The sequence below is a fragment of the Juglans microcarpa x Juglans regia genome, chromosome 4D (genome assembly GCF_004785595.1).
Source record: "Juglans microcarpa x Juglans regia isolate MS1-56 chromosome 4D, Jm3101_v1.0, whole genome shotgun sequence".
Classification (NCBI taxonomy): domain Eukaryota; kingdom Viridiplantae; phylum Streptophyta; class Magnoliopsida; order Fagales; family Juglandaceae; genus Juglans; species Juglans microcarpa x Juglans regia.
Genome location: NC_054600.1, coordinates 2,482,372 through 2,606,456, shown reverse-complemented (window position 1 = coordinate 2,606,456; position 124,085 = coordinate 2,482,372). Strand labels below are relative to the sequence as shown.

The following is a 124,085-nucleotide window of genomic DNA, read 5'->3' as shown; positions in this document are numbered from 1 at the left end:
GTCACGTGCCTTTTGAAAGAGATGTGAGACGCAATGTCACGTGATGAGTCTGTTTTAACATGGAAAGTCGAGAATGCCTCTTTCTTTATCCAAATCACAAGAAAATCAAATGGTCTCAAAGTTGCAATGAAATTACAAAAAGGGACCTGGGCCTAGACTCTACTCGAGTTTTAAAAGCTAGCCGCCATATTAGCGATACGTCGAATCAGTCGTCGCGATAAACAGATCAAACGTCGTGACGTCTTATTGAAGTTTTAGCCGATGCTTTTAAAAGAATTGTCATTTTCATAATTAATAACATAATTATGTTTTCCTTTTTATTAGTTGGGAAAACAATGGAATTTCCTTCCTTTAGGTCCTATATATTTTCTTCGTATATAAAGTATTATAAACTTAAATTGAAGTGTAATTTTACTAAAAATTGACAAAATATACTTAAAAGGAAACAAGATTATTTTTGTCGCAGATTCATATATTGTTAAAGGAAACAATTCGTTACAAATATTTTAAAAAAATAAAAAATATATATAAATGCACTAAAAGTCATTTTCTTAACTATTAAATAAAAAAAATTAAATACATGAACGGTCTAAATGACGAGGCAAACTCATAAGACACACGATCATTTTCCTTTATGTTTTAATAGTCTTCGCAATGAAATATAACACAATCTCCTACTATTCATGTAACTTCCACACACTACACTTTTTTTTAATTTTTATTATTTTTTCTTTTATCAAATATTTAATATATGAATAATGAATAAAAAAATTAAATTAGTTTAAAAAGAATAAACTCAAAATAAATTTAAAAAATATTAAAACTTTTAAAAATTTAAAAAAATATAATGTGCAGAAGTTAGAAAAGTTGTGTAGTATTACTCTTCAATAAATGTCAAGTTTAAACAAAAGTTCAAATAAAGCAACGCACAATATCCTAAACTCATTTATTTCATCCATGCTACTCTTCAACTTATTTATATATTCAACCATATTGAAATAAAGTACCGACAACTTAAGTTATGTTTAAATGTTGAAATGAATTGAAATATATGAAATAGATTGAGATGAGTCTAAGTTTTTATGAAAAGTTAAAACAATAGTAGGTTTTATCAATTATGGATTTGAGATGAATTGAATTGAGTTGAATTCAACAACCAAACACAACCTAAAATCCATGTTCATTTCATCAATCCATCGTGATCCTTTTCAACTAATTACATTCTCCCAAACCACAATATTTGACCATGACTTTATCTCCTTAATACCCAAATTAAATTTCTCACTTGAAATCATATATGAGTCGATACTGATAAAAGGTACCGATAATTTAGACAGATTACTGCAATTTGTTTTTTTTTCTTTTTTCACATATTTTTTAAACATCTTTAAATATTTTTAAAAAATACATAAATTCACTAATAATCATTCCATTAACCATTAAGAAAAAAATAATAATTGGCTCAATTAATCGGTAGAACCATCGGTTCATTTAGCAGTTCTCATCATATATAATCCCTATATCATAAAACTTTCCAAAAAAGAACCATTTATATAACTCATATACTAACCCTTAAACGAAATTAAAAAAATAAAAAACAAACAGAGAGAGAAAAGACAATACATAAGTTGCTATACCATCCTTGGTCTAGATCTATCTCCCAAATAAAGAAATAGATAGAACAAACTTAGAGGCAAAAACTTGGGAAGTTGAAAACAATGACTTTCTTAAAAGAAACGATTGACCACGGCTAACACACCTCTCACTCTCTCCCTTTTTCTCTCTAGAGTAACCCTCTTAAAAAACCCAGATCAGAGGAGAGGGGTTGGAGCTTTGGCTCATCCCTCCTTCATCTTCTCTCTAATTTTTTTTTCTTTTATTTTTTCTGGTTTTATATGTTTTTTTTTCAAAGTATGGCAAAATGACAATCTGCTGTTCTTCGAAGCCTAGCGACCACTACGCACCCCACCGCAAGATTCCCAAGGCGCTGATCCTTCAGACGGGCGAAGAATCTCGTCAAACGGAGCAACGTGTGAGCCACATACGGGGTCCAAACTGTGCGAGTGATATCCACGCGCCACCGTAAAAGGAGTACTACCACCGCCACGCACGGCAATTCTGGGACCAAGGTCATCGATTTTTTCAGACTCGACTGTTCGCTATACTTTCAGGGACACACGCCACCACATTCTCTATGTTTACTTTTTTTTATTTCTTCTAAGGTTAAAAATGTGGATCTACAACTTTCCAAATTGTATTTCGCTATTTTCTCATATATCATTTACGTTTTCTGTTATTTTCTTTATTTTAGATTAATAATAAAAAAAGAAATAGTCTCTTAGACATTTTGTCTATAGAGTGAAAGTTATTTCCTCCTCTGGAGGGTGGGGTTTGAAATCTCTGCATTAGGCAGATTGTGGTCTCTTAGACAGTTTGTCTATAGAGAGTTTTAGAAATTAAGATCATATTAGTCATAAAGGAATTTGTATACTGGTGGAGCTCCAACCGTCAGTAGTTGGCCTATAATCTGGGTTTTTTCCTGTATGTATCAGTTATAGCTATAACTTCATTTCCATAAATGAATGCAGTTTATTTCTTAAAAAAAAAATAATAATAAAAAAAAAACAAAAAACAAAAAAAAACAAAACGATTGCATTTAATCATTTTCAAAACAGAACATAGACTGATATTCACCATTTTGATACAATCATCAGACTCTGTTTGGTGATACCGAAATGTTGCAATGTCTTGTAAGCATTGCTCGTCTAAACGGTGCTCTTGGTTTTTTAAATGGTGTTAAAATATTTTTCTTTACAAATTTGCAACAAATTTAAACGGTGTTTTATAATTTGTATTATGTTTTAAACCATTTTAAACATAATACAACGCCACAATCCTATACAACGCGTATAGGACACTAGTCCAATTCCTTGGATAAAATAATTTTCAAGTGCTTAAATTTGTAGGAAACTTCATTCAACCCATCTATAAAAATAATATGTATTTTTTAATGAAATGTCATGGGGCACTTTCTAACTTAAGTCTGAATATCGAGTTGAGTTGAGTTGAGATGAGAGTTGAAAGTTGAACAAAATATTATTAGAATATAATTTTTTAATATTATTTTTGGTTTTGAAATTTAAAAATGTTTGAATTATTTATTATATTTTATTTGAAAGTTTGAAAAAATTATCATTATTAGATGAGAAAAGATGAGAAGAGTTGAGATCAACTCATTTTCCAAACAGTAGACATTTTAAAAAAGCATGTGCTTGACACTTTCTTGAGAGACATATGTCACTCTTTGAACTCATTTCAATGTTTCAAATTTTGTTCTGGTGATTATTTTGGTTTAAGTATTGTAACGAAATATTTTAGTATCAATATGTTCCGATTGCTTGTTTCGAAATTAACTATATATATGTATATGTATATATAAACTGATAACTAATATAATAAATACGTTAGTAGACATAATGTATTTGTGAAGTGTATACATATATATATATATATATATGTATGGAAGAATTGCCGATATATAAAATGAGTATACATTGAAAACATTAAAAAAAAAGTAGAGATATTAGTTTCAAAAGATAATATTAAAAAAAGAGTAATGCTGGAGAGAAGCTATTGTAGCAGTGCACACTTTGTACTCACTGTATGGCTGTTTCTAGTTGATTGTTCTCAACACTCATTTGGGGAGATGTGTGGTCTAGATGATGCCACATCATGTGTGCAAAATGGATACTCCTAATAATGACTTCTATCTATATTTATTCTTAAAAAAATCATAAATTTGAGTTGAGAAAAAACAAGAGAGTAGGGAAATTATTAAAAATAGTGATATTAAAGAAAAGAGAGAATGAGAAGACAAATTTAAAGTTACAAACAAATTAAAATTATATAAATACCTTTTAGATTTTAGAGTTAATTAAATATCATCTAGATTTTAAATTTCAAAAATGTCATCCAAATTTAAGAAAATTACAAAACTGTCATTAAAAAATGCTCGGACTAAAACGCCAATTTTTGCTAGAATGGCCGAAACAGGCTGAAATTTAAAAGAAACGAAATGATGAAGTATAATATATAGGATACTACACCGCAACGGAAAAATTCTGACTGAAATGGAATTGAAAACTATGTTATCGATCCAATTTGAGGGAAGACTATCATTTTCAGGCTAATTGGATCTTATCCACCTCACTCCAAAGAACCACCATCTCTGCCTAATTGGAGTGTGAAGCAAAGCACGATGTGTAGAGTGGGGTTTGAAATTTTTGATTTGAAATCACGAACTATCTTCCTTAAATTTAATGTTATAACACATCATTGTAGCTACTTTATCATTGTGGTCTCTTTCCTTAAGCTTAGGGTAAAGATTCCCTCTTTAATACATGAATGGAACCAAATCTTCTACTAACGAAAGGAAGGATTTCACCTCTATTAAATTTGGATTTGAATATTCCAATTTTTTTATCCGAACTCTAAGCCCTACCAAGGAAAAGATATAAACACAGTAAATAAGACGTATAATATTTATTAAACATTTAATGGGACCCAATAAATTCACTATGACTGCCAAAAATCCTAAAGGACCTAAATCTCTTAAATCATTTAAAAAATGTTATATTAACATAAATGCCACAAAAGCTCCATAATAAATATAAGTGCTTGTTTGGGACTGTAGTAGGAAATAGAAATTTTCATAGTAGAGCTTTTAATTATAAAACTTTACTAAAAATCTCTAATATTAAAAAAGTATTTACTGTTTGATAAACACACACTTAAAAAGCACTTTAAAGTTAGTTACGGTGGCTTATAAAAAAACGTAGCATTATTGCAAGGAGAGATGCTATGAAATATGTGTGTTTGAAGAGAATCTTGCAAATAGAACAAGAAAAATTCTATTCATCATCTTTACACCACACACCAACTTGTGATTTATCATTTTTATCTTTCTATTTAAATACATACATATTGATGTATAAATATGTGTTTAAATAATATAATAAATCACATATTAGTATGTAATATAAAAATGATGAGTAACATTTCTGCGTATAAATTTACCAAACATTCAATTTTTTTGCTTTAAAAATCTTCTAGGGCGTTACAAGCTTTCAAACTGAAAGCTCAAACCCAAAGCAGAAAGTGCTTATAAAGCACGTAAAAGCTCGATACAAGTTTCGGCCCAACTATATGCAAATACTGTGTAATTTCCTTTGAATGAAAGCAGTCCTAGCACCACAACAATGACAATCATGACACCTCCGCTGCTGGCCAGATACAAACCATTTTTTATTTTTTTGACATCAAGAACAAAGTCTCGATTAATTCCAAAAGAGCACGGTCCCCATCCTCTATAAGGAGTTTTCCATATATGCACCTCGGATAATTCGAAGCAATTTTCCCCGTCTAATGGCCACTATAAATTATTTACACTTAGAATTCAAACTCTAAACCTGGAGGGATCACATGACCATAACGGATAAGAAAGTTTATGTAACGGGGCACACATGATATCCCATGGTCAATGTAACACGTTAATGCTAGCTTGGTCTACAAAGTAACATTCATCAAGAAGTTAACAAAGACAAATGATACAGTTCAGTCAGTATCAATCCCAATTTCCAGGAAACCAAGTTACTCATGATCACATAGGGCAGCTTGAAATATACTAACCCCACCATCCACTTCCTTTGATCTCCCCCAAGGAATACTCATAGAACAAAAAACTGCTAGAAACTAAAGAATACATTTCAGTTTATAATGCAAAAGAAAATTTAAAGCAACTTGACACCAGCTTCCCTCAAAGAATCAATGACAGCTTTGACCTTACCATGATATCTTTGTTCTCTCTTCAAGTGAACAGCAACAGCTGGGATGTCTTTGAGCAGTAGGCGCTCCCCCAATATTTTTCCGATCTTTCCAGCAGCAGCTACATCCCGAGTAGATTCCATGCTTGGTCTCAAGGCCTTCTCCTGTGAACTTGCAGAAGAGGCAATAGTGGCAGTCGGTGCGTGTATCACCTGGGTACTCACATACTTGTTTGTAAAGTGCATCTTCAGGACGTAAGGCTTGAGATAGTTTGTAATTCTTGGAGGCCTAATAGGCGGAGGAATAACCATTCTGTTTTGCATATAGTATAAGTTGAATCATAATATAGAACCGGGTAGTATTTGTAATTATCTGAAATAGCATAACACTGAAACGACGTAATGCAAGTAAACTACCATGACCTGCTTTGTTTTGTTTTTTTATAGGTAAAACGACAACCTGCTTTGTTATTGATTGATTTCTTAATTATTTATCCAACACATTAAAATTTTGAAATCTCACCTTTTTTCATGTGCCTGTTAAGTTCAATCCCTCCCTCCCTCCCTACCCCCCTTCCACAGCTTTTTATAATAATAATTAAAAAAAAAAAAAAAAAACAGGCTGTTGTTCCCTCACAAATGTTCTTCAACCTATGCATTGATAGAGGTCATACACAATTACCCAATAAATCCCAATTCAGAGATATAGAAAAAGAAAAAGAAGTACTGATCTAGTACTCCAAAACCTTTCAAACCTATAGTCATTAAAACACCAAGGGAGACCATTGTATGCAGACTATAATGGCTCAAACCCGTCAATTTATACAGTTCGGACAAATCCATTTAAACCAAAGCCAGTAAGGAATAAAATGATTAAATAGTCTTCTATTCAACTTGAATTCATCTGCTCCTTTTATGGTGATATCAACTTGATCAATATATTTAAAATATAGGAAATATGGCGCACATTATACTAATAATTCGTCGTTCCTCTTGTGCTTCTCTGTCGACTCTTCCGTATGATATATACCATTTCACACAGAACTTCATTTTTTGATGAGTAAAAATACCAGATTTTATTAGAAGCGCTAGGAGCACAGCCAAATACATTGGAAGTAAACGATGAGACAATACCTAGTTAAGGAAGGGAAGGGGAACAAGAACTCTTGGGGGCACCATCCACTCAGAACTTCAATCAAACGTTGAGTTTGCAAGACATAAATTTTGAAAACCTGACTAAACATGCAAATCTAGTAGATTTGAGGCCATGGGTTCTTCGTAATTCGATAACTGGGAAAGCGAAAGCCTATATTTTACTTTAAACTGAGCCCACTGTTTGGTCCCCAAGAAAACCAAAACAAAAGAAACCGAAACTAAATTCACATTTGGAGTCTACCAATAAAAAATTCCACATTTGGGTTCCAACTTTGATCAGATTACTCTGTTTTCAGAAACCAAATCAGGGTAGAATACGAGGCTCGATATCACATACTTTCTTTTACCTTTTATCAAGAAACTTCGAAAGCAAGGGAGGTAAATGCAGAGATACCTGCCTAATGGGTTTTGCTGGAGCACTGCTAAGTGCTAAGAATGGCGCAGGCCGCAGAGTATAGGACACAGGCGGCAGAACTCACCGAAAACGCCCAAAAGTTCTGTCTCGACCGGCAAAACAGTGAGAGGGGCAGAGAGGCATGGGTATTCTGATGTCGGGGTGGGTCGGAGTTGGGCCAGCTTTTATTGAACCCTTGTGTTTTTAGAAGTGTTTAGTCCATTTACGCAAATCCTGGCAGTAGCAGCTTTCTTAGCGAGAAATTGGGCTTCCTAATAGCATTAATATTTGGTCTATGTATATACATATGTAAAATCATCTCTTTTATATATCTATTTTATCATTCAAACAAAATTTTCACATTGACTTATACATATTTGAGATAAAATAATAATAAAATATTATTATTTATTATTATTAATTTTTTACTAAAATCAATTTTTTTTTTATATATTTTGTAATTAGCATCCACTACATACATTTGACATTAATAATACAAATGTAATAATAAAAATATAATTTTTTTATATCTTATATTAAAAATATAATAAAATGAAAAATATATATATAATATATTATAATAATAAAATGAATGTTTGTTGTGTTATTGAATGAGGAAGAAAATGAAAGGATTGTGAGAGAGAGAGTGGGAGGAGAGAGAAATAATGATTAAAATACGATTTGTAGAGTGAATAGTAGTTATCCAAATTTGGATAAGTACTGTTCATAGGTAGTTAAATATTTAGATATGTATAAGCCAATGTGGAGGATTTTAGGGTCATATTATACAAATATGACTTTACATAAGCATATACATAGACCAATGCTAATGCTCTAAATACTGACCAAGGCATGTTTGTAGTTCCTCAAGGCCTAGTTTGTTTTTACAGATGAAATAAGATAAAATGATATGAGTTAAAATTAAAATTAAAAGTTAAATAAAATATTATTATAATATTATTTTTAATATTATTTTTGTTTTAGAATTTAAAAAATATGAATTATTTATTTTATTTTTTGTGGAAATTTAAAAAAGTTATAATAATTAGATAAGTTTAGAGTAGTTGTGAAAAAAAATGAGGCTTTAAGAGTTTTAAAAAAATGAATTCTATTCATCAGTCACTATTTATTCTTACACTCCACATCTACAACTTTTTCATAGGGTGTAGTGATTTTTTCATAGGGTGTAAAGATATTTTTTATAGGATATGAGAATATTTTTTATAGGGTGTGGGATGTAGAGTAGTGAATAGTGGCTGATGAGAATGATTTTTCTTTAAAAAATATTTAAATAGTCTTAAAAAATTTTAATGGAAAAATTAAGTTATTTGAGTGTTATATATTAAAATAATTTTTAATATCAAATAAGCTAAAAATTACATTTGAGGAAAAATATTATTTTTAGGCTTTTCCTCAAACTTTTTTTTGGGATAATCCGAAATGTAATTCAAATTTAAGATTTTCAATGGATGAAAATACTCATATAACTTTAAGATTATTATAACTTTTAAACTTTTAAGAATATAATCATAATCTTTAAAAAATCAAATGATCGTCATTTTTATTTTAGAAAGTCTTTTTTTAATTTGTTTGAAAATAAATACATATAGTTACCAAACAATAAATAACTTTTTAATAGTAAAACTTATTACTTAAGGTATAAATTATAAGTCCTAAAACTATAAGTTATATTTCTACCGCAATCTCAAACATGCACTAAATATATATACACATATATATTGAGGAAATCAGAATTTCCTTGTATAAAACAGAATATAGAAGGGCGGAAAAAGGTTCCAGTAACACAAACAAAAGGAAAACCACAAGAAAAGTCGTCAAAAGAGTTGGGCATAAATCCCAAAACATGTGAATCTTTGGTCGGACACATGAAACATATGAGCGATTTGGATAGTGAGTTAAGTTGAGATGAGATGAGATGAAAGTTTAAAATTAAATAAAATATTGTTAGAATACAGTTTTTTAATATTATTTTTATTTTAAGATTTGAAAATATTGAATTGTTTATTATATTTTATTTAAAAGTTTAAAAAAATTATAATAATTAGATGAAATTAAACGAGAGGAGTAGAAATCAATTCTCAATCTAAACAACCCCTCCTTGTCACGTGAATGAGAAGATTCTCCAAACTTACCTATTTTTCTGGGTATCCTGTATCCTCATTTTGCACACAAGTTTCTAAAAAGTTGGATCCTCGTACTAATTACAGTTCAGTTTCAGGGTATTCTTATCAAATTTATGAGAAAGGGGGATGACAAAGACATCAATGCATGAAGAAATGCATTGGTACTCAAATTCTATTGTACAGATGCACGAGCAAAACGATTGAGGTAGCTAGCTAGCTAGATTTTCAGGGAAAAACAGAACTCAGCAACTAAAGCCATACCAGTACTGCATGCTCAGACGAAATGTCCACCCTAAACTGGGGGTACCAGTGAAGGTTAAACAAAGAGTACAGGAAGGCCAAATGATGTACCAGTAATTATTTACAATTTATAAACAATTTATTATTATTTATAAATTATTTATTAATTTTTTCTTATTTATTATTATTTACAGATTATATATGACTCTAATATATATGAAAATAAAAATTTTATTTACAGTTACTTTTATATATTTTTTATTCAATTTATTAATGTGATTAACTGTATTTTAATGTAAAGTAATTGTTTTAGTTAACTACGTACATAAAAATAATTGTACGTAAGATAACTGACTTAGGTGCGGTTTGGATTCGGAGGAGACTTCAGCTCATTTCTTATGGAAAGTAATATTGAAGATGACTTCAATATTTTTTTGAACTCGTTTGACGGAAAAGTCTTTGATGTGTTCTCATATAAGACAAAATCCTTCTGACCGTTACTTTACTTTTCGACTGTTTCCATTACACAGGTGTAATGAAGGCGAACGAAGCTCACCCACCCCTTCACCTAAGCCCGAAACGCACCCTCATCTCGACGCAGAGGTCTTGAAATCCCTCACCCACCCCTTTCACGCACCACTCATCTTCATCACCACGCAAAGCTCCTCACTCGATGCCAGACCCATCTCCTGTCGTCATCGACGCCAAAGCTCACCAGTTCAGCCCACTTCACGGAATAGCTGAGGGGGCCATCTCATCTGCAATCTCTACGAAACGCACGAATTGGAAGGCAGCCCAACTAATCGCACGAATTGGAAGCATCTCGAGACCCACGGCGAAGGCAACCCAGGTTCGTTGATCGCGTGAGAGACACCATCCCCACCAATCGAGCTGGGTTTGAGGTACTGCCTGGTAACCGTACCACATCACGTCCCCCTTCCTTTTACAGAGATTCCCCTGCCCCCTGATCCAAAGCCTGCGAACACACTTCTAGGGTTTTCATCGTGAGATTCGCGTTTAATACTGTAGAATTATTTTATTTCCGTTACCTCTTGCATGATAAATTCACAAATCGCCTACACAAATGAAACCCACCCTTCATAAAATTTGCAAACAGCGCACCTCAAGATTCAAATCCTACCATAAACACCCACAGGGTATTTCTATCACCACCACGACTCCAAGAACACAGTCCCTTCCAAGTATGTGAATCTAACTCATCTCAAATCATTTTTAGTTGTTATGTATGCAATGCACAAATTTCAGTTGGCGTGACTATAGTTGGGAGATGAATTTGCTGGGAAAATTTGTTGTGTAGTGGTTACTGACTGAGAAAGATTATTATCCATATTATGCAAGCTGTGCTCATGAGCATGACAGTGCTAAGTTTCATGTTATTCTTATTTTCATTTGTAAATTTAGGTGTTTAGAAAATATTTATGTTGTTTACCCATTTCATTTGTTTAGATGTTATGGTTTGAAATTGCACAATGATGATGCATAATGAGATTATTTAACAATGCATAATGCTATGATGTTTATGGTTTGCCGTGCATGTGGTTTTTTTTTTTTGGGTTTGCATACTTGAATGTGATAGTTTGGTTGGGGCCTAATTTCTTTCCTGTTATTTGTTTCAAACTGCCGTGCATGTGGTTATGGTTTTTTTTCCTGTTATTTGTTCTGCTACTGCTGTGCATGTGGTTTTATTTTTGGGTATGCATACTTGAATGTGGATCTTTGGTTGGGGCCTCATTTGAAGTCACTTAAAAAAAAATTATTGTGGTGTATTTTGTTTATGTTTTTGGTATGCATACTTGAATGTGGTAGTGGGGGTTTTTTTTTTCCTGTTATTTGTTCTGCTACTGCCGTGCATGTGGTTCTTTTTTTAGGTATGCATACTTGAATTTGGATCTTTGGTTGGGGCCTCATTTGAAGTCACTTAAAAAATAATTATTATGGTGTGTTTTGTTTATGTTTTTGGTATGCATACTTGCATGTGGTAGTGGGGTGTTTTTTTTTCCTGTATTTTGGTCTGCTACTGTCGTGCATGTGGTGCGGTTTGGATTTGGGTTTGCATACTTGAATGTGGTAGTTTGCTTGGGGGCTCATTTCAGCTCACTTAAAAAAATAATTATTGTCGTCTGTTTTGCTTTTTGTTTTTGGTATGCATACCTAAATGTGATAGTGGTATGCATACTTGATTTTTGTTATTTGTTTTGCTATTGTAGTGTATTTTTATATAACAAAGTTTACTTTTGGCCGTAAACTTCCGTCATGACTCATCTTCTAGCGATACTCCTTACGCTCATCTGCTAGACATCGCCCATATCAACAGGTATGGGTCATATTTTAATTCCGGGTCATTACTCATATTAAGGCATATTGCTTTTAATGTTGCATAGTTGACGACCAATGTCTTTTTCTGTGTTATATTACCAATTTCTTAGCTATTCGAAATGGATGATCCGGAAAACACGATCCGGGATTGTGAGATTTGGGGCGATGGCATGGAGGATATATTCATTGACATACTCTACCAGAATGCCCTTCAGGGTAGATTAAAGGGTGGAAAGATCACGTTTAGAGAGCATTCAATTTATGCTCAGCGACTAACCGCTGTTGGTGTAAAAGTGTTAGACGCGAACCAGGTTCGAGGCAAACTTACGAGGCTTAAGGGTTTACAACATTTGTTCACCAATTTATTGAGCCAAGCCGGGATGGGTTGGGATCCCGACACGAAGACAGTAGTCGCGAGCGATGACTGCTGGGAAAATGCTATCAGGGTAAAACTTAACTTTCCCACCATCTTTCTTTAACCAAAAAGCAAGTTTGCTCCATACTCATCTGATTATTAACATGTATGTATAATATGTAATTGTTAGGTTAAATCCAAATTGGGAGGTTTCATACTTTTGGCTGCCCAAAGTACGAGGAGCTATGCACTATATTTGGCGCTTCTGTTGCATACGAGACTATGCAACATGCGTCAACACAGTTGCCCGCAGATAGCGACGACGAGCGCCGGCTTGATCAGGAGATGCGAGCTCGGCGGCCTCCCGCATTTGGCAATCGCAGGGATTGCCCATTGATAATGATGACTTTATTGACTTGATGGGGATCGGGTCACCTTCAATCGATGCACCAACACAATCATCACGTAGAACGAAGAAGAAAAAGAGCGAGTTTGAGGTACAACTTTCTGAGGCCGTTGAGGAGGTGAAAAGCACGCAGATTGCGCGTCGTAGGAAGTATGAGGATCAGGAAGCTGTGGATTCAGCAAAGCGCAGCAAAGAATCACAGCCTAGTGATCGCACCAATGGCGGTTATGATCCGATTAGTCATTGTACGACATTGCTCAGCAAGCTTTCCCCAAGGCTGGAACCTCAACAGTTTGTTCATGCAGTTAAGGAATTACTAAACCCAGATATGCGGCAGTTCTTCTTATCAATGGATGCTGCAGGGAGGGACGATTGGGCCCCGTAATTGTTAAATTAGCATTTATAATGAGTTGTATTTTATTCTTTAGGCCATTGTGACTCTATTTATATTCTCATACATTTCATGAGATGATTTATTGGTTTGATGAGTTTATGAACTGCTAATTTTTCGACCATTGTTGTCTGGACCATTCATTTAGATGAAGTAGATGAGGGCCTGATTTTAAGGGTTAAGGCAGTGTTTGGATTATGCATGATTGTTCACCTTAATGCATAATAATTATCTGATTATAATAATACATGATTATTTTGTAAACTTGGAAGATTACTTAAAACTGTTGTTAAAATAAAAGTGCGAATTAACCCACTGTGCACCATGCGAATTGGTCAGCAGGAAGCTACTCGATGAACATGAACCTTGATGCAGATGACATTGTTACTGATGTGGGTTCGATTGATAGTAGTGGAGATGAACTTGCAATTGATGATCTTGAGACACTCGCATTTCTTGAAAGGGCCGGTAGGCAAGCACAACAATATCTTAGACAGCCACAACATAATATCGATCTGCGGGGACATCAATATATTTTGAAAGTTTTGAATGGGAATCCAACAAATTCTTGCGAGTTATTTCGAATGGAGGTTGATGCCTTTCGCGCATTATGCAGCTTGTTACGTTCAAATAGATTTTTTAAGGACACTAGAAAAGGGGTGACCGTCGAGGAACAATTAGGCATGTTCACATCGATAGTGGCGGCTGGAGAAGAACAACGGGGAGTGGGGCAGCGATTTTAACATTCAATGGAAACTGTTAACTCTCACGTAAAGAAAGTTATGCAGTCCCTGTGTAGGCTTGGGACACATCTTATTTACCCAACTCACACATCCGGGATGCACCCAACAATCGCATCCAATCCGGGGTGTTATCCTTGGTTTGAGGTAAGTTGTTTATGGTAGATAATTAATTATAATTTTGATTATATTGGGTCATTATTTAATAAATTATTTGAACTGTATGCAATCATATCTAGATGGGTTCTTCGTTTGTAGGGATGCATTGGTGCAATTGATGGGACGAGGATTGACGTTGTTGTATCTGCAGAGGTGCGCAAGGCATATCACAACCGACATGGGCGAGTTGCCCAAAACGTGTTGTGTATATGTGACTTGGACATGAAGTTCACATTCCTGTTTACTGGTTGGGAGGGAAGTTTACATGATGCACGCGTATTCATCGATGCATTGAGTCAGGGCCGTAACCAATTTCCAATGCCTCTCGATGGTAAAAATATTTATATTATTATAATAATTTTTGTTTACAAATTCTTTCTCTTTATATGTATTTTGTTACATATGTGGGAATGGTTGGTAAGGGTCTGATTTTTTCTCCGTTAATATAACAGGTCATTATTATCTAGTCGATTCGGCGTACCTATGTACTCGAGGATTTATGCCCCTCTATCTCAGAGAGAGATATCATAGAAGTGACCGTCAAGGTCAGAGGGGATTTAGGGGGTATAAGGATTATTTTAATTATCGTCATTCATGCATTCGTAACGTAATAGAACGTACATTTGGGGTCTTGAAATCACGATTTAGAATTTTAAGACTCATGCCTACGTATAAAGTCGGGCGGCAAGGGGATCTGATCATTGCATGTTGTACGTTACACAATTTTATTAGAATGACGATGCTGAATGACTGGTTGTTCGAGGATTGGAGAAATAGGGAGCTGAGTCCAAGCGGTAGTGCATATAGTGACGACGCAGCTTTAGTACGTTATCCTGACATGACCGTCGAATCAGCCTGAGCTATGGCTGGAATTAGGGATGACATTGTCATTCGTATGTAGGAAGCTAGGGGTGATCATTGATATGTATGTAATAAATATTGAGATTATAAGGGTGTAGTTAGAGATTCAAATGTATTACAAATTTGAATTTGGTGTGGCATATATTACTTATTTTCATACATGGGGAAGTTTGTAGCAAATTTGTTTAGAAAATATGGTTGCTAATTTTATGAGCTATATACGTAAATTTAGTTTAATGCAATGATTGGTCGATATGTAAATTTTATACTGCTAAAATTATAAAAAAAAAAAGTGATTTTATAATTTAATGATGTTATTTTTTCTAATTTATTATCATTTACCATTATATATATATAATTATTTTATATATTAGTATTATTTAATGATTTTGGAAACAATTAAAAATCATTTTTAAAACATTTTTTATTAATCAATTTTTATTTGATATTTTACAAAAAAATTCTGTTACAAAAAAATCGTAATCCGGAATATATTATTATTCACTATATTAAAAAAAATAAAAATTAGGTAGTTAGTTAATTAATAATTTATTATTACTTATTATAATATATTTATAAATAACAATTATCTCATTTCAAAAAAAGTTAAAACTATATCAACTAACAACTCATCTCACTATTATTTATAATTTATTTTAACTTATCTCATTACTATTTACAATTTATCTCAACTCATCTCATCTTACTATTATTCACAATTTTTCTTAACTCATTTTCAAATTCAAACGACAATTTAAAGAGAATAATATCCACCTCGACCCTTCCTCCCCTCCACAAAACCAACAAGGCAACACAGACTCCCCCACTCCCCCATCTCTCTCTATCCCTCTGATAATAATCGAAAACTTCCGTCGAACACGCAACCCTGACTTGCGTACACTGCTGCGGTGCCCCAAGTGCATGCATGTGTCCCTCCAGCCTGCACCAGTACTACTGTCCAATCTTCCACAAGTGGCCCGCCCCTTCACCACACCCGATCCAGTCTAATTCAATGCCACCACTCCTTGTGTCAAAACAGTCATAAACGCAATTGATGGTCAAATTGATTATAAGGTAGCTGGCTTGGCTTGGCTTGGCTTGGCTTAGCTAGCAGGGAATTTAATGTTATGTTTGGGACATTTCATGAGAAAATATATAATTGCCCGCCTTAATTAGTCCTAAGTTTTTTCATATATAAGGTACCGATATTAATTCTAGCTACTCGTACTTAATTATATGATGCATGGTTAATTTGTTTATTAGGTTCCTAATTAAAGTACTCTTATCATAACTAAGGTCCTTTAGATAAGACACTACAAGAGATTTGATCTTTAAAAACAAAATTTTTTAGAGACGAATTAAACTTCGTCTCTAAAAGTACTTATTTGGGACAAAATTTAAATTTTGTCTCAAAAAATAGATGTGATTTTTTATGCATTCGAACAGATAAGTATATATTCAAACTAAATCTTTTGTGACGAAATATATCGTCTCAAAAAAAGAAAACTATTCGAACGTAAAAAATAATTGTTCGAACAAAATTTTAAATAGTATTCAAATGGTTACATAATTAAAGCCTGATCTCTAAACGAGAGAACCAAGTTCGAATCTCCCCTATATGTGTGTGTATATAATACTCTTATCATGAGTGCTTGGCAAAATAACTTAAACCCAATTACTCTTAAAATGGGTTTGCTTTGATCACGTTTCATTTTATATTCAACTGTATGCGCACGAGATCACATGTTAGTTAAGCAGATTGGAAAGCGAAACACTCTTATCTACTTATCTATACTATCTTGATTGATATTGTCGTGCATGTTACAACAGATATTGGGCGTTAATTAAGGCGCTGAAATAGCATGCTCTCTCATGAATAAAATGCTGATTAACCAGTACTTGTTCAACCATGGTTCATGCCGATCAAGTAAACATAAAAGAGTTGATAATTGTACTGATAGCATATAATAATTATATATCATTCATTTTCTCCATTAATGCATAACAATATAGACCATAAATAACATGAGGACTATGAAGGGAAATTGAGGAAGATTGTAGTCGATCGTTCGTTTCTATCATGCATGCTATATTTCTATATAAAAAGAAGAAGAAAATCTATTAGGAATGAAGAATTTTAATAAAAGAAGTTGGAAGCTGGATTTGGTGGCAGAAAGAATCCAACAAAACTGACCCATGCATACGTAATACATTGGCCATCACTAATCAAACTGTTGATCAAACCGGTAAAGAATAAGATTCACTGGGGCAGTGTCAAATTCACAGTCAAATCTATAATTAGGGCATGCTATCACTTCTCAGAAGTAATACTGCAAAACCCACATGATCTCAGAGCTCGTATTTACCACTCTTCAGCATGAATTGATGTTATAGGCCAGTGCCCTTCACGCAATCTTAAAGGAGATCAGACCAGTTATATATGGTGAATGACTCAAAAGTTTCAAAGTGTTCTCAAAGGGTTCAATTAATATTTCACTTGAAATTATGAAAATCCATCAAGAATGGGGGCCTGGCTACCTTTTATTTCTTCACAGCAACACCTGGAGATTCTTTGACTGCTTCTCATCTCAGATGGGTCTTTAAAGATTGCCCACTCCAAGACTCAATCTCTTTTTATTCTCTCTCTCTCTCTCTCTCTCTCTCTCTCTCTCTCGAACTTCTATATAAATGCAATGGGCTTGTGTCTCGGTACTAGCTACTTTCATGCATTCCCAGCACAATTGTGGTGAAGAAGATAGGCATCATGGTTACAGTACTGGGTGGGAAGCTCTTGCTGGAGAAGCAGGGCACGTGCAAGTGCCAGTGCAAAGCTTTGGCTCAACTTCAAACGTATAGCCATATAGGTAGGTGAACTTTGCACGTGCTCCCCTCCTCCAACATGGGTTTCTCACCTTTCTCCTAGCTGCATGTCTCCTTGCAGAAGCAAGCAGTATACACATACATATATATGACATATGGGATTTTGTAAGAAGGTACGTACGTAATAGCCAACTATATATAAACCTTAAATTTTCTTTTCTATACATGTCTGTGATCACCGCCTTATTTCACTTTTCTCTTTTATTTTTGTACTCCGGCCATGACCTTTTCTTCCATGTTGGAATGCACACCCCTCAATTTACTGTGATAATCAGGACCCTCATTTTCAGAATAGCAGTACCTTAATTATGAAGGGCTAGGGGCCAGACTCAGAGCATTTAACATCGACCTTCTGCATTCCAACAACTAACAACTAATAACAGAAAAATGATATTTATAGTTATGAATGTACAAATGTCGTGTAATCATTTTAAAAAAAATAAATAGATATGAGATTTATATAAAAAAAAAATTAATTTTTTAATTATAGATCTTACTCTTTTTTAAAGCGACTGTATGACATTCACGCACTCCATAGCTATATATAATATTACTCTTAATAATAATATTGTATAGGATGTCGCTATTGTACTTCAATTGTGTTTTCTTTTGTTTTTTTTGGTTTGGAAATTCTAGAAATTAATGACTGTAAGGCGGAACAGTATGATAGCTCATATTACCAAAAGGGGATTCCCATTGCAGGTACTTTGATCTTCTCCAACTAATTCTTTTTACTTCTTTCGACCTCGATTAATTCTGAAATGTGGAATACAAGCTAGCTAATATAAATATTAATGGGTGCACGTTCCAGTTAAAGGAACTAGAGATCAGCTAGATAGTTGGAGTTTACGAGTGCAGATGATCTCAATGCAAGAGCTCTTTTTGCAGATGATCTCAATGTCAGAGCTCAAAAAGAGCATATAGATGTAGTTATCATTGTCTGCAGAACCATTTCAAAATCATTTTCCGTTCAAAAGATAGAATATTATGGCGTAATACCAATAACCATTTCATTCAAATAAGGATATATAATCATATCAACAACAACCAAAAATAAAAAATAAAAATCATATCAACAATAATTTTTCAATAAATTTATATAAAAACTATACAAACTTAAACATGAATATTGCAGTTAAGCTTGGGTAAGATGTCACGGATGAGCCAATACGCCATATATTGATATGCTTTCTCAGTCAAATGAATTCCATCCCAGCTTATGTGTTGTTCGGGATTTGGACAAACTGGCACATTTGGAGCTCCGCACATTTTTGTCATTCCAAAATTGTAATAGCCTCCAGCACCACAACAAGACTTTTGTACAGATGCTACATCAAATCCTGTCCATTGACAAACAAACAACGTTAAATTAGCAGATTTCTTTCGTATAAAACTCTTATCATTATCTGATCTGTGCTCTATATTAGATCCAGAAAGACTTACCAAGAAGAGGCGCATGTTGGTAAACCCATTGGAATGCATTGTAGTAATCTCCATACGCTATAATCACATTAGGATTTTCTTTTCTTAAATCTTCAATGGCTTGTTTCAGTTGATCATTGTGATATGTTGAGAAACTATTCAACCACTTCAAGCAGTGAAACTCATCATAAGCAGCCGCATTGTTGGTTTGGAATGTTGTAAGATAGATTGGGAAACAGCCTATTGGAAAGTTTCCGGGGACGACAACTCGAACAGCACCATAACCAATGACTCTCTGCTTCCAATACAATAGAATTATGAATCTATGACCATAGCAAGCAATTTTGCCAGCAAAAGTAGGGAGGAAATTAAACTTACTTTAACGGCATCCTTTATCGTTTGGACAACTTCTGGAACCATGGCCTTGACCTCCTCAACGGGTTTGCCTTGAAAGAATGCATAGTTATAATCATTACCTCCAATTTCTCCCACCATGAATAAGGCTTTCATGTTATGCTTCTTGACACAATCTGTCAATCATTAAAGACAAAAATAAAGTGAACAATGGGAAGACATCAAATCCAATTGTACATAAATTGCGAGCCTTACTCTAAGGAGACTTACCTTGGTCGTTGAAACAAGCTACATTGAAATGGGAAGACATCCAATCCAATTGTACATCGAGAGAGCTATTAGTAACCGGGGATAAGATATTCTTTTTTGCAAGAGCAGTTGTAGACAAGGCAGTAGAACCAGCCACAGCAAAGTTCTCTCCTAGGCGAGGTAGAAAGAGCACATCCTTATTCAAATAAGGATGAAGAAAGGGAACTCCAGCCGCCAAAGCTGTGTAGTTACATAATGCAATAAAATTTAGTATAATTTGATTCTAACCCTAAAACTCACTATTAATGTAGTAAATATGTGAATTTGAGTTGATAAATCAAGTCATTAATATCGTCAAGAATCTCATTCTCTACAAATAATAATAATTATAACCCCATATCAATCAGCAAGAGGAAGAACCTCACTTTAGTCCCCTATACAGTCATATTTAATTTATATGCTTATTACAAGAAAGTATATTAAATACTATATGGGAAAGGAAAATAAAAGCTGAAAAAAAATGAAAGAATGAAATAAACAAAAAACAGAGGAACTCTTTTTTCTATCAAATATATGTAAATTAAATTGGACGCAAATCGTTCATATCCACATACGTACGAATAAATTTAATATCCATGATTTCATTATTTTCGATAATTTTATTAACTTAAAACAAATATAAAAAAATTATCTATTTTTGAAGAACAAAAATTCTCTAAACGAGATAGCCTAGTTTGGTTACAGATGAAATGAGATGAAATAAAAGTTGAATAATATATTGTTAGAATATAATTTTTTAATATGATTTTCGTTTTGAAATTTGAAAAAGTTAAATTGTTTATTATATTTTTTAGATCTAATCTCATCACATCTACCAAACCAAACTAGGCCAACAACATTCGATCCAACTCTAAATATACCCTAGAAAAGATTCTAAAGAGAGAAAAAAAAAATAAGTAGATTGAAAGGCATGCAATATTATGAAATATAACGAACTGTTTTGTCAATGCTCACTGTTGTTTTCTTATTTTTTCTAAAACAAGAGCCTGTTTTGAATAAAACAACTACACGCAAACAGAGCGTAGAAAGTAAAGGCAACTAAAACTAAAACAAAGAATACATTAAATACAATTTTTACCTATATAATCGATCATAAGCAAACCATTGGAGCACCGTCCTGTTGCGTTCTTGAAGAAGGTCTCGCCGTATGGAAGTCGAGCAAAGGGTAAAGCCGAGTTCTCGCAAACCAAATTGCCAGTGTCGGACATGGAGTCACCGACGTTGTATATCGCATCAAACTTACAAGCCATAAGAGGGTGTGCATCAGTCATGCACTGAGGAAGAAGGAACAGGAGAAGAAGAGCATTGAGGGTGAGAAGAAGAGAGGAAACTGTTTGTGTGGAAGCCATTGCACAATGCTCAAACGTAAAAAGAACCAGTAGTACCCTGGGCTTGAAGATGAAACTTGGGAATAAGATGAGCAACATCCATGAAGATACGTGCAAATATATATATTGTGAATATTTTTTTTTAAATGGTTAAGGATTTAAAAAAATGAAAAAGATCAAATAGTTTTGTTGGGAGTCATTCTCGGACTACACTCTTGGCAAGTATAGCACGGCTTGTGTAAATATACAAGACGATAGGGGATATTTCAAACTTTCATGCATCCGATTCCTACTAGGACTACAAATCCTAACTTCAAAAGGATTTATTTATAATCTGTGTCGAAATTCAATTATATAATTAATCACTTATATAAACACGTAATCTGGTTTTTATTATAATGATCAAAATGGGGCTAATTTAGAAATTGATACAGATATGGGCTCCCAACCATACCCTTTATCTAATTAACAATTTCTACGATGCCCTTCAACCGTTCATCGTTTATTTTCTGCAGCTCAAATTTAAGTGTTTGATGCCACACTGTAACTAGGAAATTCTCATGTAACAGAAGTTAAATCTGATCTATTTTCTTTTAGGTTTTTTAAGGGTATTGATCGAGTTTGAATTTTTTGAATTTATTAATTATATTAGCTTTGACATTTTTATGTGTTTTCATTTATATTTTAATTTACGGATCGTATAAAAAAAATTTCTTGGAATTTGAAAATTGAATTGTGAATCTATTGTTAAAATATATATATTTCATAAATTTCAAGCTCTTCTTTTAAATTTCTTTCTTTTTCTCTATTTACATTTGTATTCGTATTCACCTCATCTTATCTCATCATTATAACTTTTTTAAATTTTCATACAAAATATAATAAACAATTTAACTTTTTCAAATCCTAAAATATTAATAACATTAAAAAATAATATTCTAACCATATTTTATTCAATTTTTAATTAAAATCATCTCATTTTATTTCACTATCTAAACTTCACCTAAATGTGTTTACATATTGAATAATGTTAGATACAATTTTATAAGTTTTCACGACCTCCCTTTGAAAAAAAAAAATTAACTCACCGCTCAAAAATTATATCCAGCGCCTTTTCAATCTTTTTTTTGAAATTGAATAGTACTTCTCATTAGGGACGGACCTGCATTGATGCTACCCAAAAAAAAAAAAAAAAAAAAAACTTGTTTTAGTAAATGATTTTTTAAAGATGACCTGATATAAAGATAATTTACCTCCCAAAAATATTTTCAAAAATCTTGCTTAGTACTTAATTGTCTAGGTTTCTTTCAGTTTTTTGACAATTTGTCATACTCACGCCTATTTTTTGTCATTAATAAAATCTCACATTCTCATTTTTTTTCACATCTCATAAGAGTTTAAAAAATTTCTTGATCTTTTTTTATAAGCTATTTGGTAAATTTACAACCTCATATTTCCTATTTATTTACACTTTTATTTTCAGGTCTTCCACTAACTAACTAATTTATTAATTTGGATTAGTTTTGTTAGTAAGTACGTATGTACTACTATCGAATTAACAATTAAGAGTGAAGGCAAAGATAAAACCACATAACTAATTTTTATCGTTTGTTTACTTAATTTTTATTATTTGTTTCAACAAGTTTTACATAACTATTTCTATTTTAATTTTTATCATTCACTTAAGTCCAATAGAGCTCAAGTGAGAGGTTTAGATTGACGGTTTGAATAATTTAGTTGTTCCTAGATAACTACCTTGTATAGTTAATTGTTAAATGTTAATGACACTTTACTCGCAAGTACTAAATCTTAGTTCCACCCCTGCTTCTCATTGATAAAAACTCGGTTACATTGATCATGCAACACTGCCCATAATACATGAATGGGACATTCCTCCATCCAAACAAATTCTCCTCAGGGAAAGTGCATGCCTAGCCAACAAAAATCATATCTACGTCTTTTCAATCTAGTAATACTATTTTTAAAACACCTTGGAGGGGTCAGCTTCGTCTGACCCAACATAGAACCTTCCACTTATGTTTTTTAGCATCATTAAAGGGTCAACCCCCAATTTCCAAACCCCTGGGAACCTGTTTATGGTCTATTAATATTGTTGATGATTATGCTCATGCATGCACAATCTAGCAAAAAGGCAAATCTATCCAGCTTGATCCCCAATGGCATTTGTGAAATTGTAGAATGATAGGAAAAGCTAACCCCCAACATAAGCAGTGCTCTTGGTTAAATCACTGCTTAGGTACTCATAGAGACGGATTTTTTTTTTTTTTTTTGTTAAATCCTAATCATTGCTTCAAAATGATGATGTTTTACTACCATTCTACAATCTCAAAAAATCCATCCGGGGATCAAGCTGAATAAGCTTTCCTTATGCTCGATTGCGCCTGCTTGAGCAAAATCATAAGCAACATTAACAAATGGCAACATACATATTCAGTCAGAATATGAGCAAAATGCATAAGTGAAGATGAGCTTTCTCAGAGACATCTGAGGAAAGAACAGTAGTGGGGTCCAATCTACAATGATATTCATCACACAATAGAAAGCAAAATGTATATCAGAGCCATTCAAAATGGCCGTACCCCTCCCCAAAGTAAAACTTGCATGCCACTTACAAGGAAAAGAGATGGGAGGGAGGGGCTCATTGCTCGGCCACGACGCCCCGAAACCCAACTAACGATTCAAGATAACAAATAAATCAGTGGATGGAAAAGCACCATTTAGCAATTTGCAGAAGACGATTTATTTTTTATTCTTCCACCAAGGTCTGTATATAAATTGTCCCAATGTCACCACCATAAAAAGCACATATTAATATAACACCACCCAAAAACTGAAACTCTTCCGACAAAGTATAACTTTATCCTCCAATGGTACCAATAGAAGAAGGAAATAAAAATAGTAACACAACTTGAAACCTAAACTACAGAAAACATCGCCATCTCAAGCTTGTTTTGATCGACCAATGTTTTAACACTTAACTTCCTTCAATCCATAAGCAAAGTAGATAAAGGTCGGATCAGTAGCACCTTCCTTGTAGTATGCAAAAACCAAACTGCCATCATCATGCATGCTTTCCCCCACAAAACTGCCACAAAGATGAGCCAACTAATTAATACAGTTTTCCCATCAGATACAGAAACAGAAAAGATTAGAGAAGAGAAGATTAGGGAGAACATACAACTGGAGATCACTGAGCTTCGAAAGGAGGAACTTGGTCGCTCCCTCAATGTGCTTCTTAAACAACTCTTGCTTCTCTGTCTCCAATTTGGCTGTTAGATTCTTGATGTACCTCTTCATGAATGTGATAAACTGCTTCTTGTCAAAAGAAGGTTGTTCCTGCAAAAAAACATAAAGCCACATGTTTTAGATCCAGAGCAGAAAATCAATAAGATAATAGACACTAAAAGCAGTGAGCTTTCTCACCTGAAGCCTAAAGGTATCCACAATGTCAACAACCTTGACATGTTGGTCATCGACACCTTCATCTTCATCTCCACCTTCTGCGGAAGGGTTAGCTCCAATGTCCACATCAACAGCTCCTTGCACAACCCACTGCATAAAAATGTATTTTAGAACCATCGCCACAAAAGACAAAATAACAGTAGCAGAAGTTCAAGCTCTCCATCCTTCAGCAGCACAAATATTGATATGACAAAAACAATTATGGAGAACAAAAAAAAAAACAAATCAACAAGTTTCAACCTTTCCTTCCACTTCCCACAGCATCCCATTCTCAATTTCCTTATACGGGAATGAGTCCGAGAGAAGCTCGTCACCTGAAATTCATCACTACAAGTCAATCCAAAAGTCCGGTTGTGGTTCAGAAATATAACTAGAGACGGGTTTTCTCACAAAGGTATCATAAGAAGCCACGACCATAAAGAAATTAACATAGGAACTTTAGCAGCCAGAAGAAATTACAACCATATATTCCCAACCCACAACGTATGAGGTATAATTTACATTGTTTGCGTATGTGTGTCTGTGTTTCAGAAAATAGATGAGAAAAAAGCAGCTTTAACCGCCACAATTTGACAACGGAAAAAATCAAATTGAGGAAAAAAACGATTCTATCAGATCTGATGCGTTGAATTCCCCTATCCTAAAATTAGAAACAAAAATGAAAACAGTCAAATCCATTAGTACTTTCCTTGAATTAACCCACACGACAAAAAAATTACCTTCTTACTCTTAGAAAGAGGCATTAATGCTATTACCATTAGCTACTCGGAAAGATCGAGAACAGCGCCGGAAGAGATTATAAAGAGTATGAAAATTAATTCCAAAAATTAAATTTTGCAAATAGAACCATATAGTAACCGTCCGAAACAAAGAAGACGATAGTTGCAGAAACTAGTTTTTGTAAATAAAAAAAAAAAAAAAAACAAAATAGAGAGATACAAAGTTGTACCCGTGAGAAGATCCTGGTAAACTAGCATGGCTGAAGATTTTTTCTCTTTAAAAAATCAGAGAATGGAGCTTTGAGAACAATGAAAAAGCAGAGAATCAAAGTGGAAAAGCGTGAGAGCGTGAGGAAGTTTCGCAAGTTCAGAGGCCGTGAATCTTTTATACGGTGGAGGGCAACGCTGAACTTGAAAGAGGAGTTCCGAAATTACCGTAATAGGTCCGTATTTGTTTTCAAAGGAAGTGGTATTTGACTGGGAGAGTCTTTTTTGTTTTTTCCTTTTTTTCAAAGGAAATTACTTTGAGTAGAGTAAAAAAAAAAAAGAATAAAGCTGTTTTGCCGCAGAGGATTGCCGCCATTCTTGACCGCCTGAGAAAAAAATTTTATTTTTTATTTTTTATTTTTATTTAATAATTAAAAAAGTAATTTTAAATATATTAATATATTTTTCTTATTTTTTAAAAATATTTAATATAATAAAAAAATATAAAAAATAAAATTACAAATCATCTATCGATAACAATGAACGGTATTACTCAAGCGACAAAGCAGCACCGCTCAAAAAAAAATAATTCGCTTTGGATGGCGTACCCTTGAGCATGTTCCAAATTTGGTGAAATCGCAGTTGGTATTTAGCATTTGGTTTTGATTGCTAGCAAAATTAATAGAGTAATATTTGATACAGTTTTATAGTACGTAAGCTTCATATATTTTTTTTTAAAAAATGTGAAGTCTATTATTAAAAAATAATTTATTTTCATATGTATTCTATATTTGTCTATTTTTTTAAAAATAATGCATAAAACTTATACATCTTAGAATTACAAATATTATTTCTCAAACCAGACTCAAAAGTAAATAACAATTAACTTGGATTTTGAACATTTTCTCTTTTGTAACAGTCTTTAACCTTTGATATTTCTTTCAATAGTAATAAGGAATAATGAGGAGTTTTGAGTTTTAGCCTTTTGTCATTCTCTCGTGCTTAAGATTCATTTTAATTATTTGATCGAATTAAACAGTCTATTAAAAAGATATTGACAAAAAAAAAAAAAAGATATATTTATAGTCGTAGAGTATGTAAGTGTTGTTTAATTTTTTTAAAATAATAAATAAATATGAGATATAAATTTAAAAAAAAATTAATGTTTTAATAGTCGCATTCCTTGCGGTAGGCTTCGCTGGGGTAAGAATAAGAATGGTGGTTTTACATCAATTTGATGATTGATCCCTTTTTTCCTTCTTTTACACCGATACGACTTAAAAAACAAATTAATTTTATATTTGGTATTTAAGAAAACTATTGTTTATTGAATAATATTAAATATACTTAAAAGGTGTGCAAACTCAGTATAATATTCCCTCTAAAAAAAATAGAGTTTATTATTAAAAAATATTTTTTTTTTATTTATACCTCAAATTTATTTACTTTTTTTAAAAATGAATGCAGCTTACGAAAACTTATATAGTTTAAAACTATAAATATTTGAAATTCTCGTAAATAGTTAGTCAGAATCATTTGACCGAATTTTGGGATTATATTCATAGGAAAATGGACACAAAATCTGAACCTTACAATAGTTAATTAATTAGCATTTAGTTTTAATCTGAATCCATATGGAAAATAAAAAATATATATTTGTAACATCGGGTAAGTTTGGATAGTGAGATGAGAATTTTTATTTTAGATTAAAGTTTAAAATATTATTTTTGAATATTATTATTATTTTAGAATTTTAAAATGTTGAATTGGGAGTTAAAAAAAATTGAATTGTTTATTATATTTTGTGTGAAAATTTAAAAAAATTATAATGATGAGATAAAATAAAAATTTTGTATATCATCCCACTTGTCAAGCATACTTGTGTTACTACTTTTAAAATTTTCTTCTTAAGCATAAGATACAAAAGACCCAATTCTTAGGGATAAAATGTGTTAGGACCAACCCCCTAGGTGACCCTCATCAAAAGGACAAGAGAAAAAAAAGAAAGACGAGCCGAAGCACACAGAGTTAGGCCAGACACATAAAGGTGAAAGTGATATAAAGTTAGTAGGAGATCAACCACTTCCAATGTCTCAATAAAATGGGACCTCCCTAAGACATTAGGGAACTTCTCTCGGACTGTTTCTTTTATCTTAATCCAAGAGACTCCGAGACATTATTTTCTCTAGGCAATAGGGTCATTGTCCTCTATTGTACAGTAAGATACGAGAGACCGTAAGAGATTGTACAAATCACCTATTATAGTGGATTTATTCTTCAAACACCCCATAAACATAGAGTTTATGTCGAACCACATAAATATTTTATTTACTATTATGGATGAATGCAAGAATGCCGCATCGATGCCACTATCGTGGGCCAAGAATGGCTCCTTCCTTTTTGGCTTGGGCAAAATTTGGCATCAACACTCATAAAAACACGCAAAAATGACTTAAATACTCAATAAACAACACATAATTCAGTAAACATAATATAAACATAAAAGTTCTTGGTACTCATAGCTACATAAGTAAATAACATAAACATGAACTAATATGTGCATGAAATGCCTTCTTGTCTTTCACTTGTCATAGGTTGATACCCATTGTCAACTTGCGTGAGTTAGAGTTAGCAAATTTTAAAATATTATGATTTTGCCAGTGGCCACAGGTTTGAGAATCCATACATAAGAAATATACGTGCATACATCCTAGCAATGCAATATGCCTCTTAAACTTGTGGCACCATCTTCATATCATAATATAGGTCATTACATATATTAACATTTATACGTCATCATAATCATACTTTCTTGTCACATCTTACCTTAGCATATCATAGATTTCAAATAAAATCGTTCCTTATCATACCATAAATTTAAAAGGAAATCGTAATCTTTCATAAAATATCGTGATATATGTTTTCTCACATAAAATAGTGACATTTCATAAATATTTTAATGCATAGCTCTTCACATAAAATTATAATTTTTCATAAATATTTTGATGCTAACTCTTCACATTAAATCATAGATTTTCATAAATATTTTGATGCATATCTTTTCACATAAAATCATTGTTTTATAAAATAACTAAATGCATGTGTCATGCAACTAACATGAAAAGTATGCATAAAATTATGGCATTTATAATCTATCATGGCAGTCAAAAATCATTTCCTTCATGACTTGGGTACATAAAAATGGACTTTAATATAATATATACATGTATAATACTTTTATAAAATATATGTTATTTACTATACATACATGTAAGGATATGATCATGTTATTTATCCCGTAGCATTAATCAAATATTTTCAAGGTAAAACCGATTACTTATAAAATAGACACGTAACTTACATCAATTTTTAATTAAGCACATTTTATAATTAAAATCTTAAATTCTAAAATAACTTATATTTCCATAAACCTTTAAGTCCTGGTAAAAGTAAAATCACTCTGACTCCATAAATATTGATATAAAATCCTAAATTTAGTATTTACGTATCCAACTTCGATTTTCCAAGTACATTTATCGATTACTCTAAAATGGTGCCGAACTCTCATAAATCGATAGACCTTAATAAACCCATAACACATAAGTCCAAACTCATCATGGTCTGTTTATAACAAATCCATATCACCTATAGAGTCCACCCACGTACTTAACCTCAACCCGAGAGAGAGAGAGAGAGTGGTCATAGGCAGTGCAACTGTGGTGAGAGGAGGAGCACAACCGAGCGGTGGGGGGTCTGCAGTGGACGGTCTCCTGTGACCTGGAGCTGCTGCCGATGGTTGGCTTCCAAAATTACTCTCCCGCGTTGATGCTCAACTAGATGGCAGCGGTGCTTGGCATGAGCTCTTCATGACAGTGGTACTACTCGAGCTTGTGTGAGTGAGAGCTTGCAGAGGGAGGATCACGGTGGCAGGCCTAGACAGTGGAGGTTCACCACAGTGTTCCTAGCATGCGGTAGCGGGGTTCTCAATGCTCTGGTTTTGTTGTATAAAAACAGGGGTTGCGTCGGTCGTTTCCTACCCCGTTTATGGCTGGGCACGAGCTGGGTCTCTTGGGTTCGACGGTGGAAATTTGGGAGGAGTTCCACCATACGAACTGGGTTGAGTTTACTGGATAGGGACATGGGCATGGGGATGGTTGTATGACGGGTCTTACAGTGCAGAGCCTCCATGTGTTATGGTGCTTGAAGGCTGCACTCGATCTTAAGACTCTCAGGGCAAGGAGGTTTCGATGTTGTGGACGGTGGGGCTACAGTGCTGCGACATTAGTTCGAGGGCTTGGAGGAACTGTCGTGCAGCCTACACACACATGTTACGTATATATACGAAGTTTTTCAATTGAGCAGCCCACACCACACACATGTTAAAGAAAAAAAAAATAAAAAATAAAAATAAGTGTGTAATGTAGGACTGATGAGTATATATAACCAAAAAAGGAAAAAAAAGTAATTATTAATAAATCTGGTTACAATCCAATTACAACCTGCACATCCGCATTTATAACCAAAAAAGGAAAAAAAAATTCTTGATATTGAAATCTGGATTGAATCCGGTTATCCGTCCGGATTATTTTTAAATTAATCCGGGCGAATAACTGTCCAGTTTTTAGAATCCAGATTTGATTGTACATCCCTACTGACCAACCCATTTTAAGAGTCCAACTAACGTCCATTTGGATAGTGAGATTAAATGAAATGATCTTAGATCAAAGTTAAAAATTAAATAAAATATTATCAAAATATTACTTTTTAATATTATTATTGTTTTGATACTTGAAAAGATGAATTGTTTATTATATTTTGTATGAAGATTTTGAAAAATTATAATAATGAGATGAGATAAAATAAAATGAGATGAAACCGTTTATGTATACAAACAAGACCTTGTGAACCCAATTTGTTTAATAAATACTTTTGAATTTATAATAAATTCTTGACTTTAATACCAATTAAATAGGAGCTTACTTGGTCTATAAATATTAAATGGACTTTAACCTAATTATTAAGTCTAATAAAATCATATAATCCACCATAAAAAAAATTACATGCCTATGACTAATTTCAAATTGGATAATGATAGGCTTACTATCTCCTATCATCTTTTACTACTTCATAGTGTATTTGTAACTTTATTTTTTTATTATTTTCTTTGAAGTATTTTTTTAACATCCTTAATAATTAAAAAAAATTAAAAAAATAAATATAACTTCACTAATAATCACTTCTTTAACTATTAAGTAAAAAAATTAAAAAATAAAAACATAAAGAGAGTAATAAATGAGTGGTAGGAACTACTAAGCTTATTATTATCCTTTCAAATTACCCAATAAATTTCAATTCATCTTTTATAAATATTAGCCTATTAATATCATTCAAAACCATCTAATTAAAATCTTATCGGATCTTAAAATATACTTTTGGGCCATGAACTTAATTAAAATCTTCATACAACCTCATTAGGCTTATTCAAAATAGTCCAGAATTTAGAACCAATAAAATTATCTTTATTTATCAAAAGATAAAATTATCTTTATTAAATTCCGGATAATATTAGATCGGAAAGTTACAGTTTTATAACCTACACACTAGTCTATTCCTATCCAAAATCACTCAAAATTCTAATGAAAAGTTCTGAAAAATCTCAATTCCAGCATTTCAAGTTCAGGACACGTGTGCAAAAAGCTATCAAAATAACAAGTGTGGTTGATTTAAGACTGATTCTGTGATTAAATGTTAAACTGAGTTGAGTTAAGTTGAGATAAAAGTTGAATAAAATATTATTAGAATATTATTTTTTAATATTATTATTATTTTGAGATTTGAAAAAATTGAATTATTTATTATATTTTGTGTTGGAATTTGAGAAAGTTGTAATATTTAGATAAGATGAGTTTAGATAGATTTAGATCCAAACTTGGCCGTTACACGAAATCAAACTATCTCATTTTATCTAATCATTACAACTTTCTCAGACTCCTATAGAAAGTATAATAAACAATTTAACTTTTTCAAATTTCAAAACAAAAATAATATTAGAAAATTATATTATAACAATATTTTATTTAACTTTAACAAAACATCTCATCTCATCTCATTTATCTGAACTGCGTAACTAAATGAGGCCTGATGTTAAGATATAGTAAACATGTTTAAAAAAAAAATCAACCCAATAAAATCTAAAATTCACACAATAAAAAAATTTTAGAAAACATTTCTTGAAAAATAAGAGAAAAGAATCTATTTGCAAAACTTTTTTTTTTATACCCAATACAACATTAAAGTGTATCCAAAAGTATAGGTGTTTTAATTTTTTTTTTAAATAATTGTAACGAATTTCACACCAAATAGTGGGTTTATGCACTAAATTTACTTTATAAATAGTAAAATTCAAGAACAAATTCAAAAGTCTCCACTTCCAAACTACAACTCGGGCGATGAGAAAGACAAGGAACCACCATCCCACTTCAATTTTATTATTCTTCTATTGAATCTTGAAGTGTTTTGTTTTCTTTTTAATTTGAACCTTCTTTAACTATTCTTTGAGATTTATTTATTTTTAGATATTGGTTTTTTTTCGTGTTCTAACTTCTTTCCATTTTGATTTTTTTAATTTTGTTTCTTTTCTGAATCAATTTTTGCCTTTCTAAACTACTTTCCATATATATATATATATATATATATATATTTTTTTTTGCGTTTTGATTTTTTGCCATTTTTCATATCTTGAAAGATAAAGACTAATTTGTCTAAGCAAGAGTAAAGATTTTATAGAATTGCTACATCAAATCTAAGCTTTAAAGTTAAAAAGATTTTAGAGTAATATTATATACAGTCGTAGAGTGCGCAAGTTTCACACAATCGTTTTGAAAAAGAGTTGAATCTATTATTAAAAAATTAATTTTTTTTATGTAAATCTCATATTTATTTATTTTTCTAAAAAAAGATTACATAATAATTTCACACTTCATAATTACAAATATTCATTTCTGGTATAAAAATAGGATTATAGTCTAACGGTCAAATATATACAAACCGAGCAAGAACTGTTTATAAAACAAATTCTCCCCATTTTACGGTGTTGGGCGGAGATACGATGATGTCAAAGCCTCAAATTACCGAAGTAATCCTAACAATATTGCAAAGACATAAAAAATTAAATTAAAAACTCAGGTCAACTTCAATCCAACCGTCTCCATCGAGTCACTTTTGTCAATTTTTATTGCATTTTTAGTCACGAGTTCTAGATTTTTTATTCAAAATAAATTCAGGAAACCTCAATCCTCAAATACAATCCAACGCTCCCAAATCAATCTGAGCCGTGCATTTTCTTCTATAAGGCAGCGGTTATTCCAATCTTTCTAGCAACAACCCGACCCCCAGATCTGACGGTGTACATTCAGAGAGAGAAATGGAAAAATAAAGAGCAATTAAGAAAAAAATTTTCATTCATTCAATCTACAGATTTTCTGTCGAGATTTTCTCGTCTTCGCATCCCATATTTTCGTCTCTCCCCGCGATAAAGCATTCATCCAAGCCCAAGATTCGAGCGTGAGCAGAACGGTACTGTTTTGGTGGTAAGGGTTTTGGTTAGGGTTGTATACATGGGGCTCGGGAACGACGACGTTGCTGTGGTCGATGATGGCTCCGATGACGGTGGAGGAAAATGTCTCGGGTCGGTGTCTTGCTCGATTTGCCTCGAGATTGTGGCCGATAACAGGGACAGATCTTGGGCCAAGCTTCAATGCGGGCACCAATTCCACCTCGGTGAGTCAGATTTTGTATTTATCGAGTACTTATGGTCCTAGGGCTGGGATTTTCGTATTCGTTTCGCAATTCTATTTAGAGTTGTAATTGTTGAGATCTGGGTGTATTTTGGACATTCAGGCTGAGGCTCGGTTGAATTTCGGGTTCGTGTTGATGGGCTTGTTTTGTTATTGAGAAAAAAAAAAAAACCTAAGAAAAATGGAAGAACGTTACGTTTAACTATGTTTCAACCGAGCTTAATAGTTATCTGTGGCTAATTGGAGCTTTTGATTTGTTGGGTTTGACATTATGAGAAACTGGAGGTTACATAATTTCAGATTTAACTTACATATTGTATATTTTCTGAACAATTGATTATCAACAGAATGTGATCTATGCTAGTTGTCTGAATAACGGACTTGACATTTTGGAGTTCTACATTTTTTTAAGATTTTTTTGTTGGTGAATTGTGTTTTGATTAAAATGATTGTAGTTGGATTGGGCTTTTTGAGATCAGGAGAAGATGATAGATGAGGGGAAAAAAATTTGATCCTGAGGGCTGTTTCAAATTAACTGGGTATGGTTAGATTTACTTTAATTCGTCATGTTGACATTTTACAATTGACAAGTTGCAATGTGTTGGAGGGTATTGCCGAGGGCTTGGTGTGGGCAGTTAGAAGATTAAGATCTTTTTATAGGCAAAATAAAACTTATTTGATAGAAAGATAGGCGTAGCCCAACTACATGGAGTATACCATGAGTTAAGAGATTTTTAAGGAAATGTATTGTTATATCAAAGTGCAAAGTCACTAACTAAAATCCCAAAATATAATTTCAATCTATCAATAACCTCCTCACTGTTGCCTTCATTTATTTTAATTATTAAAAAAAATAACCTGCCCACTGTTTGAGAGTTAATGAACATCTTGAAAATAGTGATTACTTGAATTGTTAGAACAAGTATATAGAGCTAACAGAACAGATTTTAGCAGGAATTCAACAACTCTAAAACTTAGCTACCATCTAGACCAGTGTTTGCTATCCTTTTGTTTTCGCCCACAAAGACTAGTCCTAATTTATTTTTACAAGGGGTATACAATCTTCCAGTGTAAATCTGAAAAGTTGTGTTATATTAGGACATCGATACTTCATGGATAGATTCCCTATCATAGTCATTTAATTAGAAACTACATCTATTTACCATTATGTGCACAATAATTGAAATACGTTACAGGCTCAGTGAGTCATATTGTGTTTGTGATGTTCACTTAGGCCCTGTTTGGATACAAGAAGCGTTTCATCTCATCTCATCATTACAACTTTTTCAAATTCGCACAAAAAATATAATAAACAATTCAATTTTTTCAAATCTCAAAACAATAATAATATTAAAAAATAATATTCTAATAATATTTTATTTAACTTTCATTTCAACTCATCTCATCTCAACTCACTATTCAAACGACACCTTATTGTGCTATGCCCTTTTTATGAGTAGCTTGGCTTAAATACGGTTCTACATAAATTAAGTAGATGTGTCGGTTTTTTTCTTTTTTTTTTCTTTTGATAAGTAAACAATTGTATTAATAAGAATAGGTATAGCTTAAGTACACAAGATGGTATACAAGAGGTAACACTTATCTAGGAAGAAGCAATGGAAACAAGAAAGTCATGAACACCGAGGCCATTAAAATCTAGCTCATAGAAATAAAGTTCTAATAAAAAAGAGATCTAAGTTCCTCTATTGTGTGCTCTTTGTCTTCGAATGTCTGGTAATTTCGGCCCTGCGACAAGTACCACAAGATATAGATAGGAACCATCTTCCACACGGCTTTATTTGTGGAATACCTCCCAGAATTTTCCAGCTGGCCAACAATGCCCCAAGCTAGCTCTAATCTGCAAAACACTTAATCCCATAATGCTCTAGCAAGCTCACAATCTTACCCAGAAAAGTTGTCCAAGCAAAAAATGCCGCTTTGGGAGGCGTCTTATTTCGCCAAATCCTTCTCCATGGAAATTGACTGTTCTGTGACTGTGTGAGAGACTTGTAGAAAGAGAGAACTGAGAATGTACCTTTACCTATGGGTACCCACCACAACGTGTCAGCTCCTTGAATGGTCAGTTTCATAGATGTCTCGTTTTCTTTCTCACTAGTCTTCTCTATCTAGCACTTGCTTTGAGTTTTCAGTTGTCACCCAAATATTATCAATTAGTTTTTTTATAAGACAGTTGGTTGATTTGCTTATAAAAAAGAAAAAGTTTTTTATAAGACAGTTTATAGCACAAAGGGCACAACTCAAGTACACAAGATGTATACAAGAGAAAGCACTAAACAATAGGGAAAATTAATTGATAAGCACTTTTGTTAAGGAAATCAGTATTTTTATCTTCTTCTACTCGTACTTATAAAAAAAAATCTTTTTCTACTCAGAAAAGTTTTCTTCTTCTTTTTCATCAATACCTTGTTGCTTTGGGCAGCAGCTATAGATTTTAACAGGCTGATTTTTCATGATTTCCTTGTATACTTTCCTTTTTCCTAATTGGGTATTTATCTATGTCCTGTCACCTGTGTAATTGGGCTACGCATTTTTCATTTTTTTTAGTAAAATTTCCTATTACTTAGTTTAAAAAAAAAAGGATTTTATGTGTTACATATTGGTGCCTTCAACAAATGTTGTGCTTGTTGACGAACGTCATTTTAGTTTAGTGAATATTGTTGGTAAGTTAGCGTTGCTTGTATGTCGTCTTTTTCTTATGCTTGCAATTATAATTGTTTTTCAGATTGCATTGGTTCAGCATTCAATATAAAGGGTGCGATGCAGTGCCCTAATTGTAGGAAGATTGAGAAAGGCCAATGGCTTTATGGTAATAGCTGCCGATCTTTTACAGAGTTTAGTATTGATGACTGGATCCATGATGAAGATCTTTACGATCTAAGCTACTCGGAAATGGTAAAGGGAGAGAATTTTATTGAATTGTTACGTTTATGCAGCATATCATTGTGATTCTTTTTTGTACTTCATTCTCACTGTTTCTTATCTACCTTAACATTTTTGTGTTGAAGGTCACTTAGTAAGTCACAATATACCCATTGTTTAACTCATTTACTTTTCAATTTCCTCCATATTTCATCATATATATGTATCATAGTTCTTTGTTCATTCATATTGAGGCTGCAAATTACAAGATGAACATGGTATTTGCTTCATCATTTACATGCTCATACGTTAAGCTGTTGATGTTACTTCTAGATAACTTTGGAGGGATGTATATGTACGATTCTCTCGTGTACTCATTGACTCTATTTCATTTTTATAGGCAATGTATGACGCAGCAAGTGTGGTGCTTGCGTGCAATAGATAAAGAAATATATGTACGCTAAAATATTTTTTACCATGTTATGGTCAATTTTATTCATTTTCCAAATGCTTTTTGCAGTCATTTGGTGTTCACTGGTGTCCATTTGGTAGCTTAACGCAGCCTCCTTCATCATTTGAGTAAGAATGATCTCACAAGTTAGAGCTTTAATCTAAGTTCTTTGTGCTTCAATATCTATGCTGAAATTCTTTGTTTTGAAGTCCTCCCCCTCCCTCTCCCCCCCAACTTCAATGTTTCCCCACATGCTTCTCATTTTCTGATAATTTTCGGTAGTTTTAGTAAGGTAAGTTTTTGTGTCACTTTTTTCACTCTTGAGAAAGAGAACGGTGCAAAGCAGAGGAGATAATAATCTCACAGGTGGAAGGATGAAGGTCTAGGAAGAGGTGCAATCACTGTCAGTGCCAGATGATGGTAAAAAGAGCATGTTAATGCTTTTTAAAAAAAATAAGGAGCCTGCGTATAAACAAATATTCCATGCACTGTCCCTCTTGCCATTTCAATGTGAATGTAAAGGGGACCGTGTTTATTGGCAAACACTTCTCAGCTTGACAAGAACTACCATCTTGCCAATAAACGCTGTTCAGGTAATATCCTGGAGAGATCCCACATTTCTTGAGAGAGAGAAAGAGAGAGGGAATTTCTTGTGCTTTGTAATGAATCCAAGGGGTTCAAATTGCAATATTGACTAGTCCTTTTGGTGTATAGATCTAGATGTGCCAAAGATATGCCGTATTAGTTCCCCAATAGGAATATATTAAAGCGAGGGCAGTTTCAAGTTAGATTGTTCTATCCAGTATTGTCTTCTTATCTTTTCAGAGTAGAACTCTTTCCTTTTGCCATTTTAATGAGTGTGGCTTTCTTTGTTTGGATGACTGCTCTTGGGAAGATTCTTATGATAATCTTAGAAAGAGGCTTGTTGTAGTTGTAGGGTGATGGTATATGTGTGAAAGAAGTGGGGAAACAATTGATCATCTTATTTTTTCATTGTGAGATAGCTGGTGCTCTATGGAACACAGTTTTTGGCTTGTTTGGACTCAGTTGGGTGTAGTGGTGCATCTTTGTCATGTTGGAAACGGAAGTTTTCTAGTCCTGACAAGGTTTACTTTGTGGAAGCTGATTCCGTCTTGCATAATGCGGTGCTTACGGAGAGTAAAGAATGAATGGAACATTGAGAATTGTGAGAGCTGGTGCAGAAGTTGAAGATCTTTTCTTTATAACCCTATACCAATGGATGACTAGTTAATTTTGTTTTTCGATTTTTATTTTTCCAGATTTCTATTATTGTTCTTTCGTTCTCTTAAGTTGTTTATCTTGTATATCCCAGTGTACACGTATAATCCTTTCATATACATTAATCAAATCTTTGATATAAAAAAAAAAAAAAAAAAAAACTCGTGAATTCTACTTTTATTAGGATTCAAAAAATTGCAAATTATTTTATCCCCTAGTGTTGTGTGCATTTTAATCAAATAAAGATTAAGGCTTTTGTTGTGGTTGCAAGATTTTGTAATGTCAAGTTTTTTGTTGAAGAATTGTTATTTTTCTGAAGAGTCTAGAAAACCGAAAAGCTTCATTTTCCAAGCAGATGATATCTTAAATCTTATGTCGAGTTATTCTCTTTTTCTTTCCTTTCCTTCTCTTCTTCATTTTTGGGGATTTTTTTTTTGTGTTCTAGTGGAATATTTTCTTCTGCAAAGTGTTAATTTGTTTTTACCAATTTGTCTCAGGGAAGGGGATTTTCCGTCAAGTGCATGTAAGATTTTTTTTTTTTTTTTTTGGATACTGTTCTGTTGAAAGTTTTTTTCTAGGAGTGCCTTTTTGACTGAATGATGATATCATAATGTAGATCATGATCAACTGGGACAACATGCAATCTTTGCTGAACATACTGCTGTATCATCTGCTACTCATCCATGCCCATATGTTGCTTACTTTGGGCCAATCCATCCATCATCCTCAAATTCCAATGGAACTGTTTCAGAGGCTTCTAATTTGAACAATCACTGGGGCCCATCAGTACCTAGTGAGATACCAGCTTCGTATGCTTTTCCTGGCATGGATCTTCATTATCACGGTTGGGAGCACCGTTCCTCTCCCTTCCCTACTACCGGCAGTCGTATTGCTGCAGCTGATCAGCCTTCCATCCTGCCTGCTACTCAAAGGTCGGCAAGGACTAGCTCAGATATTCCAAGATCAGGATCTTTTATGCATCCATTTGTCATTGGTCACAGGTATGCCGTCATAATATGGAGGTTCTGTTGGTAGCATCATTTTTCTCTAATTACTTTTTCTTGCATGTAGCCTGGAGTCTCTTTTGGTAAGCATTATAGCCTTCAGCCTAATAACATATTTGGTTGAAAACGCAGTTTAGTTAAGGAATGAGCACTGCAAAATTTTCCTTTATATTGGTACAAGTACTAATATCATTGACAGTGGATGCTCATAATTTCTGCAGTTCCGGTGGTAGACAAGGGAGCTCAGTGGCGTCTTCAATGATTCCCCCTTACCCAGGTAGTAATGCCCGAGCCCATGATAGAGTTCAAGCTCTCCAAGCGTATTATCAGCAACAACCTAACAATCCAACCACCATGCGTACACCTATCATTCCTGGCACCCGAAGATCCAGCAGCCATAGAGGCATGGCTCAGGTAGGGCCAGTGGCTTCGTCATCTGATCAAACTGGGCCCTTTTATATCATCGCGCCAGGTTTGTCGGGTCGGAACTTTCAAGAAGCAGAAAGCCCCCTGTCAAATAGGTTTCATTCGTGGGAAAGAGATCATTTGGCTTCATTCTCCTCGAGCCAGGTCGACAGAGACTCAGGTTGGGGGACATATCACCAGGCTGCTGGTGGGTCAGATACAGGCATCAGGTCCAGCAGTTTCCGCCAAAGGCATGGATCCGAGAGAACATCTGCTCAAAATCGGTGATAAACTTTACTGCTTATCCTTTTTCGGCTGCAGCAAACTATCACTGCTATGGTGAAACTAAAAAAAAAAATATGTATGCTTGAAGTCTGAATGGTCTTGGCAGACGCGAAATACGTGGCCCCAAAAACTCTTTTTTGGCCGGTCACATGGTGGCGTGATGAAATCCTCTTAAGTTTCTTTGCCTTTGCGGATATGAAATAAGATAACATGTTGGGTGGGTGGCAAAATTAGGGTTTGGGCATTTTATCTTGCCATTTTCATATCAGTTTGAACGATCCAGTATCTGATTATTTGGAAAGCCCCGATTACGAACCTGGGTCGCCTATATATGTCCAAAAACATTGCCTTGTCGCCGTTGCGATCACTTGTGGACTTTATGAGTCATGAGCAAACTTGTATAAAAAGGATTGGTTTGTGTTCGACAATATATGGGATATGCGTTATTTTGTCTAACTTCCTATTGGTTTTGATCTTAAAGAGGGTTGCAAGTTTTTGAGGGGTTTACCTGGCTTTGCGATCCGATGAACGTTAAAAGCTGTGACTGGAGAGCCCCATGTCATGCCAAACAATTGAAACTGGAATAGATGTTTTTGAAAAAACTAATAATAGTAATAGAATAATGAAATAAATAAATTTCATATAAATGCTTTGCAAAAAAGTGAATTTGACTAATAATGAATAATTGTTTTTTTTTATATTTTGTTTAGGTTAACTTTTTTATAAAAGCTCATATCGGACTGGTACAAATCATTTCTTAAAATAATAATAATATGTAATTTCATAATTGTGCCCGTGAGAAACCGGTCAAGTTTATAATGAACAGTAATACATAATCAGCGAAAATTTGGTATATTGTATAGGACGCACTAACAGCACAAAAAGAAATTCAATTCGTTTGGTTATGGTATGTTTTGTCTTGGCTTTAAGCCAATAGATTAGCCCCTGAATTGATTGGGAGTGAAGTCGAGTATATTTAGAGAAAAGTATATAGTTATTTAGTAATAATTATATACTGCCAATAACAATGATTCGCATATTAATACCGCGGTTGACCCAAGTGCACCATTGACATAAATAATTGCAAAGCCAGTACGAATATATTTTGATAAAATGTTGAGATTATTTGTATCGTTCAATTCAGAAAGATGCAACTATTAAAGACCGTTCAGTGAAATATCGAAATTTGAACACATACTTAGCTACCACAAAGAACATCTCACGAAGTAGCACTAAAAAAATTATGCTCAATAGCGATCCTAGGAGTCTACAGATTTGCTCCGTTCAGATCTTGCCTGTGTGAACCATAACCAGGAAATCAATAAAATTAGGATGGAAAGAGAATCCATAATATAAAACAATTACTAGTTAAGTGAAGGAGAAAAATCATACAGCTGGTGAGCGAGACTGTGATAAGCTTCTATCACTCCAGCTGCGACTCCGACTCCTACTGCGGCGTTTATGGTTAGCCTGCATCATACCAAATCAATAAGAAATATCATCAGCAGCAAACATGGTGCAGGTCACGAGCATGATCTTGAACCCTGCACTACAGCTTTAACTACTTTATTCTCCAACTGGTCGTCCCGCTTCTCTCTAAAAAGAAAGAGTACTGCATCCTCTCTGTCTTCCTGTTCCACCGGAGAGGTTGAAGCCTTGGCTCCCCTCCCTCCTCTCTGTTCCATTTCCAGCATCACCCTATTTATAGGCTTTTCTCCTAATTTTTTAAAATTGTCTATCCACTGGTAAGGTCTAGGCCCAATCTACTGCTTTATGGCAACCAATTGTCTACACGCACTCCATCATGCAAAACCCTAAACCCCTTAGCCACCGATCTACTGGTACAGTATGGATAAGTGTAAGTTGACCGGTTCGAACCAAAAAACCGACCAGACAGAACAGTTATGGTCAGTCGGGACTAGACCAATAACACTAATGGTCCAGTCTCGGTCCATTAGTTTGCAAAGTTCGATTTTCGATCCGGTCCCAGGTTATGGTTTTTTGTAGACCATACCGACTGAAATACATATATAATTATTTTTTATATAGTAGTACAACTTAATTATACAATTTTTATCTAAACTATAATCATCGACCATATATGCTAATAATATTAACTAATACGCTATCGACAATTAACTAATATATTATATCAATTTTTGTCGAGCAACACAAGACAAAGAAATGAGCAATTTTGAAGAATTTTTCAGCCTCTTATACTCCATTAAACTGAGCAACCAGCAGGAAAATAAGTTGTGGTGGACACAAGCAGGTAAAGGCTCTTTCTCGGTTTGTTCTTATTACAAGACTCTTATACTCCATTAAACTGAGCAACCAGCAAGAAAATAAGTTGTGGTGGACACAAGCATGTAAAGGCTCTTTCTCGGTTCGTTCTTACTACAAGACCCTCACATAAGAACCCAATATCTAGTTTCCATGGAGAAGGCTATGGAGACATAAGGCACCGCCCAAAGCAACCTTCTTCATGTGGACAGCTGCATTGGGTAAGATCCTCACAACCAATAATTTGAGGAAATGAAGGGTGATCATCGCATATTGGTGTTGTATGTGTAGGAAAGGGAGTGAATCGGTGGACCACCTCCTTTTACATTGTGAGACAGCTAGGGTGTTATGGAATGAAGTGGTAGAATAGGCTTGGGCGATGTCCGAGACAGTGGTGTCAGTTCTGACCTGCTGGACATATCTAAGAGGCATTCAACAGATTAAAGTTGTGTGGAAAATGGTCCCCATATGCGTCATGTGGTGTTTGTGGCAGGAGTGCAATGAACGAACTTTTGAGGACAAGGAGAGATCGCCAAAGGAACTAAAAGTTTTCTTTATTAGAACTCTTTATGTATTTAGGTCATTGATGTTGATTTTGATGGCATGGATCTACATGATTTTCTTCTCTATTGCGCCTACTTAGATAGTGCACATTTTTTGTATTTGTACTGGGCTATGCCTATTTGATGATTAATAATATTTATTTACTTATAAAAAAAACATATTTTATTATAAATCAGAACATTATATGCAATGATACATACTCTAGTTACCTAGTATCTACATCTAACTAAAATAGTTACGTATATTTTTTGCAAGTTATGAATATGAAATATCCATGGACCAGTTATTCATTAACCATATATAAAATATTAAAATTTTAATATACACTGTAATGTATTAACTATTATAATTCATACACATACTATTGAATATTGAGTACTAAGCTAGCAACATCATTAATATAATTATAATTCATAATTTTATTAATGAATTAATTACATAATCCACATTAGAGAGTTCACTTAATTTTAATTTTATTATTTTATATCATTTAATTTATTTGCTAAGAAAAGAAAATGGAAGAAAAATGTTGGATTTCTTTGTAAGTTGGGCCGAAATAAACATTAGAAGTAGGGGTGTAATTGGTCCAGTCCAAGGGGGTCATGGACCGAAAATTTCGATCCACTCTTTTTCTGGATTGGATCAAACCGATTACCCCTAGGGACTGCACTAGACCAGACCGTACCGTTAACAATCGATTCAATCAGTCCAATTCGGTCTATATGAGTTAGGAACATTTTTTCCTCTTTCTTTTTTTTGGTAGATAAATCGATACAAAAAATTACTTAAATTAGTAAATTTAAAACTAAATGAGTTATTTAATGTGGATTCTGTAACTAATTCATTCAAAAAATAATTAATTATAATTATATTAACAGTACCGTTAATTAATTATAACTAACTCATTAATTTATGATAGTTACCAGACAGCACCATTAAGTATGATTCAATCGGTCCAATTCGGTCTATATGAGTTAGGAACATTTTTTCCTCTTTTTTTTTTTTTTTTGGCAGATAAATTAATACAAAAAATTAATTAAATTAGTAAATTTAAAACTGAGCAAGCTATTTTATGTGGATTATGTAACTAACTCATTTAAAAAATAATTAATTATAATTATATTTATGATATTAATAATTATCCACTTAGTGCTTTAGTATTCATAATGGCCTATATTAAAATTCTAACATTTTATATATGGTTAATGAATATTATATAACTTCATTGTCCATAGATTATTCTTGATTACTAGCAACTTAGGCCTCATTTGTTTTCACAACCATTCTCATCTCATCTAATCATTATAGTTTTCTCAAATTCCCATACAAAATAAAATAAACAATTCAATTTTTTCAAATCCTAAAACAAAAATAATATTAAGAAAATATATTCTAACAATATTTTATTCAACATTCAACTTTTATCTCAACTCATCTTATCTTATCTTCGAAAACAAGCGAGACCTTAAGTATCTCAAAATACATTATCTAATTACTTTAATTAGGTGTAAATAGTAGAGTATGTATCTATATATAATAACATATATTATCATATGATTTATCATATAATATATTAGATAATTGATAGCATATATTATTTTACATTTTATATCGTCAATGGTGAAATAATAGATGAAAATTACATAATTAACTTATACAACTACTATATAAAATAATATATTATATATTTAAAAATTTTATATGCAAGTGATTCGGTTGATTTCGGTCCGATCCAATAAAACCACACCACGGGACTAGACTGATTACCGATTTTTGCAAGGGGTAAGGAACGAATCTGACCAAACCCCTTATAGGTCCAGTTCGGCCTGGTCGATTTTTCCGGTCCGAACCAAATCACACCCCTACTTAGAAGGTAATTGGGGTTTTTTGTATGTTGGCCCATTTTGCACTAGCCCAAATAGATAGATGACGGTCTGGTTCGGTCTATAGGTGTAATCGATTCAATCTTGGGGTGGAAAATGGGTGGCGGTCCAGTCTACCAGTCCAGTCCAAGAATCCTCCCATGGACCGACCTGATTGGACCAAACCAATTACACTCTTCATTGCGGAACCGCAATGAAAATCTCTGGGTGACTCTCACACACAACTTAGCCCATGTCAAAACGCCTCCAACGTCTAGACACATCATCTAGTGGTTTCGTCAACCAAAGATGTATTAGATATGACCCATTTCATCTCACTATCATAGGAGTGTGGCGTCCACGTGCCATCATAGGCAAGTGCGAAGGAATTTGGCCACCAGTGGTTCAGGTCAGTCGATGCCTTCTATACCACTATGTTTTCGTTTTGAGAAAACATGTTGACCGGTTGGGTTGCTAAGTCCCTAAAAACAGCCCACCAATTAGAAGCGGACACGTACACATTTCTCATGGGACCGCATCTCACCCGATTCTTTGTTTTCTACTCATCTTTGTTCTCTCTTTCATCTAGAACTTTCACGAATCCGAACCCCCCCCCCTCGCAACGCGAATACCACCCCCCTCGCAACCGTGGCAAGGAGACAGATAGCGCCAACCCCCGCCCCCGCAACTGTGGCTTTGGAGACGGACAACCCCAGCCCCCTCTCGCGACAAATCTAGAAACCCTAGAATGGTTCAATTTTTCTCTCCCTCAAGATTCTTCTTCTTCAATTCTCTCTTCACATCATTCACTACTTTTGTCTAGAACATTCTCCAGATGAAAATCGCTACAACCCCAGTCGGCAATGTACGATTTCACACCAAAAAGACCCAAACAAGCTTTCAGGTGCCATTAGGTACCAATAATTCACAATTAATTAGGGCTTCCCGTCAGTAATGAAAATTGATAAATCGAACTCCTTGAAACGAGATTAAGAAGAGAAATCCTATAGGAAAGAATACTTAAAAAAAAAAAAAACCTAAACTGAGAAATTTCTAAGATGGAGAGAGAGATTACTGAGAGAGAAAGATGAGAAATACACCGCACGGGTCAAGTACCATCACTGTCTGGGTCTATCACCGTATGAAAGTGCGAGACACACGGCAGGGACGAAGACGAAGAAATTACAATTGTGGCAGGGCTAATCATGTGTGGCTGCAACTATCTTGCTTTTGGTGTAAATTGTGACATGGCTGCTTTTGATTGGAGGGCTGTTTATTAGACATAAACAGCCGAACCACTTAGAAGCGGTTCTGTTTTGTTTTCCCTAACCGAAGCTTTTGTGGATAAGAACGTGGTATCTTCTACGAATATCTCAAGTTAAATTGCAATTGGCCACCACCTCTCGTGGTGGCACCACAGTTCATGTAGAGAACTATAAAAAATCGTCATTTAAGATAGCGCCCTCTTTGCGGAGTACGGATGGAGACCAATTTTTTGGTCCCAAAACCAAATTTATTTTTTGAGATTTACTACTCATCATCCCCACACACCACTTATTTTTATTTTTTGTTTTATTTTTCCTAAACTAATTGAATTCTTCTACTCATCATTCATACACCATACATTTGGTAAGAGCAAAAAAACAAATTGTGTGGTGTGTGGTGTGTGGTGTGAGGATGATGAATAAAAGTTTTTTTTTTTTTTCTTTTGCAATGAGTTTGTTGTAATTCGGTATTTGTTGGGGAACCCCACCCCCTCCTCATGTATCTAAGATTATGTTAATGAAAGGCTTGCTTTAAGGAAAAAGAAAGACTTCTTTATTCTCCTTTCAAATAATAATAGGAATAAGCCAGATAAATTTACTTACAGAAGTAACTAGAGATCTGGATTTTGGCGGGGATCTGCAAAAAATCCACGAACGTATTAACCACAATCCTTCAAAACTTGGATACAAAAAAATCTATGCCAGCTCCAATTAGAGTTCCTATAATCAAATAATAGGAGAAATAGAATACCCCAAATCTTTAGCAGCAGCCAACATTAAAAACACTAACCCAATTTTCTCATCATCACAAGCTCCCATTAAATCTACTTTTCCAGCAGCATATGAGAACTTAAATGGACCGATATGACATCCAGCCCAGAATCCTGATCTCGAGTCATAATAATGTTGAAGAAATTATGAATTGTCTACACTGATGTATGGTCATGAGTTGAACCAATGGCATTTTCACAGGTAATCCAGCTTTTAAATTGCAACTTGTCTGTCTACAATGATCCAGTCTTGCACCCACTGGCAGACCATGCGTATAGTACATAAGAAATGTTATTTTAGCATTAAGGTTTCCAGAGGTACTCATCAACGAAACATCATTACCTCAACAACCAAAAGAGTTTCAGGCGTTAGAGTACCACATGCCATCATGTTCCTAACATGCAGTCCCCAGGTCGCCGCAATGGTCCATATCTAGCAAACACAAGGTAACCCTCATAAACAATACATGATGACTGACCAATCTTCTAAGCCCTTTCCTAAATCCACTTCCATCTTTGAAGACAACAAAGAATGGTGTAGAAAGTTCGTAGAATCTTTGAAGGTCATATTGCCTCGGGAAGAAAGAAGAATAATTTTACAAAAACTGTTGAAAGGAACTCGAAAAACAAAAAATTAGCAAGATATCTAGGGCTGAAGTGAATTTAAGACAAAAGAAAAAGAATAATACTCGAAAGATAGCTCTGGCTATTATTTCATGATGCCGACAAAAAAAAAGGAGAGATAAGTCTTAGGATGTTCATATTCTTGTTTAATTCTCATTGAAAATGAAAAATAAAAAGGAAAAGGGGGAGGATACCGGTTGCATAAAGAGTGAGTGCAGGGAAAAATGGAAAAGAGAGCCTACTACCAAATCGCACCTATCAAGAATATAAATTCCCCAAAGATTGAGCAAGTCACTGTCGATTATTATCCATTGCCATGTAAGCTTTTACTTAAAGATCAGCAAAAGGGAATATCTAAAGGTAAGTAAAAGTTATGATTAGTGAATTCATCCAATTGGGCTCCCAAGACACTCAGCAGGTAGAAAGTTTACAGATGAACTCACTCCAAAATTTTAAGGATGTACGTCTAAGAAATACATCCACCAACCACGTTTGGTTGGACTAAAGCCCAGTCGATTCGAGCTAAATGTAATGCCAGATGAAGATCAGAAAATCGTGTAGGTAATGGATTTTCGAGAAATATATTAAATTACCGTGTGCCTTGACCTGCATCCAAATAGCTACTTGAATTTCTAATTTTAGCAATCAGCTCCATGTGTCTTCCATGATTTTCAACTATATTTCTTTGTTTATATTCCATCCCTTTTTTAACACAAATTTTGTGCAATATAACCTAACACATCATAGGGCACCAACAGGTTCTATGGAAGGCGTGCACATGACACCTTAAGATTCCCTAAACAACCCCCCCCCCCTCCCTCCCTCTTTTCCCCCCAGCCCCCACCCAAAAAAAAAAGCCTCGGCAGCATGATGGCACTGTAGAGCTGGTAGGACTGTGGTTGAGGCACGCTAAGATGTAACAGCACTGAGGCTGGTGGCCCATTTTACCATTTTGTTTCTCCTTTGGATTATCATCCAGCAAGCCTCTTTTTCCCTTAAAGCTGGCTTCCACTATCAAATAGATTGAATTGGGACAGAAAGATTTGATTAAAATCAGGGGAAATGCAGAGCATTGATTGCTAAATCAAAAATCTAAGGAAACTATTTGAAAATAGGCCTAACATGAAGTAGTTTGATATATTCCCTTAGTTCGAAATCAATAAATGATGTATTGCATTTCTATAAAACTTTTTTTTTATAAGTAAAAAATTTATTACACCACTTAATTAGGCATAGCCCAAGTACACATGGAGTATACCAGAGAAAACACCTAATTACAAGCTAGGAGCTGGAAAGAGCAGCATAGAAATCAGGAAAACTAATCACATCCAATACAATAGCAGATGCCCAAAGTAACAAATGTGTGGTAAAAAATCTCTAATCCCTCCCAATGAACGTTCTCTATTTTTGTGCATATTTTTACGCATGCAAATCAAGAAACGTGCAATTGAAAATAATAGAAATTGGAGTGCAACCCACAAGAAAGACCCTTGGGAGGGGGGGAGGGGGGGGGGGGGGGGGGGGGGGGAGAGAGTGAGAGCAAAACAGACCTTGAACGAGATTCTGACTGAGATTGGTGAGAATATTCTCTCTCTGGAGATATGCTGCAAATACCACATTTTCAATTTGTATTGTTACTAAGAATTAAAACAAAAGTCAAATAAAATATTTATTTTGCTAACCTCCTGCTCCTGCCACCATAGCTTCGGCTGCGACTAGGGCTTCTTGATATATAAGAACTACGAGAATAGCTCCGCCTTGAATCACAGCTGCGACTCCGAGAGTAGCTCCGCCTTGAGTCATACTCCCTCACCTAGACAAACAAATAGATAAGTAAAAGCGAATGAAGAAAACAAACCATAATTAAGCACATCAAGCACACATACCCGTATATATGACCGAGAAAAAGCATTCCGAAATTTGGAGTCATCCAGTTCTTTTATCTACAAAGCAAGAAATAAAAGAACTTACAAAGAGAATAAGACACCTGTTTTTAAAGAAGACTGTAAAGAAAAACCCAATTTCTGTCACACAATGAAAAGTGCAACACCACACAAAAATGTGCATGTATAATTAGAAAGAGTAATGCTAGATACAGTCATGATGCAAGCACCGCGCACTTCTTTTGAAAATGAGTGGGGTCCACTATTAAAAAATTAATTTTTTTCATGTAGGTCTCATATTTATTCACTTTTTTTTTTTAAATGAATGCATGGTGCTTGCACACTTTATGACTACAAATATCATTTATGACTTAGAAAGAGTTTTTTTTTTTTTTTTTTATAGAATAATTATTGACTAGAAATAGAAACTTACTGCATACTTCATGTCATCATAATGTGCATAATCCACAATTCCTTTCATGCCTACAAAATATCAGAAAAAAGTAATTGAAAACAACAGATACAATATTTCCAATTCAATATTGTGGATTATTTCCATTCGTAATTGTTTAAACGAATGGACCTAGCATGGGTTATGCCAGAAACCGTGGTGAAAATATTGGCATGCGGGACCTCTATTCGAGGCATGCAATAGATCAAAGAGGTTTGGAAGATGATCCCTATCTGTATTATGTGGTGTTTGTGGCAAGAGCGCAATGAACGGACGTTTGAGGACAAATAGAGATCTATGGCGGAGCTAAAAGTTTTCTCTTTTAGAACTCTTTGTACTTGGGCCATTGCTGTGGACTTTAATGGCATGGACCTTCATGATTTCTTAGTTTCTAATGCGCCTACGTAGATAGGGCATAATGACTTTTGTAATTGGCAGTTTTCGCCCATTCTTGGATTAATAATACTTGTTTACTTATAAAAAAATATATATATTTCCAATTCAATGGAAGAAATCCACATCCAAACTGAAGGCATCAACCTGCCATGGTACTCGGCATTAAGTCCTACAGACCCAGCTCATTACACAAACCCCCATTACACAAACCCCCATGTTCTGATAGATGTCCATGACTCTAAAAGAAAATTGGACTATTACACTTTAGTTCTAGGAAAAATGATGAATTTATGACCATTCATTCACAGAGAAAAACCAGCAATGACTGCAAAGTAATGGATGATAAGTCATGATTGTAACTATCCAACAGGAAATTTTCCATGTTATCGCATGCTCTCAAGTCTGGTCACCACTGAAAATTAATCACAATGAGTATGCTCCAGAAAATTATCTAGACTCTTTCTTCAGGTGGAACTTTCAAACATTCACGTTTTTCAAATAAATTACCACAAATTGCTAAATCATTAAATCAAACTTACGGCAGCCACGTTGTGGTATTGTCATTCATACACTCACGTAAAGTGTAAGAGAAAAAAAAGCATAACAGTTCATCCAACTTTTTTTTTAAGTGATAACAGTTCATCCAACTTACCACCACGATCACGGTATACTTGAGAGAAAAGGACATCACCAGCTTGACGCATGTGATCCTAAACATTAGATATACAAAATTATCACACGTTTAGTAAACCAACTACTAGAATAAATTTAGAAACTTAAGAGTGGCAAGGATCTTGGATGCATATAAAGCAAACATGACTAAAAATGCTCAAGCTTACCTTCAGGTCTTGCCATGAAGCAGAAGGAGGTAATCCAGTGACCAAAACTGCATAATCTTGCTATATTAGATAAAGGCACGGCAAACACCATGTATAAATAGAGTCATATAGAAGGCAACACATACCACGATAGTCAGAATGCCTAGGAAGACCACGGCTGCTGCTACTGCCACCATAACTACCATAGCGATCCACTGATGATGAATATGATCGCCCACTATGTGCAAGCTCAACCTTTAAAGGCAGATAAAACCCACAACATGAGAGAAACCTTAACATAGCAACAAACTTAAATAACAATAAAAGCAAATAAACAGGTATTGATACAAGGAAATAGGAAAAGTGTCACTAACTCGCAACCGACAGCCATCAAAGTCATATCCATCCCGGTAATAAATTGCATCTTCTGCGTCATGGGGGTCTTCATACTGAAATATGTGGTAGTTTAAAAGAAATGTATGAGCGAAAGGAAGACATGCAGGCAACAAAAGACAAATTCATACTGATAATAGAACAGCTGTGTGAATTTGTAAATACAGGAGATTTCTATAATCAGAACTCACTTCAATAAAAGCATAGCCTGGGGGTCTTGGAGGGAGCTTCAGATCAATGTCAACAATACGCCCATACTGCATTGAGACAGCAAATCCATAAGTGGGAGTCAGTAGCAAATATCTTTACACAGCTAGGAGATTAACTTTAATGAAATAAATCCCTCCTACACTTATCCTTACAGATCAAATGCCTATTCTAAACTTCAGATCCTTACAGAAGTCGCTTGTTCATGACCAAGAAATGCAGGGTTTTTTTGGAACATCCAGTTATGTACTTTAACAAGCGTCACATATCCATTGGTTTATCAAGAGAAATATTAGTATCTGACACAAAGAACAGATTGTTCTAGATATCCGTCCTACCAATCTGATAACCTGTTAAGTTGCCCGTCAATACTAAAAACCAATCACTCCTATAGCAACCGCGTATCAATTCAAAACCCCACTACCAAGCTCCTTCCTCCTTTACTCCAATAAAAGCTTTTCATGGGAGGGGGGAGTCATAAGCTGTCAGCTTTTATCCAAATCAACTGATTGCCATTTTGATTTTCCACTAATGAATTAATGGATATCTATAAATTGCTACCTTTCCTTCCTTTTCCCCCAAAACAAGCACGGCCTCAATGGAACCAACTGAATCAACCAATAAAAGGTACACCCACAACCAATACGTATTGGCCCTAGCAATATGCTGAAAGCAACTCATTCACAGCGCCAAATTCCAAGACTAATATATCTGATTTTTTTATATGTAAAATATTTTGCTGAGAAAATAAAAGATTACGAACAAAAAATAATTTTTTTACTGAAAAGAATGTAATCTTCTGAAGACTAAAAACTTTTCACATCGCCGAAAATTTGTGGGGATAGACATGTGTCCTAGAAGCATACAATCTGAGTGCAGAAGTGAGTTGCAAAGAAATTACAATACCTTATAAAACAGATCTTCTACTTCTCTCATTCGAGTGTCACCAGGGAGATTTCCAACATAGATGGTACGGCTTGAGCGACTGCTCATTTTTTCTTTTTTCACCTAAGAAGCATAATTTTTAAATAAATCAAAAAACAATTTAAACCATTCATAGTTCTTCAAAAAATAACATTGAAATCATTATAGATAATTTCCATCAGATACGTACTAATTGAACTTCATTCAACCGCAAGAATTACGCATATACAAAAGAAAGCCGCGACATTTGATTTTGTTTTTCACAACAAGAATTACGCATAAAAAGATAGCTTCATCGATATAATCTAAAAAAAATTAAATTTAAAAAGAAAACGAAAGAAGAAAAGAAAACACATGCATTTATCACAGAATTCAAGTAAATGTAAAAAATTATAAATATATGCAAATAAATCAAAGCATGTAAACTTCTGCCTCGATGATTGATATCCAGTGCATGAACCCGAAAAATTTAACAGAAAAATAAATTAAATAGTTGAATTATTTTTTAAATTTACCTTTCGCAAAGACGGGGGGAGAAATAGGAGTTGAGAAAGTGGAGTCTTGCCTGGAAAGATTTGGGAGCTTCTGGAAGAGAGTTCAGGACTACTTACAAAGGAAGGACCTTCGGGGAGGGAGCAGTTTGACCAAATTACCCTTACGTCACCGAAACGCCATCGTCTCTCTTCCCACACGGCTTTCTATCAAGTTTTTCAAAGAAGGAAAAATTAATATCTATTACCAATACAAATTTTCTAGCCACTTATATCCTCAATTTTATAAAAATAAATTTATAAATTAACGTAATTTAATTAATATATTAATTTATAAAATTATTTTTATTATAAAATATATTTAACATATTATATGAAATTATATTTTATTTTTATAAAATATCTTAATAATTATAATAGAACTAATACTATTCATAAAATAGGTAATTATGTAAGGGTCGGGATTAAACATAATTTTCTAACAAAACTGAGAATAAGGCTTTGTTTGGATCCATAATTCCTCTCAATTCATCTTAACTTATCATTATAATTTTTTTAAATTTCAACATAAAATATAATAAATAACTTAATTTTTTTAAATCTTAAAATAATAATAATAATAATAAATAATATTCTAATAATATTTTATCAATTCAACTCATTTCAACATCCAAACACACTTTAAAAAGAGCTGACTGAACGGATAATGTCGATATGACTGCACGAAAAGCAGCTGAATTCCTACATTTCTGGTTTTTGTACACATGAAGATATCATTAACAAGCCAATTTGGCACATGCAAAGGAAGAAAGGAGTGCACATACTTCCGTCGAGGAGAACCACGTTACTAAAGCTAAGGTTTACCATATTAAGGATTCTTTAGATTCAAAGATCATTTCATCTTATTTTATCTTATTATTATAATTTTTTTAAATTTTTATATAAAACATAATAAATAATTTAACTTTTTAAAATTTTAAAATAATAATAATATTAAAAAATAATATTCTAACAATATTTTATTCAATTCATCTAAAATAATCTCATCTCACTATCTAAACAAGTATTAACCCTTGTTTGGATTGGAAACTCACTTCAACTCATCTCATCATTACAACTTTTTCAAATTTTCACACAAAATATAATAAATAATTCAACTTTTTCAAATCTCAAAACAATAATAATATTAAAAATAATATTTTGACAATATTTTATTTTATCATTCACAAACCATCTCAACTCATCTCTAAATCCAAACGAGAGACATTCATAAATGTCTTATTATTACGAAGTTGTATCGAGAAAAACACTAATAAATGGTCACAAATCTGAATTTGTTGCAAGTGTATGCGCATCAATGATCACAAAGTGTGACCCTTAATGCATAGACAAAGAGGAGTTTCAAAAACGAAGATGAGATAAGAGATGCTAATTAGAAGGCGATGTTCGATAATGGTTAGATGTTGAAAAATAAACATATAAATTTAAAAGGTAAAGAAAATATCAAAAAATAAGCAAGGAACAGTGGAAAAGAATAAGAAAGGAGAGAGGGGAACAAAATAGGAAAATGTAGACGAGATTGCCGGCTAAACCAAATGCTCATATGCATAAACAAGCTTATTAGGCATAAAAACAGCAGACCCGCGAAGCTAAAGATAAAAAGAACTCTAGGTCATCTCTTACTTTTCATAGGTATTTTTAACAGTCTAAAAGCTATTTTATAGAAAAAAAAAATAATATTTTTAATAAATTATAAAAAGTAAAACGCTAAAAATATAACTTTTTTTTAAGAAACATGTGAAGCTTTTGTTAGAGAAAAGCTCTATATGCAAATCTCCTATGTGCAGTCGCCGTGCAACATATCTACATGGCCCACCATGTAACATTGCATGTGTTTTGTCGTTGAGAAAAAGTAGTAATAATAATAAAATAGTTGTTGATTGTTTTGCATACCATAAAGTAAAAGACGAAATAAAACAAGGGTTTGTTGACAAACCCATTTATATTTAGCGAAAATGAATAACTAAAATCAGGATTAGTTACTCACCAAAAATTCACGAGAAACTAGATCCATGTATGATAAGAGTGGCTAGTCTGGGTTGTCTTGTGATAGTTTGTGATGGTGCTTGGTGGCTGAAGGCAGAGAAATTCACAGGAAATAGGAAAAGGACAAATCAAAAGGGAGAAAAACCGAGATGCTCAGTGGGATGGACGAGGTGCCTTGCGGTGGTCTGAGCTCGATGTGAGAAGGGCTGGAGTAATGTGACCTAGGGTTACTATTGCTCGATGGAGTGGTTGAAGGCGGCAAGATTCACAAAGAAGATAGAGAGAGTTTGGTTGAGACAGAGAGAGAAAGGGTGCAAAAGAAAAGAACACTAATGTTAGGTTTGGATAGTGAGTTGAGATAAAATAAAAGTTGAAAGTTGAATAAAATATTTTTAGAATATTATTTTTTAGTATTATTATTATTTTGAAATTTGAAAAAATTGAATTGTTTATTGTATTTTATGTGAAAATTTTTATAAATTATAATGATCAGATGAGATGAGATGAGTTAAGAGTGTTTCTCAATTCAAACTGAGCCTAAGAGAGAGTGGGACCTAACCACGTCAGACGATTGCACTCCACAAATGCAATTGTATTGAGCGGTATTGTTTGTTAAAAGATACTGCAACTAACGTAAAACCTATCGTAACTAACGTCAAAATCGATTTGGGTGTATATTTATCAATAGAGTCGCTTCACATCGATCGGGCTGGTTTTCCCACAAAAACAACCCAACATTCATCTCAAGCCATGTAGGATAAAATACCCTAAGAGAAATACACTTCATCACAGACAATCACCTCATACGTACTAGCCTTATATTCCTCAACACCGTCTTCTGCCTTCTCTTCCTCACTGGTCTCTTTGCCCTCAGTCCAACACCAACGCCAACACCAACACAAGCAACTCAGTCCGACGTCGACTCAACCATCTCAATCCGATGTCGACAAAAACGTAGTTAAAAAATACACCATCAAATCACACCCTTCTCTTCCTCGCTGCCCATCTCCTCTTCATTTGCACCGCCCCAATCTCAGTCCAACACCAACACCGACACAACCAATTGCCCATAAGGATTTTTCACATGAAAAGAGTATGAAGACATAATGCTCATACAAAAACAACCAAGAAGAATACACCAGAAATTGAAAATGCCGAGAACCAAAAAAAAGAACTGCCGTGAACCAAAAAAACAAAAAACGTCGAAAACCAAAACAACTCATAGAAACTGCCAAGAAGCTACAAATCCATCACAGAAAGTTTCGAAAACCTCAACCCCTTCACAGAACCTACCGAAAGCCAAGAAAAAACATAGCCCAGCAAAATCGAAGGCCACAAATCCACCACAAAAAGTTCTGAAAACCTCGAACCCTTCACAGAATCTGCCGAAAGCCAAGAAATAGCACAACCCAGCAAAATCGACGACATTGTTCGGGTGCGATTCATGGGGCAAAAATTAGTTTGGAGAAATCAGGAAGAAGAGATTTCAGGGGTGTGAGGGTTCTGCTTTTTGAAGCCTAAAATGGCGAAGAGAAAGCTCGTTTCTGATGTAGTGCTGGTCCAACATAAATGCGGTAGAAGTCTTAGGTGTTGGTATGTGATTGGTAGGCTGTTATTTGACTATAACCAGCCCGACCTGTCCTAAAGAATTCTCATTTATCAAACTATAAACAACTTTTCAATAGCAAAACTTTTTAACAAAGCCTTGCAATTAAAAGCTTTATAGCAAAAACCTCTATTACCTAAAACAAATCCAAACAATGCACGTAGAGTTTCAAATCTTAAGGATGATCATTTAACATTAAGTTGAAGATTAGTTATTAAAAGAGAAAATCACACTGTAACGCCCCAACCCTAGATGGGTCGAAGAGTTACTTTTTGTCCCTTTAAATCATATCTCACCATATAGATATAAATCTCAAATTCTCAATTACACGTAAATCTCAATGTTTTAAACCAACTATTTCAAAATAATTAACTAATAACACCACAAAGTTTTAATATAAATGTCAACCTCTCAATATACCGCGTCAGCAAAATTACTTAATAAAATTCACTAATACTCATAAAAATCTTATATGCTTAATCCACTGTGCTTAAATTATCTCATTTATGCTCCTTAATCTTGATTCTCAGCTGAAATATTCAAATTATCTGAAAAATATTGTAGAGATAAAGTGTGAGTCATTAACAACTCAATAAGCAGATAATATATACTAGTATGTAAACATGAGCATTTACGGAATTCAGAATGCAGAACAAAATATTTCAGTTTCAGTTTATAGATCTCAAAACACGTGTTACCAGAATATCATAGTGACAGTTCAAATGTTCATATTCAAAAATCTTTTGACATAGCATAATTAAACATCATCATTTTATCGTATCATATTATATCATAACAAATAGTATGTTTAACTCTTGTGGTAGGGTTGTGCATTCTGCAAAAAGTCAAGTAAAATATAAATCACCATGACACCAAAGCGATTGCACTCAGAATAGAGACCATTATTATATCTCTTGGCGGGACCAGAGACCACTATTATGTCTCGTGACAGGGCCAAAGGTCCATAACATTTACAAATTTTCAGATTTCATATTCACCCTTTTTGCATAGTTAGAAACAGAATGTCAGAAATTTGCTCATATCTATACCAATCATGACAAAAAAATATTTTCCTCTTTTATACATATTTCATGAGTAATGTAGAACAATTAATTGAAATTGTTTCAAATTTCTTTTAACAAAACATGCATATTTTTTCAAAATCAACCTCAGTTCATTTCTTTTATGCAAAATCTTGCATATTAATCCCGCTTACCTGGACTTTTTAACTTCTTTAAATTTTCTCACAACAGTACTAAAGGGATATCAATCTTCACCTATAAAATAGTCAAATATTTGCTTAAATTTCCAATTGAACACGTATTTCGTAATTAAAACCTGAGATATATAAAAATAATAATCTATATTTCCCTAATGTCCAAAATCCTTGAAACTCCAAAACACCGTCACACCCCAAAATACTTTGATTTCCACATAATTTTCTCCGACTATTAAATAAACTCTAAATTATTTCTGTAAAATAAAAGTGCATAGCTAACATGTTTACTCAATTAAAACTAAGCCCGTGTAAAATACATCTCTAGCTTAATATTCACTTAACATAATTATAACAAAATCTGTTAAAATAAACGTCAATTCCTTTTAATAAAATAGATTCGATCAAATTTACAGCTTTCAAAATAAAAGTTAACCACTTACTATTTACTACTGAAATTCAATTGTAAAATATTTTCTATCAATTGTTATAATTTAAATCTTTAATTATAATCTTTTAAAAAAAACTTTTTTAATATAAAAATGAGACTAAGCCCACTTAAAACAACATAATAGTTTTATCCAGTCAAACTCAGGCCATCGTTAAATTCAGCCCAACAAAAAAATACAAGTTCAAAACACATTATGCTTCTTTGGCTTATAACTCAAAAGGCATAAATGTAATATCTTCTCAAAGATTTTAATCTACTTCCTGTGTAAGAGGCTTTACGAGAGTCAAAGAAATCATTTCCTATTTTGAAATCAAAGTGGAAACTCATTATAGACAGCAGAGGTGTTGTGTAACAGAGGCTTACCGAGAGAGCAGGGAGCTAGACGGAGGAGGGTGGTCAGCACGACAACAAAGCACTGAGAGAGAGAGAGAGAGAGAGAGAGAGAGAGAGTGAGAGCGTGAGAGAAAATGACAAAGGCTTACAGCGTAACAGGTGACCAGTCAGGACAGTGGGTGGCAGCTTTCGTCTTGATGCATGGAGGAGACTGGGGCAGTTGGCGTGGAGGTGTATGTAGTGATTCGATCTCATTGGGAAACTACAGTTCCGCGCAACAGGGCTGAAGGGAGTACAACGGTCGGGAATGTGCTTTGGTGGTGATGGCAGCAAATCGTGGAGCTTGGCCGAAGGTTGTGTTGGCTATTGAGCATTGGAGAGAGGACCAAGACGGTTGTTTGGTGGTTTACGATTTTTGAGTGGTGGTGGTGCAGCGATAGCAACTAACAGTGGTTTGCAAGTGTCTCCACAACGGTGCAACGTGTGTGCATTCGCTCTATGTCTTGACTTGCTGAATCAAGGCCTCAGTGATAGTGGTTTGTGGTGGCTCCACTTGTGGGTTCAATGGGCTACGGTGGTGGCAAAAGCAAGGTTTTAAATTTTGTACTGTACCAATTGGTACAGCCGGTATTTACCATATCAGGATGGTGACCGATATAAAAAATATATGTATTTCTTACCGGATCAAATATCGGCCGTACCGGTACGTTTTGGTTAATACCAGTTGATTTTCGATGTATCGGCCAAATTTTTATTTATTTATTGTAATTAATGTAAAAACTCTGACTTTTTCATAATTTTAATTCCAATTTTCATATTTGAATACTATTTTCTTAATTTTTTTTAATCGCCTTTTCACGAAAATTGAAAATCAAATCCATACTTCTCTTTTCGTGATGAAGATGCGTAATTATTTTTTTTTAAATAGTTAGATTGAAAACTTAAAAGTATTATTGAGTTTTATAAATATGTGTTTTAACTTTTTAAGACTTGCATTGATGTTATTTTGAAATATGATTTATATATATAATTAATTTATTATATATAAACTATCTCAAAACGGTACCGATATTAAATTATTTCATTTCAATACCTTAACCTAAACGGCCACACAAATGGTATTCAAAATATTGGGCAAAAGGAGTAGTTGTGGAGGAGCTTGGCAGTGTATAGACAATGAGGAACCTGGGATGGCTTCTGGTGCTACGGCTTGGGGTATTTTCCCGTTCGAGGCTGCTGTTTCCTCGAGATGAAAGTTGAATGTGGTTTGAGAGGGACTGACCCGCGGCCGGGAGCCTGGCGAAACTCAAAGAAATGGAGAGAGAGACGTCCGCGTGTTGGGTGCAACGAAGAGAAAAACAAAAATAGAAAAACGTGAGAGAGTGAAGTAACTACTGAGAAGAGAGATTTTTGGGAGTGGATAAATCGAAGTGGCGTGAGAAAGAGATGAGAAGGTGAGCAGAAAATTAAAAAAAAATTAAAAATTAAAAACATGGGAGAGATGCGACGGGGAGGAGATATTTACGGAGAGAAGAAAAACAGACAGAATAGGGAGAAGAAACCGTCGGGCAGGTGTGGGGAAGACAAGGGAAAAAAATAAAAATAAAATAAAATGAAACGGCATCGTTCTTAAAAGCGGGTTGGGCTTAAATGATCTTGGGAATGAAGTTGGGCTGGGTGTTACACACACTGCAGTGTGATGAGTGTCGGACAATAACTTTTATGACCATATACGAAAATGGGAGGCGAAGGTACAACACAAACTGATACTCAACTTGACCCGCTCTTCATTAAAGGCAGAACAAGGCAAAATCAACAACAAATCAATATCAGATACCAGCATATGTAATTAATATAATCTATATGAAGAAATCACAATGAAAAACTTAATACTGTGGTACCAAAAACCCCAATACAACCGCAAGAAATGTGATGCGTAAGGGGCAAAACATATATGGGGGCCTTGTTACAAGTAATTTTATTATCCTCCATTGGTAATATTCCCGGAAAAGTTTACTTGACACAGTTAAATGGGAGGTTCACTTAATCCTTATGCGAAAAAGCATCAACTGGAAGGAACTTTGCGTATCGGTCGGCCTTTGCTCCAGTCTTGTGGTCATACCACTCAACCACTGCAGCACCAGCTAACGCGGCGAGCGTAAGAGCCTGTGCATGCAACCTGAAATTGAATCGACGAATTTTGAAAACAGAGGCAAAAGGACAGATATCAAGATTCAAGAGGGAAATAAAACAAGGCAAAATATCAAGCTTTAGCAAAGCTAGGCTGCAAGGCATGGGAGAAGATAGATTTTGAAAATCCTTCTAAGCACACATTTGAAAACAGGTTCTACCATAATATAAGGGTTCAATGCCAAGGAGATCACTGCAAGAGATTCTTTGGCAAAACAAACATATTGGAAAAACTCTTGGGTTTCATATGAAATGTACAATATTCTTTCTGCCCAACCATCACTAATTTGATTTGATCAACTTATAAAAATGAAAAAAGCCCACTAATTTCATTCAACCCCTTCTGTCAAATACATAATAGAATAGAATGCATAACTTATACTTGCAAGCTATAGCAACCTTGAAGAAGCAAAGACATCATTAGACGCTACAACAGAAAAAAATTATCTACGAATGAATTAGATATGGCAACAAAGAAGGCACAACCCCAAGCAACTCTCAGAAATGGCCCCAATGGAATTGAATGCTATAAAAGATTTGCATCATGAAGACAAGATTAAAGTACTCTTCTCAATCGAACAAAAAACAGTAAACACGTTTAAAACTAAAATTCGAAGCATTCCATTTTTCCTAGCATCATCACAACATGGCAAACATCCAGAAGCGAACACAAAGTTTGTCCATAAAATGCCAAACAGGTACCGTAAATCCTTAATTTACTAGTTTCACACTGTTATTGCTGAGAATCCAGGCAAAGTGAAAGAGAATATTTTTTCAGTTGTTTTTATTAAAATAAAACGAGACGATCCCCAATCAAGTATTATACACGCATTTGCCTAAGTTCGTTTATTCTTTCCCTAAAAAGTACACAACAGAAAACGTAGGGTGAAGGTTCAATTTCTATACCTCATCAACCAACCAAAAGGATTTAGTCTCTGTTACTATCTAGTTAAATAATAAACCTATACCAGCCACACCTAGAGCAACAGATTTCACAAGCATACAAAAAGCAAACATATCTTAAATCGCAATTAGATATTAAAACTGCAAAACTAATCTTCATCAAAACAGCCAAAACTTACCTAGCGTGAATAATCTTGACACTGGTTTTCATATTTGGTTGAGACCAATTGTACGCAATCGAACCCGCTAGTCCGCTAAGCCATAGAGACCCTTTCTCCAAAAAAATGACAAATGAAAATAAGAAACCCAGAAAAAAAAAAAAAAACAGCAATCTATTTTTATAGATTCATTAAATGTATCAATCAAATCCAAAGATACCCTTCTGCAATATGAAAACAAATCCAAATAACAAAAACAAAAACAAAAACAAAAAACCACCAAAAAAAATCAAACGTTTCCTGTTTCAGAATCAGAATCAAATATATGCAAATCTTTACCGGAAACCCCCACATAAGAAAATACCCTAAAACTGAAAAAACAGATAAAAGAAAACAAGACTGAATCGTGGAAAATGAATAAAAAAAATACCAACTGTTCGAAGCTTATGCTCGACTACCCATTCCCTTATAGATTCAGCTTTGCTCTTAGATTCCGCCATATCCAAGAGAGAGAGTAAAATCTTTCGGAGAGAGACAAGGAAAGGGTCTGCGACTCTGCGATGCCGTGGAAATTGAGCGACGAAGAGGAAAATGCGAAATTCAAAACGGTGGACACGTTAATAAACTGTGTACTGGTATCGGAACCTGTTTTACTTCTGCCAATTGTGTCAATACACATGGCATAAGGAAGTCTGGCAGCTTTGGAAGATGGGTATAAAGTTATGTGGCAGTTATTCTATTAGGCACAAAAATTTTCACTCTATTATTGTATATTTTTTAAATTTTTATATAAAATATAATAATTTTTTTTAAATTTTAATTTAATTTTTTTAAATTTTAAAATAATAATAATATTAAAATATAATATTTTAAACTTTTAAACAAAATACAAAATTCTCATCTCACTCTAAGTCTGTCAAAGTTGAAAGTCAGTTCGTTCTTTCTCATTATTTTTTTAAAAGATAATAATATACTTATAATTTTTAATAATTATTTATAATTAAATTAATTTATTAGATATAACTTTAATAACACATTTTTGGACAAAACATAAATTTGGGTGATTGATAATTTGAAGGTGAAGGTGCTGTATAATGAGAGAGTGACCTTTTAAAGGGTTTGAAAGATATTTTGATTCATCATTTAATTTTTTATTCATATAATTCAGAACAGATAAAACATCATTTTTTTTCTTTAGGGAATGGAGTTATGTTTTTTAATTTCCATTCGTTAGGGAGAATAATGTAATTCCATTTAATTTATTTGTATGCTTTGAAGTGCTAGATTGCAATAACTTATTGTGATCATGCAATAACTTATTCGTTAGGGAGAATAATGTAATTTCGTTTAATTTATCTATAAATTCTATTCAACAGCCCTACACAATACATCTGTTAAAGAAAAAAATATAAAAAGATAAAATATAAAAACTCACTTCAGCAGATATGTGATATAAAGTTACTAAGTAGAATATCTCATACTTTATATTGAGGATAGATTTAACAATCTTCGAGGTAGGAAAGGAGTCTCTTAAGTTGAAGCAGTCATAATTCAACTTAGGTGTAGTTTGGATAGTAAGATGAAATGATTTTAGATGAAAGTTGATAATTGAATAAAATATTAATATAATATTATTTTTTAATATTATTATTGTTTTGAGATTTGAAAAAGTTAAATTGTTCATTATATTTTATATGAAAATTTAAAAAAATTATAATGATTAGATAAGATGAGTTAAAATATTTTTACTATTCAAACAGTGCCTTAAAGAATATATTAAAGGACTTCGTTAACCATATGATTTACGAGTAAGGGATGCAAATGAGAAAGTTGGTTTTTTTGAATATTTTCTTTCATGCATTCTTCATCTTCATTTTACAAATAACTTAATGATGTTTTTTCATAAGGGTGCTGCTAGGGGATCAAAAATTGTGCCCCAAATGTATCGATAGGTGCATTTTTTTTTTTCCCAAAGCATTTGTGTGTGTTGTTTTTAGTATTTAAAAAAAACACAAATGCTAAAAAAAACATTGCCCTTATCAGTACATTGGGGGCAAGATTTTCAGTCCCCCTAGTATTATTCTTTTCACAATTGCCCTTGACAGAAACAGTAAAAAGTACACGATAACACAAAAGAAATTATAGTTGTAATCGTGAGTAAATTATATAGGTTCCGTATTTATTCACTTTTTCAAAATGATTGTGCGACATTTATGCATTTCATAACTATTTGTAGCATTACTCATAATATAATAATAGTTGTTGAGAATTATTTTGATTGGCGTGGCGGTGGAAACAATATAATTTCTACAATTTATTCTTAGCATGATGCTAAATAATGTTATCCTTTCTACATCTACATCCTTCTTTTATCTTTTATGGCACAATACGTGGATCATAAATTAAAAGTTTTAAATTGAATGGATTTTGAACATATTGGAGTAATTGCGTTTGCCAAAGAAAAATAGCTTGTAAAGGGGGAGACTTGTTTTTTTTTTTTTTAAGTAAAATATGTATAATTTCATTTCATCTAAACTCAGCCAATACAAAGTTTATCTTGTAATACAAGTGTAAAAATTTCTGATGAACCATCCTCAATCCACACAGACTCCTCATTATAAGCTATAACTACTCTTGCCAATTCATGAGCCACTTTATTGCATTTCCTATACTTGTGTTATATTTTCCAATCAGGTTTGCTACTAAAAACTTTCCTCATGTCTTCTATCAGCTGGTCATACCACATCCAGACCTCCTCCTTGCTACTTAAAACCTTTATCACCACCGAAGCATCTCATTCAAAAATCATAAGATGCATAAGATGGATAATTCCTGCACCCATTTTCTTGTTTCTTGAATCATAAGATGCATCTCAGTTGACTTTCACCTCATTTTCTCTTAGCCTTTTCCATCTAGCTCCACTTCAAGAAAGCCCTTCAACATTATGGTGCCCCACCAGATTCTTCCGTGCCACCTGAAACTCTTCCAAATTCTCCAAAGCTATTCTTACAACCCTTTTCAAGCTTGTGAATTTATCCTAAAAAATAATCAAATTTCTTCTTAGCCATATGTTCCTCATAATAACTGCTACATTCTCTAATTCCTCTTGTTTTAGTTTCTACACCAACAACTTTCAGATTGTGAATAATTCATTTTCATTATTTGACCATTTCTGAACATGACTAGTAGGTTCTGCCCACACATCTGTAGAGGCAGCATAGCTCCAAAGTGAATGACAGACTGACTCCTCTTCTATATTGCAAATAGGACACATAGGATTTTCAACTATCTTACTAGGTTTCTCCTAGTAGGTAGGCAGTCGTTTACAGCTTTCCAAATGAAGTTTTTAACCACTTCATGGACATTCATTTTCCAAATCTCTTTTCAAACTATACTATCACTGTTTGTGCTGGATGATTCACTTTTAACCTTCTTATTTAGGCTCATGTCCAGATGATAAGCACTATTTTGTGAGAAATTTCCTGAGTTTGTGAAGCCCCATATTTGTTTGTCTTTTAGGCTTAGCCTACTGAGAGGTATACTGCCTACTCTGTCTGCATCTTCCTTGCCCAACACCTCCTTGATGAATTCTTCCTCCCACACATCCTTTTCTGCATCTATAAATTCTTCCACAACTTTTATTAAGTATATTGATTGGAGTCTGTATGCATCGACAAGATGAGGAGGTTATAACCCACCCATCTCCCCATATATTAATATCCATGACATTCCCTACTCTCCAAATTAAACCCTTATTTACAAGTTTTAAAAACCCCACAAACTTCTCCACATCATAGAAGGATTGTAGCCTAACTTGCATGCAACAAGTCCTATTTTTTATATTATTTTTTCTTTAATATATTTGCTGATAATGAGCTCGAGTTAGTCAATATCCTCCAACACTTTCTAAGCTCCCATCTTTCCCTCAACTCTTCCATTGGACTTTTTTCTCATTATGCTTCTGCCCTACCAAAATATGGTCATCAAAACAGAGATCTCATTACATAGTTTTTTTGGCAACTTGAAGACACTCATATGGTAAGTGGGGATTGCTTGGATGACAGTCTTTAGTAGAACTCACTTTATAGATTGAGATATAAATTGATTCTTCCAATTGTTTAATCTTTGTCATATCTTCTTTTTAATGCCTTTATGTGTTATACTTGGATCTCCCAACCATAGAGGGTAGACCCTAATATTTTTCACAGCTTCCACTCATTCTTGCTCCAATTGCCTCCAAAATCTGCTTCTTCACCTACACCTTTGAATTGCCACCGAAATAGATTGAAGTTTTTTGTTTGTTAAGACATTGGCCAGAGGCTCTTTCATACTTATCAATAATATTTTTTTTACACATTTCCAATCACCTAATGTAGTTGTACATAAAAGAATGTAGTCATTTGCAAACAAGAAGTAGTTTACCCTAGTCCCTCCTTAAGCAATTGTTGCTCCTCTGATATCTCCCTTACTTTCAGCCATTTATAAAGGTTGCTCAGACCTTTAAGACATAAGAGAAATAAGTATGGAGACAGAGGGTCATCCTGCCTTAATCTTCTAGAGGGGAAGATTTTCTCACTTGGCCTACCACTCACCAATACTGAGTATGATATAGTAGAGACAGTTCAAAATCAAATTGACCCATTTTTCACCAAAGCCCATCTTCCTCACTACAGCCTGCAAATAATTCTATTCCACTCGATCATATACCTTTGACATGTCAAGTTTTAGAGCCATACTTCATACATTTCCTCTTTGTCTATTTTTTATTGGGTGTAGCATCTCATAAGCCACCAGGATGTTATCAGAGATCAATATTTCAGGAATCAATGCACTTTATTGTTATGACATGATAGCTGAAAAAACACCCTTAAGTCTGCTTGCTAAAGTCTTTACTATTATTTTGTAAATGACATAACACAGACTGATTGGTTTATACTCATTCACTAGTTTAGGGGATTTGATTTTAGGAATTAAAGCAATAAAATTATAGTTGGTTGATTGAACCATACTCTCTCCCTGTAAAAAATTGAGAACATCATTACATACCTCATCACCTACCATGCTCCAGTATGTTTGGAAAAAAAAAAAGCCCCAAACCCATCAGGCCTAGGTGACTTGAAGGAGCCCATATGCTATACAACTACCCCAATTTCTCTTCTTGTGAGCTCCTCTCGTAAGTTCTCATTCATCTCCCTTGTCACCCGAGAGTCAAAAGACTTTAAACATGCATCAATTACTTACCCTGAAGGTGCACTGGAGGTAAAAACTTCTTCAAAATGTAGTCTAAAAGCTCTTGCTATATATTTATGTTCCTTCATAACTCTGGATTGTGAATCAGTAACTTGTCTGATCCTATTCTTTCTCCTCCTCTGAGTAGCACAAACATGACAATACTTAGTGTTATGATCCCCATGCTGAAACTAGTTTCTTTTAGCCATTTGCCTCCATTTTTTTATCTTCTTGCTCTAGGAGTAGACCCAATTCACCTTGTAATTTTTTTATTTCCTTACTATAATGGGCATCTTTTACTTTCTGTAACATTCTTAATTTTTATGTTTTCCTTCTTATCTCACCCTTACTATCTCTAGTCTTCTATCCGTGCCAACTAGTTGGAGCTACATTGCAGACCCTTAATGATCTTTGTATTCTCTCCGGGGGATTATTACAATCAACCATATCTAGCCATTCCTTCAACAGAACCTTGTCACATTCCTTATCTTTAATCCAATTAGTTTCAAACCTAAATAGCTTCTGTACACCTTTTTATTTCTTGTCTAAATTGAATTCGTTGTAAACAATAATGGCTTGTGATCTAAACATCTAGCAGGTAACACTTCCATTCAAACTTCTTTAAAAAAAAAGCTCTCTAGCAGTTATTTGCTACAACTCATCCAATCTTTCTTTTGTAAAAGTTTTAACACATTGTTTATTGCTCCATGTGAACTTGTTCTCCCTGTACCCTAAATCAAATAAACCATTATCTTCCAAAGCTTCTCTAAAGTAACTCATTTGAGCTTTCGAGGGAGAGACTTAAGGTTGCGTTTGGATGTTGAGTGAGTTGAGTTTTTTATGAATAGTAGTGAGTTGGGATGATAAAGTGAGTTTCGTAGGACCTGCCTAAGATGAGTTTAGATATATTTGAATGTTAAGATGAATTTATATGTATTTAGAAAAAATTAAAAAAAGTTATGGATTTTACGTGTAAATAGGTGTTGAGTTGAAAAATCTTGTGGATCTTATTTATAAAGAGATTTTGAGTTGAGTAATGTTTAGTGATTTGAGACTTGTGTATTTAGATATTGTTTAGATTTAAATTTAAACTCAATTCAGATAAGCTCAACTGCTTCATGTTCGAAACGAAGCCTTAGGATAGAAATAGTTGGGTTTGTTGAGAATGGTTTGTCGGTAAATTTGTAAGTTCATCATCACTATCATAGATTTATTACATCGCGAAGCTAATTATTGAAGCTAATCGGCCTAGACTAAAACTTAGATTTGATAACTTAAGAGAATTAAAAATTAAGTATTGACACGTTACTTTTCACAATACTCTGTACAATAATATTTTAGAAAGATAGATATTTTTGTAAAATATATTATAAAAGTAACTTAATTTTACAACTAGCCGCCCGTAGTTACTGCTAGGTGTGCCCCTAGGCTAAATCTCTTTTTTTTTTTTTTTTCTTTTCACATTTTTAAAAAATAAAAAAATACTAATATACTAATAATTATTTCTTTAACCAATAAACAAAAAATAAAAAAATAAAAAAATATCAATATAAGAATTGTCAAAATGAGAGAGTAAAATAAACGACATACTATTATTTTCTAATATGAAATATATTATAAAATATGTTTTGCGGGTGTATTGCTTTTTATTTTTTATTAAAGTTACATTTACATATTTACCATTCATTTGACATTTGTGCACAGAAAAAGAAGAGAAGAAAATTAAGAAACATCCGATAGTTTAGACTTTGGAGCCTCATTTTCATTTCAATTAGGGTTTTTCTCTAGCAGTCGCCGCGTGCTCCCTCGAGCTGTCCCCTCTGAACGCTGGTAATCTCTCTCTTCTCTCGCATTTCCCAGGCGCCTTTTTTTTTTCCTAATTTCTCTGGTTTTTCTGTTGTTTCTGTTTTTGCTTGTTTCAAATTGACTCTCCGTTATTTTTTCTTGTTTTAGATCGCCCTTTTTATACTGTTTCAAATCGACCAAATTTCTGTTTTTGCCTATATCTCTTATCGGCCATCGGTGCTGTTCCGTCGGCGCGACACCTAGAAATTTTACGTTCGGTAGAATGTTTGAGCCTCATACCGAACAGGGGTCGGCTGTTCACCCCTTGGGTTTCTCTATTTCTCTCCTTCTGTTTGGTTGCTGAGAAACGGAATGAATTAAGCAGAATTATGTTTGTAATCACATGGTTTATTTGTGGAAATTGAAGAAAAGCAATAGATAACCTATGACCGTATGCTTGTGTACTTTTTTGTATATTAGTGCACATTGAGAGAGACCAGACGGTTGTATTAGTTGATGTGTAGTTTAAGATCTTGATCTTCTCAGGATGGAACAGACGTAAATACGAAAAGTCAGGATATGCGTTTCCTTCTTTTCCTGGATTTTATCAGCAATCAACAGGGACCATATGTGATATGTCGTCTCACTCAATTGTTGTGTGTAGGTGGTCTTTTCAGGGTATTTTTTTGCTTTTTACAGGACTCCATTTTGTTTCTTGCATATGAATGTACTATGTTTGTATATACCATTTGTATGTATGTGAAGTGACTAATATGGAACAATTTAACAAGCTGAACGTATTTCCCCTTGTCTGTGTCTATATGTATATGCATCAGTGACATGTAATTGGTGGATAGATGTAACTGTGCAGTGTCAATAAGCTGACTTATTGACCCACCAAATACATCATTGATGTGGAAGCATGTCACATTCCACATAATCTAGCGTAAAATGTGTGTTCTTAATTTCATTATGATTGTCTTAGTCCCACAATGGGAACTGTGACAACCGGCTAATAAGTAGCAGAATTCTAATTTAAGTTGAGAGAAATAATATTTGCAGTCCTAAGGTGTGTAAGCCCTACACTCTCCTTTTAAAAAAAGTGGATGAATCTGGGACCAATATGAAAAAATCATTTTTTAAATGGTGGGCCCTACTATTTTTCAAAAGTAGTGCATTGGGCTTGCATATCGTAGGACTGAATCTAACATTACTCGTAAGTTAATGACCATTCTATACTCTTTTGCTGGGTTTGAGGGGTAAGCCAAGAATCAATGGTGTGCAGGTTGTCTTGTTTTCCAGTGAATCATTCCCAGAAGTTTGGTAAGCATTTTTTGTTCTTGTGTAGACTGCAGAGTATAATCAAAGATGAGTCGAGTGAATGCGCCAGGTCCCAAGGGGAAGAAGAAGGGAGCGACATTTACCATTGACTGTGCAAAGCCAGTGGAGGACAAGATCATGGACATTGCGTCGCTGGAGAAGTTCCTCCAAGAGAGGATCAAGGTTGGAGGCAAAGCTGGTGCCCTTGGTGACACTGTGACTGTCAGTCGTGAGAAGAGCAAGATAACAGTTACTTCTGACAGTAACTTCTCGAAGAGGTAATTGTTCCAGCTGTATATTTAATTTATACGTTAACATATATTTTCACTTATGATTTTCTTGATTGATGTTGATGTGGCTAATTTTCGCTATTATATCTGCATATGTGGTTCAGGTATCTGAAGTATCTTACTAAGAAGTACCTGAAGAAACACAACGTGCGGGATTGGCTCCGTGTGATAGCATCCAACAAAGATAGAAGTGTGTATGAACTTAGGTACTTCAACATTGCGGAAAACGAGGGGGAGGAGGAAGATTAAGAGTCTAGATTGGCCTGGTCATTAAGAACTTCCTTACTTTGTTTCCATTTGTAGCTTTTCATTTTTCGGTTTACCATGCTTTTTGTTTAAACGTATGGTTTTGACAATCTTGTTGCTTAAATTAGAGGTTTTGAAACATTCCAACATTTGGATCGGTGGTATAGGAACCCAGCTCTGTTTGGTGCTCTGCCCCATGGAACTTTTAGGAGACTACAGATTCTGCCTTTTTTTTTTTTTTTTTGTGCATTATTGAGCTGTTGTCGGAATCTTTATATCTAAGTCCCGGTTTGGATTGAAAACTTACTTCAACTCATTGTTAACTGTGGAAATTTCTTTCTTCCCTTTTTATTTGTGCTGTGGAAATTTCTTTCTTCCCTTTTTATTTGTGCTCTTATCGCTTTTCTGAAATTGGGCATTTCGTTGATAAATTGACTGATAGGGAACTTAAGAAATTGCCTTCCAATTTTCTGATCATTTGGGCCAGTTTTGAAGCGAAGCATTGCATCAGCAGAAAGAGTCAACTGATGACCATACTTCACCTCCTTTTCTACTAACCACTCACTTCGAAGAGCCACTTCACCTCCCTCTTTGGCACGCTCATGGCCACACTTCTTGTCGTCTCTTCTCCGCATCTACTTGGCTTTTGCCTCTCTTTGTTCATCTGCGTCAGGTTATTGCTAATCTTGTTCGGCTAAAGAGCATTATCATCTAGCATGAACGACGAAATCTGAACAATTGGAAACTCGAAATATAACTTAATAAATATTTTGAGTCTGTCTTTAAAATGGTTAGCGTTTGTAGTTTCGAATTTAGCGTCGAAGTGATCAAGAATCGTGCTTTAGATTTTTCAAAACGAAGGGGTATGGTCTTCCAGAACGCGTGTGTGTGTTTATAAGTATTTAATCTCTAACGTCCTCACGTGGAACAATATCAAAACTGGAATCATCTCATCCCTAGAAAGGCACGAAATGTGGTCTTCAAACCTGCAGTCTTTGGAGATGATCTTCAGAGACAAATCACGATATGTCAACGAAAGGCAAGAGTTTGAAGAAACTCAGGTCGAGGTCTTATAAAAAGACAAAATGTCATAGCCAATTACATTACATATTACAAAGAACGATTTTACCCCCTGAAGCAGTTCTGAGCTGCTAGCTCTGCTTTCTTCTTGGCCAAGCTTGAACAATATAATATTCCAGAGCACAGAATTTTGAAGACGTAAACTCGTGAAATTGAAACAAATCCTCCTAGTTTCCAGTCTAAGCATAGTAATTCAAGCTTGATTTCTTCTTTGCCTGAACCTGAATGATACCTTCATTAAAATCTTCATGGTTCACCTGAAATCAACCACATTCAACACCCTGATCAGTACTTGTCATCAAGGCATCTCAAATTGAAATTGATAAAACGATGCATGATGGCCTCTAGTACAAGACAATAGACAGAAAGCTACATCATTATTCAAAAGGACTGGCCCCTCATGATGATTGATAGATGCCTACAGGACAGAGAATTCGTGTACCCACTCCCTTTTTTTATGATTTGGGAACCACAGAGCCCCTTGGACTCACCCATGAAACCTAAACTCTTGAGGAGACTAGCACAGTAACCCACCGCCATGACCTCCCACTTAAATTGCAGTTTGATCCCAGGGAAAATCGAACCTGTGACATGGGGCTTATGCACACAGGTTCGCTCTTAACACTTGGGCTACCCACGGGTGGGTTCGTGTACCCCCCACTCCCACCCCTCAAAAGAAGGCCAAATTATCAGCAACCTTTCCCTTAATTGCTGAAGCAAATATAAAATTTTCAAATGTGTGACAGGGCAAAAATCCACACCTCAGTTGCATCACGCCGAAGGGCTAGCATGCCTGCCTCCACACAAACGGCTTTTAGTTGTGCCCCATTGAAATCATCGGTTGACCGAGCCAGTTCTTCAAAATTCACATCTGGATGAACATTCATCTTCCTTGAGTGGATCTAGTATATCAAGGACAATGATTCAATGAGAAACCTGTACAGAGCAATGATTTACACGAAATAGTCAAAATAAAGCACTCTTGAAACATTCACCTGCAAGATACGGGCTCTGGCTTCTTCAGTGGGATGTGGAAACTCAATTTTACGATCCAATCGACCAGAACGCATAAGTGCAGGATCCAAGATGTCAGCACGATTTGTAGCAGCTATGACCTAAGAATTGTATTTGAAATTGGTCAACTGATGGTACATAGTAGGCCAAGTACAATTATTATAGTGTACAACTTCATTGAGTCCCACAAGGTGAAGTTTTTAACTAACAATCTTCTTTCAAAAAAATTCAGAAACCGGAACAATATGCTCCAACTGATTCCAACACTTTCAGGTGCTCGGAGGGCAGCCATGCTATGAAACTTACGTAAATAATAATTCAAAAAGGCATAGAGAAACCTTAATCCGGTCATCACTACTAAAGCCATCGAGCTGATTAAGCAACTCTAACATCGTCCGCTGAACTTCCCTATCTCCACTCACTTCACTGCAGTCAAATACAAATATATTTTAATCACAAAAGCTGTTGATAATCAAGCTATTCTAACCCCAACCAAGAACACTGCCTTATGTAGACAAGGTACAGCATACCTATCAAAACGTTTTGTGCCAATGGCATCAATTTCATCTATAAAAATGATGCAGGGAGACTTCTCTTTTGCAAGCTGAAAGGCATCACGAACAAGTTTTGCTCCATCCCCAATGAACATCTTTATAAAAACCAAGTTCAGTTACTACATGTAAAGACCAGTTAAGAAGATAATGATGGACAAAACTTCTCCACATTCATTGCCGCATAACAATGCCATGACACGAAATAGTTTAATATATCATCCATAATAATCAGAGTTCAAGTACTTTCTGAGAGAGGCCAGTACCCAAATGCACTACAAAGATGATACAGATATCATCTCTATAATACAAGTATCAGGAGTTGGAATATATGCATCATAGGAAAATAATTAGTCAAATACAGCCAGAAATTGAAATCTGATAGGAGCAAATCAAGGGTTTTCCACAATTCATAATCACGAATCGGCCATAAGAATGAAGAAAGAAATAAGATGATAAAGTGTCTCCTACCTGGACTAGTTGTGGGCCTGCCAACTTCAGAAAAGTGGCATTTGTTTGAGCCGCACAAGCACGGGCCATTAGAGTCTTCCCAGTTCCGGGGGTCCATACAAGAGCACTCCCTTAGGAGGACGAACTCCTAATTTCTGAAATCGTTCCTTGTGTGTCATGGGCAAAACAATGGCCTCAACCAACTCTTGGATCTGTTGCAACAATAACAAAATTGAATTGCAAGTAATATACAGATGGGACAAAAAAATAAAGAAGAAGGATTTCTCATATGGATCATGCTGAGAGTCAGAAACTTGCCTGTTTCTCTAGCCCTCCAATGTCATTGTAATCTTCAGTTGGTTTTTCATCAACCTCCATAGCCTTTACTCGAGAATCATACTCAGATGGCAGTGTATCCAAGATCAAGTAACTATCTTTGTTCACTCCTACCAGATCACCAGGCTTTAACTTATCAGGGTCAACAAGCCCAACAACGGGAAGAAAGATAGTCTGCAGTCAAGTGGAATACAGATTATCGTTCTGTTGAAATGTGCAACAAAAATGCCATGCCCTTGCACTCTCCCTCCCCCAATAAAAAAAAAAGGCTTAAACATGAAATAAAATCATCTAATTGACATATGAGTCCAACTTCACATTCAACATCTGGGATCCAGCAAACTTGAAACAAAAAAAAAAAAAAAAAAAAAAAAAGTCTTAAACTTGTACAGTACAAAGCAACACAAAGCACAAATAATAACTAAGAAAAAAAAAAATAAGTTGCAGCAATTTTACTTTTAGAGGGAATCAGTTTCAGGAGTTTTTTTTTTTCCCCCTTCTGTCCTTTTCTTTTTAATAATGTAAACCCCCCAATGCAGCTTATGGAACACGACCCAACATAAAATACCCTAAGTTTGAAGAATATAAACTTGCATCCACCAACTAATTTTAAAACAACCACCCAAATCTTCGATAGACACTACATATTGCTTGCTCCCAAACATATCATCAATTTTTTTTAAACCTTATTGACAACTGTAAAATCATAATCAATGTAGAGATATTGGCAATAATTTTGGAACTTTTTTTATAAGTGGCAATAATTTTGGAAATAAAAGTCAGCTAGATGAAAACCCAAAATAAAACTTTGTGAACAAACACAGCACTAGTACAAAACGTACCATTACCGTGGCTGCCCAAGACTCAAAATAGTAAACAAGAGCCCTAACACTTGGCAGCTCAGGATTCGATATAGTTTTTTTGAAGATTTGTTTATAGGATTCAAAATAATAAACAAGAGTCCTAACACTAGTCAAGACCGCCGTTTGGTAGAAGTACTCGGTCAGCCTCATGGACTGGCCATATAAACTACAAAAAAATTAAATGCCATTGGAATTAAGTTTTTCAATCACATCCATGATAAATTACACCCAATCCAAAAAGAGAACAATAACTATTTACATGGACTTCTTGTAATCCATGATTCTTTGCCAAAAGAACTCATATTAGAAAAGACTGCTGGCAATTTAGCACAGACCAAAAGAAACAAAAAGTTGGAATCAAAGAAAACAACGTGCAAGTTGGAATAAAATAAAACAGTGTGCAAAACTCCTATTGAATCTACGGGTAAAATGGGATATAGCAATATGATAGCTCACCTGGCGAGTAGATGTTTTCAGCACAACACATTTTCCCTTTCTTTGTGAGTCAAGATCAATATTCGCACCATCTTCCTCAGCTTCATCTTCTGGGTTCATTTCCAAAATCTAAAATAAGTAGAAAACTGCAATTAGAGTCCAGCACAACAAGCAAAATAGCCATAATAGCTTAAGTCCAAACCCCCAAGTCCCCCATAAAGAGCCTAGTTCTGCAGCGCCCTCACAGATTAGGCATGAGATAACCAAATAAACTCAGATGCCATGTGCAAAGAATAATTGCGTTTAGATGTTGAAGTGAGTTGAGTTGAGTTGAGATGATAAAATATTGTTAGAATATTATTTTTTTAATATTATTATTATTTTGGGATTTGTAAAAGTTGAATTGTTTATTATATTTTGTGTTGGAATTTGAAAAAATTGTAATGATGAGTTGAGATGTGTTTAGTAACCAAACGTGCGATCAAAACACAGAGAAACAAACTGAGACCGCAATAAAGAACACAGAGACAAGAAAAAGACACTCAGCATAGGAATTAATCATGATAGAGTCCAACTATTTACCTCAACAATGTTGCCAACCAAGTAGGGCAATTGCTTATTGAGCTTAATCTTCTCCTGATTCTCCTTTATCTTCTCCTTGTACGAATCCAACTCCAAGTTTGATTTTGGCAACTCCTCCTTCAATCACAAAAGAAATCCACACCCCTCTATTTAATTGTTATTTCATAGAAATCCATATATACCAATTAAAAACTATAGCTTTCGAATCAATAATACGAAATGAAAAATAAAAAAGAATTAGCACCTGAGAATCAACAAATTCATAGAATAGCAAAATGGATCGCGTCCTTATGTAGAAAAGTACATAGAAAACAACTTATTTTACACAAAGCGTTAGATGAAAACACCAATAATGGAAAAAATTCGCTCCCAAAACAAATTTACAAGGCACAATAAAAGAAATAAAGATTCATGCAAAATCAAGAACCGATTAAAAAAAGCCATTACAAAAAAAAAAAAAAATGGAAATTCTTTATTTTCAATAATCGGTAATAGAAATCATAAAGATTCTTATGCACAAGCAGAAAAATTTCACACAATAACTTACAGCTACAGATAGAAACCCTAGCTCGTTCAAATATAATACATATTTATATATGGGGGGGGGGGGACCTTGAGGATGCGGATCTTGTTGTCGAGGAGACGAGACGCTCGGACGACGTCGTCCGTAGTCATGGAAGCGAGTTGATCGTCCTCGAAGCTCGTATCTTCTACCATAGCAGTTGCCATTGGAAGTCGATGATTTCAGAGAGGAAGAGAAATTCGAAGGGAGAGGGAGGGAGGAAAAGAGCAAATAATAAGAAGCGCAGTGTCTACACTTGCTTGCTGCTCTTCCTTTGCTACTTATTCCCCAAGAAAATGCATAAGGCCTCCCTCTTCATCTTCTCCTATTTTTATTTCTGCCTTTTTCTTTTCCATTAGAACTGGCCCACTCTGACATTCCTCGTGGATTATATATATCTTTTAAAAATATTATTTACAGTCGTAAAATATTTTAACTTAATATATTCTTTTTAAAAAAATTATATAAAAAATTATATTTTTAATAATAAATCTCTCTTTTTTTTCAAAGAGAGTGCACGAACACTACAGAACTGTATCTACTCATTCACACCTAACAAAATACTTACATGATATATTTAGATTTAGATTTAAATTTAAAAGATAAATTATAAATTTAAATCTTATCAATCAAATCTTACTATTTAAGTGATGTGAATAATATGTTCAACATACCAACTTGAAAATATAATAAATGTGAAAGAATTCAGATACTAGTTTTGTATGATATATTATTTTTTCTTATTCCTCAACTTTTGATCGAGTTTGCTCGTTAGAAAACTCCTTTTTTCAAGGAAAAATCCTAAAATTATATGTAGTATTATTATTTTTATTTACATCATGAGATAATATATAAAAGATGAGGTAATTATTACAATACTTATTCGTCCCAGTAAAGATAAATTCATGGCTTCGTCACTGGTAAAGGGCAATGACAATGTGAGTGGAAAACAAGGCAAGAACAAGCAGCCTAAGTTCAATATAGTTGGAATTAGCTACCAACATTACAGTATTTAGAGTTTCCAATAAATGCCTAGTCGATGCAAAATGCCTGCAACAATACCCCAAAACATTATCTCTGCAAAGAGCACGTAGAGTAGAATGCCAACTCTCTTGGAATTCCATACTTTAATGAAAATGTGTTTCTGAATCCAATATACCTGTCATAGGTTAAAACCCAGGAAAGATTAAGAAAAAAAAAGGATATAAGACAAGGAAAACAATTGTTAAAGAAAAAACCTTGTGATGTGCCCCATGTCCCTTTACTGTTTTTTATTAAAAAAATTCATTTTTTTTTTCTAATTTTATAATATTTTCAAATATTTTGGCATGTATTTACTAGTTTTGTTTCTTTCAAATTTTCTGAGATTTTTATATTTTATCCAGGGTATTTCTGTCAAATTTTTATGGAGGGAGTAGATTACAATTTGATAGTTTGGGAGTTGATTGTCAAAATTGATAGTTTGGCGTGCTTAAAGAGTGGGTGTAGTTTGAAAGAATTTGTGTATTTCAAAAAAAGAAAAATTATAATATCATTTTTAGAGGCAATTATGTGACAGGAAAAAGTGGGGCTGTTGGTGGACAGAGTTGAGGTAAAATGCAAAAACAAGAGAAGATGATTATACCAGTGTATTATGGGGATCATCATAATACCACCCATTAATGAATCCAGCAAAGATGCCTTCGGCTGCCATAACATAGACGAACATAGCATTCATGCCAATCCATTCCAGTGGCAAAAATAGGTATCTTAACCCCCAGATATCAACCTGGTATCAGAGCATAGGATTAGATCAAACCTGATAAAATTCATTGAACCTCACATACCCAAAAATTAGATATTCTTCAACTGATGAGAAGTTCAACCAAGCCTTAATTCCAACAAAAAGGGTCCATACTCAAAGTATAAAATCGGTGATACGGAGCAGAGATAAGATGTTTGTAACAAAAAAACGTACAATAATGTAGAAAGCCGAGAAGACCAAAGCTGCTGCTCCTGATGTTACACAAACATAGCTGAATGTATACAACTGTTTATTCAGAGGAATTGCTGCACAGGGGAGGAAACATTAGAAAGCAACAAATTAATAGATAGTAAGCAAATTTGCTCATACTTGAACATTCAGTTCAGACCATCGGTGAAATGAAGGGTAATTCCTAAAATAAGGAGAGCAAAACCCATCAGACTCCAGTGCTTCAGCCTATCTGGATGACCCTGACATAATTGGGAAAAAAGGGGGAAAAATCAGTTACATGAGCCGGTTCAGTGTAAGTTGGGCATAAATCGAGTGAAATCATAAACCTAACCTCAAAATGTACAAGCACGTGTCCAAAATGCAATCCAATGATTGTGGACAGAATAGAAGATATTGAGCTGCAATTAGACAAAATATCCAAACATGGAAAAGCTACAGAGATAAATTTTCAAGGTTCACAAATCCACCACATCAGTACTTGGAGCACATTCATCATAGACTTCCCATCATTGCCAATTGGAGCATTCATGAGATTCATGCTTAAGAACATGACTCTCTGGGTGTAAGAAGTGAGTAAATTGCTGCAATCAAGTGGTTAAAAGGTTAAGCTTGCCTCTTAGAGTAAGGGAAGCCTTCTCAAGTATATTTTTAACTTTTTAAGGAATACAAATAAGTTCTCATCTTCTCCAATTCCTCTCTCTTTTTTTTTTTTTCTTTTTAAATTTGTGTAGATATAATGTGTTATTATATTAAACTTTTCTTTCATTCTTAGCACTGTCATTCACAAACTAGTTTGGCATAGGATAGCTGAAAATCAGTTAGACAACCAAAATTCACAGTAATTCTCACTACAAAGGATAGCTGAAAATCAATTAGACAACCAAAATTCACAGTAATTCTCACTATGTCACTAATCTAATGTCCTATGTCATTAGATTATTTGGAAAAAAAAGATAGAACTGTTTACCCACCAATTAGAATCTAGACTCGAGGCATGAGTTCCAATGTTCATCAAAATGAAATGAATTACTAATGATTTTAACAGACCTTAAAACTCCTTCCGGTTCAAAAGGAGCATAGCACCATGAAGGAGCATCACTTCTGAAAGGCCCTTCATATGGGGAGTTATCAGTGCAAGCCTGCAGAGCTTTAACTTGGAGAAGATTAATTGAAAATGCCACCGCCCAAACAAGTGGTCTAAAATTGATAATTTAATGTGTAGAAGTGAGAACAGCTGCACACCTTAGATCTCTTCCAAGCTGGATGTTGATACATGTGATTGAGTCCTAGCACCAGTCTGTCGATATATCCTACTGCATTACAAGGAGGATCCAGTTTCCCACTCATGCCACAGGCTACCTAAAATAAATAGAATATACCCGTTTATCAAGATCTGATCATTTGTTTCCTAAAAAATTTTCAACCATGGTACTTGGTTCCATTGCAGAAAGTGGGAACCATTAAAGGGCCAAATGTAGTCATTTAAAGTGATAAATGCTAGGGGTGGGCAGCAAGGCCCCACACCCCGCTGCCCCGCCCCCGCCCCCGCCCCCGTCAGCCCCGCCCCGCATCTAGGGCCCCTAGCGGGGGCGGGTGGCGGGGCGGGGTTAACCCCGCCCCGCTCCCGCTTACATTTATATATATTATATATATGTAAACATAAATATATATTTATATATTACAATTTGTTAGACTTGTTCACAAAATATGCACTAACAAATTTAAAAACTACATAATTTAAAAACTAATACACTACAATTTACACAAAATATGCACTAGAAAATTTAAAAATTACATAGTTTTTAAATTATAGTTATATTTACAAAATTTAAATTTATAATTTGGGTCCAAAAATGTATTTTTAATTACTTTTGGACTTAGAAATAATTTTTAAACCAAGTAAAATGTAGTGTTTTTTTTTTAAGTAGACGGAAGCGGGGCGGATATGGGGCAGGGGTGGGGTTTTCACCCCTGTCCCCCGCCCCCGAAAGTAGATGGAAGCAGGGTAGATTGGGGCAGGGTGTAGGGAAGGGGTGGCCCAGCCCCGTAGGGAGCGGGTCGCACCCCTAATAAATGCTCCTCTCATCCCAAAACTGGTTCTAATTATGACAAGAGGTTAAGCCTTCTTCAAGATTAGTCATATTGTGCTATTCAAATCAGAACACAAGTATTTCACATTATCAACCCTTCCATGTCCAAATGCTCCCAAGTAAATAATTTGATACCAAAGACTATAGACAGTCTGTTACTAGTATTGGTCTGTCATTGACATCTCCAACTATACACAAAAACAATAGCAATGTCATTTAACAAGAAGTGGATGATTTAAAAGAATGAGATCAAAGGAAGCCAAGGCTTACTGTCATCTCAACAGTACTATTTCTGTTCAGGACAGTGAATTTCCAATCAGGAACGTATGTCCCATAAATTACAGCCAAGTACACAATAAGAACGCTTGCTGCCACCAGCCTGAAAATTAGAACAGAGAAAATTTTTATATTTGCCTTTATTATGAAATTTTTCTCATGAATTTAAGACAAAAAACACTTCCACAATATTACCAGTGCCAATAGTACAACTTGAATACAGAGAACCAGCTGGACGCTGGATCCTTGCGTTGGGCATCTGTTGAAAAGATTTCCACCAGTGCCACTACCAAATATGCAAGAGCAATTCTCTAGAAAGGGTGGTAATAATTACTGCCAACATTCATCATTGATAGACCTAATATTGTTTTGATAAGTAATAGACCTACTATTGATGACTGATATCTTTATTACCTACCTGGAGAATTCCACACCACCTTATTTTTTTCATGTCGACACCATATGTTAGCTTGTCGGGAGCATGTGAAAAACCTCCTTCATAAATGAAACCAAGTTAACATTAGAGTGATTTCTGGAGCCTTAATTTTGTTCCTTTTTAATTTATTTTCCTTCTTATTCCAAGAGTGCACTACAGAAAACGTATCACGTTATTCTGCATAAAAAAGAGAACTTCGATAAAAGTCTTGCCTGTTCTATCTCAGTACTTCCTTTTGTTTTTCCGCCTATATGAATAACATATTGTTGTTTTGCTTAATGAATGGCAGTTGAGGACACATGCACAGTTAGTAAGCTGCATAATGTCTCAATCTTACCCCATTGTCATTGCACGTTTTATTCAAAATAATATACATAAAGCGGTTGCAGGACTTGATAATACCACGACAGGAAAAAATCAACACCAAGAACTGACCTTGCAATAGGAGACCCCAAAAGAGAAGCTTCAAAGTCCTAAAAATCACCTTTCTTATGGCCATTGGCCGACTTGGTATTCTCTGGACGATAAATCAACAATACTTGAATGCATACGAATAATCATATACTCCCAATAAATCTTCTTCTCAAGTTGAACAGAAACTGTACATAAACCAACCTTGAGAGCAAGTGCAATGGCCATCCCCACAATGAACAAAAAGAACGGCATCACAAAGTCAGCAAGATTGCAACCATTCCATGGTGCGTGCCCAATCATAGGCCACTCTCCTCCGGCATCATCCACCAGAATCATCAACTACAATATACATGATAAACATAAAAGCCAAATAGAAATCACGAGTCTTTAATACATATCAACCAAATTTTAAGTAGACTTTATGAACCGACATCCGAAGTGAACAAAAATGCCACCAATAAAATATTGAAATATCATCCAAATTAGATCAGTAACACCTGTGGTGGTCTTTTTGTTTTTTTTTCCCCCCCTTTCAAAGGGAAGCTAACGAACCTTAACTTAAAAGAGAGAAGGGAAACTTTCAAAAATTAATAATAAAAAAAATCTTATACTACCACTCCATTATCAAACATCTTTGGAGTCACCAAAAAACAACTTTTTACTACATGTCCAGGATCATGTTGGGACCATTAACTTTTACATAATATATTAGTTTATAATGAAGATGACATAATAATTCTCCATTCAAATTAAGAAAAATAGTCCTAAAAAAATTGTAGGAAAAAATAGAGAAGGAAATAGTGACCATTCGTGTCACATGCATGACTCACGATCATGGTGGCCCACAAAAGTTACTGAAAAAAAAAAGAACTTTTTCAGTGGATGATAATCTTGCTTGTGACAGTAATATCGTCAAAACTGGTAATAAAATACTGAGAATAATCGAAATAAGAACTTGTAATCGGATATGGTGGTGTTTGTGCTCCTGCACTCACTCACTCACTCAATTCACAAAAATATCAGGGAAACTAATTAAAAAAATATGAAAAACAAAATATAAACTATTACGGCAACGGTGAGGCCTCGGAAGATGTCCAGGGAAGCAACGCGCTTTGGTTTCGGTAATTTTTGGTCCGGAATATCGGGATCCGGCACAGTGAGCTGGTGCTGGTGAGTGTTATCGGCTTTGATTTCGGCCATTCGTTTTTTGAGCTTTTCTGCTCGGTTCAACAGTGAAGATGCTCTCAGACTCCAACACCAACAGTGAACGTACAATCCATTGACTGATGCGTCTGGTCGCCGTCGGGATAAATCTCCGAGAATTTTGTTGTCTTCTTCTAAGTGTAACAACAGATGCTAATAATTTTTTGAGTAATTCTATATATAATGTAAAGTGCGCAAATATTACGTTTTAAAAAAGAAATTTATTATTAAGAAATTATTATTATTTTATGTAGATTTTATATTTTATTTATTTTTTAAAAAAATTATCTGACAATTATATAATTGACGATTATAAATATTCTTTTTTAATTGTTTTTAGATGATAATGTATGCTAGTAATAGACTCTCTATTATTGACAGCTGACACATTATTTTCTTTATTCTTGGAGAAATATTTTAGTTGAATTATTACACGTTTTCTAAAACAAAAACAATTAATATTATGATACTTGTCTAAAAAGAGACAAGTATAGCCAAAGGCATGTGTGGCGATTGGCATAATTTCTAATTTTTAAAATGGACGTATGAAATTTTAAGAGTGTGTTTGGATGTTGAAGTAAGTTGAGTTGAATTGAGTTAAGATGATAAAATATTATTAGAATATTATTTTTTAATATTATTATTATTTTAAGATTTGAAAAAGTTGAATTATTTATCATATTTTATATTAGAATTTGAAAAAGTTATAATAATAAATTGAGATGAATTGAGAGTAATTCAAGATCCAAATAAAGCCTAAATCTTCCGCTCTCAAATAAAAACAAAATACAAGTATGGTGCATGAGAATTTTTTGATTAGTTAATTTTGTGATATTTCAAAATAAAATAAATCTATTTCAAGATCATTATTTTTTTATTACTATTTACAGATTTCAATGCCCAAACGTAGGCTAATACTATGTTTTTTTATTGTGAAAAAACCAACCTATCAAAAAGCTTATAAAAAGAAAAAAACTATCATGCGTACCAATTCTTACCACTCTACTGGATTGCTCGGGAAAAAATAAAATTATTTTTTAATTTTAGTTAATGATTAAAGAAGTGATTTTAAATGTATTAGTATATATTTTTTTATTTTTTAAAAATATTTAAAAAATATGAATAGAAAAATAAAAATAAAAAATTACAAAAGCAAGTAACGGTAACAATGAGCGGTGCTACTCTGCCGCGTACTACTCAAGCGGCAGAGTAGCACCGCAATTATAAAAATGTTGTATTGCTTCAAAAGCCTACAGCAGGAGGTGGAGACAATATGACTATGGTCTTGGCCATCTGAAGTTTGAAGAAGTTGATAATTGAAGGGTCATTGATACTAAAAACATATAACATTAATATTAGCATTTTTAAAAATCACCGTGCTGATTTTTTCCAAGCTTTCTAGCCGAAGGTAAGGGGCAACTGGTAAAGCATGCATGCATGCATAGTCGTGTTGTTGGAATTGCTACTGCTGCTAGTATCAGTCTTCAGTGCAGGTAAAACTCGTGTGATGATAGTTGGTTCCTCCAAGATGCAACAAACCTTGTATAGTAAGCAATTCTAATGGAAATTAGAACATCAAAACAAACTCTAATAAACAAATAGAAATTAGAGGTATCATTGAAGTCTTGAGAATGGAATTGAGTACATAGCTTCTGGATATTTGGGCCAGCTATATTATGCAGGTCAAACTGTACAATAATTTGAAGCTATCACAGAAGTGAATCGATTTAGAAAGTTGAAACTAATTTTAATGTTTTTTTCAATAATGCTAAGTTCCTATAATGTAAATAAATAAATAAATAAATAAATAAATAAAACACTGTATACAGGGCAAAACAGAGACGAGACCTCATTAATAACACAAGCAAATTAAAAACTCATTTACTTGTTCATTTATCCCACATCATATTTCCTATTTCACAGCACAGCCAAATTCCAGAGCTACGAAAATGCCACAATAGGTTCCTCCAAGATGCAACCTTCTCCACTAATTAAGTATACTACTTGTTGATACAACATAGAAACTTCAATACAGTTTTATCTTTTCATCTCCAACATAGAAACTAACTTAAGCTTCGGAAGTGCAACGGACCCCGAGGTCCCTCTTATTCACTGTGCAGGTCATTACCCGTGTACTGCTAGTGCTGAGTTGCCCAGGTCCGCGAAATACAACATCAATACTACTGTAGACTAAAAGGAATGCCAAAAGGCTAGAAGATGGCTAGAGGTAAATCTGAAATCTGAGCCTAACTGCATGATAGATGGTTACCAGCAAGATACTATATAACATGTTGCAACTAACAAAAAGCAAATAATTAAAGTAGCATCCAAAGATTCACTGTCTTCTATATGAAAAGCTAGAGCAAGATTATGATTGGCACAAGGCTCAATTTATACTTGCACTCTTTTCTCCACCAAGTAACCCATAATACAGAAGGGATTCAGGAGGAGGAAGGCTGTCTTTGATGCATAGCCTTGTATTATTGATTAATAAAAAAACAGAAAACAAAAAATGAAATGAAAAATGTTTGAAAAAATGAAAAGGGAAGAACTCTGGTCAGGACCAACCAATCCCTATTTTGACGTCACAGCAATATGCTTCGACAGAAGGCATCTTGTCCAATGCTTGATCAAGAGTACGTACGAGACCCAGTGTGCCTCTACAATACCAAGTACAAGCTTTGAAGACAATGCCTTATGGAGCACATCAATATCTGATTTGGCTAAGCAACATCATCCCAGAGACAACAAGGAGCAATTAACAGGTTAAAATATTGCCCATAAAAAAAGGAAGTATCAAAATATTAAAAGAAGCAGACAAATAACATGCAGAAGGGGAAAAAAGTTCTGTTTAGATTTTCTCAGGTTTAGATTTTCTCCGGTTACAAATGAATTTATGAGAGAGAGAGAGAGAGAGAGAGAGAGAATACCTCATATCTGGACTCTCAGACAATTGTATTCCAACGAATGACATTCTGGCATCACCAAAACCTATCTCCATCGAACATCATCTTAACCATCCTTAAGTGCAATAATGAATAATAAAGATTGCAAATTTTAATTACAGAAAAAAAAATTAAAAAAAAAAGAAAACAGAAGAAGCTAGATAATTTTTTTCAGAAGATAATCACCTTTGAGGTACATATGACTTCTACACGATGGATATTCGTCCTTGAATTGCAATCCACCAAATGCCCATTGTAAGTCTCCCCATTGTTCAGCTGCACAAGCTACCAACCATAAAAGTAAGAGTTAGAAAAATATCATCTTCAATGTGAATTTGGATGAAACTTGACCTAACTGGCTTCTTATGACAATAAAGGTATGCCAAGATGCCAAGTTAGCATCGAAAGATTCTCCATCTTCTGTGTGAAAAACTGTATCAAGATTATGCTTGGCAAAGGCCCAATTTATTCTTGCACTCTTTTCTCCACTGAATCACCCATAGTACAGAAGGGATTTGGGAGGAAGAAGGCTGCCTTCGATGTATATCCTTGCATTATTGATCAATAAAACAAAAACAGAAAACAGAAAAAGAAAGCAAAAAACGAAACAAAAAATGAAAAGGGACAAAATCTGGTCAGAACAACCAATCCCTATTTTGAGGTCACATTAATGTGCTTCTACAAAAGGCATATTGTCTAATACTTGGTCAGGAGTATAAAAGAGATCCAGTGTGCCTACTGCCTCTACAATAACAAGTACAAGCTTTGAAGGCAATGCCTTATGGACCATATCAATATCTGATTTTGCTAAGCTACATCATTCCAGAGAGAACAAGGAAAAGTCAAAATGTTAATATATCTAAAGAAGCAGACAAGTAATTTTGAAGACAACACCTTATGGGGCATATCAATATCTGATTCGGGCAAGCTACATCATTCCAGAGAGAACAAGGAACAGTAAAAGATGTTAAAAGATTGCCCACAATAATAGCATGTCAAAAGATTCAAAGAAGCAGACAAATAAGAAACAGAAGGGGAAAAAGTTATAGACTATGAATCGGGTTTAGATTTCTTCAGGTTAAAAATGAATTTATATGAGAGAGAGAGAGAGAGTACCTCATCTCTGGAGTCGTTTCTGGACTCGACACTTAATTGTATTCCCATGTACGAGACACTCTGGCGTGCTCCAAAACCTATCTCCATCATACATCATGTTAACCATCCTTAAGTGCAATGATGAATCCTAAAGATCGTAAATTTTAATTACGGAAAAAGTAAAATTAAAAAAAAAAAAAAAAAAGGGAGCTACAGAAATTTTTTGGAAAATAATCACCTTTGATGTATATATACTTTTCCAAGATGGATATTCATCTATGTGTCACATTTCATCAAATGGCCATTGCAAGTCTCCCCATTTTCCAGCCCCACGAGCTACCGACCATAAAGTTAATAGTTAGAAAAATATAATCTTCCATATAAATTTGGATGAAACTTATGACTTAACTGGCTTCTCATGACAACAAAGTCATGCCAAGATACCAAGTTAGCATCAGAAAACACCTTCCTATGCTGTTTACAGGAACAGTCAAGGAAATGCAGCGACTATACAAATTTGAACCGAAAAACAGCAAAGTTTTCAGATTTTGATAACTGAGCTAATTATTAGTTAATCTTTTTTTTTTTGGAGAAATAACACTTTTCATACTTTGGGTCGGGTTCGAAACCGACCAGAGATTTAGAAAGTTATACCCGAATGACGTCTAAATGCAACTTTGTAAAGCATAGGCTGACGAACTCAAACCATAGCTGGAAACAAAGATTTGTTTGTTTAACACATATGACAGAATTTACAAACTTAACTTCTTCCCTCTTCTTATATTTCTTAGAAACGAAGCAGCTAGAATATGAAACATAAATCAAATCCACGGAGGGAAATCACTCACCATAGGATGCCCTTGCGCGCTCTGAAGTAAGGAAAGAGGAAGCTGAGACCAAAACCAGAAAAATTAAAAAACAGGGTCATAATTCTTAAAGCAACACAAGAAGAAAGAATCAGTACCAAACAATAACCCTAAAATCTCAGTAAACTGAGCTGCATACCATTTCTGATTTAGGAAAACCCAGAAATTATATGGACCTGCTGCCTGCAAAAATATCACCATAAGAAGCAACCCAGAGAAAAGTATACAGTAAAAAAACGAATGGAAATAACCCGTTACGTTGCAAATAAAATGTAGGAAAAAAAATGGCGACTTACGAGTCTCATACTATTCCCTGTTTGGCAAGGAAGAAAAATTGTAAACAACCAAAAAATAAAGTCAAATATCTTTTGAACCATGACTATTTGAAAGCATAAGACGACATTTGAGTTTGAAATTATCTCAGTTACAGAGTTATAGTGGCAACATGGAAACTGTTGGGGACATGAAGACGAGAATTGGGAGACTAGTCACTAGAGAGTATGCTGCATCTTTCTTCCTCCAATTTTTTCAGAACTTATTTTAGAAATACATTACATTTTAAATGGAAATAGATATTGAAAAAGGAAAGTGTCTATACTTCTAATTTTATACTACGTGTCCGTTATTAAAATATGAAAATTTTAAAATTTGAATTCAAAATTTGAATTACATATAATGCTACTAATAAAATTTAAAAATATTAAAAAAAAAACATTTTTAAGTGAAGAAAATAATTATAATTACGTTACTCTTTTTCATCTGCCTACTTGTCACTTGATTGCCACTCGCTGCCCACTGCCAATTACCAAAAGCCCATGGGAAAGGATTGCATTACTGCATTTCCTCTAAGGAAAGCTCACTGCATTCTCAATAATTCCCCCAAACAAAGTTCAAACTTCAAACAGCTTCGACGAATCTCCAACAAAAGCGAAAGGAGAGCACAATGCAGCAGCAAACTCTTTACTTCAAAACACATCAGTCCTCCAATGGATTTCTTCTTTCGTACCCAATTGCTATAATGCCTACATCTCTTTACAATACTGCCATTTTTGCACCAAAATTATTTTTCACTCGCTCTCCGATTTTGGCTTCCCATCCAACACGGATACAGAACCCAATTATCTGTGCAAGAAAGACCGACAAGCTAGTCATATATGCGAGAAAAAACAAAAGGAGGAATGGATCTCAAATATCAAAGAAGTTACTGTTTGGTTTGATAGCAATCATGGCCTCAAAAACCAAGATCTTACCACAGCCCTTAGATTTGGTTGTTGGGGAAATCGGCCATGTAGATGGGAATGGAGTGGCCGTGTGGTTTTGGAAATTGTTTGGAGGAGGAGGCTTTGACGGGCGGAGAAGGAATAACAAGAGAAAATCAATGCTCCTTGTGTTCTTTGTGATTTGCGGTTTGGCTTTCTTGTTTGGGAAAGAGTTGGAGCGCAATGTGCTTTGTGGCTTTTCGGTTTTGGGGCTACTTGGGGTTCTTTCGATTCAGTGGTTGGGAAAGAGGAAAACCAAAGATTGGGTTTTGGGGCTTTGTCTTGGGGAGCTTTGGTAGGCTTGGGGTTAAGGAGGGGGGAGATGCAAAAATGGGTTGAACGGCTCAGGGTTTGTTCCCCAATAATGGTGGTTGGAAGAAGAAGGGGAAGAAAGTAAATATGGGAGAGCACGGTGTTTTCACTATAAAACAAAGATTCAGATATCGATTATTTTTTCTTTTCTCGAGTGTCATTGTTCAATCTTTTTTTTTTTCCTTCTTATCAATGCAAAGATTATTCTTTTAATTCTTCATGAATTTTTTCCTTGATTCAATATTTATATGTACCTGTTGTTTGTAGTCCGATCAGTAGCTGTCAATTTGAACATACTTGGCACGCTGCATTAAGTTGATTATCTTGAAATGTGGATTAGCACCTGAACTTTTCTCTAGGCCGCAATTGGAGTCCCAAGTGGGTTCTTCTACGGCACACTAGGTGTTTGTTACTTGGTTATATCAAGCTCTTGAATCTGCAGAGGGAAATAGCCCCAAAGACCTTACAGTCTTATACGTGATATCTTTTTGCTCAACAAAGAAGCGCATAAAGAAACTCTACAACTCCAAGTCTCAATCTTCTCTTTGTCAGATCAATTATCTAAGTTGTTATAATTCCCGAAAGCGTGTTGGTGAGTATCCAAATTTAGGTGCTTAATGTTTAGATTTGGACTCCATGACAAAAGGTTAGCCTAAGAATGACAACCCTGATGAGGCTTTATATTATATATATGTTTAGAGATCCAAATTATGGAAAATCCATTCACAATCGAGCGGTCATCCTAAACAAGGTCATAGAGGTGTTTAAAGACATGTACTAGCTGCGGAACAAAGACACGGAAACTGGAAAATGGGTTCCCAGTCGTGTCTGCCAACTTGTTTATGATCCCTTTGAATGAGATTTGAATATCGATACGATACTTGCAAATTAAAGATAAAAGACCAAGAGGAACCTGTTCAACAAATTGCCTCGAAAAACCTACGTTGCCTTAAATTCCATGATCGGTGCTTAAAATCAGCATGGGTGCAGGGTGCTGGGATTGAGCGGGACACGGCTGACTTTTTTTGAGTATCATACATGGGCTATGCTCATTTGGGAGCTCCGGCATTTGGGCCAAATATACTTTTGTATCATAGAGTCAAAGACCATCATCCTCGAGTTTTGGCTATTGGGACTGCCCCAGTCCAGTGGACATGTATGCTACAGTATGAGATACAAAATGCTCGAGCAGATCTTTTGTGAAACCGCAAAAGAAATATGTGATGGCATGGGCTTGCATCATGGTCAATGGTATGGCTATGCATCATGGATATGGAGAGGAAGGAGTAGCACCAAGCACTTCCAAGAGAGTGCGAGAGGCTGCTGATGTTATCTTTGAGAAGATCACATGCATTGGTGGGTTTTACGTGCATTTGGCCATGTTGGGATGGGTGAAGAAGGTCAGAGATCACCTCAATAGCGGATGTTTGCAGCATAGAGCCAATAGTATGGTTACGAGATGGTTCTGAATGGACTGAGCAGAGCGGCCAATTTGCAGTATGATATAAATTAGCGGCCTACAGCACATGCGAATCCGTTGTCGTCCAGCGGTTAGGATATCTGGCTTTCACCCAGGAGACCCGGGTTCGATTCCCGGCAACGGAATTTTTATTTCCTTTCGAGGTTTTTTCTGTATTTGACCTATATGTTTATGTCACAGCAAAAAAGGCATAATGATTCATAAGATTTAAAATGGGGCCTAAATCTGGTTAGCAAGATTGGCTCACCATTCATCTCTTTTTCTTTTATTTATTTACGTCCTTTTTTAATGCTTTGGCTCTTTCTTCTCGCGCTGTCTCATAAATCTTCTGCTAGTTTTCATTCCCAAGAGAGAGAGAGAGAGAACACTAGCTGAGAACAAAAGTTGAATGAAACGAAGGTGAAATTGAGGTTTTTGTTTTGGACTCAGTCTTCTGTTTTGGACTTTCATCTCATTTCTTCGTAATCTGACTTGAAATTGAGGTTTTTGATCTGAATCGTAATGCCTCCTGGTATTTATCATTAATTGAGAACCCTTTCAATCCATTACCACACGTCGGCCATTTGCATCCATCTCTGTCGACGTGATAACGTTTTGTTAGGCTTCTTGTTTGTACTTATTCGTGTTCACTGATGTGGAATGGAGCCATCTGCTTTCCCTTTCCAAATTATGAACTTTATATAGGATAAGATACAGTGAATTTTTGTTTCCTAAAAAATCAAAAGAGCAAGACGAAAACCCATGAACTCAATCGCGTTATGAATGACAACCTATTGTTAACAGGAGGTGAATTGGCTCTTTCGTGTCCGTGTCCCTCTCAATTTTCATTCACCTTTTAGGCAAAAATAATTGCACAAACTGGGGCCACTTTTCGCACTACAATCCTTTCCACAAACTAGTCAACTTCGTCACATGCTTTAGAAAATGGAAATAAACCACAATCCTTTCCTGCTATTATACACATCTTGGAATCAACAGTATAGTACAATGCCATAAAACTGAGGAGAGAAACTCTAATGGCACAGAACATTTCCTGCAAAGGTGGCCAACTCTAAAGAGGATTCACATACTTGAAATATATAGGGTTACGGGTAGTAAGTCATTGGAAATCTCTCTCTCTCACACACCTTCAGCAAACATTGGTCTTGATTTCGGTTTAGTGTATTCACTTTCCAATGCCAAGTTCTTTTGTAATGTCTCTTGTGAGATTAAATTGCAACGTGTTATGCCATGGAAATAGGGTTCGAGTAACCGGAAGCTTCCTCCGGAGATCCTGCATTGCAGTCATAACAATTTTTGCTATAAGTTTGCAGTCATAACAATCAGAATGCTCTGGAAATAAAATGAACCCAGATGGATGATTAAAAAAAGCAACAAACGATTTTCCTATTTATCTCAAGACCTACTAAAGATCTGCAAACATTGAATTTTCAGTGCCTGATGGTTTATATAGTTACTGCAAGGGAAAAGGCGCATTCAGTTACACAACAACTAGGTCACTGGTGAGTGTTGATAAGCACCTGTCCAGCCATGGCTCTGCAACTGATCCTGATACACCCGTCAGATCAATGGACAGCTTAGGCACTTCTACCCGTTCAATTTGTTGGCAAAATTAAAGAATTTTTTTTATTGGCACTGGGTGTCCAAAACAAAGCATATTTAAATTTTTATTTCCATTCTTAATTATTACAAACAAAACAAAAACATTTAAAGAACATTTATTTTTGTCTTAGCTTTTAAAAGAACCCTACATAATCGAGCAATTTCCTTTTCTTTGCCTCTTTCATTTCCCAAGAACCAGATAGAGGATAAAAGTTAATACACTTGTAAAAACTAAAAAGTAGTCACTCTAAAAGAGAGCCATCACTGATCAGAGGACTATCCAACTATGTTCTAACAAGTGTGCTAAGAAACGAGAACTAATCTAACAATAAATTTGTGGGGAGAAAGAATACCTTGAAAGTGGTATCTGGCAAATTTGAATAGGATGCCTGTCAATATATAACTGTTAGTAAAGGGCTTCTGAAAAATGAGAAACCGACCTTAACAACAGAATTTGTCAAATTGAGGACCTCAAGAGATGCCAAGTACTCTGTCTCATGGTGGCGAATAATGCTAGCTATGGTAATTGCACAGTCATCGGGAGACTGAAAAAAAAAATATGAACATAAGAATTGGATGAAAAAAGGGGAAAATTAAATCATTACAATGGGCATAGCAACACAGCACCATTCAAAAAGATAAAAGAAAAGCAAAAAAAACCGCGCACTAAAGTGCTTAAAAATTATTTAAACAAATTCTCCATAACTATAACATTCTCAAAGCAGGGGAAAAGGTCTCACTAACACGTTCAAATGTAAGAAGCAAACTTGATCAAACAAGACTTGAAGTAGTCTTCTTGCCCAGCATGGCTTTATAGATTACCAGGGGAATGCAAGCAGGCTAGATAACTCAACCATCCAAGTTATAATCCATTACCACTGCCAAATCACCATGTTCTTAACATCGACATCCACATATACTCGGCACATCTTCAGATTAAGATACCAGGGCAATACTCTTATTGGGAGAATTTTTACTATTGTTCAGAAAAGACAAGAAAAAAACCTCACCATCTATGATAAGTAAAAAATACATTCATGAATCACGCAAGATCAAGCTTTTGCAGAATAAAAGCAACAGCAAAAATAATGAAAAATAATGACTTACAAAATTACTTGTTGAAAGATATAAAAGTTTGTGATAACCTGAAATACTGTCGTGTCTTTGCATTCATGTTTTGCATCTAACTGCACATTTCCCTCTTCAAAATAATGGGCACCCACCTGAGAGCATAAGAAAAGGACAAGGAAAATTTATCTTATTGTTGCTTTATATGCTCTCAAGAGATATGAATGCAGTCCAAATTGCCTAGAAAAAGAAATAAGAGCAAACAATAGTCATAACAGCTGTAAACAATTACCTGCAATTTGCCTCTCAGTTCCAGTATTTGTTCAACATCCTTGAACTCAATATTCCATACTGAACGCCAACTTCCATTGCTACACAATGCGCCAATAAACATTAAAAAACCTTATTATGGATGAGGTACAAGGTAGGGTGCAAACAGACAGACAGACAGACAGACAGACAGACAACCAAGAGTTAGCATAATGTAGTTATGTTCTATCTAAATGATGCTCCAAAGAATATTGTTTTAAATTGTCATTTGAAAATTTTCACACACCAGAAATTCTGTGGACTCAGTCTGGCAGCAGAAATCACCACTACAAGATCAAAATCAGAACCTGGGCCCTCCACATCTTTTCCTTTTGTACAGTAGACTGAGCAGACACCTTTTGGATAAGCTTCACCAACATATTTCAGTATTTCGGCATCCAGAGCACATCTATTGAGAAAGAAAGGAACATCATTGGCAATAGAATCTATAGATGTCTAAAATGAATTAGGAAATCAAAACCACGGAGGTTCTATCAAATCTTTTGAAATATATAGCTTTAACAGAACATAGACTCAAATAGAAAAAAAACTATACCCATGAGAATTACAGAGCATACCTGAATTCCTCTACATATGGGGATGGAAGTTCATCATCCAGAGCAGGTCTCACCCCTGTACAAACCTGAACAGCTTGCCACGTTATTGTAAACTAATAGGTGAGAACGGTTAGATGAGAAAACTTGACAAGAAGAAAGGATGGGGGAGAGGAGGGAGAGCATGCGAATTACACACTTCAGCAAGATACACCAACTTCTCGCTAACATGAGTATATGAGACAATAAGCATAATGCTCTTGCTGAGTACTTGCACTCGGATACAGGGAAGAGATTTGGCTATAACACATTGCTATCACATAATGCTCTTGCTGAGTACTTCACTGAGAGATGCAGGGAATAGGACATTTGGCTATAGCATTGCTATTACATATTGCAATTCCTAGAAGACGATGCTGAAGAGAAAAATAATGCCCGACTATATTGAGGTTTAAGCATTGCCTTGTGTTAGAACAAAAGGTTTGAATATTGCCTTAGTATTTTGGCAGAAGTCCTGCCGTCTCCATAGAAAAAAATAATGCAAGATAACAAAAATTTACTTGTTTAATGTGATCAACTATGGCAACTTGAGCAGTCCTAAGATCAAGAAACTCATTCTCCTTGAGCTCGCCAAATGAAGTAACCAGCACCTGCATCCATGGCAGCAAATTAAATATAACAAAATGAGGTTTGGATTTTCAACGTAATTCCAAACAGAAATTTTAAGAGCTTGATTTGATAAAATCAAATGGCATATACGATTTTTTTAACTATTTAGTCTCATCGGGTAAGTCCGTCCGTACAATTCGTGTAGCTTAAATCTTCGAAAAAACTTCAATTTGGAACTCTTAAAATTTCTATTACCCAAAGCATTTCTATACCAACTGAAAAAAAATAAGTAATTCATCCCATAATTGAAAAGAAAAGTCTCCATAAGGATTCGACAACTTACATCGCCGATTCGGCCAGGCATTTCGAGGCAAATCATTTGGGATTTATTGTAAAAGGGAAAGGCCTCGGAAGCCGCCTCATTGTACAATTCTTCATCGTTCAGTATCGCTTTCACATCTGAAAAACCATTAAGAATGCGCATCAATTAACCGATCCCAAAAGGGAAAAAAAATCAAAGAAAGAGAAAAAAGCGAATGCAAATCTGGAACTGTAGAGGAGCAAGTGGGTATTTCAAAAGAAGAGGAATGCTGATGCGAATTTAAAATTAAAAAGAAAAAATACAGAGAGAGAGAGAGAGAGAGAGCATTACCTTTAGAAACGTATTGGATTTCACCGGCAGGAGAGTTGAGAAGGAACCATTTCGCTATCTCTTTTTTCTGCTTGTCACTGAGCTCTGCTTCTTCTACGTCCGCCATTTCTATCTCTCTGTCTCTCTCTCGAATTTTGAGAAGGAAACTGTGAGTGTGGGAGATTCTGAAAGGGAATTATTGTTTGAAGAAGGTTGATAGAGGAAGAAGAAGATCACGAATTGATCCGCACCGTCTAGTGATGTTCGGCCCAGTAGCACTGGGACGGACGAGATCAAATCTATTGCGGTGGTTACTCTGCTAAGATCCCACCGCGTGTATGATCTGAAAAGGGACATTGCCTTTGATTGGTGGGGCTGGTTCAATTAGAACATCCAGGTCAATCTTCGTGACCATATTATCCCTTAAATCGGTCGACCATCTTGAGCAAATAAACGGGTTAGATGGCCCGGTTTGTATTTGTAAGTCATTTCAATTTATTTCAATTCATCTCATTATTATTATTATTATTTATCAATTTTAATTCATAAATTTTACTATTATTCATAACATATCTCATTATTATTCACAACTAATCTCAATTTATTTTCGAATTCAAACGGTAATACCAAATAAAAAACTGATTCTACTATAATAAAAAAACTGATGATACCAAATATTTCTATTATAAAGTCGAACATATAAAAATAATGGATAATGCTACGGTGCAATGTGCATCTTAAATATGTACACCAATATAAATGATTTTTTTTTATTTTTTTTAAATATTTTTTATTATTAAGAGAAAATAAAAATATATAATTTTATTAATAGTTACTTTTTTAATTATTAAGAAAAAATTAAAAGATATGTGTAAACATATTTACAAGTCATATTATTATTTTTTTAAAATAATTTTATTAGCATTCTTGAAACACTTCATAATTTTTTCACGCTCCCCGTCATTTTTTCTATCGTCATTGTTGCGGATGTGTTTCGTAGAGCTGACAAACTCTGCGGGATAACCTGCAATTAGAGAATAAAGAGGGGGTCGGGAGTGTCACCTCCGATTGTCAGTTCATTTCATTGTTAGGTCCTCTTCTGTATTTTCTTGTTCTGCCTTATATCTCTCATATCCTCGTATTGTTGCCATTGTTTTAAATACCGTATCGTGTTGGTAGCCATATGTCATACGGCTACTAGTATGATATAGATATTATATATATTTTATATTGACTCAAATATCAGACATATCGATCGATTTTTTAGCTAGTATTAGTCTGTATTTTAATTTGTATTGACTAATATTTTAACCTTTATTTATTTATTTATTTAAATTATAAATTCATTTTTTTTATCCTCAATTTAGATTAAATTATTTATAATATATATATATGTATATATATATAATTTATTTATATATCGATTATCTCAAAATAATATATAAAATAATATCCATATTATTTTAATATCTTGATCAGTGGGTCATCTGATGGGTATTTAAAATATTGATTATCGCTTGTCCCCTATACCTGGGGTGTCCGTCCCCAGTACACGGCACCAAGCTGCCACATTTAATTCGGCCGCTCAAGCTCATGTCCTCGATTGTACCTACTCGAGGCATTCGGTGGGACTTGGCCATTTGTAGATATCCTATCAGAGACATTTCCTTTTGTCGAGTTGCCCTACTCTCAATTTCTCATATCGGGTCATTTAATGCAATTGGGCTCTTTGCAGTCATCCCAGTTAGGGACATGCTTGTTGTGGTTTGCATTGCACTTAATCCTGAATCTGATCAATTAATGCGGCGTGGATCCTAGCAGTTGGTGTGTCATCCTGTATTCATATGTTTATCCGAATCTCAGACACGCCTGCCTTGCTGGAGCTAAACTACTCCTTTGCACCTCCCTTGCCCTTCCCCTTCCCCTTCTGGGTTGGGCTCGAGGGCCCTATCTGGTGGGCTCTTTCGCGGTTGTTTTATTCCCTTCTAGTGCCTTTTGACCTTTATTTATTCGGGTTGGTTGCTCGTCTAGCAGAACTTGCCTCACAACGTGTTATGTTGAGGCTAATATCTTTTGGTGAGTTTCACGGGTGCATATTGTGCAGATGACCATCTCGTCCATTACATCATTAATTAGCAATGGGTGACGTACGGGTTTGAACTCTAGGTTGGCACGTGATGGCTATTGACCTTTTATCCATCTCCAGCGGGCTTCTGTCCTCTGACCCATGGGCTCCCGCGGGTGTGGGCTCGATCTTATCTTTGTGAGGGTCCATTTGGCCCTCCAATCATTTTATGACGACATATTAATTTGTTATATTTTATTTATGAATTAATTATTTGATATCATGTAAAGATATATTAAAAGGATAATAGCACAAACAATGATAAATAGATTTTTTCTTTTTACAAATATTTTGAAAATAATAAATATATTTATCATCCTAAAAAATGTCATCACCGAGCCATTCCTTCCGTGAATGCATATATGATAAAAAAAAAAAAAAAAAAAAGATACTCTTCCGTGAGAATGTCACGTCACAAAACAGCATTTCATCAATGACTATGGTTGTACAAGAAACCTAAGGACCAACCAAGATTGACTCAGATTGGCCGGCCGAGCTCAGAACCGGCCAAAACCGGCAGGAACCGATCGGCGGATGGTGGAATTTTATCAAAACCGACGTCGGATGGTTCGGTCTCTATTCGAACTAGTAGAAAACTGCTGAACCGACCGACGTCTTAAACCTTTTTTTTTAATTATTATATATATAATCCATTCTAAAACGACGTCGTTTCAAGGTGAAACAGCGTCGTTTTGATTATGCAGTTTGAATAAAAAAAAAAAAAAAAGAACGTCAAACGGCATTGTTTCTACCTAGGGTTTAAACAACCCTGCTCTCAGTCTCTTCTCATTTCGTCATTTTGAGGCCTTAGCACTCAATCCTCTCAGTCTCCAGCAACGACTCATCCCTTCCAACGTCCGCAGCGGTGCAGCCCTCCACGTCCCTCCGTTTCAAGCCCTCACCATCCACTTCAGTCTCCACTCTCTAGTAGCATCGACATCGACAGCTTCCTCAGTCGTCCCAAACCGACCATGAACCGGCCAACAACCGTACCAACTAGTTTTACCCCTTACATGGCCGATTTTCTTCTCCGAAATATCAGTTTCAGTTTGTGCACAAAACCAAACTGAGGGGTTGGTTTTTCACCCCTATCAATGACATAGCAACTACTTACCTTAAGACATGTACAGTGCATGACTATAATTATCCAATCAACATTATAGGTGCACAATACATTTTCATGGCTTCCTTTGCATTGGCTATTTCCTACACATAAGAAGATTACATGCTTCAAAATAGTCTAATTCATTAGTATGGTAATTATTAGATAGTTCCGGTGTGACACATGATACTCCCAATTTATCATAAGATGACATGACATTAAAAATGAATACTTACACAAACAATTATAATGTCATAGTATGTTATGATAGGTTAAGAATACCATGTCATCCGAACTCTCAAACTAGCAAATAATTTTCCTAGTAAAACCCAGAAAACCATTTACAAAGAAAAAGGGGGAACGAGGAAACTAGCAATGCCTCAATATCGCTCATTCCCTAACCGAAAAATGATTTATTTAAGTATTTACATTGAATTCAGGATGCAACACCCTCAAAACCATGTTTTGTTTGTAGGTTCCGCTGCCGGAACACATTAGCTTCCAGAAATTGTTTCCAAGCCTTCACGAGTCCAACCTCTCAGCAAGTAGCACAAATTTCCTTTGATCTTAGATTCATAAATAAGCCTCTGGCTGCGAAACTCATTATCTCGGTCGGATCCATATAACCATGTATTCTGGACACAATTCCACCTTCATTGGAGAATCCCATCCTGAAATACCAATTGTGAGAACCAAGCTCTTGAGAATCACTAACATTCAGCTTTGTCTGCCCAAGTGAAGATGCAGGCCGTGGAGTATAGTTATCATCCAGCTTTAGTTGAATCTGTGATTCTTGCCTGGATGAAGAATCATCTTTGGTAGAAAAATAGCTTCCAATCCCAAACAATTCCCAGTCAACCTGCTCCAAAATCCCAGCTGTCTGTTCTGAGCTTTGGACAGGATGATTGTGTAATTGTTTTGCTTGTTCAAGTGCTAATCTGTCAACTTGAACTTTCAATTGACGTAAATGATGACCAATTCTTGAGGAAACATCATCGTATAATTTTCCTCTTGATACATGAGCATCTTCCACGTTAAGCAAATCATCAAAATGGATTGGGTCTCCAACAATTACCGTCACCTACATATGCAGAATACACGAAATGGAAGCCAAAATAGTGGCTGCAGTTAGTATTATTCAAATGGCATATCGTAGCCACGATAATTACTGACAGGAGATCAAGGAAAAACAGTAAAAAAAGTCTCAATTCCAGCTTGGCCCGTTATAGTGTATCAAAGTACTACTTATTGACAAGTAGTGGCGTTCCTTAGTTCAGTTCAGTTTCTTCGAAACTTACACTAATAAGAAGATGATGATTGGCTAGACCGACTCACCGTCTTTCCAATCCTTGGGATACTGGCTCCTAAAGGCATGATCTCATGCATCCCAGTATGTACAAATGGAATAACCATGGGAATATTGTCTGCATCCAGGACCAGCCTGTTCAGGTATGAAGGTACAATAGTAAATACCCATGCTTCAACGAAAATAAAATAACAAATAAACTTTGTAACTGGCAACGGCTGCAATCTGAATGCGAAAACGTACCAAAAACAAGAAAGATTGGCATATATCTTTTTTTCTTTTAATAAGTAAAATTGGCATATATCTTCTTTGTTTTTTTTTTTTTTTTTTTTGATATTTTTTTATAAATAAAATTGGCATATATCTTTTTTTTTTTTTTTTTATAAGTAAAATTGGCATATATATTTTTTTATGGGTGAAAGACGTGTGTGTGTGGGTGAGAGAGAGAGAGAGAGATTATATATGTGATAGCAACTTGACCTTACCTTCCAACGCCTCTCTTGGAAGACCTCACAGTTTTCCCACCATCCCGAGAACGGCTACCTTCTGGGAAGATGTGAACCCACCCACCGCGATTCAGTTTTGCAATAGCCATATCCATGCCCTGTGGTAGTTGAAAGCACAATGAGAACATGTGAATATTTAACACATAGTTCAACATTAGAAGAAAAAAAGATTAAAACTAAAGCATAAAAACCCTGAATTCGCATAAAATATGTGAAGTATGAAAACATTAATTGGCATTCTATAAATAGAGAAAAAACAATATTTCAAATATATATTCATCTAAATTTCAATGGAGTTAGAGTACACTTCTTACAAATGACAAACAGCATTGGCGTCACTCAAATAGATATGATCTTACGTCTCGTTTGGATGTTGAGATGAGATGAGAAATTTGTGAATGATAGTGAAATGGTTTGTGAATAGTAGAGAAATGGCTTGAGTTAAGATGCTTTATTGGGTTTTGAGAAATGAGAAAGAAAATGTTGAATAAAAATATTATAAAAGTTAAAATATTGTTATAATATAATTTTTAAATATTTTTGTTTTGGGATTTAAAAAAGTTGAATTAGAAGTTTGGAAAAATTGTAATAATTAGGTAATGATTGAATGAAAAAATTAAAAATTTGAAATTTGACAAGTGTATGCGTTTGAGTGATGTTTGGGAAGAAAATTAGATGAGGAATTTTGAAATGAGATGAGATGAGTTAATATAGCTATACAAACGAGGCCTTAAAGAATTCCACCAGAAAAAAGCCAAACATCAGTACTATACAAGCTAAAGGTTCCAAGAGTGTCAAAGAGCATAAAAATGAGTAACTAATACTGTTATATGTGCATACACCCAGAGGAGGAAAAACTCTGTTCTTATCTAGGACAACATATATTATTCTATAACCCCATATGATAAGAATAAGGATAGGTGGTGTATGAGATCCCACATTGCTTGAGAATGAGAAGTTCTTGCTCTTTATAAGGTTTCAATTAGCCTCAAATTATATCATTGACTAGTCCTTTTGGAGTATAGACCATGTGGTTTGGGCCTTCCATTAGGGTGTTACAGCCAAAGAGCATAAAAATGAGTAACTCATACTGTTATATGTGCATGCACCCAGATACACACCCAGAGGAGGAAAGATAGTTCTTATCTAGGACAAGTATATATTATTCTATAACCACAACGTACATCATCGAGTTGAAGAAAGAAACAAAAACAAATATCATAAACAAAATTGCCTTGATTATATCCTTAAGGACCCTAACTTCAAATAAAAATACCTTTTGATAAATACCATCACCACGAGCAACTGGCAAGACTTTGACAGATCTAAAGAATGCAGAAAACACAGGATTGCTAAAACATCGATCAGTGGCACAAAGAGTCCATCTCAAGTTCTGAGCATCCAAAAGAACATGTGGAGGAAGCAGTGCAGCAATAACAAGTGGATCATCCATAGAAGCAACATGATTGCTAACCTGAAACAAGCAATATATAAAAACTCCTTTACCACAACCACACAATTATCCCATGATAAAAATGCCGAAGATTTGAGGTGGAAGTTAGAAGTTGACATAATCCAAAGTTGCAAAAGGGTTCGAGAAAAACTTTGCAAACACATCTTTTAACTCAAAACCATAAAATTAGATGAAAGTTCATACTGTAATAAGAGACTTGTCCTTTGGCCTACGAAGTAATGCATCGTGCAATTTGTCTAAACCATAAACCTGCAAAACCAACAAAAACCCAAATCAATTCTGGCACACACTAAAAATCCAATGGAAGAAGTGAAATAATGGTATGAGGAGCATAATGAAATTATGAATGCCACACATTCACACACCTGAACGTGATTCAAGCCATTCATAAACACATGACAAGCATTACCGAGAACTGGAACAGCCACAGCTTGAAGCATGCGAAGAATGACAGACTCTTCTTCGGCATTGAAGTCTTTACTCACTGTGGTAAAATAATGTCACAATTCAGAATCTAGACATGTTAATTTTGAAAGTGGAAAGGTTAAGAGAAGGTTTCCTTCCAGTGATCTCTGGTGAATACTCTGTTTTGCAAAAGTTTGATGCAATAATAAAACAAATACCTAATCACTAGATAGAGGACTTAAAGACCCTGAATAAGAATACTAATTCTGGAACTGTCACACTGACCAAATTTATAGTATTCTTCTTCTCTAAAAAGTGCTCGATCAGAAGTATCACAAACTTTGATCAGAAAATATGTAAGCTTGACTCAAACCGTTTGGCTGAAATTGCACGAGCAAAAGGTGTTTGATATGTAATTTATAATGAGATATAATCTTATTATTTATCTTTCACGCTGCTTCTAATGGAGGTAGAGCTCATGAGAAGAGAGATCAGGATATTCTCAAGAGAGCACATAAACAGCCAACACCCTATCCTTAAGGACAAAGATACAACCCTTAAACACAGAGCCTCGCCAAATAGGGGATTCCCAACCAAAACAGTCTCAAGGCACAAAGCCAAATGCAAGCCAAGTGGAAATTGGGACCCGCTCAAGCTGAAAGCCTCGGTGTAAAACTTGGGCGTCTGGTGAAAAGCTACACCAGAAAATCCAAATATAGTAGTGTTGAAAGCTTACGCATAAGCCTCCTCTAGCTACCTAGTTTAACACTGGACACGTTACCCACGCATCAATTTTATTACCAACACGATACTTATAAGAACAATTACCAGAAACGTATTGATAAAATCGCATTCAACATGTTACTCAACCCGAAAACAAAATTGGCAGAGGCAAAAGCAAATCCTGCGCCTCTGTAAACAAGATTAAATAAAAATGCTACAAAAATCAAAACAAAAGAAAGAGTAGCAACCTATGGTACCCAGATTGTATACATATATATCATGCTGGTAAAGATATACATTAAGAAATAATAAGTCGGTCCGTACAACGGAACTAAATCCTTACGGAAACTAAATCAAAGTCTTAAGACAACAGAAAATGAAATTAAAAAAAAAAAAAAAAACTTCTGGTATAATTAAGAATTAAAAAAATAGAAACAAAGATAAAAGCTAAAAAAGCAAACCTCTTTTCCGATAGAAAGTGGGGGAAGAAGGCAAGGAATCCCTGCGGAAATCGCGAAAGCGACGGAGCAAGCGATCGAATGTGGAGGAGAAGTAATCATCGCCAGAGAACATCGGTTGCTTGCGGCGGTGCCGGTCCACGGCCACTCTGAAGCGGTCCCGAAGCCGAAGCGAAAGCGCTTTGGCATTGCTCTTCCACAGATCCGCTCGCTCTATCATCTGCAACACGATTCCAATCCAAAAACGCAAGAGTATTAAGATCAAACAGAAAGCTGTAGAGAACCCCGGAAGCGATTGAGATATCCAGAAAGTTACGGAAAGTTCCAGAGGGAATTATGAGTTTGAGAGAGAATAGAGGGGGGCCATGGACAATGGCAGTGAGAGAGAGGGAGGGGGAGACGGGTGAAGCGCGAGTGTAGAGAGAAGAAAGAGGAAAGAGAGTCTGAAGGGTTTTGACTTTATATAGGGTTTACGCCCTGACGGCTGTGCTTCGGAGCTTGAATTCGTCGTGGCCAACTAGTACTAGGTGTTCTTTACTTGGATTGCATAATTCCTTGGATGAAAAAATCTACACGATCATTCATACAACTTTCACATTACATTTTTTTTAATTTTTATTATTTTTTTCTTTTATAAAATATTTAATATATAAATAATAAATAGAGTAATTGAATTAGTTTGAAAAGAATAAACTAAAACAAAATTTAAGAAATTTTAAAATTTTTAAAAATATAGTGTGCGAAGGTTAGAGATGTTGTATAGCAATGCTCTTCTATGGATAAATTATTCTCTTTATAGAAAATTTTTTCACATTAATTATTATTCACCATTTCACACTTTACGTTCTATAAAAATATTCATACATTCTATAAACAATATCTATACATCATATGAGAAAAACTATAGGTGTAAAGTTAGAGTGTGAATAATGGTTGACATTCCTCCTATATAATTATTAGTTTTTTAATGGCACGCTGTAAAGGATAACAAGAAGCATCATATCTATGTTAGGAGAGATTATCTAATAAATAATTACTTAATAGAAATGTTTAGGTTATAAATATATCTTATAAAAATAAATTTATAAATTAAAATAATTTGATCTAATACGTTAGATTGTAAAATTATTTTTATTATAAAATAAATTTAATATATTATATAAAATTATGTCAATTTATATATAATTTTATAAAAACTATTTGTAATTGTACTACTTCACGTCAGTTAAGTTAATAAGTGCTAAAAACTTAAATTATGCAAAGAAAGTTTTAAGAAGTAAGAGTTTTGAGAAAGTTTTAAGAAGTTAAATTGTACCACTTCAAGTCTCTTGCAATGTCGTGCTCGGATTGTAATCAATTCAATTCAGTATGCAAGAGAGCGGATTGTGGATCCCACAAGGGTCATCTATTTAAGATTTGAATAATGTTATATATAGTCATCGAATGCACAAGTGCTGTATAGTCACTTTGAAAAGAGTGAGCTTTACTATTAAAAAATTAATTTCTTTTCATATGAGTTCCGTATTTATTTACTTTTACCAAAATGATTGCACGATACTTGCACACTCACGACTGCAACTATCATTTCTCTTAAGATTTTGACTTCCTTATCCCTTATTAGAATTGCTGCCTTGAAGCATAAAACCGTTAAATAGGTTGGAATGGGAGAAAGAATCATTTTCGATCTACAATACTAATCTGGGTCTCGATCGATGTCTTCTAAAGCCCATAGTATTAGTTTGGGGCATCGGTACAGTACTCGTACATATATCCATAGCAGTAAATAGAGAAATAATACATGAAATAGAAAATAGAGACAGATTTATGTGAATCGACGTAGGGCTTACGTTAACCGATCGTTTGGAAGGCAAATACATCATGATGAAAATATTTTACAGTCTCTCATAATCTCTCATATATCTATGTATAATGGAGGTCGGAGACTCCTTTAGCTTGGATAAGATAAAAATGGCACCCTCTAATGAGGTTGAAGAATATCCATGTGTTCTCCTAGCAGTTGCCTAGTCATCCCTCTTTCTTCATATCTCAGATCCATTTTATTGAGACTCTATTAGTGGTTGGTGAGAAGTTTAGCTTTATGCCCATTCCTTTATTTTTTTTGCGTATCTAACTTGCTTTCCTCCATCAGCTTTTTATTTATCTTTTCCTCCATTTTTTTCCTACTTTTGCTGAGGGCCGCCCAATGGATTAAGCTTAGAATGCTATAATGGGTTTGGTATATTTACCCCAACATGATGAATAGAAGATTTTAGGGAGAGCAGTGCTATTTCAAAGTCATTATACCACACACTATTCACATGACATAACTTTATTTGTAATACGTAAATTGTAGAATTTATCTTCAAAATAAAATTATGCAATATAAATGGTTTATGGTATAAAGACATTCAAATAGAATTATTCCTTCAACCTTAATTCCTTAATGTTGCCCTCACTTTAGGCTGACATTTAGGGTTTGTTTGGACATTTAGAATATCTCAAAATATTTATGAATAGTAATTAAATATTTTGTGAATAGTAGTGATTAATTTGTGTTAAGATATTTTATTGTGGAAAAATACTTTAGCCATAAAAATATTCTATAAAAGTAAACTCACAAATCGATGTAGATTGATATGGTACGTTAGATTGTAAAACTACTTTTATTATAAAGTAGATCTAAATGTATCATATAAAAACATGTATGTGGCGCCCTCGACCCGAACGTGTTATTTTTGTGGAGTTCGTGACACCGAGATGTTGACCACACGGATCACGCACCCCAACGACCAGTGCTCAAAGTGTGTACAATATGCAATAAGTGTACAAAATAATATTCGCAGCTGAGAAATGAAAATGTCTTTCTTTATTAAGTACCAGAATTTGTTCAAAAACAGTAAAGTAACTTTAGAAGAATTATACAGTCATCCGACAGATAAATTAAAGACAGGAAATAACATAAGGGAAACAAATCCCATAACGCTGAACAATATCTCAGCAACTCAGACCTCCGGCGGAGCTGATCCCTCGGGTTCATACTCGGGCTCTGCATCAGACTCTACGGCACCATAAGACGGAACCGTAGGGTAAAACACTACAATGAGATTATGACATCTCAGCAAGTAATTAATCAAAACAATATCCAGGAGATTTAAAACATATTAATAAATTCACGCGTCCCCATATGGACAATATTGCAGAAAACGAAACCACATTATTTTTTCCCAAAAATACCATTTTAATACTCATGCCTAAAATCCCATTTTGGCCCAATCATAACTATTATTTTATTATGCATGCACCACGGTCTCCCCTATGGACCGTCCACACACCCTAACTCTTATCATCACACCACGGGTAACGTCCATGCATGAGATTTCGTAACGAGCGATGCTCAGTTCAGCGCCCAGCGCGTACATGGCCAAGCATCATCTAACCTCGCCAACCAAAAGGTCACGGAATCGGTACGAGAGCGTTACCGTCTCGTCCGTTCCTTTCGTCGCCCTGCGACAACTCAGGGGACGTCACGTCAGTCTGTTACGCTCCCGAGTGACCAGAGAAGCTCCACCGAGATAATGCCCATCTCGACTTGGGGTCGTGATACACATGCACCAACACAAACAGTCTCATTTTTCCAAAACAGATAACGTGACCTCAAAGCATAATTTATTTAAGACGATAAATGTGCATGACAACAATTTATTGGATGAAATAATAAATAACTCATTTACATAAAATAGCACTCCATTTGCAATTACACAGTTTCACAACTACATGCGTAATCCCGTTCTCCAATCCGGCCCAAGGCCTAACACCAAAACCAATTACAATTATAACCCAACACTTCAACGACGTAAGACCCAATTCCAACAGACCAACAAAATCAACAGTTTAATTATAACAATATTATTATAAAACTGAAAAATTACATACACACGAATATGGAAATTTCTGAAAGATCAACCAAAATGGGTGTTGCTCAAGGTGGCTGCACAACAGTGGCAACAGTGATTTTCAATAAAACAGTGGGTTTTCTCTCAAAGGAATTCGATCTAGAACAAATGGGTGGAAAAACAACTCATGGCAAGTACCAACAATTTACCAAAACTGATTGAAATTTCCACAAATTTTAGATCAAAACAGAGCACGGCAAAACCTCAAGCTCACGAATTCAACACAAAAAAATTACAGATCAACGCTCAAAATACCAAGAGATGAAAATGGCTTGAATGAGAGAAAGATGATGAGGATCTCAGAAGAATTAATTTGCTGAAGCCATGGCCTATAAATAGGCCAAGTGTGGCGGTTTGAAGCGTCGTGTGTCGCACGGATAGAAGAAGGGTGAAAGCGGCTGCAAGTCGTGAAGGAGGAGGAGGCTAAAGCGCGGACGTGTGGCACGGTAGCTAGACAACAACTCTTCGGAGTGCACTGCCGCACGACACGGAGAAGAAATATGAAGAAGGAGGTGAAAGATGGTGGCCGCGTGGAGCGTCAGCTGGACAGCGAGTACTCAGAGTCGCAACCGAGCGACCCGGAGCTGCCATAGAAAGGTGGAGGTGGCTCACGGCAGCTGTTGAAACAAGAAGGGAGAAGAAGAAAATAGAAGAAACCAGAAGAAGGAAGAAGAAGAAAGAAGAAGAATAAGGAAATGGTCGTGCAACGCAAGGAAGAAACTTATGAAACCCTAAGGGGTTCACCTCAAACGACGCCATTTAGCAACAAAGAAGGGTTGGGTTTACACGCATGGGCTGGGCTTTTTACTTCACTTGAGCTGGGTCAAACACAACACACACACCCCTGGCCCACAACAGAATCACACAACACAAGCCCAGAAAAATAAAGCACTACAAATAAAATAACACTTACAAATAAATAGTAAGGAATTAAAAACCAAAAATAAAAACACACCAAAATAAATTACAAAGTCAAAAATAAATAAAATAACACACTTAATAATAAAAAAATATACAATGAATTATAAACACAAGAATTTATGGATCTCACAATGTCAATTTGTAGGTTTAATTTTGTGATATCTCTTTATGGTTGTAATGTTTGTTTTTATTGGGTTTTGATAAAGGAAAGAAAAAAGATGAATAAAAATGTTATTTGAATATAATTTTCAATATAATTTTTATTTTGAAATATGAAAAAGTTGTATTATTTTTTATGTTTTGTTTGGAAGTTTAAGAAAACTGTAATGATTAGATAAAAAATTTAAAGACTTGAAATTAAGAAATATTTTGTATTTGAGTGATATTTAAAAAGAAAAATATCTGAAAATAAATGTGTTTCCAAACTAGTTTTTTTTTTTTTTTTTTGGTTTCCCCAAACTAGCTTTTAAGGTTGCGTTTAGATGCTGAGGCGAGTTGAATTGAGCTAAGTTGAGTTCTTTATAAATAGTAGTAAATTGAGATGGTAAAGTGAGTTTTGTGGGGTCTACTTAAAATGAATTTAAATGTCTTTGAATGTTAAAATGAATTTAGATGTATTTATGTGAAGTTGAAAAATGTTGTGGGTCCTACGTGTAAAGAAGTATTGAATTGAAAAATATTGTGAGTCCCACGTGTAAAGAGGTTTTGAGTTGAGATAAATTTAATAATTTGAGAGTTGAATGTTTGGATATTAGACTTAACTTAAAATTAGAGTTAACTGAATTGAATTCAAATATATTTAACAACTAAACGAGACCTTAAACTACATCGTACGAAGCTTTTTTTTTTTTAATTTTTAATTTTTATTTTTAAACTTCTTTAAAAGTTTGTTACATGAAAAAGTTGTGCTTGTTTTCGAAATAAATCAAATCTAACAATGAATGTCACGGTGCGCGGATAAGGGTTTTTGCAAGGAATTAATCTTCGCATCAGCCCACTATTCGCATCGGCCATGATACACCTGACGTGTGAATTGGGTTCACTAACCAGCGGACCGGTTTTTCCAATTTTTTGCTTCGCGTCTCTCAATCCTCAAACTCGTCTCCCCTCACCTCTCTCACATACCGTAGCAGAAACTATAATACAAAAGGAAAAAATGGTAGTGGAAACCATAATACAGAAGGAAAAAGTTACCTATGAAGCTGGGCAGAGGGCGACGAAACAGCCACAAACTGAAGACCCAGGGCACTCGAAATGGCCTCTTCTACGCGTAAAATGCATGTTTCAGGCAAGGGGAAAAAATAAAGGAAAAATCTATAGATCCTGATTTCCACGATTCACAGAGAAGCAGATTCAGAATGCTGGGTTTTCAACTTCGTCAGCGCCACTCCGCGATTCACAGAGAAGAAGAAGAAGATTTATGGGTTTTGTGAGGAAACTTGAGGGATTCACAGAGAAGAAGAATGGGGATTTCGATCAGCTTGCGGGAGGTGCGACATTGTTCAATGACCTTGCGGGGAGTGGCAGCGCTGAATAGAGGGACCGCATTGCGGGGTGGCGCTAGGCAGAGGGAGGCGACGCGAGGGAGAAGCTGGGCAGGAGGGGCAGGTTCTGGGCAATGCGGGATGTGTGCTTCTACGTGGGATTTCGAATTTGGGTATTTGTTTGGGCAAAAGAACGTTTAAAAAAAAAGAAAAAGAAAAAGAAAAGCCAGCTAAGGTGTGCTACGGATCAGCCGTGAACAGTGGCTGATCCATAGAAGAACTCTGCAAGATTATCGCATTATAGAGTTTTACGAGAAATAATATTTATTTACAGTTTTAGTATGTGAAGTTATGCGAACTTCATTTAAAAAAGTAGAAAATTCTTAGACTAAATTATTTTTTTTAATAGTCAACTCTATTTTTTTTCAAAAGAATATACAAGACTTGCATATTCTAAAACTGTATATAACATTACTTCAAACCAAAATATTAGCCCAGCTCATCAAGTAGGGGTGTTCATCCGGGTTCTGACCAGGGAACCCGGGTATCCCGGACCGGAACCCGGATTTCAAACCCGGGCTGGAACCCGGACCGGATTGATTCGGGTCAGACCCGGGCCGAAACCTGGGTTAATCCGGGTTTTAAAAACTCGAAAATCCGGATTTCGAGTTGTATCCGATTTTTTTTTGAGTTTAGAAGCATTTTTTATTTTATTTTATAAAGCCTATAATTAAAATGTTGAAAAGTATAACTCTTCTATACTTATTAAAAATAATTTAAAAAAGTGTTTCTGAGTCATCATTAAAAAGTATAATACTAACATTTTCCAAAATAATAAAAATATATAAAAATGAAAAACTAAAATGCATGCAATCCACTACATATTACACTATTTTATTATGTACATATTACATTACATTGCAAAATACAAAACTACAATGATTTATATTAGAACAATTAGGATATTAATTCTTCTGTAGAAAGGGCGCGTTATCTAAGTCATTTACTAGCAAAATAACAAAAAAAATCCAGATCTATCAAACTTACAACATATACTTTATACCCATGTTTAACAAAAAAAAAAAAAAAAAAAACCCAAGGTCTTAGATCTTTTTTCACCAATAATGTACAGACTAGAAACTTGAACATTGGTGGATATAATGGATGAAACTCTTGCATCAGGTGCATGAAATTCACTGCTTTGAAAGCTTTTGTTGCCAACAGAACTTACAGAAGATAAACATCTCTCTTTCCAATTTCTGAAGTCAATATTGAGCATCCCACTATAAGGCTTCAGCTTGATCATTTCTCCTGATTGAATAGTTATCCATCATAGCATCAAGTGCAAAATCGTGAGCTATCTAAAGAGAAAAGGAATTCTTTATTTGCATAGTGCTTTTGAAACTGACCTTTATTTGTCTAGCAAACAAGAAAAGATGTTGCATTTGCATGTCATAATTGTATTTCTACATAGTTAATTCTATTTTTTTTTTCCTTTGAGCATGAAGTAGTCAATCAAAAATCATGTTAGGATTATAGATGCATAAGTTTGGTGTGACTGAGATGAGGATACCAGGCTGCATAAGTCAAAATGCTAGAATTAAGAAAAATAGAACTCATATAAACACAACCAAACTTAGCCTTAATTTGCAAATAATCAGAGACAACCACATGCATCTTTTTCTGTCATTTTATCCTATCTAAGGTATGCTGTCTCTCACCTCCTAATTGGGTGCTTGGTGGGCTGCTCTGTTATGTTTGCAGGCCCATGCACAGAGCAGAATTAGTGTACTTCCACAGAGATTGTATTTTTGGTTCAAGATAAATTAACTATTTTACACACTCTTTCTGCAAGGATTACTAATCTTAACAGTTTTTTCTCACCCTCACTTTTTGATGTCCCTGGTTCTTTGCATCCTGATCGTACTCCGATATACATGATTTTCTTAACATGACTTTTGTACATGCTCATGGAAAAGAAATGTACATTGGTTTCCTCTAAACTCTATCTATAGTTCTATGTGTCAGCTGCGGTGCCAAACAAAAGAAATAAACATATAAAATTTATTATCAGTAAAAATAACATGTAAAATAAAATGGAAGCAATTACCGTAGTCGCTCTGGCTCACCATTACTTTCACTTCTTGAAGCACGAACTAGTTCTGCTGCCATCACTGTCATATAAATGATGAGAAGAATTAATATTTGGCATGCAGGACTCCAGTAGCATGTTCATTGTAGAAAAAGACCTAAGGCCAAATGAGAAACTGTAATCTTCTGTAGAAAGGGCGCGTTATCTAAGTCATTTTACTAGCAAAATAACAAAAAAAATCCAGATATATCAAACTTACATCATACACTTTATACCCATGTTTAACAAAAAAAAAAACCCAGATCTTACTTGAACAAAAGCAGCTACACAAGCCGTAGCATTTCATCGTCGTCATTCCAAGGTAATAAAACAAACCCAAATCGGAATAAAACGGACCCAAATTGTAGAGAACAAACCTTGGGTCACGAGGATGACGAGATTTCTTCAATCGGCACTGAGGGGGAAGGCTAGGGTTTCTTTGTCGGCACTGAGGGAGGTAGACCTAGAGGCAAAGGTCTACGGCGACAGAGATGCGACGACGACGAAGAAGATGCAGCGACATGATCATGATAGCGGCGGCTAGGAACCTAGGGTTTCTACTTCTGCTGCAACGCAATGAGAGAGAGAACCAGAGAGAGAGAGAGAGAGAGGGGGGGGGAATGACACGTAACTCTTTTTTTAAAAAGACCCGGGTACCGGGTTTAAACCTGGATCCCCAACCCGTACCCGGACCTTGTTGGTCCGGGTTTTGCAAACCAGGTTTCGGATCCGTTTTGATCCAGGCCAGAACTCGAAACCGGAATTAAAAAATCCGGCCCGGATGAAGAGTGCTATCATCAAGTATGTAACCATTCACGGTATAATGATTTAAAATTGAGAAAATCGCATGCTTCGACCAAAAATATACAACCAAAAACAAAGTTAAAATGGGTCAAAATTAATGTACCAAGGAGAAACACTTCATGAACGATTAACAAACGACATAGAATATCCACTCCTCAGCATAACGACCACGAAACCTCATGAACAAACTAAGAAAGGGGAAAAAAAACCGACAGCTGAGGATGATTTAGCAGCAGGGAAATGAATAGTGCACGAGCAAGGCCAAATTTATCGACTCTTCATACTCTCTACCATATAAATCTGCCCCTGGATGTATGAGACTTGAGTGGTCAAGAATATGGCCTGTTCCACATTTCATTTTCTGCTGTAGCCAAGGTCGAAAGACAGCACCTCTTTCAACTCCCAATAACGCCAATAGAAAAGTGGATGATCATGTCTTCAACCCTCCCGGCTGCCTCTGACGAAGAATTTAAGAAAACTCTGGTCTCATACTAGGTGGTCCTCTAAAAAGATAATTGAGGTTGCTTTAAGTAACATATAAAAAGACCATGAAACATTTTATTCGAGATGGCCATATGAGCACCAGTCTTTAGGCAATAAAACTACTTCAAAATAAAACAATCAATGGGCTGCCACAGCTGCTTCATTTCCACTGGAAAACAAAGGCTCTGATTCAGAACCATCACCCCTGAAAACCTTGGCAATCTTTTCTGTAGGGACCAAGGGCAGATAAGAAGAAACCTTGTACCCTTTCTCTGAAGTGTCGCGCACCGTTTGGTTGTACTTCTCTGTATAATATGCTGCGGTTGGGACAACAACTTGAGCCACCTGGGGGAAGAGAGGGAGCAGATTGAGCTTGCGCCAAGCCGACACTGCACACTGCTCGGCCTTGGGTTCGTACTTGGAATAGAGATCCTTGGCGGTTGGCTCGCACTTGGTGTAAACAGATTTGGCAATTCCCGAGGCAGTGTCCACCACCCCAGCAAGCTTAACTTCGGAAGCAACAGCTCGAGCTACCAAGGGGGCACTCTGAGCAGCTGAGAATGCCTGGGAAGAAGCTTGCTTGATAATTGGGGGCATACGGCGGTCCAATTCAGTCACAGATGCATCCATCTGCAATGATGCGAAAAATATAGAAAAAATCATAAATATTCAACTGAGGAAATGCAGAATGCTGATGCAAAGTGCCAGAGATGAGATTCCTCATAGGCTCTTAACAACTAAATTGGAAAATGCAGTCTCAAAGCCATAAAGATCACAGATCATGTGCATTTTCTTGATCATGTAAACAAGCTCTTAATTGTTAGGAGGCAAGATAGAATCTCGAAATCAACAATTAATGGGAGGCTTCTGAATTCGATTTTGAGGGTATTCTTATTGAAAAAGGTGACGATATCGCGCGGATAAATAAGCAAATTAATTGGATAAATGCAGCAGTATGACATAGGTGAGCTGCTCACCTTGCGGTCGACGTACTTGAGAACCTCGACGGGAACGTCGTGGAACTTGTCGTAGACAGGTCCGACGACGCTCTTGACGGTGCCCTCCACGGTCTCAACGCCGGGCTTCAGAGGGCCGGACTTGTCCTTGGCGTAGCAGTAGAGGTTCGAGAAGCACACCGCAGCGTGAATTGTAGCCACCTGCACGAATTCCAGGTACTTCAGCCGCATCTGCTCCTCCTCCTCACTTGTCTTCCACCACAAAAATCAAAGGGAAAAATAAACATAACTTCTCCTTTTATGAAAGTATGAAAATTAAAATCTGCAATTCCCAAACAAAAATAAAACAAAAGCAAAAGAACGAAGAGTATTATGAGTTTGAATTGGTGAGGTCCGTACCATGCCATCCTGCGATCTCAAATCTCCTTCAGCCATGATCGATGAGTTTTCTCCGCGAGCGAAAGGAAAATCAATAGACAATAGAGAGATTAGAAATGTGAATTTGATAGGGTAGAGGAGGAAGGATGGGTTTTTACAGGAGAGACTAGAAATCTGTGGTGATTGTAGAAGTAGGCAGGAATATCGGTGGGAATGGACGAACGAGCAGAGTCGGAACGTCTGGGTTTGATACGGCGGTGAAGCAACGCGTGTCTCTCTGTCCTTTGTTAGATGCATGGTCCACCGTCAATGCTCGGCAGTTGAAAGGAAAACCAAGAACAAAAAACAAAACAAAAAAATACAAAAAAAACGAAAACTTCGAGATTAGGTTTCTTTCGCGTAGAAAAACTCTCAGTTTATTTTATTATTATAATTTTATCCAATTTTTATATAAAATATAATAAATAATTTAATTTTTTTAAAATTTTAAATAGTAATAATATTAAAAATAATATTTTAATAATATTTTATTTTATTTATTTAAAATGATCTTATCTCATATTATTAAAACGAGAAAATTCAGGCGGGAATTGTTCTAGGATGGAAGGAATGAATTGAGTGGGCTTGGCTTGGGTTCATGGCAAGTTGAGTTTGGGCTGTTTGGATGCTAATTGGGCTGCTAGTCGCGTGCTTGTTTGCTTTCGAATAAAGATGATGTTTTTCAAAGTAATTTTATATATAATTGTGAAATATATAAATGACAAGTAATTATTTTTAAAAGAGTAGGGTCTATTATTAAAAAATTAATTTTTTTTATGTGAGTTTCATATTTAATTCATTTTTTTCAAAATGATTACACAGCAGTTATACAATTTACGATTGTAAATATTTTTTCTTTTTTTAAAAAGAGAAATGAAGATGTAAAATTAATCATTTTTCGAAATACAAAGATAAAAATTCATAAAGCATAGAAAGAGGGTGTTTTGAACATTTCACTTGTCAAACCTAATTCTTTTGAAAATATAATTTATCAACATTACGGTTGCAACTTTGCAAGTAAATAAATAAATACTATTTGAAATAGGCATGGTTGTATTCTTGAGGAGAGGGGAGCAGGGGACTCATCCTGATACCTCACTTGAGTATGATGGTGGAAATCTCAAATTTGTTCCTTATTAATTAATTAGATAGAGCTGAGCTTTATAATGATTCTAATAAGTGTTATCAATTTGTGCTTTTACATTATAAATGACTTGATACGGACCTTTGATTTATACTTGCACAAGAGTAATGTTGTATATATTTGTGAAATGCGTAAACGCCGCATAATCGTTTTGAAAAAAGAGTGGAGTCTACTATTAAAAAATTAATTTTTTTTATGTGGGTCTTGTATTTACACACTTTTTTTAAAAGGATTGCGCAGCACTTGCGCACTTCATGATTGCAAATATTATTTCTCATTGATAGAATCCACTACTTTTTCAACTTTCCATAAAAAAGTTAAATTCATCTCAATGTACTTCATACATTTTAATCTAAAAAGTTAAATTTATCTCAACTTAAAAAAGTTCAATTCATTTCAATAGCATCCACAAAATATTATTATTTATAACTTATCTCAATATCCAAATGTACCCTTAACGTTAAGGAGCTTTTTTTTTTTTTAGTTGGTCAGTACTGAATTGAAGGTCCGTACCAAGTCGTCTTGATATCTCAAATCTCTTTCAGCCATTATGATCGATTAAATAATGAGAAAGAAACCTTTTGAACCAGGAAATCGAAACAAGCTTTCTTCTTGAGCGAAAAGGAAATCAATAGAAAGATCAGATAGGTTAAACACAAAAATCCGGGGTGATTTTGTATGGCTAAGTATACTTGGTATCCAAACGTGTTAAGATATACCGAGATTCTCTCATCCCATCCCAGTTAACAGTTCTCTCATTTTCTCAATATTATTCATTGAGAAGATCATACATATTGTTGATGTCATGTTTCGTGGACTTGGGCAACTCCATGCTCCTGGGCTCGATCTCTTTCCTATAAGATGAGAAATGGGGGAGTTCGGGGGTTGTAGTACCTCTGATGCCCAAGTCAGTTCAGGTTTGGAGATGAAGAGAGAAAGTGAGAGCTATAGAGAATGACAGAAGAAATATTCAAAGGTATAAGTAACCCTCTTCTCGGCATAGAGAGAGAGAGAGATGGGAATTTATACTTGGTCGGGGTGGGTTCTGAGGTGATAGTGACCGATGTGCGGCTCCATACTAGGATCATGTGTCCTTGCCAGCCTCTTGCTTCCCGTCAGAATTGCTAGGCCTGGCCAGGGTTGTCACTGACATCTAGGAGGGCGTGCCTTTGCATGTCTATCCCTAGAACGCATTGAGTGTGGCGTGGCCCTAGACATGCTCGTTCGCCCTCCTACGTCGTCCTGTTGTGTCAAGGTCGGGACATCTTTGATAGTCTGTTAGACGTGGTGCTAGGTTGCATAGTCTCTCGTCCTCTTGTCCGGACTTTTTGCCTTGTGTCCTTCTTTCTGGGCCTCTTGGGCCGACTTAACCCATCCAAGATCTTATACGTGGGCCTGGGCCCGGCCCCTTGGGGGGGGTGGGCTTTACCCTGGGCTGGCTCTTGGGATTTCGCCCCTCACAATACACTTTTATCACTGACTCTCAATACATAAAGTTGCCCAAGACTGAGCCCAGAATTCAGAAACTTATCCCCGTGTTTCCCTTCCTCTTTTCTTATACACGACATTCCCTTCCACCATTTCACAACACTGAGAAACCCATTCCCTTCCTCCACTTCATACAACATTGTCTGGACCCGAACCCCTCCAACTTGATTTCCTCCCTTCTTCCGAGCTACCTTCCTCCATTCCCTTCAAGGACAACGCTGGCCAAAAGCAATCTCAACAACACGCCATTTGAATTGCAGTGTTGGCGTAAAACTCAGCCCGTGTGCTGGTGGGGAAGCACCACCTTTTGAGATTTTAGTTCCCCATAAAGGCTATAAATGTTCAGAGATGACAAGGCTACATGTGCTCGCACCATCTTGTTCGTTTCCCTTGCAAATCTTCCACGTTACCCTGCATCATTATGTGATAAGCACTAGCATCATCTTTAAAATTTGAAAAAATAGAGATGAAATCATCTGTTGCATTAGAGTAGTCAAATACTAGTGGCTTCAATTATGAACTATAGTATTTCCAAGTATTTCTTCATATTTGAATATGTACTGTTCAAGTTCAAAAGTAATATTTTATTCTAAAATATCATACTCAACTACTTTAATATCTTCACGTTTTATTCTAAAATGTGTTTGTTGGATAATTAGGTTGAGGAAAAAAAATTAGTTGGAAACCAATAATTTAAGTAAAAATAAAATTATTAATTAAGATATGGTTAGTGCAGGAATTTTTTTAAAAAAATAATATTAAAAAATAATATTATATTATTATTTTGACTAATCTAATCTAGGTTTATGGCTTGAATGATTTTGAATTTATGAATAACATGTACTTTTAGCTAAATTTTGGAGATCACTTTGATGAAACTAATGTTAATGCTCTAAAGAGAGCTTATCACCTCATGTCCATATTAAGGCATGTTTGGATGTTTGTATCTTAAGATTTTGTGAATAGTAATAAAATAATTTAAAAGAAGATGTTTTATTAGATTTTGAGAAAAGAGAGAAAAAAATTGAATACAAATACTTTTCAAAATAAGTATATTATTGAAGTTTATAAAAGTTGTATTAAAGTTTGTGTTTGAGTAATAATTAAGTAAGGTTATATCAAAAGTTAAAAATTTGAAATAGAAAATTATTTTGTACGTGTTTAAGTGATGTTTGAGAATGAACTTATGATAAATCTTGAAAATTGTAAGAATGTACAGCGAAAAAATACCTTAAGGTCGGCCTATAAAATTGCTCCACAAGTTTCTCCAGATTGACAAATCCCAAGTTTTTTCTCTTAGTAGCGAAGTGTACTACGTAGTATAAAACTAGAGTTACACTTAATAAATCCACAGCCTAAATATCTAATCAACGGAGAACAAAAAGAGATAGAGCTTTTGTGTATTTCAGATGGTTCCAAAAACCAATTGATGAGAACTATATGTAATCCTCCTACCCACGGTTGGCCTTAAAGGCCAGCCTTCAATTGCCATATTGAATGGCAGTAACGCATGGTTTAAATTCATGCGTTACAAGCAAATAACGCATGACTTAAAGTCATGCATTACACTGCAGTTAAGGAGAGGGTCAGCCCACGTGGGCGCCCTTCCATCTAACATCTCCTACTCGCATACAGTGGGCATGACTCCAGGTCTGCATCTCTCTAATGTTCTCAATCTTTTTTATACAAATAAATAGGTCGTGCGACCACCAAGCACATCTGTAGAAAGGTGGGAGTACATCTGTAGAAACCCATTCAAATCCAAACAACATGCCAATTTCCATCAAAAGTTCATGAAGCCTTAACCAAACCCTAACCCTAATCCTAACCCATAGGACTGATATAATTTCACAAATCTTTTTGCAGATAAATTCATAATAAAGAACCCAATCGACACTTGGAAAGCTGAATGGATTTATATGAAAGATTAAAAAACAAAACATCTTAAAAATAAAGGATGGGTGTTTTTCCTATTTCACTTGTTAATATAATCTTTTTAAAAATATAATTATCAAAACACCCGCAAGGAGATAACTGAAACCCGCAAAAATGTTCCAAATGGAAAAAACTATTTTGCCTCCCAAGTTATACTGCTCAATTTGACTGCTTGAAAATTATTTTTTTTTTTTACTTAGTGATTAAGGAAGTGATTTTAGGTCTATTGGAGTATTTTTTTTTAAATATTTAAATATATTTAAAAAATGTGAAATAAAAAATGAAAAAAAAAACCAAAAAGTAACAAGCGGTCAACTTGAGTGGGCTACTCTGGGCGGCAGAGTAGCCCGACTCTTTTCAAATTAGTAATTTATGGCAATCTGGATTTTCAAGTCCCAAAATTTTTTTGATATCAGGCTTGGAAAATTTGGCAATGGTATACTAGAATTTTTTGCTACTATATGTGGAGAGGACATCTTGACCAGTTAGTACCACATGAGCCTGGGCCCTTACTAAAGCTCGAAGCTTGCCTTATTACCGAAAAGCCCAGTCCGGTATCAAGAGAATCTAGCCCAGAGCTAATACCGACTAGATAATTATCCAACGGTGGCAAGGGTTAAGAACAATTATCATTCAAATTTACTAAGATACGAACCTCCATATCCAGGTTTAAATTTGAATAATGGATATGACCATTATCATCTAAACAATAGAACGGTTCAAAAGCTTTATATAAGGAGAGAACCTAGGTATATAAAAAGGATCACACTCATTGATATTATTGAATAATCTTCAGTCATGGACTTAGGCGTTAGAGGCATTCCTCGAACCCCTAGCCATCTTATTCTTTGGTTGCAGGTGATCGTGAGGTGGTGGTGGTGAAACACATCGATAACAATATGGTAAGTATTTTAACAGAGAAGTTACCATTGTGGCTTGGTGTCCAAATTAGGGAGTCCATTCTTTGATTATTTTGAAGTAGAGGAAATTTTTGGATTTCTGTGATGCTTTCTTGCTAAAAAAGGTTATCATTTTCTGGGTGTTCCATGAATGAGTGTTATGTATAATCATATCAGAGCTTAAAAAAGGGTTGGGTCTCATTCATTTGATGGAGAGGCTTTGATGTAAAATTTTTTATTGTTGGAATCTAAGGTTTTGATCATTCATTTACAGATAGCCCATTGAATATTTGATATCATGTAACTTTTGAGAGTAGCTCTCTTGTCTTGAGGATTCTTTCCATAACTATGAATGGTCGGGTTTGATGTTGGAAGTGTTCAGGTATTTTGCCGTTTGAAGAAGAGAATGCAACAAACATGGATTTGCTTGACTCATTTTCCATCTCGTTTTAGCTAATAAAGCTAAATTCATGTTTTCCATTTATCTCAAACCAAATCCACTGCATTTTTTGGTTGACAAATAGATCTCCAAGATTTCAAAGTCAAATTATGCTTATGTTCTTTGGTGAAGCCCAACAAAAATTTTTTAAAACTTCTGTGCAGAGATTTGCAAACTGATTTTGACAATAAATGTATTGACATTTAGTATGAAGGAATTGTGTTTGCCACTGTTTTGATTGGCATGGTTCTTCCTGCTTGTGAAAGTAGTTTTGATTTCCAACCCTCAAGTTTTTTATTTATTTTCTTCAGTAGCTCTTTGAAACTGTCATTCAAATGAGGTTAGAAGCCCTAAGTACTTCATTCTGGATGATGATAGCTTGTATGACATTTCCAGAGAAATAGCAACTCTGGTGGCGTGATTGGTATTCTTGTTATGTAAATTGAGGACTTGTTTTGGTTGATTCTTTGTCCTAACCAATCATGATATTTTTCCAAATTGTCAACGATTGCTTGAGCATTTGTTTCACTTGCTTTTCAAAAAATGATTAAATCATCTGCAAATAAAAAATGAGATATTGGATGACTATTTCAGCTTAATTGGATACCTTCAAAGTTGCCTTTTACTTCCAATCTGACTATTAATTTGGATAACACCTCCGTGCATAATATAAAGAGGAAAGCCGATATGGGGTCACCTTGTCTAAGTCCTATTTGTGCTTTGAAGAATCCTCTAGGTGAGTCATTTATAAGGATTGATAAGAAAGTGGTTGTGACATATTCTTTAATCAGATTTATCCACCCACTATGATAACCCAACACTTTCATCACTACAAATAAGAAATCCCACTCTATGTAGTCGAAGACCTTTTTCTATATCTAGCTTAATTGCCATTTGATCCTTTCTACCCAATTTGTTTTTAGGCGTTGAGACAACTTATGGGCAATCAAACTTATGGTGCCCTTGCAAGTTGACCCGACGGGCATCCATCTGGCCAGTTGGTGTTGAGGCCGACCTGCATGGACGGTGTGTGATGAGCTTAGAAGCAAGACAATGCACAGATTCCAAGAACAGCTGAAGTATGAAAGATTTTGGGCATTGTTTTGGAAACAAAGCTCTCTGTGCTGCTATGTCTCCTTGTTGGATTCGTTTCTTTCTATCGTGTGCTTCACTTCACTTCTTTTTGTGTGTTGTTTTCTTTTGCTTCTCAACTGAGCTTGTAGAACAAGACAGACAATGAGTCTTTGTGTTGGATCGCTGGGACTTATAACGGGCATCTATTGAGTTATTGGGATTGGTTTAGTTGCTATTTACTTGTAAAAACAACATTGTTGTGAAATGTTGTGTAAAACAAACACATTAATACTGACAAATAAAGTAAAATCAATTACAATCAAGCACACGACGCATAATATACGTAGTTTAACAAATTGCCTAAGTCCATAAAGTTGCAGAAATCTTATTAATTAGAGAATAATACAATCAGTACTCAATCTCAACTCACATTCTAGAGGACTTTTTGCTCTCTCACACAATATACACTCACTTGACAATTGTTATCTATCAAAATATGCTAAAAGTCATCAAACACAAGTCAAATATGATAAATATATAGCAAACAATGCTGAAAATCCTAATTGACAAAATATGCGTTGTTCGCTCGAGCAACGTGTTAAGCGCGTCTCAAGCGAACGGTCAAATCAACATTAGCTCGAGCGGGATGTCGAGTAGGGGTCGAGCGAACACTAGGGTTTGTGTCTCGCTTAAGCTTACTGTTGCGTGGTACTTGAGCGAACTCTCGGGTTGAGCTTTGCTCGAGCCCACTATCGAGCGCAAATCATACAAACACTTTTTTCAACTCTAAAATGAGTCTTCATATACATCCCAACAAGCATGATCAAAGTGATTTTTTTTTTTTTTTTTAAGTAGTTTGTTTTAAAAAATGAATTGTGTAGAACCGTCAAACAGCTGTGTAGGCAGCTTGCAAGAAAGACTATTAATAGAGTTTAGTTTCCATTACGTAGAGTGGCAGAGTATACTTTCCAATTAGATGACAGATATGATATTGTTCTTTACATTCTCGATTTTAATTTACGGATAGGGAAGGAAATAACAACGTCCTCAGCTTATCCGTCAAAAACTAAATATTTTCTAGAATTTAAAATACTCTAGAAATGATGTTGAAGGATCCTCCCCAACTTTTGACGTGAACATTATTAAATTGTTAAAACATTATAAATTTGTTATTAATTTGAAGGATCTCTAAAACGTTATTAATTTGTTAAAACATCCCACAACTTGGAAAAGTAACTTCGAGACAATGTAAGTCAATCTTGGACTTTAAATTGGTCAGAGTTGTTATCCAACAAATTAAAGACCAAAAAAAAAAAAAAAATCAGACTAGACAGATAAAAATATGTTAAGAATATAGAAAAAAAAAGTATTCTTAATAACTTGATGCGGTATTTTTTTTTTCTAATTAATATTGATATAGAAATATTACAACTATCCTAAATGTTTGAAGGGTCCTTACTACTGTCAATATAAAAATACATTTAGGTAGATTATCTAAAGTATGCAATCAAAGATTAAGTTGGTTAATCCCCATTGTGCTACTGAGTGTGCACATCGATTTTGAGATCGATAAACTTTTTTAACGCTCCAATCTTTCTTAGTGTGTAAGATTATACGGATATGATCAATGATTGGAGTTATCTACTATATGGTGATGAAGTTTCCTTGAGTTGATATGATGGTCTTAGATATTACTATGCATATCAATTGACAGATTGTGCAAGTACAACAACGTGTCAATGAGGTTGGCCATCGTTTAGATATCCTAAACGAAAAGGTCAACACAATGACTGAGGAGTTTCATACATTTGTAAACAACACATTCTGAGTGTTTTGAACTTTTATCATATTTTGTATTTATATTTTAATATATTTCTTTTTCTATACTTTATGTAATGAACAATATTATTTAATATATTTAGTGTTTTTGTATTTGAGTTCTCAATTTTTTTTAATTTGAAATTCGATTTTTCATTTTAAAATAGTTCACGTTCGAACGTTATGACTACGTTCAAACGTTTAAACGAATAACTAGCACGTTCGCACGTAAGTAGACTTAACGTTTGAATGTACATCAATTGTTTGAACGTAACATTTTATACATTCGAATATAATCATTCCAAAACGACATCATCTAATAGCTTACATTCGAATAAAACAATATTATCATTTGAATGTAAAATCGTTTCTCGTCTACATTTAATGATTTTTTGTGATAGTTTCAAGGTTGTCACAAATTCAAAACCATCACAAAAATTCAATTGTGTTGTAGTGTAAATACTCTTTATTTCATTTGAAATAGACATTGTTGAATGAGTATGATGAAGATGCATCGAATATCAAATCTCACATAGATTCCTTTTTAGGCAAAACTAAACTTCATAACGATTA

At 34.9% G+C, this 124,085-nt stretch overlaps 13 protein-coding genes, 3 long non-coding RNA genes and 3 other non-coding genes across 35 annotated transcripts; 6 read left to right on the top strand and 13 right to left on the bottom strand.

The window, feature by feature from the left end:
* Positions 1 to 5,560: 5,560 nt before the first annotated feature.
* On the bottom strand, positions 5,561 to 7,574 carry LOC121258972 (50S ribosomal protein L18-like). Of its 2 annotated transcripts, none has more exons than XM_041160434.1 (2): positions 7,378 to 7,574; positions 5,561 to 6,136 (listed from the first exon to the last, which is right to left on the bottom strand). In XM_041160434.1, the coding sequence occupies exon 2, from the start codon at positions 6,132 to 6,134 to the stop codon at positions 5,790 to 5,792; it is 345 nt and encodes a 114-aa protein (XP_041016368.1). In that variant the 5' UTR covers positions 6,135 to 6,136; positions 7,378 to 7,574; the 3' UTR covers positions 5,561 to 5,789. The 2 variants fall into 2 exon arrangements, with proteins under 2 accessions (XP_041016368.1, XP_041016367.1); XM_041160433.1 differs by having other exon boundaries at positions 5,561 to 6,135; positions 7,372 to 7,567.
* Positions 7,575 to 19,000: 11,426 nt separating this feature from the next.
* LOC121259575 (GDSL esterase/lipase At5g03980-like) lies at positions 19,001 to 21,361 on the bottom strand. Its single transcript, XM_041161207.1, has 5 exons — positions 21,048 to 21,361; positions 19,931 to 20,149; positions 19,685 to 19,836; positions 19,328 to 19,601; positions 19,001 to 19,224 (listed from the first exon to the last, which is right to left on the bottom strand). Exons 1-5 carry the CDS (start codon positions 21,316 to 21,318, stop codon positions 19,001 to 19,003), a joined length of 1,140 nt encoding a protein of 379 aa, XP_041017141.1. The 5' UTR covers positions 21,319 to 21,361.
* Positions 21,362 to 24,042: 2,681 nt separating this feature from the next.
* On the bottom strand, positions 24,043 to 25,939 carry LOC121261570 (translationally-controlled tumor protein homolog). 3 transcript variants are annotated; one of them, XM_041164001.1, is made up of 6 exons: positions 25,730 to 25,900; positions 25,536 to 25,566; positions 25,021 to 25,094; positions 24,742 to 24,870; positions 24,497 to 24,654; positions 24,043 to 24,403 (listed from the first exon to the last, which is right to left on the bottom strand). In XM_041164001.1, the coding sequence occupies exons 3-6, from the start codon at positions 25,042 to 25,044 to the stop codon at positions 24,286 to 24,288; spliced, it is 429 nt and encodes a 142-aa protein (XP_041019935.1). In that variant the 5' UTR covers positions 25,045 to 25,094; positions 25,536 to 25,566; positions 25,730 to 25,900; the 3' UTR covers positions 24,043 to 24,285. The 3 variants fall into 3 exon arrangements, with proteins under 3 accessions (XP_041019935.1, XP_041019933.1, XP_041019934.1); XM_041163999.1 differs by lacking the exon at positions 25,536 to 25,566 and having other exon boundaries at positions 25,730 to 25,939; XM_041164000.1 differs by lacking the exon at positions 25,730 to 25,900 and having other exon boundaries at positions 25,500 to 25,566.
* A 3,446-nt stretch (positions 25,940 to 29,385) lies between these two features.
* LOC121260759 lies at positions 29,386 to 56,221 on the top strand. Its single transcript, XR_005939776.1, has 3 exons — positions 29,386 to 29,401; positions 47,248 to 47,342; positions 56,211 to 56,221. It is a non-coding gene; the product is annotated as an uncharacterized LOC121260759 (long non-coding RNA).
* On the top strand, positions 33,085 to 40,216 carry LOC121260757 (E3 ubiquitin-protein ligase RFI2). Its single transcript, XM_041162760.1, has 6 exons — positions 33,085 to 33,485; positions 36,246 to 36,415; positions 36,903 to 36,961; positions 38,570 to 38,595; positions 38,689 to 39,073; positions 39,298 to 40,216. Exons 1-6 carry the CDS (start codon positions 33,323 to 33,325, stop codon positions 39,767 to 39,769), a joined length of 1,275 nt encoding a protein of 424 aa, XP_041018694.1. The 5' UTR covers positions 33,085 to 33,322; the 3' UTR covers positions 39,770 to 40,216.
* LOC121260758 (serine/arginine-rich splicing factor SR30-like) lies at positions 40,870 to 52,891 on the bottom strand. 9 transcript variants are annotated; one of them, XR_005939774.1, is made up of 16 exons: positions 52,639 to 52,691; positions 52,189 to 52,290; positions 51,267 to 51,332; positions 51,057 to 51,131; positions 50,829 to 50,937; positions 50,704 to 50,750; positions 50,517 to 50,574; positions 49,451 to 49,500; positions 49,021 to 49,077; positions 48,817 to 48,947; positions 48,685 to 48,738; positions 46,854 to 46,943; positions 46,531 to 46,769; positions 46,344 to 46,377; positions 41,159 to 41,236; positions 41,020 to 41,061 (listed from the first exon to the last, which is right to left on the bottom strand). XR_005939774.1 is itself a non-coding variant. In XM_041162765.1 (14 exons), the coding sequence occupies exons 2-14, from the start codon at positions 52,273 to 52,275 to the stop codon at positions 41,026 to 41,028; spliced, it is 882 nt and encodes a 293-aa protein (XP_041018699.1). In that variant the 5' UTR covers positions 52,276 to 52,290; positions 52,772 to 52,891; the 3' UTR covers positions 40,870 to 41,025. The 9 variants fall into 9 exon arrangements, 7 of the variants coding, with proteins under 7 accessions (XP_041018699.1, XP_041018696.1, XP_041018695.1 ...); XR_005939775.1 differs by lacking the exon at positions 46,531 to 46,769 and having other exon boundaries at positions 41,021 to 41,061; XM_041162765.1 differs by lacking the exons at positions 46,531 to 46,769; positions 46,854 to 46,943; positions 52,639 to 52,691 and adding an exon at positions 52,772 to 52,891 and having other exon boundaries at positions 40,870 to 41,061.
* A 3,972-nt stretch (positions 56,222 to 60,193) lies between the features above and the next one.
* On the bottom strand, positions 60,194 to 62,224 carry LOC121261427. Its single transcript, XM_041163780.1, has 3 exons — positions 62,031 to 62,224; positions 61,622 to 61,712; positions 60,194 to 60,528 (listed from the first exon to the last, which is right to left on the bottom strand). The coding sequence occupies exons 1-3, from the start codon at positions 62,098 to 62,100 to the stop codon at positions 60,393 to 60,395; spliced, it is 297 nt and encodes a 98-aa protein (XP_041019714.1). The 5' UTR covers positions 62,101 to 62,224; the 3' UTR covers positions 60,194 to 60,392.
* A 6,285-nt stretch (positions 62,225 to 68,509) lies between these two features.
* On the top strand, positions 68,510 to 70,619 carry LOC121261562 (60S ribosomal protein L22-3-like). The gene is made up of 3 exons (XM_041163987.1): positions 68,510 to 68,659; positions 69,963 to 70,212; positions 70,329 to 70,619. Exons 2-3 carry the CDS (start codon positions 69,983 to 69,985, stop codon positions 70,471 to 70,473), a joined length of 375 nt encoding a protein of 124 aa, XP_041019921.1. The 5' UTR covers positions 68,510 to 68,659; positions 69,963 to 69,982; the 3' UTR covers positions 70,474 to 70,619.
* An 897-nt stretch (positions 70,620 to 71,516) lies between these two features.
* On the bottom strand, positions 71,517 to 76,651 carry LOC121261561 (26S proteasome regulatory subunit 6A homolog). Its single transcript, XM_041163985.1, is given in 11 exon segments — positions 71,517 to 71,807; positions 72,312 to 72,452; positions 72,546 to 72,665; positions 72,903 to 72,990; positions 73,095 to 73,213; positions 73,587 to 73,672; positions 73,675 to 73,777; positions 73,884 to 74,075; positions 75,221 to 75,328; positions 75,782 to 75,898; positions 76,394 to 76,651. Coding segments are annotated over 11 exon segments (1,269 nt in total). The 5' UTR covers positions 76,511 to 76,651; the 3' UTR covers positions 71,517 to 71,729.
* Positions 76,652 to 77,187: 536 nt separating this feature from the next.
* Positions 77,188 to 82,868, bottom strand: LOC121261560 (heparan-alpha-glucosaminide N-acetyltransferase). Of its 2 annotated transcripts, XM_041163983.1 has the most exons (14): positions 82,603 to 82,867; positions 81,736 to 81,873; positions 81,556 to 81,637; positions 81,103 to 81,179; positions 80,880 to 80,995; positions 80,679 to 80,787; positions 79,561 to 79,677; positions 79,366 to 79,457; positions 78,650 to 78,716; positions 78,476 to 78,557; positions 78,301 to 78,392; positions 77,968 to 78,111; positions 77,346 to 77,502; positions 77,188 to 77,310 (listed from the first exon to the last, which is right to left on the bottom strand). In XM_041163983.1, exons 1-13 carry the CDS (start codon positions 82,732 to 82,734, stop codon positions 77,356 to 77,358), a joined length of 1,395 nt encoding a protein of 464 aa, XP_041019917.1. In that variant the 5' UTR covers positions 82,735 to 82,867; the 3' UTR covers positions 77,188 to 77,310; positions 77,346 to 77,355. The 2 variants fall into 2 exon arrangements, with proteins under 2 accessions (XP_041019917.1, XP_041019918.1); XM_041163984.1 differs by lacking the exons at positions 80,679 to 80,787; positions 80,880 to 80,995 and having other exon boundaries at positions 82,603 to 82,868.
* A 1,042-nt stretch (positions 82,869 to 83,910) lies between these two features.
* On the bottom strand, positions 83,911 to 88,375 carry LOC121261558. 4 transcript variants are annotated; one of them, XR_005939928.1, is made up of 8 exons: positions 87,951 to 88,373; positions 87,783 to 87,826; positions 87,626 to 87,667; positions 87,016 to 87,113; positions 86,799 to 86,875; positions 85,869 to 85,967; positions 85,668 to 85,758; positions 83,911 to 84,276 (listed from the first exon to the last, which is right to left on the bottom strand). It is a non-coding gene; the product is annotated as an uncharacterized LOC121261558 (long non-coding RNA). The 4 variants fall into 4 exon arrangements; XR_005939927.1 differs by having other exon boundaries at positions 88,089 to 88,373; XR_005939925.1 differs by having other exon boundaries at positions 87,626 to 87,826; positions 87,951 to 88,375.
* LOC121261739 lies at positions 85,290 to 85,479 on the bottom strand. Its single transcript, XR_005939965.1, has one exon. It is a non-coding gene; the product is annotated as a small nucleolar RNA snoR127 (small nucleolar RNA).
* LOC121261740 lies at positions 86,390 to 86,508 on the bottom strand. Its single transcript, XR_005939966.1, has one exon. It is a non-coding gene; the product is annotated as a small nucleolar RNA snoR127 (small nucleolar RNA).
* A 46-nt stretch (positions 88,376 to 88,421) lies between the features above and the next one.
* Positions 88,422 to 89,528, top strand: LOC121261557. The gene has a single exon (XM_041163982.1). The coding sequence runs from the start codon at positions 88,587 to 88,589 to the stop codon at positions 89,199 to 89,201; it is 615 nt and encodes a 204-aa protein (XP_041019916.1). The 5' UTR covers positions 88,422 to 88,586; the 3' UTR covers positions 89,202 to 89,528.
* A 1,219-nt stretch (positions 89,529 to 90,747) lies between these two features.
* Positions 90,748 to 90,819, top strand: TRNAE-UUC. Its single transcript has one exon. It is a non-coding gene; the product is annotated as a tRNA-Glu (tRNA).
* An 800-nt stretch (positions 90,820 to 91,619) lies between these two features.
* Positions 91,620 to 95,820, bottom strand: LOC121260784 (F-actin-capping protein subunit alpha). 2 transcript variants are annotated; one of them, XM_041162801.1, is made up of 11 exons: positions 95,489 to 95,788; positions 95,180 to 95,295; positions 94,788 to 94,877; positions 94,252 to 94,316; positions 93,921 to 94,082; positions 93,657 to 93,735; positions 93,442 to 93,519; positions 92,767 to 92,841; positions 92,650 to 92,685; positions 91,822 to 91,967; positions 91,620 to 91,727 (listed from the first exon to the last, which is right to left on the bottom strand). In XM_041162801.1, exons 1-10 carry the CDS (start codon positions 95,592 to 95,594, stop codon positions 91,860 to 91,862), a joined length of 915 nt encoding a protein of 304 aa, XP_041018735.1. In that variant the 5' UTR covers positions 95,595 to 95,788; the 3' UTR covers positions 91,620 to 91,727; positions 91,822 to 91,859. The 2 variants fall into 2 exon arrangements, with proteins under 2 accessions (XP_041018735.1, XP_041018734.1); XM_041162800.1 differs by having other exon boundaries at positions 91,620 to 91,967; positions 95,489 to 95,820.
* A 3,070-nt stretch (positions 95,821 to 98,890) lies between these two features.
* Positions 98,891 to 104,066, bottom strand: LOC121260804 (tafazzin). Its single transcript, XM_041162835.1, has 7 exons — positions 103,570 to 104,066; positions 102,346 to 102,464; positions 102,164 to 102,229; positions 101,783 to 101,980; positions 100,486 to 100,604; positions 100,030 to 100,135; positions 98,891 to 99,775 (listed from the first exon to the last, which is right to left on the bottom strand). Exons 1-7 carry the CDS (start codon positions 103,784 to 103,786, stop codon positions 99,233 to 99,235), a joined length of 1,368 nt encoding a protein of 455 aa, XP_041018769.1. The 5' UTR covers positions 103,787 to 104,066; the 3' UTR covers positions 98,891 to 99,232.
* Positions 104,067 to 112,847: 8,781 nt separating this feature from the next.
* Positions 112,848 to 113,341, top strand: LOC121261603. The gene is made up of 2 exons (XR_005939932.1): positions 112,848 to 112,958; positions 113,278 to 113,341. It is a non-coding gene; the product is annotated as an uncharacterized LOC121261603 (long non-coding RNA).
* On the bottom strand, positions 113,328 to 114,967 carry LOC121261602 (REF/SRPP-like protein At3g05500). Its single transcript, XM_041164049.1, has 3 exons — positions 114,698 to 114,967; positions 114,320 to 114,550; positions 113,328 to 113,972 (listed from the first exon to the last, which is right to left on the bottom strand). The coding sequence occupies exons 1-3, from the start codon at positions 114,731 to 114,733 to the stop codon at positions 113,481 to 113,483; spliced, it is 759 nt and encodes a 252-aa protein (XP_041019983.1). The 5' UTR covers positions 114,734 to 114,967; the 3' UTR covers positions 113,328 to 113,480.
* Positions 114,968 to 124,085: the final 9,118 nt, after the last annotated feature.

Excerpts from the sequence above, each read along its gene's own strand:
- LOC121261560 (XM_041163983.1), bottom strand. The coding sequence starts at position 82,734 with ATGGCCGAAATCAAAGCCGATAACACTCACCAGCACCAGCTCACTGTG. Across the intron at positions 80,788-80,879 it reads AAGTTGTACTATTGGCACTG|GCTGGTGGCAGCAAGCGTTC; the intron begins GTAATATTGTGG and ends TCTAATTTTCAG. Across the intron at positions 78,112-78,300 it reads TCTCGGCTTTCTACATTATT|GTTGATATCTGGGGGTTAAG; the intron begins GTACGTTTTTTT and ends CTCTGATACCAG.
- LOC121260758 (XM_041162761.1), bottom strand. The coding sequence starts at position 52,662 with ATGCACTGGATATCAATCATCGAG. Across the intron at positions 51,132-51,266 it reads CAGGCTATGCTTTTATTGAA|TATGAAGACCCCCATGACGC; the intron begins GTGAGTTCTGAT and ends CACATATTTCAG. Across the intron at positions 41,237-46,343 it reads CCAGATCTCTAGTTACTTCT|GCTAACCATAAACGCCGCAG; the intron begins GTAAGTAAATTT and ends GGTATGATGCAG.
- LOC121261602 (XM_041164049.1), bottom strand. The coding sequence starts at position 114,733 with ATGGCTGAAGGAGATTTGAGATCGCAGGATGGCATG. Across the intron at positions 114,551-114,697 it reads TGAGATCGCAGGATGGCATG|ACAAGTGAGGAGGAGGAGCA; the intron begins GTACGGACCTCA and ends TTGTGGTGGAAG. Across the intron at positions 113,973-114,319 it reads TCAAGTACGTCGACCGCAAG|ATGGATGCATCTGTGACTGA; the intron begins GTGAGCAGCTCA and ends GCATCATTGCAG.
- LOC121261562 (XM_041163987.1), top strand. The coding sequence starts at position 69,983 with ATGAGTCGAGTGAATGCGCCAGGTCCCAAGGGGAAGAAGAAGGGAGCG. Across the intron at positions 70,213-70,328 it reads GACAGTAACTTCTCGAAGAG|GTATCTGAAGTATCTTACTA; the intron begins GTAATTGTTCCA and ends TATGTGGTTCAG.
- LOC121260784 (XM_041162800.1), bottom strand. The coding sequence starts at position 95,594 with ATGGCGGACGTAGAAGAAGCAGAGCTCAGTGACAAGCAGAAAAAAGAG. Across the intron at positions 93,736-93,920 it reads CTGAGTCCACAGAATTTCTG|CAATGGAAGTTGGCGTTCAG; the intron begins GTGTGTGAAAAT and ends CGCATTGTGTAG. Across the intron at positions 91,968-92,649 it reads TGCCAGATACCACTTTCAAG|GATCTCCGGAGGAAGCTTCC; the intron begins GTATTCTTTCTC and ends ACTGCAATGCAG.
- LOC121261570 (XM_041163999.1), bottom strand. The coding sequence starts at position 25,757 with ATGCTAGTTTACCAGGATCTTCTCACGG. Across the intron at positions 24,871-25,020 it reads TGTGGGAAGTGGAAGGAAAG|TGGGTTGTGCAAGGAGCTGT; the intron begins GTTGAAACTTGT and ends ATTTTTATGCAG. Across the intron at positions 24,655-24,741 it reads TGGATACCTTTAGGCTTCAG|GAACAACCTTCTTTTGACAA; the intron begins GTGAGAAAGCTC and ends GTTTTTTTGCAG.
- LOC121261557 (XM_041163982.1), top strand. The coding sequence starts at position 88,587 with ATGCAGCAGCAAACTCTTTACTTCAAAACACATCAGTCCTCCAATGGA.
- LOC121261427 (XM_041163780.1), bottom strand. The coding sequence starts at position 62,100 with ATGGCGGAATCTAAGAGCAAAGCTGAATCTATAAGGGAATGGGTAGTC. Across the intron at positions 61,713-62,030 it reads GCATAAGCTTCGAACAGTTG|GGTCTCTATGGCTTAGCGGA; the intron begins GTATTTTTTTTA and ends TTTTGGAGAAAG. Across the intron at positions 60,529-61,621 it reads GTCAAGATTATTCACGCTAG|GTTGCATGCACAGGCTCTTA; the intron begins GTAAGTTTTGGC and ends ATTCAATTTCAG.
- LOC121259575 (XM_041161207.1), bottom strand. The coding sequence starts at position 21,318 with ATGGCTTCCACACAAACAGTTTCCTCTCTTCTTCTCACCCTCAATGCT. Across the intron at positions 19,837-19,930 it reads AGCTTGTTTCAACGACCAAG|ATTGTGTCAAGAAGCATAAC; the intron begins GTAAGTCTCCTT and ends AATGATTGACAG. Across the intron at positions 19,225-19,327 it reads CCAACATGCGCCTCTTCTTG|GATTTGATGTAGCATCTGTA; the intron begins GTAAGTCTTTCT and ends GTCAATGGACAG.
- LOC121260757 (XM_041162760.1), top strand. The coding sequence starts at position 33,323 with ATGGGGCTCGGGAACGACGACGTTGCTGTGGTCGATGATGGCTCCGAT. Across the intron at positions 33,486-36,245 it reads CGGGCACCAATTCCACCTCG|ATTGCATTGGTTCAGCATTC; the intron begins GTGAGTCAGATT and ends ATTGTTTTTCAG. Across the intron at positions 39,074-39,297 it reads CCATTTGTCATTGGTCACAG|TTCCGGTGGTAGACAAGGGA; the intron begins GTATGCCGTCAT and ends TAATTTCTGCAG.
- LOC121260804 (XM_041162835.1), bottom strand. The coding sequence starts at position 103,786 with ATGATAGAGCGAGCGGATCTGTGGAAGAGCAATGCCAAAGCGCTTTCG. Across the intron at positions 102,230-102,345 it reads ATGGCTTGAATCACGTTCAG|GTTTATGGTTTAGACAAATT; the intron begins GTGTGTGAATGT and ends TTGGTTTTGCAG. Across the intron at positions 101,981-102,163 it reads AGGACAAGTCTCTTATTACA|GTTAGCAATCATGTTGCTTC; the intron begins GTATGAACTTTC and ends TGCTTGTTTCAG.
- LOC121258972 (XM_041160434.1), bottom strand. The coding sequence starts at position 6,134 with ATGGTTATTCCTCCGCCTATTAGGCCTCCAAGAATTACAAACTATCTC.